Source organism: Hippoglossus stenolepis, chromosome 17 (genome assembly GCF_022539355.2).
Source record: "Hippoglossus stenolepis isolate QCI-W04-F060 chromosome 17, HSTE1.2, whole genome shotgun sequence".
NCBI lineage: Eukaryota > Metazoa > Chordata > Actinopteri > Pleuronectiformes > Pleuronectidae > Hippoglossus > Hippoglossus stenolepis.
In genome coordinates this window covers 1,188,669-1,329,747 of record NC_061499.1, presented here as the reverse complement: position 1 = coordinate 1,329,747, position 141,079 = coordinate 1,188,669, and the positions used below count along the sequence as shown (strand labels likewise).

Below are 141,079 nucleotides of genomic sequence, written 5' to 3'. Positions count from 1 at the left end.
AAAAAAAACAGGATGTGACCGTGAACTGCTAAAAAACAAACTAACACAGGACAACAAAATTCACCCATATGCCATCAACGGGTGGCGTTTGGTCCTAAATCGAACAAGAAAAAACACCCTGACAAAAATAATCCACCTGAATCCTACTTAAAAGCGCCTTTTTCAACCTTTTTGACCTTTTCCTGGTCCGTCCCTTCCTGTCTCACTCTGCGAGAAGTCGTCTCTGCTGCGTCTCACTCGTACTCTGCGATCAGCACCATCATGCCAACTCCGAACAGCAGCGCCAGGATCTCCAACAGGGACTGGCCGAAACTGGAGCGGCCCGCCAGCAGCTCCGGGAGCACCGTCACCGTGGCGATGTAAACAAACCCTCCGGCCGTGAATGGCAGGATCCAGGCAGTCGCCGCGGCGCCCACACCTTCGGCCAATAGGGAGCAAGCTGTGCCAGCCAAGGCTCCCAAGGCTGTCAACAGCTGTAGACACATGGCCTGATGGGAAAGAGGGAGAGGACGATGATGGCAACACATTCAACATATTTGAATTCGTAAGGAGGCCATGACACAGTTTAATAATACCTTTTTTTTGGTGCAGCCAGACTGGATGAGGATGGCAAAGTCCCCGATCTCATGTGGGACCTCGTGCAGCAGGATGGTGAGAGTGGTGACAGCGCCCACTGCTGGACCCACCAGGAATGAGGCTCCGATTGCCAGGCCGTCAGTAAAATTGTGTGTGAAGTCCGCTGCCAGGTTCAGGTAAGCCGACACTTTGATGTCTGCATGATGGAGAGAAAAGAGAATAAGTTAGTTTAAAGAGAAGAGTGAGAATAAACACACTGTTTGCCGTCAGTCTTTAACAGAGAGGTTTTTTTAAAGTGGGTTAAGGAGTGAGTCGGCAGTTTATGATCTACGATGCCAATAAGGAGAAGCCAAAACAACGCGTCGACAGGAAAATTATAAGATTCTGTCCCCACAGGCACCGAGGGACATGATCCACCAGATGTGGACTTTAAATCAATAATTTACAATCGGAACATCAGTGTGGAAATGTTTCCACCAGGTTATGAAATAATAATGGTGGTTATAAGAGTTATAAGAAAAGAGGGCCTTTTTTTAAAAAAAAACGCTTGTTGAGGGTTTGATTTATGACGTGAAAAAACTGCTTCATTTTCTTAGAGATATTAAAGGGGATTTTTCTTGTTTGACGTTTGGACTCTACACAGACGGGGACATGGTTTTGATTTGCAACAATGCATCATCAATTCACCTAGCACACACATTAAAGTACACAAACTCTTGTATAACCGTCCACACACGTGTGGCTTTGTTTCAAACAAACACAAAACTGTATTGCTTAGATGCTACAGTCGTTAAATGACACGTAGAGTTCTCTCTGGGTCCTTTGACACCAAATCATCCACATCATGGCAGCGTCAGACCAAGTGTCGAGACATTTTAAACAGTGGAGTTGTTTTGTATAAACGTGGATGCGACAGCTGTTACACAAATTGAACTGAATAGTTTTTATGTTTATAATGGATGGTTTGGCAGGTGGGTAAGTCATGTAATCGGTATGTGCCTGAACACCTTGTAATACCGGTAACGCAGACTACTGCGGTAACTCTAATTGATAAGGTCTTTGACATTTTTACAGCTTCAGACATTGTGATCCGAGACCGAAGTCCCTCCCTCTGTTCCAGCCATAACTAACATGTTTCACGAGATACCCCTGAGCGAGTTGTAAATTATAATCATCGTTTCACGGCAGTACAAACTGGTCCAGTCAGGTTATTGGCTGATTAAAGAGCTGATTTGAGCTTTTTAGTTGATGACTCACCACGCTGCAGTTCAGTAAGGAACCAGCAGGAAGCAGCGTTTAATTATAAAAATGAATGTATTGTTCACCTGTGCTCATTAGCTCCTCTTTCGTCGCCACCTTCTTGTCTTTGCTTCCTTTCTCTTTCTTCTTCTTGTCCTTGTCTTCCTCTCCATCACTGTCCTTTTCCTTGGCAGCAGCTGAAAGTGTTTCACAGAATAAAGGTCAGCTCCAGGCCCCAGATCAGATTTAACAATACAGGTGCTAATACATTATGTCTGAGCCCCTGGAAAACATGATGATACATCATATGACAAAAATATTTCCAACACACCAATGGTTTCTTGGTTGTTCTATTGGACACATTTTTTTTTAAATAAAAAATATTATTTGCCGGTGAATTTACTACATCGTACCATGCGAGTGGCTGTGGGAATGCCCTCCCTTCAGCAGACGCACAAATTTCTCTACAACCAGGAAGGCGATGATCCCACCGAGGACCCACAAACCCACCGACATCATGTGGTCGTGCGCAGCTCCTGTGCAGATAGAGGATGAGGAACACTGGTTGGAACTGGGATACACGAGTATGATTCTTCCACTGCGTACAGCATAGAACTAAACGTTGTACGTCACAATAGAAAAGATGATTAAAGGTATTGTCTTTGGGGAAAGCGCACCGTGGGAGTGACCATGGTCATGTGACTCTTCACTTGCATGCGAGTGTCCGTGATCTTCGTCTCCTTCTTCGTGATGAGAGTGAGGCTCTGTGAGAGAAACCAACAATGTAAATTCAATTAAGCTGCACCAAATTTCACACATTCATTAATACCAGTCGTGTAAATTTCCCTGATTTTTTTTTTTTTTTAATTCTCAGAACTATACGCTGACAATTTGTTTTGTCTCAGGTTAGCCCACTAAGAGGGAAACCAGACTTTACTGGATGGACTTCCTACCCAGAGCGTGAGGTATGAGGTGAAGGAAGGCGTCGCCCAGTAGTCCACCGGAGGCAAAGCTGAGCAGCACCTTGAGCAGGTTCTGGTGCTGGTCGCTGTTGGACTGGACTGGGATCAGGAACAGGATGAAGAAAGGAGCCGCGCTGATCAGCAGGGTAGCTCCGATAGCCTGCAGACAACGACAGAGGAACGTTTACTTTTCATCCGTGTTTCATGGGAGATGTCATAAGGCTTCAAGATGGACGACAATGCAACCCGAGTGTAAAACTGGAGCTGGAGAAGAAAGAATGGGAATAAGTGTTGATTTGTTTGCAGACAGGGTGTGAACACGTCGTCAAACAGGACACAGCAGACCAACATGTGGATACAGACTGCGGCTCCAGCTGTGTTTGATCATCTTGTACTTTTGTGAGTCACAGTCAAGAGAAAAAACATTGATAGGGAAGGAACCATTTATGCAAGGCCAGCAAAAAAAAATAAAAAAATCACGATACTGCTAAAAGCTGCTGGTGAGTTCCTGGATGTACATAAAAAATTGACTGTGTAAACACTGCAGCGATGAAAGGTGAAGCCTCTTTCTGCTCGTACTGCTCTTGTATCTGTCGGCCAGTATGATATGATAAGATATTAGACCCCTAAATGTGCCAGATTCCTTTAAACCAGATCCATGAATGAATCCCTGAGAAAACAATGAAAACGTTCTTTCTCGCAATGTTAGAGAAAGTGAAAAAAGTCCTGAATCTGCCCCGATCCGGCTCTGCAACAAAATTGTGCCGGACTACTTCTTGGCCACCTACGGTGAGTGCCAAAGATATTGATTTGGTATTGACTCTCAAATAATTAACCAAGAATTTCCCATTGCAATTTCTTTCTTTAAAAGATTGATTGGTTGTCTGACTGAATTCATGGTTAGTGGTTCACACCTACATCTACATTTATTGCGGCACGTCAACGTATCCTGATTTAAAATGTGTCGCTGGAACGCGAGCAAACAGATGTTCATACTTTCTAACCTACAGATTTAAAGTTCGTAACCCATCAGTCTGATTTTAGCCAATGAGCGCACCTGCGTCCAGAGCTCCATCGTGTCCCTCTTCTCTCCGTCGGCCTCCCTCTTCACTCTCTCCTCCTTGTGCACAAGAACAACATCTTCATGATGAGCATGTCCGTGGTCGTGTCCGTGGGCGTGTCCGTGGGCGTGTCCATGGTCGTGTCCGTGGTCGTGTCCATGGTCGTGTCCGTGGTCATGTCCGTGGTCGTGTCCATGGTCGTGTCCGTGGTCATGTCCGTGGTCGTCCTCAGGCACGTTAGCCTCTGCGCTCCACTTGCTTGCTCCGTGGAACATCTTCACCTGATCGCCGTGAGAGTGTCCATGGTGATCATCTTCTCCGTGGGTGTGGCCGTGGTGATGGTGGCCATGATCGTGGTCGCCATGGGAATGACTGTGAGCGAATGTTGAACGGGAGGCTAACAGTAGTAATGCTGATGTGGCCAGTGCCAGCAGACGTACACAGCCCATATTATCCCCTGGAGAGAAAGAAAAGATGACAGAATTAATAGAAACTCACAGGCTGGATGATGATTAAACTCAGAGACCATGTTTACACCAAACTCACTTCATGGAGACGCCAGATAACAGAAGATTTGTTAATGTTCTGTCTTTCTACATCGTAAACATTATCTTGGTCATGTAAACAAACCTCTAGCTTCATCTTCCTGGTGGAATTGAACATTGTCTCTGGCTAAATTAATCTCTCTCTTTCTATAAATGTAAATATGGACACGTCTGTCAACAGAAGACTAGTGCACCATCTATCTCATGTCGCAGTAAAAAGCTAGTGGGTCTGAAACTGTGTCAGATATAAAAGCAACAGGAGGCAAAGAGTTTAAGCCAGTGAAACAGATGTGAAGGCTCAAGTTAAGAGAAGAGACTCAAATCAAATTATCGATATGAATAATAATTATGTATGCAATAACTTCCTTTGATTTGTCCTTTCTTTTTGTGCATGTAATGCATCTTGTAAGCCCAACCAGGGGATGGGCCAAATGCATCGTCATCATTGCAGTTTTGAAATGATGTGTGTGACATTGAACTGTGGGAAAAACAGGAGTGTGATTTTGGGGTTAGAGGTTTGACTCTTTCAGACCTCTTCCAGAACTGACCAGTGGAGTCACTGGGGGGTTTCCCAGTCAAACACAACAACATTGCACGGTGACTCTGCAGCCCAGTTAGCATCTCGGTGTGTTGAGTTAGACTTGTGCTATGCTAACCATGAATCAGCTGCTTTGCCCTGATTAACAGCTGAAACCCGGTCCGCAGGACGGGACACCGTGCACGAAGCCTGGCGAGGGGAGCTCACAGTACTTTATAACCGAGTGGGCTAACTTTACCCATTAGCCTGCTAGCTCGGATGTAGCCTCGCCTGGTGGTGGTGTTGTGTTTGCTGGTGTGAAAGTGATGCGGATAATCTGCCCGCTTTGGGTCAAGTGTCCGCGGTAATCTCACAGTCAACAGTAGGAGCCGGGAATCGAACACCGGCCGCTGCTTCCACAGGTGGCGCCTGCAGCTCGCTAGCAGGCTAACTAGCTAGAGTAGCCGCCTGCTAGCGCGTCGCCGCAGCGGAAAGAAGGTGATACGGTGGGAAACGCGATAAGAGATGAATGGCTGCGTCTCACCGGAGTGTGTCTGGTGCCGGTGCCGGTCGGGCCGCTCGGTACCTCTCCGTCTGTCCGGCTGTGAGACCCGTGAGGAGCAGAACCCGCGGAGCACCAGGAGGCTAATGGAGGCTGCGCAGAGGACGTGGCGTTTACTCAACTCCGGGAAGTCTCGCGAGAGTTCGCTTCATCTTCAACCCTTCTGATAAACAGACGTCTGTTTTCCGAACTGGTTCCAAACTGGTTCCTCCCGTTCACATGAAAGTGTGTTTGGTTTTTAATGACTTTCATAGCGTCATGTCAACACACTTTATACTTTCCATGATGCAAAACATGATTCACAATGAAGGACAATGAGAACTCAAGTATTTTAACAATCACTTCCACTGACTGTGAGCACACACACTAATACACACTCACTTATAAACACACACACATACACACACAGACAGACACGCCCACACTTGTACACACACACACACACACACCAATACACTCTCACCCACTTATACACACACACACTAATACACTCTCACCCACTTATACACACCCACACTTACACACACACACACTAATACACTCTCACCCACTTATACACACACACACCTGCCTATGAGCGATAGAAGACTGACTGTATGAGTGTAACTGCCACTGTCACCTGAAACAAATCTGTAATCAGAAGCATTCACACTAACTTTTATTTTGAAAGTATATATCACTGATAGAAACATCCCAGAGAATATTTCTATATAGTTTTATTAGACCAGTGTCAAAGCTGCAGCATCACCAGGACAGTTATTCTTCTTATATAATGTTAAGGCCGATATGATCTATCAATCAAACGTTTCACTGTGACATCAGAGCTCATCAGGTCGGAGCCTGTAGCTCACCCTGTGCTGGGATTTTATATTTCCATACAAAGCCTTGGACCCTAACACCACCAGAACATTTTCTACACTTAAATAAACTGTTTCACTACAAAATAAATTTAACAACTGACTCAACACCAACCAGATTTTTTACCAGTGGAGGACGTGATGCTAATCTCAGAGGAGCCTTATGAACACGATGCTGGACATTAAAACTTCCTGAATTACTTTTTTGGTTTAGTGAAATCAAAAGACAGAGAAGAACAATAATTTAAATCATCTTTCTGCAGTTCTTAGAGTACAAGGGGCAAGTTACTGAGGTAATGACACAGACCTTTATATTCACTGTTAATCAGTGTTTTCAATGATTTAAGAGCTTTATAAATATCATTATTATGAGGTGAAATATTGCATCATGTCTAATGTGTGACTCTCACTTATTATTCTGACACCTCACAGTAATTCAAACTCGGATTGTAATATGAATGTAAAGCTGAGACCAATTATGCATTTTAGTGTTGATTATATATTATATATTATCCACAGATAACTAATATTGATTAAAGGTGTGTATTAAAAGTGTAAATGTGGGATTAATAATCATTTCCAGGAAGTTAGATATTTTTAGTTTGAACCTTTTCAGGGAGGATTTCAACCACTTATTTAATCACCTGCTTTTGAATCATCACCAGGAAAACAAATCACATTTACTCAAGTACTCGTTAACACATCGAGTGTTTTCATTTTGTGCTGTTTTGTGCTCTGACTCCACAACATTTCTTTCAGTCAATGAAACGTTTCCTCGTTCATTCTCTCTCCTCAGCCTGAACATGTGTTCTATGTAACTTTGGTAAGTGGGTACGATCTCCTGTGGAACTGACTGAAGACAAAAACTATCTGCGTCTACTTTGACTTTTATGTTTTGTCCATATCCTGTCTATTAACATGGAGGAGGCAGAGCTTATGATGTATACTGCAGCCAGCCACCAGGGGTTGATCAAGATCATTTGGTTTCACTTTAGGAGAGTGGTCACGCCATCCATCTTTATTTACGGTCTATGGTACAACCGGTTACATTGTATTAGACGTGTTTACATGTGTTTACATGTGTGTTTACATGTGTGTTTACATGTGTGTTTACATGTGTGTTTACATGTGTTACCACTAGAGAGCAACATAACTCAGAAATGCATCGTGTGTGACAGAAAGTTTTCAACGGTTTTCTTCACACAGCCTGTTTCTCTGCCAGTTTCAGTATATGTGTACTATATATTCTAATGTGATGTATTTTATATGTGTTAGTTATTTACTTTTATTTACTTTATGTTTTTTTACCGATAAAAAGTTTCCCTGAGCATAAGTCATCCATCCCTTTCTAGCGAGTCATTTTACATATAAAAAAAACGGACAACTTCCCTCTTCCCTCTTTTGAATGCATTGTAAGTTTATTTCTGGTCTGTGTTTCTCTGTTTCTTTTTCACAGCTTTAAGTTAATTAATGAAAAGAAGGAGAAGCTGTTCCTCTTTAGAAAAGAGACAGAGGTTCCTGCAGCATCTAGACTGGAGTTTGTGTAACCTCTGTCTGCCTGAAGGTCCGGCTGAGTCTGGAACAGAGGAGAAGAAAACCTTTCCATGCTCAGCTGTAGATGAGGTTAAATACTGTCGATACTGATTGTTTCAATTATATACTGTTGTTATTAAATAGATAATAGGAAACTGAATAGAATCAAATTGAGGCAGGACAGGATGTGAACACAACACCATCAAACACTTTGGCCGTGTTCAAGGACGTTTTTTCACGAGTCTTGAATTTGTCATATGACCGTCAGTACTTAACATCTTAATACTTATTATCAGTCATGACTATAAAGTGGCAGCATTTGGTTTTAGGGGATTTTTTGAGCCAAAATCGAACCTGTTCCATCACCTCAGTAGCTCCAAAGTAAAGTTATCTCCAAACATGAACAAACAATAAATACATATATATTTTAAACATCATACTTTAAGAGAGACAGATGTCAGACACACTCCCAGACAGACAGACAGATATTTGAATCAATCAATATCCCTGTCATTGAGTAAAGTCTACTTCAAGTTCACACGTTCTCTGGGGCGTCTGCAGCCGGCTGCTCATTTTGTCCAGGGGAACTCCGCTGACCCCTGAGCCACTGCCGGGGATTGTCCTGATGCAAATCAGGAGGGGGAACCAATTCATCGTCGCACAATTCGATTAGACATCTGCATATTGAGCATCTGCACCACAAGAAAATCTGCCAATACCTACCCTCCCTCCCCTGCTCCCCCACATTCTCTGGCCCCCCACGGGGGTAGCGCCCCACGACCCCAGGGGCGGCCTCCATCCCTGCTGCCCTCCTGCCTCCCCCCTGTCTCCCCCCTATCCCCTCCTGACCCTGTCAGGCCCAACGACAATACCTGACCCCGCCCCAGAGACGGAGCGATTGGAGTTCAAGGTAAATGTCCCTTTCTCTGCGTCCGTCTGCAGGCTGCCCTGCCGGGCCCCTGTCCGTCCCCTGTCCGATAATCACATGCACCGCTCTTTTTTTCTAATACTTTCTCACACTCACACACACTGTTGTAGAAGACATGACTTTGGCCTGAAAACGAAGGCGTCCCTTCTTCTGCAGTGTTTCCATTGTGATCACTTCTGACCACTGGCTCTTATTCAGACGTTTCTGCCACTCACACGATTTCCCTCCCTTTTTCATCGCTCTTATTGATTCATCAGGCTCTCATTCAGCGTTGGGAAGAGAGAGCCATGTCAAGAAGTTTAAAGCAACATGTGTTGAGCTTTACCACACACAATGCAAAGCTCCCAGCTCCATCCAGACCTTCACTGCTCCCTTATATTTTGGAAATTCACCTTGTGTATGTGTGACATTGATGATTTGAGAAATGTTCTGTCTTGTAAAATATAAAATACTGGCCATTTTCTTCAAATATCGATCATTTGAAGGCACCTCTCATACCTTGGGATACATTTATAATATAGGCCAACATATGACAGAACCCTCATAATGAACAATCTCCCAACAACAGCTTTATTTATCTGCTTTTTTAAATGTCTCTTTAATGCATGGAATTTCCCAGAAATTCAGCAGAGAATCTATTAATTGATTTTTCATACAGAAAACTTCAGCCCCCGGGTGTGAATGAGAGTGACTGTATATAATGTGACACTGTGAACCAGCGGCTGCTCCACCAACATAAATAATAGCTTGAAAATGTGCAGTGTAATGTTTCAGCATCAGATCAGGACCAAAGCAGCAAAATCCTGAGAGAATTAAAGTGCTGGTGAAGGAACGAAGCCACGATGGAACTGAGTTGGGAAATAAATGCAGCGCAGTGATTTTTATACCTTAAACAGAATCTTATACAAAGAAGTGTTACTGTCATTTCCCCTGTCATCATTTATAGACATTGGGTGGACAAAATAATAGGAACACATGCTCCACAGTTAGTCAAGTTGAGTCAAAGTTTATTTTATAGCACGTTTCAAACAACCACAGATTTAAAATACGAAAATAAAAGAACATTTTTAATATTAAAAACTTGGCTATGATGTGATATGTTACATACTATTTGTTTCATTAATATGAATTAATTGTTAGAGCAGATTTAGTTACTTAAGTAGAAACTCCTGAAGGACGAGAGCCTTTTACACCAAGTTTGATTTGCTTTAAATTGTAAATAACTTAATGTAAGTGTCTCTGCCTGAATTAAAGAGCATCAAATACATCATGAAAGAACAAGAGCCTGTTTGGTTTTAGCCACAAAAATGAAGCCTGTCAGATATCCTGTTCACATGGGGATTGCCAGCATTTGCGTACAATCGTAAGTGATACTACTTCTGCTGCAGCTCGTCTCAAAGATTCACACTATTTTAGAATCTTAGTTCTGCTCTGTGAGGTGTTCACACAACCAGAGACCATGTCATGTAATCATTGATATTCAACTACGTTCTCATCTGCTTCTGTGTTTGACAGCAACAAATGAACCAGAAACAGGATCATGAAATCTGATGGCGTCAACACGTCCAGAGCTAAATCCTCTTTGCACGTGTGTCCGATGTGTGCGGCCGGTCACTTTGAACCTCGTTTCTGATTCTTGGCAGGAAGTGAATGTCGGCAGCTCTCAGTCATAAAACTGCTTTTGGTCACTTTCCCAGAATGCACTGGGAGGGGAGAGGACAGAGAATCTCTGTGTCGCTTCACCGTCGCATGGGATGTGAGGAGATCGCCGAGAATGTCAATAATCGCTCGAACCGAGGATGAGCCGCTGCCTCCGACAGAACCCCCCCGAATGTCAAGTTAAGAGAAATACAAATATGTATCATTCAGTTTTCAAAATAATGCAATGACGACTTGTTGCAGCTGTCCACAAGCTGAGCAGCCGTATAAAATCAAACCACAAAAACATGTACGATAACGTTAGTCTTTAGAAGCTACCGTTTTATAGAATAAATGTGTTGGTAAAAGTTTGTTGCATATTGTTCCATTCGTCCTGTTTTGGATTGAACAGCAGCTGTAACATCTGCACATGACTCAAGATCAGCCTTTGTGTTACAAATAAACAAACAAAAACTCAACTTATTTTCAATTGAATATGTTTATCAAGACTAAAAGTGAAAGTTCTCAGCTGTCACTGTCCTCTGGGTTTCATGGGCTTGGTCGCAACATCTGACTTCTTCCACTCAAATAAATATTGTGAATGTTATGACATATGTGATCATCTTTAAAGGATGTGGTTCATTAGCAGGCAGGTGTAACGGTGAATATATACAACTTTGGTCGGTCTTGTCCAAATTTTTTTTGAATAAAGTTCAATAAACATTTAAAAAACAAATCAGACTCAAGTCTTCGCCACTAAAGGCACAAGACGATGTTTGACAGATTCAAAAGGAGAGCAGGGTTTTTCTGAAACACTCCATCCATGTTCAAAAATTGATTGAGTTGTCAAAATCGCTGTCTGTCCGTTTTATCTGCTTTGGAACTCGGGGCTCAGCGTTCTCCCGTTGGGAAATATTTGTAGCTACAACACAATGTTCAAAAGCCTTTGTCCCTCATCCTATTGCTGTGATCTGTGTCTCAGGGCTCGTGGACAAAAGGTGTCAAACGGAGCGTTGGACTTGGTTTGCCATGTCCTCCCGAGGCTGCTCCTAATCCTATTACTGTGGCCCAAGGAGGAGTTGGGATCCTGCACTCCCTTCATCCCAGCAGCTATTAAAGTCTATGGGAGCCCTGTGTGTTTACTCTGTGTGTCTGTGTGTGTGTGTTCTTGTGTGTGTAATTGCATTGTCAGCGACTTCTTATCCACGTTGTCATAATGTGTTATCCAGTGATGCGGCTCAAGGTTTGCCGTCTTTTTCGGTTTGCTACGGGACAGGTGGACATTTCAATCTCTCACTGCCGCCACATGATTCATCTATAGTGAAGCTTCAACCTTTAACTTTGCATTTTGAGAAGAACCAAAGGTTTAATGGAGGGAAACGTTTTCAAGCAACGTCTCTGTGTCGTCTCATGTCTTCCAAACAACTGAACTTTTTACTTTGTCTTGTTTAAAACATTTAAAAACAACAAGTTTAGGTCAAATTGCTTGGATTCGATCACACAGTAGTTAAATGAGTGAGTAGAGTCAATTTGAAGACTCAAGTCATCATCAAATCCTAAATATGACAGCTCTATCAATGTCAATTTTAAAAAGTAAGGAAACAGATCGGGTTGATAAAACATAAACACAAATAATAAAACCTTTAATAAAGCAGGAGATGCAAGAAGGACATGAATGAAAGCAAAAGCAGAAACTGTGTCGTCAGTAAACAAACTTACATCACATCCTTCCTCATGTTATTTATTATAATTCTGCCAATGACACAGGACTTCAGTTAGGTTTAAATAAATAATTGATTCTGTGACTGATCAGGTTTAATCAATATTTCCAACTTTTAAAATTACTGATGTTGGCTGTCAAGTCTCAAATTGATGCATCACGATAAATCAGAGTAAATGAACAATAAAAATGAAAGATGTGTGAAGTTAACTGTGTGTAAAGTAGAGAAGTTCTGTGATAGAGATACAGTCCAAGGTGCACAAACATTTGGAGAATCTGTTTTCCCATGTTGAGCGAAATATTGATTCAACGCCTCCTTTCAGTCCGTCTTATTGTCTCTGAGCAGTTTTGAGCTTAAAGCGACCGGAATGAAATGTTGTCCAATGGCCTTTTGTTTCCTCTGGGTGCCACTTATGTGACTAAAGTGCAGACCGCGGCCACACAGACAGACGCACACGCAGCCGTCCCCAGCCTCTCAATAGTCGCATTTGCGTGTACATTGACCAGAGTCAATTGCCTGTCAAATGCAATGCGCGATTAGACACCAGTAGGTGTGAGACCCAATGCAGGGGAGCCTCCCAGAGCCTGGACATAGAGGGGCCCCCGCTCTGTGGACCCCACTGCCCTTCTCACTCCCCCTTCGCCCTCTACAACCTCCCCTACGTTTTTCATCTCGCCGCCCCGGTTCAATGTTAATGTCCAGCAGTGTCCACTCTGCCGACGTCTCCCTCCCGAGCAAAACCCCAGAGAAGAAAGGGCGAAAAGGAGAAAGAAAAGCAAACCTTCCCTCCTTCTTTTCTCACCCTGGCCTCCTCTTGTGTGCTGTCCAGCTGGCTGTGACCCTTGACCCCCTGACCCTCACTCCTGACCCCTGGACCCGTTCCCACGCCACGCCTTTTTGTGTCCACCTCGCCATGGCAACACCTTGGTCGCCGCTGCTGCCACGGTAACAGATGGACAGGGGCCTGGAAATAACTTCATTCAGCCCCGCCCGGAGGGTTGAGCACCATGGACAATCTGCCCGGACCCTTCCACACACCCGCCATCCTCCTCCCGTCCACTGTCCCTCTCACTCACTCACACACACACACACACACACACACACACACACACACACACACACACACACACACACACACACACACACACACACACACACACACACACACACACACACACACAGCGCCCCAACCTAACTTTGACACCTCCTTTGCCACATTCTAAAACCCCAATCCTCTTGGATCCATTCCCTCCGCAGGGGCCTCTGGGTATCAGGGCCTGATAGAGTCATTAACACAGAGATCCCAGATTCGCCCTGGCATGTACACAGGACGTACACGGGAATCAGAATAAGTTGCCGTTGTTGGCAGAGAAAAGCACAAAGAGACACCCGAAGTCATCCACATATCCCATTTCACACTGCTGGTATTTGTGGTTCGGGGCGTAGGAGCGCTAACTTCATCGCTGTGCTGTAATTATCTCTCCTCTTCTTTTATTAGCTCTATTGTTTTCTCACATCCTGCGATGAGAAAAGGGGCTGTGGGGCGGGGGGAGGGGGGGAGTTGTAAAGACACAGAGCTGAGCAGCGGGGCATCTGTTTGCTAACTCAAAGACAAATGACAAACTGAATAGCATCGCTGAGGAGCTCAATACGGTGCAGCAGGAAAATGAACTGCAACAGATTTGGTGATAATCAGTAACTAACCTCCAAACAAGGTTGTGTGTGTTTTGTCCCCGTCTGTGTGTAACACCTCTCGGACAGAGACAGTGAATGGATTAAAGGGAATAGTGTAATTACTCGTGCTGAATGGGGTCCGCACTGTGAAGAGGAAGTCGAAAAACCCACTTGTCTTTGTGAGGAGAGCTCTGATCCTCCCGGGTCTCATCTTGCACTCCCCGATGAGAGCAAACAAACAAGTAAACAAACAAAATGGCAGCCTGCAACGCAAAGGTCTCTGATGGCTATTAGTGCCATTTTCAACTTTCTCATTTTGAAAACGAGAAAAAGGGGGATTTTTGTCCATGAAATTGAAATAGTGGGGTGATTTTGAGGTTTTGCTTCTTTTTTATTGGAAAGCCCACAAATGAGTGTTTCTGTGTGTGTGTGTGTGTGTGTGTGTGTGTGTGTGTGTGTGTGTGTGTGTGTGTGTGTGTGTGAGCAGGTGGGGGTGGGCACAATAGGCAACCGCCATAAGACTGACCATTGAGGCGAAATCACACAAGCGAAGCCACTTATTCAGTTTTTGGGATTTCGTATCCCCCTTCCATCCCTGCATCTGAATCCCACTGTCTTTCTCTCTAGTTTCACTCACCCCTTCACCCCTCCTGTGTCCAACAACCCCCTCCCAACCCTCCATCCTCCCATGTCCCCCCTGTTCTCCCCCACCTCCCCTCTGCCTCTCGCCCAGTTCATTGTACCAAAGGAGATTTTCTCCATTGAGGCCCAGTCTCTTAGGTAACCCCAGCGCTGCATGAAATGAGGAGAGGGAGAGAGGAGAGAGAGAGAGAGAGAGAGAGAGAGAGAGAGAGAGAGAGAGAGAGAGAGAGACAGGGAAAGAGAGAAAGAGAGAGAGAGAGAGAGGGCGGGGAAATTGAGAGAGGGAGAGGGCAAAGGAAATGTAAAGGCAGAGGGAGGGAGGGCCCGGACAGAAAGGGTTGAAGAAGGAGAGGGAGAAGGGACGCGGGATCAGAGGAGGCTGAGGCACTGAGAGTGAAAGATGGAGAAGTAGGACAAGTGCGGTCAGACGTCGACAGCGATGCAGCGAGGACTCGACCCACAACTGAGGGAGGAAGCATGAGAGGCGAGGATGACTGTCACACATGTAAGGATGAATCCTCTGTGGCTGAGAAGGACTTTATCACAGGCTATTTTTCTCTGATTCTTCGTCCAGATTCTAGGCCCCAGATGGTCCAAAGATCCTGGACACAGCACTTTGCTTTTGTCTTCTTGTCTTTTCTTTTCCTTTGAGCTGATGTTAACTGATGTAAATGTAGGTATAACATCCTTTTTTCACTTTTCAACAGGAAGTGTCTTTTTGAATTGGGGTCCATTAGCTTGTGTGGCACCTAAAGGAGGTTGAGAGGATGAGTTTAGGCCTTCAAGGATCCAGTTGTTGTTTTAAAGTCTCACTTAGTTTAAATAGAAAACAGAATATAAATATTTTAACAGCTATAAACATGGCTAAACTTTATTATTAAACTTTTAAAAAGTTTCATCCTTCATCTTATTGGTATTCATGACAGAATGTTTTTTTCCCATGACCCTCAAAGAGAATGAAAAAGTTTAATGACTATTTTATATATTTTATCATTCTAATAACATTTAAAGACTTTTTGTCTTTGCACTTTTCAAACTATGTGGAGGTTTTTCTGTCTCTGTGATTTAACTGTAAACTTTGCTCTGAACAGAGACTTTAACTGTAAGGAGAGGACTCTCTGAAACGCTGCCATCCTTTGTGGCCATGCTGCTCTGCACCTCAATGGTGGGCACACAGCACATGGGGTTCCCATGAATAGGCCAGGCCTCACCAAAGACCACATCATTTGGATACAGACGGGCTCCCACAGAAAGAGAAAAACGCCTCACGGAGCGAATCAGATAAAGAGAAAATGTTGCGTACGGCAAATCAGATTAGGGCGAGTCAGAGCTTTACGTTTGGGGTTTTCTTCACCCCCTCCTCCACCCTCCTGCCTCCACCTCAGTTAAATTTACTACCGTTGCTGCTCATGAGTGTGATAATAATGCGCCCCACTGCTGCGCTGAGTTATCATCTCAGGCTTTTGTCTCTTTTGATCCGTGTGACCGTTGGGGGGGACCCACTTCTTCTTTTGTAGGGGGTCACATCACTGGCTCCTTTTGGACTGGGCTGCCCCTGGGTGGTGACCCCTTCGTTCATCATGGTGTCACCCACACAGAGGACAAGCATGAGTTAGAGCTTTCTCTCTTTCTCTCCTCTTCTTTCTTTCTCTTCGCCTTCCCGCTCATTCCTCTGACCATCCTCTCCTCCTTGTCCATCCATACGTGCTAACCTGAGGCACGTTGGGGGTCAAAGGCTGGTATGAAACCCAGCTAAAGCAGGTGGAGGCAATGATAAATGGATGGACCACCATTCACTCTTTGATGTTTGTGAATTGAAGCTGAATTTACAGCGAACCAGGGCATCCACCTGATCATGTGCGTTGAGCCTGTGAACAAACCTGTGACCAACAGAATGATGGAGGTCCGGAGCTGATTGTCCAAACGCAATTCTTGCGTCTGCCTTTGTGAAACCAGGAGTTGTGGATGGACATCACGCTTCTGACCTCTGAAAACCAGCGAGTCACAGACCTCCATGGATGGGGTGAAACTCAGCGGCTTAGTGGGTGGATGAGAGAAACACTGACAAACAGAGAGGCCGATACTGAATAGAGGAGAGTGTGTGTTTATGTAAATGTAAACCCCGTAAGAAGCTCTTGACATTTTTGGACATCAGCTCAACTTTTTTTCAAACAAGACCAAAACAGTTTCAAGTTAGACCTGGAAGAAAAACTTTAGCTTTTAACTGAATAGCACGAGGTAAAATGAGGTATAGGCCTTGGTTTGAGAAGCAAGCGACAGCGAAGTGGACTTCAGCCAAAAGGGAAGTGAGGAGGAAGTCAATTCATTTATTTGGCAATTTACAAAACATAAATTAGTATATGTCAAATTCTTAAATTGAAGCTAAAACACATTTCATGACAAAACATTTTTTCACTGTGATGTGAAAATGTGAATTTTAAAGTGAAATTAACCTGGTGCAAATAATGTTGACTTTCAGGTTAATGCAAATAATCCAAATTCCACTTTTACTGGACTTTTTCTTTTTTTTTTTATATGTTTCTCCTCGGCTCGGGTGCAAAGCCGAAGTCCAGGCCTGTCTCTGCAGATCGGGGGTGTCCCATTTTGGGAGAGGGGGTTAGAGTCTGTCTGTGGAGCAGAAAGGCCTGAATAGCTCTCACCGTGTTAAGTACAGTTGAATGTGTCCGGTTCGCACTTCAGCATCGGTGTCTGAGAGAGGGTCCTGCTAAATTTGCACTGGAAGGGGTGAGAATGACAGAAAAGGAGAATGAATGAGAGGAGGGAGGTGCATGTGTGTGTGCGTGTGTGTGTGTGTGTGTGTGTGTGTACTTGTCCTCTGCATGTTTGCCCCTGTGAATTTGCCTCTGTGTGGGTTTTCCTGTGTTTGACAAAGTTCAGGGGGCCAGACTTTGGAGACAGAAAAGGGAAAATGAGAGAAAGCAAAGGATTTGAATGTGGTGTAAAGAGAAAGAGCGAGCAAGAGAGAGAGAGAGAGAGAGAGAGAGAGAGAGAGAGAAAAAAATAAGGCAAAGATCTAACAGTGAGAGAGAGGGAGAGAGGGAAAGAGAGAGGATGGAGAGGTGGTGTAAATTGGTGAGATTTATAGATTGAAGCTGCAGGAAGCGAGAACTGAGTCTGGGAAATATGTATAAAGAAAGAGAAGGAGTGAGGGTGAGAGAGAGCGGGAGAGAGAGGGTGGGAGGGAGATCAAGAGCGAGGCTGCATTAATATGCTAATGGTCTGAGTGAATGCACAACAGGCCCACTGACCAGGCTAATCACTGGTGGACACACACACTGAGGCTAATCCCTCACACACACCGTCACACACGCACGACGCACACACACACACACACACACACGCAGCGCAGGGGGAATCTTTGGACAGTGACAGATTTTGAGTTGATTTGTGTCTTTTTTTCAGCAGAACAGAGATTTTGATGAGATGTGAGGAAACTGCAAATTCTATGTAAATGATTATGATTCCAAAACACCTTGGCTGCCTAACTCACTTACTCGACAAAAAGAAGACTACAGACAGAAATTGACTGCATTTGATTATGCAGTAAATTTCTGCATAAAATGGACTATTTGTCTATTTTTAAATTGAATAAACAATTAGACATTTTGCAGTTTGGCACTTGTCTCATCTTATGATACTTTAAAAACACATGAGAGAAGACAAAGAGGAAAATTCAAATGAAAAATATCCTGTAAAACTGAATTCACATGATTTCAGTTGCTCCCAGCTTTCGTTTTAACATGTCTCTTATTATCATGTGATGTAATGTGTGTAATCAGTGATATTATTTATATCATTTTATAGGTAAGATCTGTGCAGAATGCAAAATAATTAAAATAAACTTTCAAAACCAGTGTTGGTGTTTTGTTGTGTTTCTTCGTCTGGAGCTGTTCGTCTGTATCGTTAAAAAAACATCTGAACCCTGCTGAATTTTTTATGTGACAGGAAAGTCTGCAGCTCCATTTACTGGGATAGAGAAAATAATGTAGATTACTTTCTTTGAACATTTCTGGGGTAAAAATGCATCATGTTACAAAAGCAAAAAAAAGTTTTACCAAAGTGTAACTTAAGAAAACATTAGTTTGAATAAAAATGCTTAAATTCAACCAGGAGTTTTTAGCTCTACTCCAATGATCATAATGTCAAAGGATTAAATAATATGAAGAAGATTCTACAAAATTTGGTAGATTAAACTGATTTTTTTTTTTTATCTTGATCAATCAACTGCAGTAAACATTATTCTTACCTATACTACAAAATACGAATAAAAGTGGACATGATTAAATACCTGTCTTACTTTTGCTCTCTGTAGTGAAATGAATGGACAACAATGGCTGCCTGAAACGTAAGAAAACATTCTTACCAATGATTAATTTGGAAAGTCACACATTACATAAAGTTAAATGGTTATTTAAATAACCATTTAACGAAGATTTGTTTCCAGCTAGTTGTATTTAAACAAGGCCGATGCATTAGGCTCAGGGAGCAGCTCCAGGTGAACCAGGCCCAGCTGAGACTAGTTGGCCAATCAGCTCTCCCCGGATTCAAAAGGCAGCAGCAAACTGCCGGAGAGGGACTGAGACACGAGAGGAACACACACAGTGAGCGACAGGGACAGAACCGAGCTGCTAAGCCAAGCTGCCAGCTGAAATAGCTGGCAAGTTAAGTTTAGAGTTTTGTGTTTGATTTGATAAAGATGCTGAAAGGCAACTCGTTTGTCTCTTTGAGTCTCTGAGTTCCTCTCGTGTCTCATGAAGTCTCCGGCGGCTCTGCTGCTGCCTTTTGAATCCAGGGAGAGCTGATTGGCCAACTAGTCTCAGCTGGGCCTGGTTCACCTGGAGCTGCTCCCTGAGGCCCCTCCACAACAAGGAGACTACATGGGACACCTCACTGTTAATATCATCAACAGACAGAAGGAAATGCTGAACATAGTGTTTGATCAGCCGGAGTTAATTGAGAAAACCTTCAACGACTCTACGTGACCATATATCCCCTGTACTAGCTTCTCTTCATTGGCTGCCTGTGTATTTCAGAATTGGTTACAGAATATTGCTGCTGACTTTCAAGGCACTGAATGGTTCGACAACAAGCTACTAGGCTGAGCTGATAAATTAGTACTCATCAACCCATAGGCTGAGATCCTCTGATGAGGCCGTGTTACATCCCTCGGTCAAGACTGAAGCCCAAAGGAGACAGAGCCTTTGTTTCCATAGGCCCAACCCTCTGAGTGGAACAGCACCTGAGGAACTCAAGAATTAAAAATGTCACTGTCTGTTTTTAAAACATTTTCAATCCATTTAAATCAAAACTCAATTTATAATAGTCTACCTGATTGTTTTTAAATATATCATTTGCTTCTTTTATTTTCTTTTGCCATCACTTTGACAGACATTGTATTTCTTTTATCTGGTGTCTTTGGTTTGGCATGCTATTGAGCTACTTCGCTTGTTAAAGGGATAGTTCACTCAAAACTTTTAATTCACTCATTACCTACTCATCACTATGACGATGGAGGGTGGGTGAAGTGTTTGAGTCCACAAAACACTTCTGGAGTTTCAGGGGTAAACAGCATTGCAGCCAAATCCAAAACAATTAAAACCACTTCTGCAAACGTACAAAAACAACAGAAAATGCCTCTGAACTGCTCCTGTGGTGTCACCCACCGCGGACGTGCCTCCAGGCAGGAAGATATCAGAGGACGTTTAGGCCTCAAATGTAAATGACCTTGTTTGACACCACAGGAGCAGTATGCAGGCATGTTGTGTTTGTTGTTTTTACACGTTTGAAGAGGGACTCACCATTTACTTCAATTGTGTTGTTTGAAACTCCGAAAGTGTTTTGTGGACTCAAACACTCCATCGGCATAGTGGTGAGCAGATAGGGACTGACTTTTCATTTTCGTGTGAACTATCCCTTTAAAGCTTTTTTGAGACGTGCCAAATAAATAGTTATTGTCATTATTATTATTATAAATTGTTAAATGGTGTTGGACACGTGTATTTTCAATGAGTGGCTTTGGCTTGTTATTGCCTCAAATGAAAATGAAGCTCTAAACCATTGCATCCGTCATCATGTTTCTTCCAGACTGTGCACGTCCTGAATACGTGCTTGTGAAATGGAAAAGAAGAGGAGCTCCAGTCTGAGCATTGTTGTGTGTCCCAGTGCTCCCAGTGCCCGGCAGTAACCTTCCCCCAGCAGCTGACACACTCAGCTGAACTTGTCTTGACCTCTTGACCCCTGAGCTCTGGCTGTGTCTCCCTCCTCACCCAGTGACATGTGAGGGCGACACCAGGACCACACGACCCGTCTCCTGCCTCCAGGAGCCGGGGCAGCCGAGGGCTCCCGCACGGACCCGGTGTGGAGCAGTGAGAGAAGCACTAAAGCCAAATCCTCCATCATCATGTTTTCATCCTTGCAGGGGGAGGGAGGGTTGACTACGAGGCAAAGTGGGGGGAGAGGCAGACACACACGGGGCCTAGCTGCCACATCTGTTTCATGCGAAGAAGCTGCGCCGCTAAACCGTCAGTAACCCATGTTTCCTTCCACCCCGCGGGTAGTGACCGGGTCCAGCTGCCGTGTGACCGGGGGAGGCAGAGAACCGGGCGCAGCAGGTCGCAGTTAACCGCTTTGTGCCCGCTTCTCCGGCTCCTCTCCGGTGCAGTCGGGCTAACTAGCCTGCTAGCTAGCTCAAGTGGCTAAACGTAGCGATAGCATGTTTCGCTAGCTTGAACCGGACGCAGGTTGAATTCCACAAAGTGAAAGAGAGACCGGGATTTGAACGCCTTTTAACGTCCCGGCGGACCGCGCGGTGGCGGGGTTCGTGTCTACCGGGGTCGCGAACACATGCCACTTAGCTGCACGGTGGGCACAAGCGGTTCCCAGGGCTAGCTAGCCAGCAGCTAATGTTAGCTTGCGCGAATCGTGGTTTGTTGCCATCTGCCTGGGCTCCATCTATAGCCTGGAATGGATGGTTTTAATTCACCCAGTTAGATTCAGAGAACACAGCCGGGGCTTGCTGTGGATGTGGAGTTTCCTATTTCTGAAATAACACCGCGTGCTGCATTAGAACACGATGGTCCTGGCACCAGGGGAGTCTCACTGTAACGTTACATTACAGTGGCCCCAAAAGGCTTAAAATACACAAATATTCCCACTGACAGGCAGACAGGCAGCCTGGAGATGGACGTGCTTCATTATACAGTGTTTTATCATTATACTGACAGTCCGCGTGTCGGAACCAGTTCATCACGCAGAGCTCTTTCTTGTGTTGGAATTTCAGACCCGTTTTTGGTTTCCCCCAAACGGCTCCGGCCCGGGCCTCAGTCCGCGGTCTAGAGTTTGACAGCGGGCGGGTTGAGGCTGAAGCACGTCGGCGTGTAGCGGCCATCCAGCCCCGGTGCCCCGGCCACCATCATGGGAGACAGCAGAGGTGAGAAAATAACTGTCCAACATTAACAGCCCCTGGAAACTGTGGATGATGTTAAACTCAACGGTACAAAAGGCTCTTTGCACGTTGGTTAACCTGTCAGCTGCAGATTAAGGCCTGTGGAAAATGTATGGAATATGATGAGTCAAAGGTTTGATTTATTAATAGAATAATGAAGCTTTTTAAAAACACCTTAGTGACAGCTGGCAGTGTTGACCTATGACCTCGCTGCCATACAGCATTCAATCATTTGAACTAAGTCAGACTTGGTCAGACATTTAAATTACCATCCCACCATTGGGTTAAAGTAAAGTGGACTTTAATGTAATTATTGATTAAATGAAGTTAAGGGTCCCATGTGTTTCAGCACTGTATTATAGACTGTATTGTAATAGATATACATGGTGCACCACAATAACAAACTAAACCTCTTTAAAGATAGGGTTGGTCATTTGTTTAAGGAAAGAAAAATAGACCCGATCAGAAGTCCACGGAGAACTCAACCTTCAGCAGTGAAAATGCAGCCAGTTGCAGAGGAAAGCACCAAATACGTCAAACCACAGAACACAAACGTTGAAGCTGTGCTGCTCTTTGTTGTCTATCAAACCTGGGATGTTAAAATTAGCTTTGTATACTTAACTTGGTGCCATAAAGATATTTAATTGATGTGTTTCCCATTAATCACCTTAATAGTCGTGACTATGTTATCAACCCTCACTGACTTGTACTGATTTTCCATTGCGTTCTTCTTTCTCAGATTCTCGCAGCCCGGACAGTTCATCTGTGTCCTCCCCTCCATCAGGCCAACGCTCGCCCCCACTGGTTCCCTCCGCTGCTTCCATGACTTCCCTTCCTCCCATCACCACCAGCGGAGTCAACAGCCCCATCAGTAGCATCGGCTCCCCCTTTTCTGTCATCAGCTCTTCACTGGGCTCACCCTGCCTCCCCGGCACACCGTCGGTGGGCTACGGCCCCATTAGCAGCCCGCAGGTAAGAGAAGACACTTAATAAGGCACATATTTTATATACATCGTTAAATTACTGGATCAACTAGTAGTAACGATGACAGTACTAGTAACAATACCAATCTGTACTTAATGGTGCTATACAAATAAACTTGGCTTACTTTGAAAGATATTTTGGGAAAATACAAAATATTCACATATTGCATTTTCTCCTTCATCACTGAATTTTATATGGTGGCCAATCTTTACTTTGGTTTTGCCGTCACTCATTTTTGTCGTCGTCTGTTTGCCTCCCTCGTCACATGCCACATGTCTTGGATTGATTCGAAAGACCTTAAGTCCTCATCGTATTCACCTTTATTTCTGCTCTTCTTGCAGATCAACTCAACAGTGTCCATGTCGGGGCTCCACGCAGTGAGCAGCTCTGATGATGTGAAACCTCCACTGGGCTTGCAGCCGCTGTCCCCCCACAGCCCTGGGCCGATGCTTTCCCAGAAACGCCTTTGTGCCATCTGTGGAGACAGATCCTCTGGTGACTACACACCTTAAATAGAACTCCTCTTTTCTGTGCCTTTTCTTTGAGTTGAGCTATAAAGTGTAGTTGAATAAAACATTGGTCAGAGCCACTGAAATACTTTAGATTTCAACTCTGAAAGGATTTGTCGTCCTTTCTTAATTCATTATCTGGCTCTTTTTCCTCCACCTTCCCACAACCTCCAGGTAAGCACTATGGCGTCTACAGTTGTGAGGGCTGCAAAGGCTTCTTCAAGCGAACAGTGCGCAAAGATCTGACGTACACGTGTCGGGACAGTAAAGACTGTATGGTGGATAAGAGACAGAGGAACCGCTGCCAGTACTGCCGCTACCAGAAGTGCCTGGCTATGGGCATGAAGAGAGAAGGTGAGCAAGCAGGAAACTGCACACCTCGAATACCACCTGTTCTCAACCCCTTCTGCTCATGACCCCTGAGAATGAGGCAACTTCTGACACCTTTTCACACTCTCTTTGAGGTCGAATGGACAAAGTTGTGTCTTTTCTTACAAAATGCAATTTAATTTGGGCTGACACTACAAGTAAAAAGCCAACTTAACACCCAGTGGCTGCTGTGTTTTATGTCTAGAAAATCTCATTAAATGTTATCAGAGGAACTTCCAGATCTCTAAGAGAATTAGCACTTTTAGTTTGCCCAAAAGTAGAGAACACAACTCACAACACAACGGCATATCTATTGTCAGTCACTCCTATAAATGTATTTTGAACTCTTTCAAGACTCTTTTTGCTGTTGTTATACATCTGAAGTGTTGGGAAACTGGGATTCAGTACTTTTAATAAGCTGCACATGGCGGTTGTGACAGTCCTTGTCTACACAGTCTGAATTATTACATAACCAGTCATATTTACCAGGTGTTGAGTCTCCAGGTGGACATCAGTTATCAGTAAAAACATACCATGATTTGTACCAATTAAGAATCAAATACAGCAGCAAAGCATGTGTTAAGTGTCGTCATCAGAAATTCATCCATACATCGTGATTATATTGGCACAAGTGATAGTGTTAATAACCGGTCGTAGCACATTATATAGTTGACTCAGACAAAACCTTAAAGGTATACTATGCAGGATTGTCGAACTGATTAAAAGTCTGCTTCTCTCTCAATAGCTGCTTCTGGAGAGGCTGTATGTGTGAATGGAAGAGTGTCTGAGCGAGAGCCTCCACTTTCTGTGGAGTTTCCCCGAACAGCCCACCTAGTAAAAACTCTGCAGAATGTCCGAAGGAGCCGATGTGAGAGCACATCAGATCCTTCACAGGAGGTGACAAGGACAGTTGCCGTGATCTCCGCAGCAGAATTAATATGTAACAACCTGCCTCTGCCTGCTGCGCCCCCCCTCTGGAGATTTCTGTGTTGTTGTGAACGCATCTGAGCAGAGAATCTCCTGCTGCGTTGTACATACGTGAAAGGCAACCTCCGGAGTAAGTCCAAATTCTCCGGACATCCTCTGGGGGTCATGTCTGAAAACGGCTTAGAGAGAGAGCAGCGGTGGTCGAGTGAGCTAAAGAGTGAATGAAGAGAGGGAGCGCTGTTAGCAAGAACAAAGCAGTGAATCAGAGAAACTTTTATTTTGTGATTATTTCACTGCCACAAAACTTCACCTACCACTGTGTGGGGCTGTTTGTGTGGGTATGTGTGTGTGCACTGTGCAGCAGTTCAGCCCCACCCTCATACATCCATGACACAGACAGAGAGCAGAGCAATGTAAACTTTCTGCTACGATCATCTCGCTTTTGCTTCACGTTTTCAAGCCGTCATGTCGACCATCTTTATATAAAGTCCATACTCTCTCACGCTGAGCTCTCTTATTAGCAGAGCAGGCCCAAACCAGACAGGACTTCAGTTTTTTGTGTCAGAACCCGATCTGAGCCCAGTGTTTCCCCCGATTTACAGACATGTGCATCTTTAAAAAAAGAAGCAGATAGCCCAGCCAGTGTGACTGAACCCAAATACTTCGGAATTTTTGTCCAGACCCGGCCTCACTTCTTGATGGGTGCGGGTCGGGTATCTTCAGGAAAACACACGTTGAATCAGGTCTCTGCAGATAAATTCACCACCACACACTTCTATTGGGTCATAAGTGATGATTGACAAGGTTTTTAATGAATATCTGTTCTTAAAGAAAACCCTGCATAGTTTACCTTTTAAAGAACGACAGCCGATCTGTGTATGCTGCAGACCCCTTTTTAAACCAGTCCGTCTGAGATTATCTGCTGCTGAGTCACTTTGAGTCGAGCCGTGTCAGTACGAGTTAACTGTACTCTGCTTTCTCAGATTAGATTCGGACGGAATTCTGCAGCATTTTAGGACGTTGCATTTATCGTAGATAGGTTACGTTGATTGGTTACTATGATTTGTGGTCACTGTTGTTAAGGTAATGATCACTGTGGCCACTGAGTATTAAGTTAATGCAGATGGAATGGACATTTAAGGCAGCTACTTTGTGTTGCAGGTACTTTTTCTGTAATCTGCAAAACCTCAAGATGTAAATCCTGAGCGTAACAACACATCACCTTCAACCTTAGATGAGATCTTTTAATCTCATTTAAAGATATGGGTGTCAGTAATATTTGCACAATAGACAATAGGAAGATCGAGTACACATTGGTAGAGGGGGAGATGGGGGTGGGTAAGCCTTGTACACACTAACCCCCTTTCCCCCTCTCTTCCTCTTTTTGTTTCCTCTCGTTCTCTCTCCCCCCTCCCTCCTTCTGTAGTGGCCAAGATGAACGACAGATGTAAGGAGAAGAGGGAAGGAGGGGTGTATGTCTGTGCCTGTATGAATGAGAAAGAAGCAGAGTTATTACATTGCATATCGGCCAGAATGAGCTAGTCTATTGTACGTAGTTTCTTGACAGAGCTCAGACATGGACCAGTTCCAGCCTTGAATCGTTTCCTTGTGGTTTTTAAAGCTCAACATATCCAGGGAAAGTTAACTGAATATGCACAATCCACTTTATTTTGACGTAACCTATTGTTTATTCTCACCCGCGGGCTGCACATCCGGTCACAGTTACAACAGTGAGCCACAGAGATGTTGCTCGTGTTTTGAGGAGCATTAAAGCTAGGGTTGGTAATCCTGGAAAAGCTATAGACCAGGCAACACTTTGAAAAAATGCAGCCGATACATCCCACCCCCTCTCATTGACCCTCTCGACAAAGCTAAGCCCCAAAACTCCCGAATGCGCACAGACTAACATTTGCTAGAAGACGTGACTCGTTAATTTCAGACTATTGTCTCTGCTTCGTCTGTGTTTGTTTCTCTAGCTGAAAAAGTCTGTCGTGTGCAGTGAGTTTATTTTTGTTTTTCTCCTGACGGCTTTATTTATTGATGACTATTGGGACATGAAGAGGATTAAAACAAATAGGGCGTACGAGTTTAAGCCACAGCTTCAATCGGGTTCAGCAAGTTGACGAGTAATGCAGAAATTTAGATCAGTCAAAAAATTGCATTTACTGCCAGGAAGCATTTAAAATATAAAGAATTCTAAACGGAATTTGGTGGCTTTGTTCTCCTGGTTCAGGAAAGCGGGGATCATGGGTAATATCCACTGTTGAGTTGTTTTTCAGTTCAGTCAGTCAGAGCTCCACTCAACACACTGATAGAATACATTAAAACCACTTCATCACTTGGACACTGAGCTCAACAGAAGTAAATAAACAGTGGGAAGTTCTTCACTGACCAAGCCAGTCACATGACCTCATTCTACTGAAGTCTGTGGGTGGTACTCACAAGACCTTTGACTACCAATGTTTTGCAACACAACCATTAGTTAGGATGAAATGATCAGCGTGACTTTTTTGAACGACATCAAAATGAGAAACACAGTTTACTTAATTTGTGTAAGAGATTAAGAGAAACCTTCATAAATGCTAACTTTCGTAAAAACCAGTGTCACATTTCATTGTCATTCCCACCTCAGTGTCACTTTAAAATAATTAGTGATTACAATAATAATATGTATGTTGTGTATGTCTTCTATGGGCCATTGGTATTGGGCCTGAATAAAGTATGAAAGACAGTATGAGAGGCTTTGAATTTATCATGAATTGTGCATCTCTGTCTCTGCTTTCCCACTGTTTTGCACATTTTGTCACATTATTTTGGTCTCACTATTTCTTCTCCAATCTTTTTGCCTCTTTTTGTCGCAAACCTCCTCCACCAATGTTTTCCCTCATTTCTCCTCTTCATTGGCCACACATCTAATCCTACTTATCTCTCTTTATCCATCCTGTTGGAACATCCTGTCTTCCACCTCTCCTGCACCTTCATTCTTCCATTTTGACCTTCATTCATCCATCCTTCCGCTCCACAATTCTGCTCTGTTACTATTTCTCCCTTTCCCCCCTTTCTTGTCTTTTATTATTTTCTTCTGTTTCCTCTCTGCCCCATCCCGCAGCTGTCCAAGAGGAACGGCAGAGGAACAAGGAACGAGAGGGCGAGGTGGAGTCGACGAGTGCAGTGAATGAGGAGATGCCTGTGGAGAAGATTTTGGAGGCGGAGGTGGCTGTGGAGCAGAAGACCGAGCTTCATGCAGATGGCAGTTCAGGTGGCAGCTCTGTGAGTAGTCTGGTTGGTTGACATTCAACGCAAACTGTCATGCACCGATGTGAAACACTGTGAAACTAACATTTGAAATTCCACTTAGTATAGTTATTTGATAAAATAATCACAATTTCTTTTCTAAATCTGCTTTATTCAGCCCAACGATCCTGTCACCAACATCTGTCAGGCAGCAGACAAGCAGCTTTTCACCCTGGTGGAGTGGGCCAAGAGGATCCCTCACTTCTCTGAGCTGCAGCTGGACGACCAGGTCATCCTGCTTCGTGCAGGTAACCTTGAAGAGCTTTCATTTGCTGGGTGGTTTTTGAATCTGTCAAGCTCAGCAGAGGGATGCAGGGCTGCAAAGCCAAGTTTCATCCACAGTCAAAAGCAGCTGCCCCAGCTTTTTGAATCAGTGTGTGTGAGTTGTCACTAGCGTAAAAAAAGTTATGACTTTAATGAGAGATCTTTAATTTTCAAAATAACGACAAGCAACATTCAGTAATATCAGGTTTTAATAAATATAGAAGCAGAATTGTAGAATATTTGGACATTTTGATTTATTAGAAGTACTGAGACTCAACTCTTCAACAGGCTGGAATGAACTCTTGATTGCATCGTTCTCCCATCGCTCCATCTCAGTGAAGGACGGAATCCTACTGGCCACCGGCCTTCACGTCCACAGGAACAGTGCTCACAGTGCTGGTGTAGGAGCGATCTTTGACAGGTAATACACAGATGCACACATGTACAAACAGTATAATCCCCACACACATACCCCACTAGTGATCTTCATTCAGGAGTTTGGGTGGGAGACTTGCCCCCATGAAAATATTCTGTCCCCTGGAGAGTTTTAACATTATGTGATTAAAGTGTTTTTACAGAGGCCTTTCTACTCTACTTCGACATCCACACTGTGTAGGGTCCCACTGTAGAATGCATCCACTTCTACACAGTATTATGACCATCTACTCTTAGCCTAAAATGAACAGACCCCGAAAGGCCACAACCTCCTCTTTACCTCTTTTCATCACCTGGTTATTACACATCAGTCCTGAGAGGTAGTTGAATAAAGAAATAATACTTTTCTTCATTTATCCACATGAATTTCTCTGTGATGTTTCCATACTCGTGGTTTCTATGAGCTACACACATGTCATTCAGATTTAGTTGATCAGTTACTGGGGTAAGAACTTGGATATTGTGTCTTTGGTTGGCTGGAGCTGCTGTGTTCTGCGTTGGCTGTGATTGGCTGAGAGACTCTGCTGCTTTAGTGCTGCCTCTAGGGTGACGGCGCATGCCAGGGAGGCTGGTGACTAATGCTTGCCCCGTAGACATGCATGCGCGCACACACTCAGTGGCATAGCACCTACTGCAGCATTTGATAATGTGATTGTGGCTGGCTAATGCACAATACTAACACGTCAATAAAAACAGGAAGGTACAGCGGAATACTGCAATATGTGTTCATATAATAATCTACATCCCATTATTGTACAGGACACTGCAGAGGCCATGGGTTTATTATTTCGTGCCAGATTTTCCTAAACTATCTTATGATCTCATTTTGAAATATAGATGTTTGTTCTGTTTGCATCATAGAAGTAGGAGGGCACTCGGACAGAGCATACCTTCACCAGGGCTAAGGCCCGATCTTGCCATGTTAAACAAACTGGGAAAAGAAATCCCTGGATGTGAATCGCTGGTCACAACATTGTAAAATAATTTGACTGGCCCAGGCGTAATGAAAGTAATATTATAGAAATTGTGCCATATGTATTTTCTTTAGGATTGTATGATTGGTCAGTCACAGACACTCAGACACTTCCAATAACACCCATGGCCTCTCCAGTCTTCTGCATAAATGCATCGACCATCAGTTATTATTAAAGGCTCAGTGTGTAGGATTTAGTGGCAACTAGCATCGTTTCTGGTCATTTCTTTACTGTAGAAAACATGGCCGTGCAACATGGCAGACTCCGTCGGCGAGGACCCCCTCCCGACGGAGATATAAAGAGCTCATTGCAAGATAATGAAAACACAACTATTTTAAATTTGAGCTCATTATACACCAATGAAAACGTCATTATCATTATTATTTTCAGTTTCTGCCAAAATATCTTTGTAAATCTTTCACACTGAACCTTCAACAAGTTACATGTGTTGGACAGTTCACTACAAAACAGTGATGAGAACATGCAAAATACAACAGATATTGTTATTAGCACTAAGTTGTATTAGAATGTTATTTAATCAAGACATAATAAATGCTGGTTCATGTCATAATGGGATGTTATCAACAAGTTTGAATGCACATTCAGGGCTTTTAATAATGATAATAATAATTCTGTTCATTACATCATCACCTGCTTTAATTAAACAAAGAATTACGGCAAATCTCAATCACCTTAAATGACATCACAACGTGTCAATTCACTGTTAATTACACAGTAATTACATTGTTATAAAGGGTTCATTTTCCAGTCAGGTTTAAAAGAAGCTAACTGGGCTCATGGCAAACGGCTCAATGATTTTCCTCTGATACGTATATAAATAAATTCTTCTAGCACTGCTCTCTTGTAGCGGCAGGCTTCTGTTTCAGCTTGGCATCAGCATCTGTTTGAAGCTACTCGATCTTATTTTATCAAGGAGGGCGTAAATAATGAAATATCAGAATTTCTTCATAGCACATTGGATTAAACGCATCACTGCAGGGGGGCTTAAAGTGCAAAATAACAGACCACAGAACCACAACAGAATGTGATACTTCACGATACAAATTTACCAAAATAAAACTGTTTCAGAAAGCTCCACATTGTACAAAGTGGAAAAGGTTGGTGTCCACTAGTTGTCATTCGAAACAGGGGAGCTTATTGTTCACTCCTCAAATCTGTCAGGAAAGGAGGTGTGAGAAAAACTGTCTCACCTTTGCAATTTTGTCCACTGCCCCGTCCAGACCTGGTATTAACATCCATCCTGAGAGATCCGATCACCAGTGGTCAGCGTAAAGTTTGTCTGTTCACACCGGACATTAAAATGCATCCTAAGCATGTCTCCTGTGATCAGATCTCACTTCCGGTTTTATATGCAAGTAATCACGATACTTCATTTGTGTTCGCGAAGAACTGGGTAAAAAAATTGTTGTTTTTACCCAGTGTGCGTTTGCAGATGGGTCAGAAGAAACTGTTTGTGTGTCGGCACGAGCGAGCAAACGAGAGGTAGAGAAAGAGGAGTCGGGGGCTGAATGAATCTCGTGCTGCTCCGCAGTGAAGAAAGATTTTTACCAATCTAGAAAAGTGCCCATCATTATGTGGTTGTCAGTGTTAATATTGTAGCGGTGGTCAGAAAAAATATCAAGCGTAAAAATAAGTTTGGTTCATAGTGAAACTGTCGTGTGTCAGAGACATCAGCTGAGAAGGCCGTCATTCAAATGTATGTATATTTGTATGTATGTAAAAAATAATGTATTTGGTTTGCGTTCAGAGTCGGACCTGAACTTAGCGCCCACCACATGTGATCTGATCACTCAGGACAAAAGTTAATACCAAGTCTTAATGGGGTCTACATACTCTTTGGTTGGGTGACATTGATTTCTGATTTGTGCACATCTATTTTCTTTAATGTTGTATTTTGCACTTTGAGGCTCGGTTGTTCTTCACACAGTAGCCACAACGCAGTGTTAGTCCTTCGCTTTTTACAGTCCAGGGTCTTTAGGTTTTCACTTATTACTTTCATTCTTACTAATTGTTTTCTGCTGTTGCGCATTTGGCTCATAAGGTTTATTATAACCGCCTTTCTGCTTATTTCAATACATGTGAATTATAGTGGTGCCTTTTCTAAGACTATATTTATTGATTTAATAAAACTAATCAAATGCTTATCAGAGATCAGTGTTTGGTTGAAGAGCGAAGTTTGAGCCCAGACGTGTTCACTGTTTTACAACAGTTTTAAATATATCAGAACGTAGCAGATTTTCTCAGGGCTCAGAGAATATACAGAAAGCTTTCACAACAATGTAACTGTGTAATGACATTGTAATAACACATTGTGATTGAATACACAGGGCGCACAATGCTGAGGTTGGGGCCATATTTGACAGGTAATTACGCCACTACACAAACACTTTTCTTAAACCCCTCCTCTTGAGTCAACATTGAGACAAACACAGAACCAAAGCACAATGCTTGATGCTTCTCTGCATTTCTGCAGCTTTGCACAAGCCAGCCGTTTTTTCGCTAAAAGTTGTTATTGCGCTGAGAACTGTTTTAAAGAATCACTCAGTGACCTGTAGGTATATGGGTTAGATTGATGGTGATGTACTGCGACACAATATTTGGTTTGTGACTTTGACCCAATCGTCTGCAGGAAACTCTAATTATTGGCCCATTAACGAAACCTTGCCAGACCATAATGAGAAAAATCTAAATGTGTGAGCTGGCTTTGTGAAGCTAAGCTAGCTCTCCAGGATATTAATGGTGGGATGTAGTTGTACGACAAGTATTGTATTACTCCAGTTTGGGATACTTTTCAGGTTGTTCAGTCTTTAGATCCTTTTGGAGGTGTTGAATAAAATATTTCTGCTGCGTGTCTATACAAACCTTCACTGTGTTGTTGGCTTAGGCGACGTGAGTTCAAATCCATGCCATTAAAAGCAAATGTCGGTTTCTGCACTGTCCACTGGTGGATGATGGAGCAGTAAATACACTGCCCCTAAAGGTCACCCTCCTCTTTCATTCAAGTCCTGGATGGAGAGCAGAGGTAACATGTAGGGCCTTCGCTAAACCTCACAAATCCACACTGGTGGTCTGTTTATTATTCCACTGCGCATCTAATGAAGCGTGATTAATTCGTTCTTAAAATACGTCTCAGCATGTTGGTAAGTCGGTAAGAAAAGTCGTTTTGTCTAAGTTTTTGTTCCTACTGATTGTCTGTATTGTTCCGGGATAACAAGGAACCTGTCTTAGTTCCTCAGGTCAAGATTTGAGAATAAATGGGTGGATTCTAAAGTATGACCCAGCTCAGACTGGTAAACAAATGTCTCCAGCATCGTACAGGTGTATACGCCCCCAAATGTTTCCTCAATGCATCCTGAGATCACTCAAACCACATTTGAAGCTGGTCTGGGACTTTTCGCTGTGTGAACACAAATGTGTCCCGAGCCACATATGAAGGACCGCCCACTCAGCTGACGTCATCTGACCTGCTACAGTTTCACAATCAAACATCTTTACGCTTCTTTGTGCCCATACGTTGTTTGTTTTGTGGACACCACAACAATATCAGCACTGACCACCACATAATGATGTCTTTTCCCAATGGGAAAATCTTATTCCATTTTAGAGCCAGGTGATGATGTCAACCTTTTTATTTATTTTTAGCCTGAAGTATCTTGGAACACTCTGAAAACAGGAAGACAGATAAACAGAGTAGTTTTATGCGCAAAACCCCAAAGGAGGAAAATAATATTCTCTGTCTCACATTTCCTTTCAAATCCAATAACCAGCGCTTAATGTGGTAACTTCATGATTCTCCGTGTTCTCCAGGTAAAATTTGTGCATCTTGATTTCCAATGACGTTCGTGTTTATTTGCATATCGAGCGGGGAAGTGAGATCCAATCACAAGTTCTCACAGAAGATAAATACAATTAATGCCAGGTGTGAATGGACAAACTTAGAGCTGCCCACTTGTGATTGGATCTCTCAGGACGGGAACCCTCAAAAATAAAAATGAAACTTTGAATTTTTAAAAGCATTAAATCATATCAAGAAGTCAATGAATTTGGTGTTTATTCTTTTCTGCAAGTGAGAATTTATGGATAATTTGAGTGTGTGTGTTAGGGCGGAGAGAATTTACCCCTGATCCCTGACGGTTAGATGGTGGAATAAAGTGGATGCAATAATGAAATGTTTTTACTCTCCAGTTCCCCATATTTGCTAAGACACTTACTTATAAACCATTATATATTAGGTCGAAAAAGCAAAAACATGAATCAGCCACAGCCTGAAAAAAACCCACCATTTGGTGGCAGCAGTTTGCCACGGTGTGCAGTTTTAACCAGCGTTGTTTTCCCTGCTGAACCAGAAACTCGGTCATTCCCCTGTGTGGTTTGAACATCAGGTTATTACTTTGAGCTGTGACCATAAATAATGTGATTATTGAGTCTGGTCCCTCCGTTCTTACTCTCTCCTCCCCCATCCCTCCTTTCCCTTTTTATCACTCTCCTGCTCTTTTTTCTTTTACATGCTTCCTTTTATACTGGCCATCTTCCTCCTGTCTCCAACTTGCATCCCCCCTTTATCTGTCCTCTCTGCAGGGTTTTGACAGAGCTTGTAAGTAAGATGAGAGACATGCAAATGGACAAGTCTGAGCTGGGCTGCCTTCGAGCCATCATCCTCTTCAACCCAGGTACATTAACTAGTGGAATATTGAAAAACATCATTACGGACACCAAACTAAAATGGACCAAAAAACTGAACGAGAAATGGTGAACATGTAAAATATATTTCACCAGTATAAAGTTGATGTTTCTCTTTTTTCACCTGCCAAGATGCCAAGGGCTTGTCCAATCCCAGTGAGGTGGAGCTCCTGAGGGAGCGGGTGTACGCATCCCTCGAGTCTTACTGCAAACAGAAGTATCCCGATCAGCAGGGCAGGTAGGCTGTCACTCACTGGGCATGTTAACAAGTACAAGATGAGGTGGTAGGTTGTGACAGGGGGCGCTGCTCCTCAATCACAGGTACATTGTATTCAACTCCGCAGCTTCAACATGCCGCTGCAGCACAAAGCCCAAATTTGACATTTACGTTCTCACACTCGGCCCCTCTGGACAATTACAGGAAAATATGTGGACTTCCCTTCATGTCTGAAAGTAGCTTTATATTCTTACATGTTTTCCAGCCCATCTTCTGAATTCTTGTTTTCAGTTTATATTGATTAAAAACTGAATTATCATTTGTATCAGTTGACAGATCTATGGCCAGTTCTCACTTTACTCTCCTCATCCTTCTCGCCGTCATTCAGGTTTGCAAAGCTCCTCCTCCGTCTCCCAGCACTGCGCTCCATTGGTCTTAAGTGCCTGGAGCACCTGTTCTTCTTTAAACTGATCGGTGACACGCCCATCGACACCTTCCTGATGGAGATGCTGGAGGCGCCTCACCAGCTCACCTAGAGGAGCCAGGTTGGGTTCGGTCAGGATCCAGTGCACACCAGGAGACCCAGCACGTTGCACCGTGTTGGGTCATTGGCTCTTCTCATTGAGCCTCACTTAACTGCAGCACCTGCTGGTTTAAACGTACCAGCTCTCACACTTACACACACACACGTATTGCCCATCATCGGCTAATTATCTTCACACATGCACATGCAGGTCTTTACTTGCATGCATGAACTGACAGAAAATATAACAACTAATATACAGCTAATGTGGCTCTGAATGAAGAGAATGCCAAAACACAAACATACTCAAACACACACACACACATTTTCACCATCTTTTCTGTTACTGTTTTCCACCACAGGGGTTACCATTCAATGAATTAAGCCCTTTTATCAAACAGCTACAGCAAATGTCTTAATTTTAATTTAGTCTTCAGTTTTCACATCTTCATCTCGCAGTTGGTTTTTGCTTCTGCGTAACTGGTATAGCCTACTTCCCCTGTTTTGACTTGGGTTGCTTAGTTACACTGCTAGCTGCACCTCTGTATGTTATATCCATCACTAGCCGGTTAGTTATTCATGTATGGTTTTTAGCTTGAAATCAGGTGCATAATTTCAATCAACTGTCCGCCATCGAACCGATTTACTTGTTATTGGTCAGGAGGTGTCCTGTTACGCACAGGAAGACACACACTCTCAGTGAGTTAATTCAATCTCAGAAACATTTTAAATATTTTATGCTTTTCTTGAATATTCATGCTGAAACTTGTTTGAGTTTCTATTTTTGAAGTACTGTACTCATGAAATGAGAGCTTTTTCCAAGGCATTGAAATCCAGGAAAAGGGGGCGGGGAGCACTTAGTTGAGCAGACAAACTTAGTCCCTCCCACCCTGATGCGCACAGCGGGCTTTGTAAGACAAGAAGAATGACTTGAATTATTGTTTTTAGTTTTGATTTTATCCTTTTCTCTACTTTGGCAGTTGTTTGGCATTTTAAACAGCTTGAGGCTCACAGGAAGTTCAGCTTCATGCAAGACAGAATGAGAGTATTTGTTTCTCTTTTGTCTCCTGTTCCCCCCCCAGAGTCCTCCCTTTGCTGGTGGTCATTGATGCACTTTTGTGAGTTGTAACTGTGTAAATGTTCCTGTTTCCATCTTTTCTCAGACACCTAAGACGACCTTAAAGGTACTATGTGTAGGGTTTTCTCATTATTGCATCATTTTCAAATCAGACGTGATTATTTTTATGACTTCTGAAAAATAATTGGCCACACCCTGCACCCGGTTGAACTTTTCAGACTCGATAGGTTGCTCCATCAACTGTCCAATGGCCATGGAAGAGAGAAATGATATTCTCTACTCGCTGAACAATTCTACCTGTTATCAGTCGGCCTGTATCTCACGTCTGGTGTTTGCTGCATCTAACCCAGCAGTTAAAGTGTCCTTGTACAAGATACTGGAGCTGTACGAGTTTTACAGGAGTTGCTTTACATTTAACATGCTGTGCTCTTTCCTCTCTGTGGTGGGAAAAGCTGAATTTGTGTGCAACACTAAAAAACAGCAGCTGAAATAATCTGGCAGTTTCAGTATTTAATTTGCGATGCAGTACTTCTGCAGCCCCGAAAGCCAGTGTTGGAAAGACAAAGAACCTTTTTATATGTGTTGTGTTACTGTAATGCAATAATGAAATGAATTAGCGCTATGTAATGGAAATCCTACACGTACTACCTGCAGCTTCGGAAACTTTATTCAGTGTGTATTGGCTCAGTGCTTGCGACTTTTGTACAGTAGATGTAAATAATAAACAAAACAACACCACAGGAGTCCCGCAGAAACAAAGACCTGCTCACGCTCTCGAAGGTCGATTATCTGACTCCAACTGACAGATTTACAATCTTTATTTTCTGCTGTCGAACCCACGTCCGGTGTGATGACGTCACCATGTAATTGTTTTTGAGCCCAGGGCCAAACCACACCGTGCTGCTGCTTTTGCACCGACTGCTGCCGATGTTTGCTGTTGCCCTCTTCAACTGATTGGCTGGATTTCATTGACAATGGCACTTGACATTTATTGTGATAAAAATTTTGTGGGCAACCGAATGTGAGCATTGCAGCGAGAAGTCAAACGCAGCTAACGCATGGTCAGGAGATACGAAGCAAACTATGAATCAACCCATCTACACGTTAAGATTCATCAAAGGTTTTTGTTAGTGAAGTATTTAAAAGACTGTTGACATTCTGAGGTATATCTAGCCTTCTTATTTGTCACCACATTTAATAGAAATTAGAAACTTTTGCAGTATCATTCTACAGGGAAGAGGTGCAGCTGTCCTCTACCAGGTGCTAAAGAACTAATATGGTCTTTTAGTTTTAAGACTTGCACATTTTCATCAATGCAAAACGGTATGCAAGTACACAGACAAATCAGACAGCCATTGTCCACTCTTTTGTTATTTTATGACCCTGAACTTTATTGCAGACTCCAAGCTATGGAAAATGAACACCAGCTATGTGCTTGTACATTTTGACTGTGGCTGATGAGTGTTTGTCCTCTACCAGACACAGCCAAAGCCTTTTGTATCTTAGAGAGCAGTTCGGTTGGTGGAGGCAATGAAAGTGGCTGTTGAATTGTTGGGCTTTATCAGCTACTTTGACCAGAACGAGCAATGAGCTTCCTGCCCTGCAGATGGTCCAAAAACGTCTTCTCAGAGAGGATACTCCCCCATGTGATGTGGACTTGGAGGCTGGCAGTTAGATGACCTGTGAAACAGGTGGTTTTGTTTGACATGTCAAAACGTTGGTCTAACCCTAAGAGTTTGGTGTTGTTTCAGTTTTTCTCCATGTAATGAGTTCATGCTGCCAACTCAACAAAGTATTCTCCAGATGTCCACTCATTTCCTACATGCAGAGAAAGGTCAGGCCCTGGTTTGTCAGAGCTGCCGCTGCATTTTAACGTTTCAAACTGGTTGCAAGCTAATGATCTGCCAGGCATCTTCTACTGTCCCAGATGTGGTCTCAGCACTTTATGGCTTGAGTTGGTTCAGATCATACACGTTATATAAAGATGGACGACACAGCTCCACCTCCTCCCACTATTCAGAAATAGAAATGAATGCTGTCATCCTGTGGCGGTGACGTCATTCGGAGTCACACCGATCAGGAGTGAGTCAGTCTCAGCAGTCGATCTTGAATTTTCAAGAATTAAAGTAATTAAAATCAAACTTATTTGTATATGTAAGCACAGTACCACACTCGCAAAGACTGCAAATAAAGATGGGCGACGCGTCTCCACTTCTTTCCACTGTCTAGAAATGAAGCCCAAATATCCCTCATATGAACGCTGCCATCTTGGAGCTGGAGTCTGCGCAGTAGCGATCGGGGGATTGAGCCGCTCTGTCAAGGTCACGTCAAAACACGTGCTTGACCAGTCTCGGCTGTCAATCATGCAGTCTCAGCTGTTTTGTGATTGAAACCAAACTGATCAGAAACATGTGAACATACATCAATGTGATGTAAACTACATAAAATGAGAGAAACCATCTTTGAAAAAACAACAATTAATGTGTATTTTGGAGGATGCTGGGTTTATGACCTATGCTGAAACTAGCCACCAGGGGGCGATCGAGACACTTTGGCTTCACTTTTTTGAAGCCATCATGTCGATCTTTATTTGCAGCCTCTTGTTCAGCCGAACTTTAACTGGCACAGACTTCGTGATCTGGATTCGAGCTCATCTACGCTCTGAGAAATTTGCTGTGGGATGAAGTGCTCGTCTTTAAGAGAGGAGGCCGACTTTAAATAATCTCATCTTTAGTTTGTTTGACGTCTCAGTGACTATCTCTGCAGGGCTTTTCTCTTGGAGTTTCCTCTGTTGAATGTTTGAGCCTGCTGCTACTGCGTCGTGTTTATTCCTGGGGGATGGGAATGATTACGCTTACCAGTCGAGTGCTGGAGCATCTGCTAGTTGACTATAAAAGACTAGTCGCTACACATCTGACTGAGTAAATGCCATCTTTGTGGATAATCCATCAAAAAGTAAAAATATGCAACTTGTATATTTGTCTCGTGGTAACTAGGTTAAGCAGTTGTCATGCAATGTGTGCATTGTGTTTCTGGCATTTGTGAATTCAGCTTCGTCTTTGCTACATGAGCTCACATTGATTGGCAGTGAAATTATTGAGAATTCTCATCCCTCCGTGTTGAAGCAGTGCATTTGAGTTTTGCTACGTCTTTTCTATATTTCTCTATATTTTGCTATGAGCTTAGGTCATTTGGAGAAAGGTAAACATACAGTAAAAAGATGAAGCTAGTGGTTGGGAACTTTTTTAGCATTTGTACGGGGTATGTGTGGCCACATGTGTACGCTGTCATGCACATGTGTATGGAATCTGTCTGCAGCTACGCCTTTTTTGACCGGCAGATACTGTAGCTTTGGCTGTGATGTGCTGGCAGCCGGTGAAACTGATTTGTTGGGCAGAAATGATGAAAGGATGCACAGAGGAGAAGGAGCCAGGCTGGAGGGATGAGTAACTGTTGACCTGATCAAAACAACCCAGCCTCCTCCTTTCCTTCACTTTGTCCACTGCTTTACTTTAAACGCTTCTTCACGCAGTATTACTGGCTTTGCATTGGAATGGACTTGTAAAATTAAACTATGATTCTTGGACTGTTTGACGAGGATGTGAAGCTTTTAAGTGGAATAAGCGTGGGAGAGCTGTGAGGAAGGGATTCAGTGCCGTGTGTCCCTCTTTGCTTTACTTTACTTGACGGCAGAGCAGCGACGATCTGCGGTCGCCGTGGGAAACCGCCGGATCGCACCGCGCCGCCCACAAAATGTTTGTCGTTGCAACCGTGTGCACTCAAGGCAGACGCATGCTGTGACCTTTTGACTGTGTAGCAGTATTGTTGTCGCCATCTTTGTTACATTTTGAAATTACTCACTTTTTTTGAAAATAAAGACATGAATTAAATATGCTTTTTTTTAAATGGATTGCAGGCTGTGACTAAAGACTTGATCATCGTGTATAGATTAGATATCATGGTGGCGTTTTCACCTATTGACACAGGCCCCCTGGAGCCGAGGCAGATTCCCATTAAGGTCAATGAGGTGCAGTGTGCAGCCTTGAAACCACCACCCTCACTGGTTTGTTTATCACTGCCAAGCTGTTTGTGGATGTGGCTGTTTCAGATGCAGGCCACTCAGTCCCCACTGCTTGTTTTGTCATGTATGTTGTGATTATTGTGCAGCGCGCTAAACAGTGCGCCACCCTTGGCCTGTGTAGTGCATACTAAAAAGGGGCCCTAATAAGAAAGGAATGACAGCTCGTGTGGAGAGGGGAGGTCACAGGAGGGAGGAGGAGACCAGGGTTTGGCCCTCTCTGGGTGCTCAAGCTGTGCATTGGTGCTTTTTGCAGGGCCCCCCAGCCTGAAAACGTCTAGTTACCAAGACACAGGGACATAGTTTTATGAGTGAAACGCAAATAAGGAAGGATTTCATCCCAAATCTGCTCGTCTTCAGTTGGATTTTCTGCACGAGCAACCTGACGTGTGTTTTCTGTGGCTGCTTCGGATTGTGAGGAAGAAGTTGTGGCTCTGGTTGTTTGAAGCCCAGCAGCATCCACAGGTGTGGTCTGCAGGCAACACCTTCAAAACCTGTTGGTTTTTAAGGTTTGAGGAGTCGTGAAGGGAAGTAGAGAGAGAGACTGAGGGAAGGAAAGAAGGGCAGGGACTCAGAGAACTCGGATCATTTGTCGACTGAAGTCAAACGGGAAAGAATTCAACTTTCCAGTAGATCTAGAATCTTCCTTAATTGTTTACTCTTCATCTTTGAAATCCACACAGTTTCTTTGTCTTGTTTCCTGTCTCCCTCTTCTCCAACTACGCTCTAATCTTTTGTTTATTACAAAGTATTAAACAAATACGAGAAGTGATGAATCAGAATGGAATCTGTCACTGTTATTTTTTTATTTTTCTCTCTTTCTCTTGTCTGTTCTTTGTCCTGTTTGTATCCTACTCCCTCATACATGTGGAGCTGATTGACTATTGTGTGCTTTGGGGATTGAAAGAGAAAAAAAAAAATCTGAATAATTTTTTCAGTCATTAATTCTGAATCTTGTTTCTGTTTGTTGTATCATGTCTGAGTAAAGGTTTTAATACTGTATGACAAGTGTGTTTCGTTTATTATTGAAAAAAAAATACTCATTTTAAACTGTGAAGCAAACCAACTGTAGTTTAATGTTTGAGACACAACGCAGGTTGAAAATTACCAGAGTGCACTCGTTTCCTTCAGGCAACACCCACTCTCTCTTTCCATGAAGTGGAACGTCCCAACTCGGCCCGTGTCCTGGAGAGACGATGGTACGCTCCTCAGTCCAGCAGGACCCCAGGGCCCCGGGCGACTGCTGGCACCGCACTCCCACCTCTCGACCTCCAGAGGGAGCACTGACCTCTTGTCCTCATCCAGCTCTCTCCAGCTGTGCTCTGCTGGCGCTCCACCTCCTCCACCTCCTCCCCCTTGTCATCTTCAGATTAGAGCTGCTGGAGGTGGTGGGGGTGAAATTGCTCTGTATTTCCTCCACACCTACTTCTCATGCCTCGGCCAATAAGGGAGCAGCAGTACCTCGATCAGAACGTTTGTACTGGTCCAGTTCACCCTGTGCTGGTGGCTCTACTCCCTCCGTCACATATTTAAATGTCGACACAGATAGAAATATGTGTGCGAGTTTGTCTCTCACACGCTTTCAATACCTCCGTCTCTCGTCCCACCTCCATCAGTCTGTCTCCTCCCTCGACTGTCCCCGTCCAGAGCATGGTCCAGTGTCACTCCTCTTCCTCCAGAGGCTGTAGAGCCACAACTCTCTGCTCAAGGCCTCAAGTGGCTTCAGTCCCTGTTTTAAGAGCCTGTTTGGTCAGTTATCCATTTTCCTGCAACTCAGAGTATTTAAAGGCCTCAAAAGCAGTTTTATTGATGTTACTTTCACATATTTTTTTTATTGGCACCATTGATAAAACCACCCCATGAGGTCTAAGTGTTTCCTTATTCTAAAGTAGCATTTATTAAACTATGGTTTCTCCATTGAAAATGCTTCTGAATGGTTTCCCAGTTCTGGTGCCACCATGTGGAAGACTCGACTCAGCAGTAGTTAAAAGTATTATTAAGTTTTCCCTCTGTGCTTCGTTTGTGGTCGGCCTTGCTATAAAACCTCCAGCATCTTTTACTTTAGTGTTTTATTGAGTTTAGGATTCATTCACACATTCAACCAGGCGTTGTGGTGAAAGTTTCCCTCACTGAGGACGAGTGGACGGAGACAAATGAGACGGAGGCCGAGCATCACTTCTCCAGACGTCTGAGCCAAGTGTGCCACTGTGGGAGCTGCTCCTGTAGTACCGGCAGCTGCCAGCAGAGAGCAGGCACAAAGAGGCCTCTGTTCAGGAGCGTGTCAGCAGCAGCATCATATTTAGAGAAGTAAGTTTCTCATGTTGAATCAGGAAAATGTGGTGATGTTAAACCAGGATGAGTTGAAAACGAGTTAGATTTCCACCAACACCGTTCATGCTGACTTCTCGGGTCCTTTAGCATCTTTGCCAGTTTGTCCTCTTCCCCTCTTTCTTTTCCTGCCTTCACTTTTTCCTCGTCACCATCTTCTCCCTCTGTGCTGACACTCACACTCACCTCTCCGTTACTCTCTCTCTCATTCTGACTCCATGCTTTCCATTCCTTTTCAGTGGCCTTTCGTTCCTGCCCTCCTCTCTCCCCAGTCTCCTTCTGGCTCCAATTCTCCGTCTCCCTCCCGCCCTCCTGGTTCTCACCCCTTCCCCTCCCCTCCCCTCCAGCACTGCAGAAAGACACCTTTATACCAGGGGTCAAATTCCTCTTAATTTCTGCCTCGAGAAAAATGTCAATTTTCGCCAGGTGAATGTTGTCGCTGTGCACTGAATAATCAAGCCGTGTTTGAAGTCACTTGCCAGCAGCGATTTGGAAGATCCTGTGTGTTAGAAATACCCCACACATCGCACTCCTGCACACACACACACACACACACACACACACACACACCTACCTGAGGAAGACAGAGCGTCATTGAGTGTGTGCATCCTGTAGACCAAACAGCAGGGCAAGATGTCAGGTGTGTTTGCTGCTCTCTGTTGTTTTGTGTTCTCTTAGGTTTGACCTACACAGTAAAATAAATACCATCATTCCCCCTCTGAACTTCACAGTTGCATAATTGTCCTTTTCTCTGCAATAAAGAACTTTTATTTATTTTAACATTTGAGTCCTTTAAATTCAGTCAATCTGCACCAGATTTCACACATTCATAGATATCAGACCCGTAAATCAAGAACTTTGAATTATTCTCTGTGAAATCAATGAAAATGTTGAAAAACGTCCTAAATCACAATGAAAATGAAATCCTGGATTCGCACCAGTTTCATGGTAATCCAAGATTTAGTCTTTCAACCAAATCAACGGACAGGGGTGACAACATAACCTCCTTGGTGGAGATACACATGGAAATAGAAAATAACATGGACAGTGCAAACAGCGTATATATATAGTGTAACAGAATTGCACAGATAGAAAAAGATATAGGTGTGTGCGGTCTACAGTGCTGATTTAGTTTGCTGTTAAATCTGACTTATTAAAGACAACATTTCTATGTTAACATCACAGTATCATGTCTGTTGACAGTAAAAGTAAAAAACGAACAGTGTGTAATTTTAGCCACATTTATCTTTTTATGGCATAAAAAAACAACTTTGTGCTCAGTTTCTTTTGGTCTCTCCGGTCCAGACATGTTGGGATGGGAGGAAACGCTGGAATGACAAGTGACAACATTTAGCAAAGCCAAATTACTGGTCAGCAACTGTCCCCGTGTTCTTTGGGCTGTAATGACATGCTGGGTATATACAGACCGAATCTGAGCCAGGGTGCACTTACAGACGACGGCGAGCAGCCTCCTGAGCAGAGCTAAATCTGGCTGAAGCTGAGAATGGGTCCAGCACAGAGGTATATAATTCCACAGCTGGGGTGGTTGGTCTTGCTTTCTAATCAGAGGGAACATGGAGGATAAAAATATGTCCGACGAAGGCATTTGCTGAAAAAGAAGCGTTTCATCATCGCTGTGGAAATATGATGAACACTGTGTTCCATCGGGAAAACACAGAAACTTTACTTGAATTTCCTGATGAACTCTGTGTGTAAAGGCTTGAATATGAAAAACATCAGCTGTTTCAATGTCTCTTCCAGTACCGGATTGTACTTGAGAATGTTTTCTGAATAAAGTATAACGTAGTTTTTAACCTTACATAGCAGACCTGCTCATAGATTATACCCCTGCTCGTACTCTTCCATCTGTCCACCAGCTGATACTCTAATACTTTAATATTCAAATTTAATTAAGATAATTTAGTATTAACATCACAGCAGCGTCCACACACAGATTTCAAAGGGACACTTTATTTTACATTTTCAATGACGCAATGATGGAACAAACTGTTGGTCACCTGATGTAGAAACATGTCAGCTCACACAGTGATGGATCCGTAATCTTCTCATAAGGTCAGAGACACACACATTTCATTTAATATTCAATAAATGTTCCCTGGTTTGAACCTCGGACTAAAACCATTTTCATGTTACAGCTTCTTATTGATATCTTGAATAAATATCTGCCTTTTGCCAATAAATAAGTAAAAGATATTGTAGAAAAGCAGATGTTCTGTGATACTTGTTTGACCTCCTGCCTGTATGACTGAATAAAGTTCCACTTCTTAATTCCACTGTCATGACGAGAGAGGCTGGGTGTGTGTGTGTGTGTGTGTGTGGGGGTCTGTGTTTTCTGTGTATGGGACTAACGAGCTTTGTCTTTGTTCCAGCAGCGAACGTGAGAGGAAAGTGTCAACAACAGGAAACTGGTGGACGAGGAGGAAGAGGGGAGAGTAGATGGGAAGACATGAGAAGGGGAAAAGGGAGGGAGAGGTTTTCATTCTGCAGCTTCGCCGTTATTCATCCCGCTGCCTCGGCAGTGCTGCATGTTTTTTTGGGGTAATGGCCCCGGATGAGACGTCAGTGAGGGCGGCTCTTTGATGGCTCCTCAGAGGACAGACAGGCTGGAGCGATGGTCATAAACAGCTCAGATTGTTTTTATTGCTGTTTCTTTTCTGACCTAATTAACTGGCTGCCGTGTCCAAGTTCCATTAGCTGCCATTTTTCAGCCGCTTGTGTTTGTGTGTTTGATCTTTTCTGACTTCATCCCTGGGACAGTGTCACTGTGGCACTGGGTCCTCGCTCTCCTCCTCAATCCTTCCACTGCCGTGTCTTCTGAATCACCTCATCTTCTCCCATCCTCTTGAATATGTTGTGGTTTGATAAATTATGTTTTTCTTTCACCTTCACCCATGGAAGCTGCCCAGTACAACGATGGTTAACACGTTTTGGAAAGAGCATCTTTTTGGTCATGATGGCAAATGCTGATCTTATTCTTTCTCCACCCAGATGTTACCTGGGAAAAGGCCTTTTTCACCGCAGACGTTTTCCCAGATGTTACCTGTGTGTAGCACGGGACTTCTGACAAATCAATCTTAATGCCGAACGCAGCATGTGAACACAATCCACCAAAATCACTGACTTTGCTGACTTGACTTTAAAATGCACATTATTTTTTTACATTTTCACACATCCCAGACAATAATTCATGGATCTTGATGAAAAACATCTGTCAGGTTTAGAGGACTAATATCTGTTTAATTTGGTGCAGCTTGACTGAGTTTAACTTGCTGGAGGTATGAGCTCCGCTGAATGACGATCGTATTCTGTCCTGTTGCACTATGACCTCAGCAAGCACGTTCCCAACAACTTGTGTTGCAAGTTAACTCGTCCTAAAAGCTGCTTCCACAGCTCAGTGACGGCTCAGCTCCACTCTCACAGAGGCCGCGGACAGAGGGACTCCTCAGCTGGCCGGGGTCAGCGAGGAATGCACCCGGGGAGAGGGAGGGAATGTACCACAGGGGTGTTGAGGAAGGGGGTGGGGTGGCAGCGGAGGAAACACAGAGGGGGGAAACAGAGGGGTCTTTTGTGAGACAGGAAGCTGCTGAGACCAGGGCCCTCTCTCTGGGTACAGTAGTGGAGCAGAGAGAAACCTGGGAAATGAGAAAGATGCGATGGAGGGAGGAAGACGAAGGGCAGCGAGGAGACACCTGGGAGGTGGTGGAAAGTGAGCGAGTGATGGAACAAGACCTTGAAGGATTTAAACGATGGTGTAGAAGGGTTTTTTTATTTAGTGCTCCAGAAGTTCACATCACATTTATAGTTGGGTGACCGGGAATCTGAGCTTTTAATACAATTGGAAAGATTAAGGTAGATTGATCTGTGTGGAAAAACAATACCAAAAATCATCAACTTAACTGTCATCTTGGGTCCATATCCCATCCACCTACACGGAGGAGACAGGGTTTGTGACCTATACTCCAGCCAGCCACCAGGGGTCAATCAAGATGATTTGGTCTCAGTTTTGGGGAGCTGTCATGTTGTTATCTTTATTCACAGTGGTTTCCTCCTCGCTGCTCCTCGCTGCTCCTCGCTGCTCCTCTGGTTCCTCCACAGTTCTTTGTAGTGGTCAGCTGCTGGAGGTACAGCAACGTGTCACTGTGATGGGAAATGACCCACCTGACCTTCGCCTCGACCTCACCGGGTCCACCTGACCAGTCTGGGTCACAGCTGGGCTTCGTGGCCCCTCTGTCCCGTCACCGCTCAACCAGCCGAATACTTTTGATGCTTCACATACTTGTTGCTTCTCCTCTTTCATCCCCTCACAATGAAAACAGCCACAGGACTGAGTTTCATTCGCAGTCGTCTCTCTCTAGAAAAGCTGGTGGAGTTTTTTTCCACAGGTTTGTGATGGAGAAGCATTAAACCTTTGATTCTTGATGATTGTCCCATATTCTCATAGAGGTGTAGCTTGTACTGAGAAGTTTCAGTGGTGTAGGCGTCAAGTTTTAAATCTTTAAAGATATAAAAGTAAGAATTCTTCATCAAAATGTTCAAACCCAGAGAAATCCACAGCTTTATTAATTTCATATTGGTCGTCTTTTAATTGCTTCATCTTTACCCGTAGTGAATTGATGAGAAGATGTTGACCTGAACCAGAATTAACGTGTTTCATCAAAGAACAGTCATATCATTTAGTTTACAGCTTTAACATCCTACAAATTTAAGGTCACATTATGAAATTGGGACAAAAGGTCAATTTCACAAACACACACACGTGTATATATTTATATAAATAGGAACAGTATAACCTGGGATATTTAAAGTGCTGTAACCTTTGCACAGTCGTTCACAGCTGTTCTGTTCAGGTGACTTGTGGAAAAACCTGCAGCTCTAACGACACAAACCTGTTACTGTGTCAAAGCCACTGAGGTCCCACCCTGTGTTTTAGTCAGTAGGTCACTTACAGATGCATCTCTCCATCCATCCATCCCTCCGTCCATCCCTCCGTCCATCCCTCCGTCCATGGGTCCACCTTCTCCCTCCCCACCACAGGTTTTTTTTCTGGAGTCTCCATGTGTAAATACCTTTTGATCCCTCCTCCCTCCCTCCTGCTCTCTCCCTCTCTCTCTGACTCCCCTCACCTCCGTCCGCTCTCCTTCTTTTATCAATGGCCCTCATTCATTCCCTCTCACCCTCTGCATGCCTATGTGGCCCCCACCACCAGCTCTCTACCCACCCATCCTCCCTCCTCTCCTCTCCTCTCTATTCATTCCTGTGATTTCTTTTTTTTTGGGGTTGTTTTTTTGCCTGTACCTTTCCACGGCCCTCACCTCCCCTCCCATGCAGCAGTTTCCTCAAACCGACGTGCGTACCAGACCTATCTCTGGCCTCCATCTTTGACTGGGTTTCTTTTTGGGGAGTTTTGGTATTTACATCTCGATCCAGATGTGGTTATTTCAGGTTTTGGCAAAATTTGTTTATAAGAAAAAAATGTCGGCACATTTATCACAATTCCAGGTATTTAATTGTTGTTTGGATGTTAATCTTTTCTGCTGTTTAACACAAAGGAGGTTTTTAATGTAGTGAATTTTTATAAATGTTTATAAAATCTGCTCCTCGTATATTTTTACTTCGTGGCTCAGAATAACCTCTTTCTGGTTCAAGCTATATCTCCAGTCTCTCTAATTGCCTTTTATTATTACAGCCATTATGAACCAAATTACCTCCCAACTGTGAGTAATTGTGCTAAATTGAGCAAATCTTGCAGCTCACCCATTCCCATATTTAACATCAAGAGGTAAAGAAGCTGCCTTCCAGCTCCCAAAGTAAGAATTGCTTAGTGTTGAAAGTTGGTAATGGAACACGTGTGCACAAGAGAAATGCTGAGAATGAGAGAGAGGGGAAAACACACACACACACACACACACACACACACACACACACACACACTCTCTGGTTAGTTTATCAAATATCAAAAGACGTGTGTACTTTGGCAGAACGATACTGTCTGCTCATATAGAAACGCTGTTATACATCAGTTGGCACGCACACTTCAGAGCTCGTGAACACTCACCCCACACAGAAAAACACACCCACCCCTGTGTACCCTCGCTGTACCTCCCCCCTCCCTCACCCTGCCCCTTCGTCACCCCTTGTCCTCCCTTCTCCTCCTCCTCCTCCTCTCCTGCCTATTTCAAGATATGTGGTTAACTGGGTGTGTTCGGTGGCCAGATTCAGAATCACAGACCCATTTACTGTCTAATTCTTTTTACCTGGTGTCTTTGCACACCTCCAGCAGCTTCACCACGCAGATTGTGTCTTCACCACGCATGGACACACGCACTTTGACCCCATTGTTAGTGCTGAGAGTATCAGTGCACTCCCTTTTCCGTTTCCTCCCAGGCGATCCCTCGCTCTGATCTATTTCAGTGTGTTGTGGCTAACAGGGTGTGTGTGCGTTTGCGGCCCTGCCCAGTAAAATACAGACTTTTCAAGGAAGTCAGCAATATAATATGGCCGCTTTATTGTAATTACAAGGTTCTTCTTTTGGAAATGGCACGCAGAGAGCTGCTGCCCACAGGCACATGCTGAGTCCGTCTCCAAGAGCTCGTGCCACCTCCCTCTGCCCCTCTGCGTGGACTCCCTTGCTTGCATCGACCCAGATGTTGGCATTGCCCCAGATGTTCCACACCAGACGGCGCTATCAGCTGGATACTAGTCCCCCTTTGACATGACAGCCCGTTGAGATTCCTGTGCTGTCAGATGATGGAGAGTCGGAGCTCAGTGTGGTGGGTGGCCATGTCTGATGCAGCTTCTCCACAGGGAAACCTTGTGGTCTCTGGGTTCTCACAACCCTGGAATTACTGCCCAGTGAATTAAAAGCTTTTATTAATTCAAACATGGCCGACATTGAAACTGAATAGTGTAATTGGAGGGTTCACGACGACGTGTTCCGCTGAGTTTCTTCTGGACGAGACAAGAGCACCTGTGTGTTGGTGTCCGATTATTTTACCTGCTAATGACACGTCAGCGGCTTCACCTCTCGGTGGTCACTGGGACGTGCTATGAGTCTGTTTGCTGCCATGCTGCTGGTGGTCATGGTCACTGGGAGCGTACGGGCCGCTCCTGCTCTTTGGACCTGTGGTGCCTCTACAATGTGGTCAGCAGATTGTGTGGATTTCACTGTTGCTATGGCAGCGACGTTTGATGCTGCACTTGCATTAATGTGTTTAAAGACATTAAAACTCCATTTGACAAGATTTTAAATCTAAATTCTTTCTGACAAAATAATAACTCTATGGACGTGCACATTTTTGATTCCATGAATAAAACTATACTTTTATATAGTCCCTTAGAAAACAAAGTGCTTCACCACGCAGCAGTTAAACCAAAAAAGTTATACAATTGTCAGATTAAAAGACAGTAGTTATGAATGTTCCAGAACCGAAAAGATTTAAGACTCTCAGATAAAAGTTTCTTGGGGGACATTAAATAAGTTATTGCTTCAGTCTACCTCATTTCTTCTTCTTGTATTTCTTCGTTCCAGAGCCTCGGACCCTGACTGTCACCTTCAGCTTTCAGCCTGGGGTCTGAGGCCGGTATCAGACCTCGGCTCGAGCATCTCAAGCTACAGGCTGGTGCTTTTGTTACTAAAATGTCAGATATGTAACAGGAAGAGGCCTTGAAGTGTCTAAAAAGCAATCAGCCAAATCTTAATATCAATTCTAGAGCAAATTAAGAGCCAGTGTAAAGAGGCTAACACTGAAGTGGTGTGATCTCGTCTCTTGGTTCTGGTTAAAAAACCTGCCAGTGGAGTTTTGTCTAGTTTGGAGTCGCCTGATAGATTTTTGGTAAAGACCCCAGACTGTAAATAAAGATGGACGATACGTCTCCACTTCCTCCCACTATCCAGAAATTAACACTAAAATATTTCTTATACAAACGCTGCCATCTTACACCAATGACTGGTCATTTGGAGCCAGGGCTTCCACAGGATGGAGCCACAGCATCCAGGGGCAAAGAGGTGCTAAAGTGCATTTCTGTCAGAGATTTCACTAACAGCCACGTTATATTGGTTCCTGACAGGAAATACAGCTTCATAAGTGTGAATTCTTTTTCCCAGTTTGCTCTGTAAGTCCCAACGTGGAGTTTGCTGCTTGAATCCATGTGACGTCCCACCACCGCTCACAGCAACGCACAATGAAGTCACAGAATCAGTTTGAGTACAGGTAGACACCTGCTGACGCACGAGGGTCAGAAGTTAGCGAGCGAGTCTCAGAAAAGTCGTCGGTCGGTGCAGGTTCATGTGTTTTGGGAGCGGAGCTTTGTTGAGGACGTATTGTTTTAAAGTGTAGCCTCCTCTAGGATTACCAACCCCAGCTTTAAAGCCAAGCTGAGTTCCTGCACATTCATGACTAACACTGGTCAGGCTCCAGCTCCTCCCACCCCACAACCATTAAACGTATAAATGATGGATGGACAGACATTTAATAAAAAAGACATTAAGAGCAGATCAAATATTTTTGAGAGGTAAAGCAAAATCAGATTGATATGTGATAAGAATCGTGTTACTTCTCGAAAAGCATTTAAATGCTCTCAATCCAGATATCTGCAGTCTGTGGAATAAAAAAAAAAATGTCTGTAATAAAATAAATTTCTGTAATAAACAAATGTACATACACACAAAAAATACAAATATTGATAATAATGATAAATATGCATAAAAATACAAAGTCACAGACCGGTGCACCACTTTCTGTTGTGTGCAGGATGAAACCACGGACACAACAAAAGTGGAGATTACAATCTTTAAATGTAGGCGTTTGCGTGAATATAAATCGCAGACACACACACACACATACCACAGATGTCTCGTGGGGTGTCTCTTTTTACAGCCTGTGGCATCTACTTTCAGATTAGAAACCAAACAGCCTGTCCTCAAAAAGAAAAAAGCACACTCGATCCAGTGTGTCCAGACAGAAACATGAAAACCCAGAGCTGCCGCACTGAGGGAGCGTTTCCTGGACTTTCTGATTTAGTACCAATGCCCTCAAAGAGAAAATAACAGCTCTGTGAAGAGACTGTGTACAAACCTGCAAACAGAGGAAAACAACTCCCAGCTGAGCTTTTGAATTCTGCTTTATAGTGTTTATTCTCCATTTTATCACATTAAATGCATCAATATTTGTGTTGCTCTCTGCTTTCTGATCTTTTCAGCTTTTCTGTTGAACCCTCTATCTTACTTCTGTTTCTTTTTACTCCCTCTACAATCCGAGATCATAAAATTCTATATTTTCTTTTTGGTTTTACATATAGTACATATATATATATAGCTATACAAACTACCCTCCCCTGGTTTTGCTGGATGCACTTTAGTTGCTGGTTTCACTTGATCACACAGCGGCCGCTCCTTCTCATTCTGTTTACATCTAAGCTCACCGCTGTAGTTTCTTATGAGAGCTCAGGACCATTTTCTCCTTCTGGCCGCCTCGGATGAAAACTCGCAGGCTGCGTGTTACAGCCGAACAGAACCTGAAACATGTCCATCGTAACTGAGGCGTGTCCCTTTTTTCTTCGTCTGGAATTTAGCATCATCTAGACATGGTTCTCTGAGGAGGGAGATGTTGGAGTCCGACATCTTTAATTAGCCATAAAACTATTTTTTTAAAATCACAAAACGAGTCAAAAGAAGCATCGACACGATCACAAACCTGGTACCATGCTGTATGATACAGTACATTAGTTCAACCGATTTAAGATGAGTATGATATATAGCTCATATCATTAAATTTGGCCCTAATAATTTGGATTGAAAAGCCTCCGTATTGTATCATATCTTCATATCATATATTGTATCATATCGTAACTTATTCTATCTTCGTATTATATCTTCTAATCGTATCGTATCTTCATAATGTTTCATATCGTATTCTATCTTCTTCTCGTCTCTCCTTGTCATATCTTATTGTATCGTCATCTTATGATGAATCTTGAGTAATATGCAGCGACACATCTGAATCTATTCAGTCAATTGGATTAAAGCTACTACGTAAACGCTGCTATTTGTTATGTCACATTTATGAATATTTTATTCACCTGTACTTGTGCGTTTTTGCCTGTTGCTGCGAAGACTTACAAAGAATGATGGTGAGGGAGAAATGCCACAGAATGCTAACACATCCCCTTATTTCCCCTCAGAGAATGGAAATGAAAGAGGGAGTGAGAAAGAGCGAGAGCTGCAGAGCGTCGAGGGATGATTACGGTTAATTACTGCTTTGTGACTTATGTGAAGTCTGCGTTCAAAGAAAGTGACTAACCGTGGCTGTGTGAGTGCACAGGCGTTTAGAAGGCAGACGGCTGGGCACGGGGGACAGGTCTGATGCTGCTAAGTGTTTATGACAGGTGGGGAAATGAAAGCGACTTTGAAATGATGAAAGGAATGTCTCTTTGAGATTACGGCTAAAGTAGCTTTACAGTTTATGTCTCGTACCAAGCACCCAATATAACCAGGGGCTTGAAAACTTAGACTAAACTTTATTTGGCAGAAAATATGGTGTCTGTTTTTTTTCCCACGAAAGGATTCATGACCGCGACATATTTCACGGTTCTCAAAATACAGAATATAAAAAACACCTGTTTACAAAACACATGCATTTATCACTGTGTCATAAATCATCCATTTCTTCATTTAGGATGAAAACAGGTCATTTTTTCCACAGTTTAAACTTCAGTCTTGCACCAGTTGCTTGTTATCAACCTCTTGCTTGTTCTTTCATGATCTGTTTTATTTATGTGTTTATGATTTATATTACCAAGGTACGTAACTTTACTTTTCTTAGGTATTTGAAATCCTGGAATGTCTTTAATTGTATCGTGTACGTTTCCCCCCAAAACAAGTGAAATTTATGGCACTCACCAAAAATGTGTGTGTGGTTTGCCTCCTTGTAATTAGACATTTTCACTGTGTGATCACATCAATCAGGATCCATCACATTAGGTCACTGTTTATTTCCAAATGGGAGATGGTAGAAGTTGATTTCAAGTTCACAGTGATTCGTTTATCTTTTTTATGTCTCTCTCTCTCTCTCTCTCTCTCTCTCTCTCTCTCTCTCTCTCTCTCTCTCTCTCTCTCTCTCCACTGCACCTGAGCTGATGCTGCAAAACAAGGCCACGTGGGACTGACCAATGAGAGCCGGAGGAGAGCCACGAAGGCTTGGATGAAAGGGGCGTGGTGAGTGGAGCGGACAGCAGCGTGATTGGCTGGACGCGCACTCTCCTGCTGCTGCTCAGCTCATCTGTGCGTGTGTCTGCTGTCTAACATTCACCTGAACGATCCTTCGTGGTTTATAAATCCAGTCTTTACGCAGCGCAGATACAAAGACGTGAAAGGTGGAAGTGGAGAAGATAAAGAGAAATAATCTATAATCATCCTTCATCAGCTTTTCACTGAGTGAGCAACATGAAACCTGCTGCTCACACAACGTCATGTGTGTGTGTGTGTGTGTGTTGTGTGTGTGTGTGTGTGTGTGTGTGTGTGTGTGTGTGTGTGTGTGTGTGAGGTGACATATTTGTATGAGCTTATCATTAAAACAGTGCGCGCTCTCACACGCCCCTCCACAACGTAGATCTGCGCGCAATTACGCACGCCCCCATTTTGCCATTCTCTCTCTCTCTCGCTCCCCTTTTGCCACTCATTCACTCTCTCTCTCTCTCTCTCCACGCACACACACACATACACACACGCTCTCGCTCTACGTGGGAGAAAGTAAAGAAGGGGAGAGGGAAAGAGAGAGAAGGGAGAGAGAGCGTGATTCCAGGTCTCTCTCTGCGGCTCTCTCCACTTTGGGTACTCGTACCCAATCTGACTCAATGGGGCTTTAGCACTAAGGGGTTACACGTTAAAATAAAAGATATTTATTCACCCCGAACCCCTTTTGTAGGTTTCGTGCACTAACGTAGACAGACAGGTAACTCATTAAGGAGAGCAGAGGTAGAGACGTGCCTTTTTGTCCGTTGCCTCGCAGAAGGTTCAGTCGGGTCCCTCTCGTCGGCTGACTTTCTGTGAGAGGATAACTTCCACCATATCCTGCATTTACAGCTCAACCAGGCCGGCAAACCACTGCAGCACTATGGATATTGGAGCTTGTCCCTTACGGAAGAAACGGAGACCATGGCGCATGGACTTCTCATCCTTCGCCTTGGTGACCGTGGCGCTCGCTGTGTGCCAAACGACCGTGGTCCGGGCAGGTAAGAACCCAGTTATGATGTTTTAAAATGAGACTTCGGATCAGCAACACCTTTAGTGTTTTTGTCCTCATTCTTACTCAGATGAAGCGTGTGCGTAAATGCACATCTCATCCAGTGCGCACCTGATTTTCACTGCTCCAATAACAGCTGCTCCACAGAGTCATCATCTCTGAAGTGTATTTGTTAAAAAGTAACGTGCATGTTTAGAGGTTTTCTACTTTCTACACTTGCAGTTTGGCGACGTTCGTCTTTTTCCTGGTAATTTTGACAGATACTTATTGAGAAAAGAAAAGTGATGAAACGTCCATCCGCTTAAAAACCAAACAAAGAAAATAATGACACGAGAGTCATTTGTTGTTGGTTTGAAAAAAAAGTTTTTCTCTGCGGGAATCTTGTCATCCTTGACATACCATGTCCGATAATGGATGTTACGCACTGTCCTTATCAATCTATGATCAGGGAGACGTTATAAAAATGATTTACTTCACTTTTTGCTGAAAAGAAAACATGTCAACACATTGTTAGGTTTCAAATAAGAGTTGTTTTGTCATCATTCCTCCTCCTGTATCTCCCTCTGTGCGTGTGTGTGCGTGCACCGTGCTGACAGGTGTCATCTCCCCACGATGCTCAAACATCTCAAACATCCAGATGCTTTCTTGGTCATTTTGCCTCATGTTGACTTTGCTTATGAATAAACTCAATTCCATTATTACACAGAGATGTATACAGACAGGATTGAGTTTATTAGCTTATGGTAGTCACGTCTGCGCCCCCCCCCCCCATCGGAGGGTTCATGGGGTAAGATGGTGCAAAGAGCTGCTCCAGTCTCTCATGGGGAGTTTGTCAGATAAGGATCAGGTTTATGATTTTACTTTTAAATTTCTCCATTGCAAATGTCTGCCTGTGAGTCAAGTGAGCTGTGGATAGAGAGTGTGAGGTGTTTACCAGTTCAGCCTGTGCATCCGTCACTGCCCCTGGTTCCACTGGGAGGAGGAATGTCTGCATCCCATTCGGGATATTGAACGGAAACTTGATTTTGCATTTGTCCTGAGAAGATAAAACAGGCTTGTTTGTTTCAATCATAGTTTAATCTTAGAAGAAGTATCTGCACATCAGGACACATTTGCTTTCAGGATATTTCTTGCAGAGTTTTATAGAACCCCCCCACCCCCCACCCCACCTGCACTGCTGGACAGTAGATGGCCTGAGAAGAATGATCTGTAATGTGCTGAAGTTCCCTGACGAACCACCAGGGGTCTGCAGTTATTTTTAAACACAGAGAATGCATTGATTCACCTGATTCCAGATCAGTTCACATCTGAGACTTTTACGCGCAGTGACACGCGGCACCACCGTGGGCAGATATTAACGTAAAGATCAAACTTGTGATTAAAATTGTAATGTTTGAATTTTACATGTTTTCAGGCTTTAATTTGATCTAATTATTTGACGAACCTTTGGAGATGAGCAGGTCTGAAGCTTGTTGGTAATTAAATGTTAAAAGTTCTGTATTTATGTAATTGTATCATTCACAGAAACTCCAAAGTAGGTTTAGTTTACCTTAAGTTAAATTAGCGTTAGAAGTTTCTGTGCGTCAGAGCTCGTGGGGACAGTTGGAGCAGCTCAGGGACCACTGGGGCTTCTGGATCTCAAGCTGCCCTCCGGTCTGTGTTCTTTGGCCCCAACTCCAGATCGCAAGAGGCGGTTGCACCGTCCCGTCGTCTCCCGTGTGTATTTTGGAGGTGGAAGCCGGAGACATTTCTTGCTTTCTATGAATAGGTTATTATGCGGCGGAGCAGCTCGCTCGCAGGGGTTTGGGAGTGAAAGCGGTTAGTGTGTCCGCGTTAATGTGTGCTTTGTACAGTTGTGTTTGTGTATATGCGTCTGTGCGCTCTGGATGTTTTCTCTCCCAGCTCAGGGTGTGGAAACGTAATTCAGTGTGAATGTGCCTCTGTGTGCAGCAGCTCCTGCAGCCTGCTGTCATCTGATGCTCACAGAGCTGCTGTGCGCGCGCAGGTGCTCGTATAGTTAAGGTTTTGTTGATCATATGACCTGGATCGTGTCAGAGTGACGGAAGTAAAACCCTCTTTTCACCTGGAAGCACGTGTTCATGCTTTTTTGTGCACGTAGCGTCCCTACGCAAAATGGATCACAGCATGCGCAAAGTTGGCCAGACGCGCGTTCCTGTACGCGCAGTGTGGTGCAGCAGCAGATGTTGGTGCAAACTATAACAGCGCCCCACCCAGGCAGTGAAAGACCGATTTAGAGAAGAGAGAGTTCAGAAGCCTTCACGTCTGTCCTCCCTTCTTCACTGAGAGAATGAAGGGAGGAGGAGCAGGATGGATGGATGAGTGGATGGATGATAGTGATGATGATGATGGATGAGATGATGATGGATGATGGATGGATGGATGATGATGATGTGATGGATGATGGATGATGGATGATGGATAGTTGGATGGATGGATGGTTGGCTGGATGGATGGATGGATGGATGGATGGATGGATGGATGGATGGATGGATGGACGGATGGATGGATGGATGGATGGATGGATGGATGGATGAGAGACCAGTGGGCCTCCAGACGCATGAAAGACGAGTTTTGTTCAAATCAGGAGAAAATCACAGGGCAATATTTTCTTGACATGGATGTTCCCCAACCTCATTTCAAAGCTGAGCTCCTCAAAGGCCAGTCTGTCTCAGTGTGGCTAAACATAACATAACCCATGGTCTCTCTCTCTCTCTCTCTCTCTCTCTCTCTCTCTCTCTCTCTCTCTCTCTCTCTCTCTCTCTCTCTCTCCCTCTCTCTCTGTTGGTGAATGGAGCTACTATACGTGGTGGCAGAGCTCAGGCCTTTGACAGCTCACTCTGTGACTGTATGGAAGTGTGTGGTATTTCAGGCTCCTGCTGATCACATGTCTGGAAGCTTTAACTTGTCCTCTCGATTTTTCCTCTGCCTCGTCATCATTTTCCCTCTGTCCCTCTGTCCCTCTGTCCCTCTGTCCCTCTGTCCCTAGGTCCACATCATTCTCTCTCCACCTTTATATATTTCGTCCAGGTTAATGTTACCAATTTTATTAATTCTTTACTTACTAGAAAGGATGACCTACTCATTAAGTCCAAATAAATGCTCAAAACAAAAAGAAACATCCCTGCACACTGTCACTACACTAACATGATCTGTTCTGAGCATTTACCAATAAGATTTTACCTCTTTTTCATTTGCATCTCTTCTGCAACATTAGACTTTGTTGATGCAGAAAACCCTTGTTAAGCACCAAGTGCATTAGGTGCTTTCAGTTTGAACTGAGACCTGAGCTGAGCCTCTCAGACAGACCTCACTCTTATCTGCTCCCAGATTCCACCTTCTTTGTTAACAAGCAGCTGAACCCGACACTTAAGCCTGTGTAATGTAAGGCTGCTGCTCTCGTGCTGAATTAAAACCTTCGGAGGACAAGTTGCATGGGAGGCTTAGCTCAGGGCAAAATCCCCAATTTCTCCCTGGACTGTTTTAACTAACTCTTGGTGACGTGATTCATCTCCACCAGTTTACAGACGATTAACAAAGTGAAAAGTGAGAGTGAACAAGGAGAAAGTTTCCTCCTTCTCTCCCTGAACGTCTGTTCTCTGTAACTCTGGTGAGTGGGTTCCATCTCCTGTGAGAAGAACTGACTGAGAGTCAGCTTCAACTGTCACAATCAGCTCCAGTTGAAGAGTGAAGCTGAACTGAGATCAGTTAAAAAGACTCAGAAGTTATTAAAAACCAGAGTTTATCTCCAATATTCAGCAGGAAACGGTTAAAATATGAAGAATGAAAGAAGTTTTGGTGGATTTGTTACAGCAGCAGCTCTTCAGGTTCAGGAAGCAGAGGATCATGGGTAATATCCAGCGTTCATCGCACATAAGCGTCTCCACATGTGGCTGCAGAGGGCGCTGCTGCTCAGTAAAAGTTACACAGTGTTGCTTTAACTCCTCGTTTTCTGAGCCGCTACTCAGAACGGTGGAGAGACGTAGGAACCTTTTCGTTAATGTTCTCGTATTCACTTTCTCACTGACCTCAACCACTGAAGCAAAATCTCATCACTTGCACCGACAGATAAGAGGCAGGCGGTGGTTGAAAGAGAAAGAAACACACACAGTCAAAGCTTAGACACACATATAGTAAACACGTCTGCCGTTCTCAGGCTGAACCACATCAGCTCTGCAGCCCGAAGGGAACAGCGAGAGCAGAAGATAGCTCCTCTGCTTTTCCTCGGTTTGGTACGTGATGATTTTGTGGTTTGTGTGTGAGCGCGGTTTGGCGTCCATCCTCGGAGACGTTCTGTTTTAGCAGGAGATGAACAAGGACGGCAGGAGAGTGTGCCAACTTTATAATGACAGGCTGTCTGTATAGGATGCTATTCCTAGTCACTGTTATTTTGCTGCTTCTAGGAAGTCGGTGCAGGAGGGTGTGGAGAGCAGCTGTGTGATTTTACATGTAATGTTAATGTACATCTCTTTTCCAGACATCGGTGCAGTCTATCCATTGGAAAATTGTTTTAAATGTTGTTGGGCTCAGACTGGGTTGAGTGGAAAGATCTAGAGGAAGTTTTAAAATATAGAAAACATTGAATAAACCTCTCCTTGCTTTTTCACAATTTCTTTTCACCTATCTGAGAGGCACAAATTCTCAATTTACTGATTTAAATTTATGCAGCAGATATGGAAAACGCCCGACCTAATTGCATCCACAATGCACAGTGCTCTTAACCTGCATTTTGATTATCAAATGCAATTGAAGTGCACTTGTGTTTGCAGCATTAGTGCAGAAACAGAAACAGTTATGGAGCACATGATTTCTAGTATTTAATACCTGTTTTTTTTACTCCATATAGTTTTCAGTCATTTCATTTTGAATCTATCTGGAAATGTTCAGGAGCGTTTAATGACCTGAAACGTCTGAGTCCTGATGGAGAAACGCCCCCGAGCGAGCGTTACAGTCTCATCACAGTCACCTGCCTCCTCACACGGGTTTTTACAGGTAAATTACAGCTGTAAAGATCCGCAGAATGCAGGGTAGATTCTGATGTGGGGATTTCCACAGCCAAAAGGTCTTTGCTATAAACAGTGATGATGATTATAAACGTAATCCTGAGCCCACTGCTGTTACACTTGTCTTCATTATAAGTCTGACTTGGCTAGACTGTGGTGTGACGAGAGTTCAGGCACCAACAATAACTGTTATTAAAGATGTCTAACTTAATTCAGTATAAATATATTGGCTGTACACTAATACAAATCTGTTTAAAGTTCATTTAAATGTCAGAATTAAAAAAACTGAGATGGATGTATGATGATTTAATGCAGTAAATATACTATCTGCAAGTTTCAGGAAAAAATTGTGTTTATTCTGCATCAGATTGTAGTAGAAGAAAAAAAATATACAAGTATTTCTTGTTTATGACTGTGTAACGTTGTCTGTGTGTGGTGGCAGTAACTCTTGCTTTTTCTGTGTAATTGTTCAACAAGAGCTTTTCCTTCAGTGTGATTCACAGACTTTGTTTTTGGGTTAGTCAGGTTTTGTTAGTTAAATGCCGTCAGAGCTGAACTGTGAAGTCTGGAGGTTAGAGATCCATCAGGTTTCTAATTTGTGCCCTCGCTCACTGTCTGTGAGCCTCTGACTGTCTCCTGCCTCTTGCGGTGTCAGGATCCACCCTCGGATCCAAACTAAGACTGTGGCCGGCCCCTGAAACCGCATGGAGCTGCAGCACGATACGCGCTGGCACCTGCGTCGGTGCTGACACACACCACATGATGGTGCACATAGGACAGAGAGGACTTGAGCAATATATAGGGATTGTTACCCAGAAACCACACTAGGCTGCGCTACAGTAAACGTTGGTGCTGAGCTGCAGCGACAAATATAATGAATGGACTGTGAAATCTAAAAACAACAGATGAAGGGCAGCCAATCACTTCAATATGAATAATTCACTTCATATTAAGATTGTTTGGCCACATTAGGAGGATTATGATGAAGTTCTTCAGGTGAGGGAGATGATAGCAGGCTCGTCGTTCCTCTGCCTCCAGACCTTCAGCTTAGAAATGTCAAAATAACCTGAGCTGAAAATGATAAATCCAATTTAAATTCTGATAAATAGACACAAGAACACATGAAGTACAGAGACAACCTGGAGGGATCCCACATTAGAGAAATGCTGGGAGGGATCACATCACACATCACAAAGGAATATCCCAGGGGTCTAACAACACAGAGGAAACAACTGATGTGGTTTAAAAGAGATGGAGAAGAGACTGGAACATCTGAAATAAATCAAACTTTAAGGTATGAAATGTGTAGCCACTTGTTTACTTGCAGGGTGCACTAACAGAATCAGTTTCAACCTGAGGTTCCTCATGTTCCACGTTCTCTTCAGCAAACTCTTTATCACGTGCTCTGATCCAGAAAGACAAATCTGAAGTTTTATTTCTCATCATTGATCGAACTGCCTCATCGTTGTTTTGTGTAGGAAAGAGATAAGTTGCAGCTCAGTCGGATTTTAACTTTCGTTCATGTCATAAATCTGCATTATGCTTTTCAAATAACTTAAATAACTATAAACATAATTTTATGTTGTAGAAATAATGTGAATTCCACTGATCCCTTTTTACAGCGTGGGTACAGAATGTATTTTCTGTCTGTGCACACAAGGCATTATAAATAAACCTAACTATAGAGGTCCAGGTTGCAAATTACAACCTGCAGTCGGGGCTGTGCACACACTCCGAGACGCCGTGGGCAGCTGGAACAACTGCAGTTTAGTTTATGGTCAGTTTTCAAATAGAGCTGTGTGTGTGTGTGTGTGTGTGTGTGTGTGTGTGTGTGTGTGTGTGTGTGTGTGTGTGTGTGTGTGTGTGTTTCTCCGCGGTCAATATTGCACGTCCCTCTCTCTCTCTCTGAGTCTGACAACGTGGTCGTTGTGTAAAGGTGAGAGGTGAGGGGTCAACGTGTCAGCTGGAGTGTGTGTCTGGTATTTGACACAGCTGCACCAAAGGAGGAAAGGGCACAGACACACACACACACACACACACACACACACACACACACACACACACACACATTTACATTAAAGTTACACAGAGCATCAGAGGCAGAAAGAGGTAACTATAGAGGCGTGTGTGTGTGTGTGCACGCCTGTCACCAAGTTAATTCAATCTGTTGTGGCTCCATCTAGTGGCGGCTGAGAGGAACCGAACTAACTCCATCAGTTAGTAGCAGCTCACCTGAGCATCACATGTGTTTCCCATCAGGTTGTAATGGGCTGGTTTTCTGTGTGTTCGCTCACTTGTGGCTGTGAGTGGGTTTGGGAGTGAAACAGTGACAGGACTGTTTCAGGCCTCGTGAAAACAAAATACATCCACACCATAGTACAGAGCTCCATTATACAGCTCACAGCGTATAGTTAGTGTGTGTGTGTTTCTCGTGGTGATGTGCGATCGAAGGATTAAACAACTGGGCTGAAGAGAAGTAGAATAAATAAAATAAGAAGTTATCTCAGATTTCATTGAGTATCCAACTTGTACTGTGCTGCCACATTCTGGTCCCAGCTTCAAAGCACTGCAGAGACTTCTCACTGAAACTCACTGACCTCTGCCAAGGGCCAATCCTCCCCTTAGAGTCAATGAAGCTGCATTTCTCACACTCACGGATATCAGTTCACTAAAGATGCCTGATGGGGTTTTTTCCATCAAGATCCATGAATTATTCTCTGGGAAATCAGTGAAAATGTCCAAAAATATCCTGTGTGGCAATTTGAAAGAAAGTGATTCCTGGATCCGTCCCCTGCTCCGGGTCCGCTTCCTTCCACCAAGTTTCCTGGAACTGATCAGCTGCTGCTGCCGGTTCCTTGGTCGAGGCTGAGAGTTCTGTCGACATATTTAAAACTAGACTGAAGACCCTCGTGTTGTCTCAGGCTTTTCAGTGTCCTTAAGTTGTTCTTATCCACATCATAGCATTTTAATTTAATTTTACTCTTTTCTTGTATTTCGAACTGTATCTTCTTTTATTTTATAGATATTTGGTCAACCACACATATTTTTAAATGAGGTTTAATAAAGGAGAGAGGATTATAGTTTATGCAATTTATGATGACTCACATCAGTATAAGGTAGACGAGGCGTCACTGGTTCTTCTCCAGTGCAGCTGTCACTGGGTATAACTGTACGTGCTACTGTAATCTTCACCTACAGCACAAGGCTGGAACCTCCCTCACGTGCCTGTGAGCCGTTTCCTGTCTTAACGACAGCAGTGTAATTGGGCAGCGCTCACTTCAAAAGGCTGCAGCCATCTGTGAGCGTTTATGTTGAGAAAGACCGATGGAGCGAGAGAGAAAGTGAGAGAAGAAAGAGAGTTTGTGCCTCGCTGCAGTTTGTTTTCATACCTTGTCTAGTTTCATATTTGCAGCTCCTCGTCTCGTGAGGTGTGTGGCTGCACTTCTCTCGGCCTGGGCCGTGTGTGTGTGTGTGTGTGTGTTATTTTTGTGGGTGTGTTTTTGTCGTGATTGTGGTCCTCCAGGCAGGAAGGGCCCCGGCTGCAGATGTGAGCTGGTCAGGCAGCAGAGAACAGAGCGGCACATTGTGCTGGACGTACTGGGGGAGCTCGGGCTGCAATCTGATCCAATATCCTGCCATCACAGAACCATGCTGTCTACTGTCACTGCCTGATCCCCCCCCAAAAAACACACACACACACGCTCCACCTTTACCTGAACCGCCCCCCTTCCTCTTCCTCTTTCTCATTCCCAGCATTCCTGTGCAGATTTAGTAAACTCTTGAAAACTATGGGAAAATAAATCCAATGCCTCTCAAGACCCACAAATCTGGAAAAACACGAGACCTCGTTTCTGTTGATTTTGAATATTATACCGTGTTATGTTATGGAAATCTTGTTGAAAATTTAAGGCACGATGCCACTAGCTTTCTGCTTTCTGCCAAAAGCTTCATAATTTGGTTAATTTCGATTTAGGGCCCCTCATGGTCCCTTTAAACGCTCCTGCTCACAGAGCATATCGCGTTTACTCCTTCTTCCTCCTTTGCTCACTCCACCTCTCCCTCATCCTCCTCCTCCTCCTCTGTCTGCTGCAGACAGACGTTAGCGGCCTGTGGTCGAGACACCCTGAGGAAACAGCGACGCACCATTTGCTCTGTGTGAATAAATAAGACCATCTGTGAGCCTGTGTGACAAACTGGTGATTCTGAGACCACTGGGTGTCACCTAAACAAAAGCACCGCTGGGAATTTAGGAAAAGCACAAGGAAACTTAACATGAGCGGCAAATATCCAACTTCGTCTGATTAGCACATTGAGATGATTTTATTATTAAGGGATACGAGTCGTTGACTGTGGGTCTGTGTGTGCGACAGATTAAGACACAAATCTTCTTGGTCCTTTCCGATGGACGGATGTAATGGTAAACAGGAAACAAACAGAATTCATATAGAGCTTTTTTTAGTCTTATCGACCATTTAGAAAACTTTGCAGTTCAAGTCACATTCACACACACATTCAGAGAGCACTTCCACACACAGGGCTTTTTCTTGCCCAAAGACAGAATGCAGAGTGGAGGAGCTGGGGATCGAACCCCTGACCCTCTGGATAGTGGACGGTAATTATCCATTTTCAGCTTGACCCTGTTGACGGACGGTTAAATATTTAACAATAGCGGTGATGGGCTCCTTCACACACCAATCTGGTCTGTTCCACTCTCGGCTGAGCGTTTCTAACATGCTGCGGTGACTGTGATTACATCATTTCCTCTTAAATATGCCGTTTTGATGAAAAATTAAAATAGACGTGTAACTTCATAGCATCAAAGGACGTCTCAGGTTTTTATCTTTTCATCAGAGCGGTTGTTTTTACCCGAGCAACGCGTCACTATAGGTTTACTGTGAGAAGTGCCACAGCAGGCCGATGGCTGTGAATGGATCTAATTGGCTGTTAACAGCAAACTTAGCTCTCTGGTGCACCTCAAACTCAGGACGGAGAAGTGAGGAAAACTGGGTGTAGTTGAAGACTTGTCTCACTGGGACCCATCGAGGTGTTGTAATTTTATATGGTCGACTTTATAATTACATTTGATTTGCTGGGTTCTCAGACCGAACATTTTTTACAAGCTTTCTGTTTTGAAACCTCGGCACAGTTTGCGTCCATCCGTCTGGAATTGGACGGCAGGCGACACAACATCTCCACGTCTTTGAGGAAGTTACAACTTGAAGCACGCATGATTTACCAAAACTTAGCATTTCACTAAAGAGAAGCTGAACAACCATTATTTTAAAGGAACAGACAGAGTTAAAAAGTCCAATGTCTTCCGCACCATCGTACGTGGAGCGATCTGTGATATTGTTATTCTTCATTGGTCACGAGCGGTTCGATCTACGTCTTTCAATACACAGCCTGACACAGTGCCTTTGAGCAATGTGAGGAAGCCATAGAGGCAAACCACAGCGCAGACTGAGGGTGGAGGAACAGACTGTTTGACCTCAGCGTGTGAAGCTGGAGACAGGATGTGAGACTCTGTGTGTGTGTGTGTGTGTGTGTGTGTATTGGTTGATGTGATGTTAAGCTGTATTCTGTATACCTGGAGTGCGTGTGTGTGTGTGTGTGTGTGTGTGTGTGTGTGTGTGTGTGTGTCTGTGTGTGTGCCTGTGTGCGTGTCAGGTTAAACTGTGAAATGATCGCGTGTCCTGAATCCTTCTCTTGACTCAGCTCCATCATGTCAACAGTCACTTGTTTCAGTTGCTTGATAAATGTGAGGAGAAAAGCAGCCAGTGTCTCTGCTCTGGTTGAAACTGAGCTTCCCTGTACCTGCTGTGGTTTGGCCTGTCGCCCGTTCAGCCTGGCACAGTGCTTCCTTTTTTACATTAGACCTACGTGTACAGTGTTGGCCACTGTGGACACTCACCTGCTTCTATATCACATCAGTGTCAAAAGAACTTTTTAGATATTCTTTTAATTTTCTGCAAAGTTCTGTAAAAGAAGATAAAACTTCAGAAAAGCTGTTTGCAAATGCACCTGAAAAGCCTATTGAATACAATATATAATATAATAATATACTGTACAGGGGATGAGGCTTCTCCACTTCCTCCCACTATCCAGGAAGGAGGCTAAAATATCTCGGATTCAAACGCTGCCATCTTGTATCTGAGGCAGAGTCTGTGCAGTAGTGATCAGTAAATCAGGTCAGGAATCGGCAAGAATGCAAATCCGTTCTGATATCACACCTTTAAAGTATTTTTGTAATTAAACCGCAATTTTCTTTTTCAGGAAATCACTTCTTCTTCCTTGTCCCAAAACGTACTGTTTTTTAGAGCAGCAAAGAAGAAGTGAGTTGCGGTAGTGCAGCATTAGCCAGAGCTACATGTAGCTAGAAACTCAGCAAGTCAAATCGAGATGTGTTCCATATGCAAGGCTTCAGTTTGGAGCTATTTAAAGGACGTAATTGTCTGGATTTATTTATTTGTGTTGGTAGAGTTGGTCTCAGCTGCCAATCATGACGTTTCACTCTGTTTTTATAGCATCAAGTACAAATCAGAAACAATTTTTGACAAACATTTATTAAACATCTACTCTGACTAATTAGTTTGGTCCATGTCCCATCCACTAACATGGAGCACAAGCCAAGCTTATTTTCGGAGTTTCCATCGATATATAAGCGTCACAGACAAATTTGACTATTTGATTTCTGAAGGTCACAGTTTCAGCTTTGTTATTCCACTTGTTTCGCATATTGAATTAAAACACTGTGTCTCGAACAGGGAAACTGTTCCTATGAGTTTCCTCTGTTTAAAAATGATTGTTTGTGTATAATGACACGTCTCTTCTCTTGCATTGTCCCACAGACCCGGTGGACGTGCTGCGGGCTCTGCAGGTCCCCTCGCTCCCTGAGGGCGTGAAGAAAGTCCCCGGCTTCTGCACATCCCGTCGCTCCGGCAGCCCCGACCATGCTTACCGCATCACCAAGAAGGCCCAGATCTCTGCCCCCACCAAGCAGCTCTTCTCAGGTAGGCCGCTGTTCAAACTCCCACAAGCTCCGATATTAAAATCTCAGTTCCATGCTTGTTTTACTGCAAAGAGGAAACTGGTGAATCATTGTTGCACTGGGACAATGTTGGAGGTAAGAGACTTTATAAAACTTTACTTTTTGCGTTAAATATAATCAACATCACTTAAATTAATTAATTGATTCAAAGCTTGAAAATAACTCCACCAAATGCACTAGTACAGCCTATTGTTGTCTATAATATTACGAACCTACAGGAAGATTTAGTATCTCTAACAGGAGAGTTTGCTCAGGAAAGAGAAAACACTTTGAAGAAATGAACGTTCCTGTGGAGAACGTTTAACTACAGCAGGGCTTAATATTTAATATTTAAGATGAATTCCAGAGTGAAGAAACCTGTGATCATCATTATATAGGATTCTCTTCATGTTTAGATGTATTTCAAACTGAGCTGTGTGGAGTTTACTGAGGTTGATGCTTCACTGCCTCGCTCCTGGATATACCGTGTAATCATGTGTTGCGCATCAGGAGCTGAGTTAAACTGTGTGGGAGAGCCATAACAAATTAACTTGAGAGTACAGTCTGACACCCTGGAGTGAGGAGAGAGACGACAAGGTGCCACTTATGTGGTTGTGAAGAAATCCTCAAAAGTCAAAGCTGATTTTGACTCATTTTCTAAGGTTTAGTCTTCGTTCTCCAGCTGTTAACACCTGTTATTACGTGTCCTCTGTTCCAGCATCACATGGGACTTTCTTTCAAAGTCGGTTCATCCTGACTCAGATCTCTGACTTTAGAAACTTAAAGATAATCACATTCTCTTATCCTCCACTTGTTCCCCTTCCTGTTTGAGAGCTATCTCTTTCTTTTCTTTCCTAACCCTCCATCTCCTGCCTCCCTTCTCCAGGTCCAGGTCTGACACCCTCCCACTGTTTACCTACAGCACATACTGATCTTTTTGTTCGTCTCCGTTCTCCGAGGTCACGTCTTTTAAACCCTTCCTTCTTTCATCGTCTCCCATCCCTCCCTCATCCGTAGGTCGTTTCCCGGAGAACTTCTCCATCATGGCTCTGGTTAAGGCCCAGTCTGGTCTCCAGGCCTTCCTTCTCTCCATCTACAGCGAGCAGGGCATCCAGCAGCTGGGAATCGAACTGGGACGCTCGCCTGTTTTCCTGTACGAGGACCAGAACGGCAAACCGGCCCCTGAGGACTACCCACTGTTCAGAGGCGTCAACCTGGCTGATGGCAAGTCAGTAACCAGCGACAACCAGTTTGTGACTGGTTGAGATGACACAGTTGGGGTTGTGTGGTTGTGATTGGCTGTGGAGTGTGTGTATGAGGGTTCTCCAGACACCTTTATAATTAGGCCTGTGCTCACATGACACATTTATTCGCCTTCGGTTCGTCCTCCTTGTCTCTAGGTGGCATCGCATCGCTATCTCTGTTTCCAAGAAGAACGTGACCCTGCTGCTGGACTGCAAGAAGAAGATGACCCGCGCTCTGCCCCGAGGCAACCACGCAGAGGTGGACACCAACGGCATCACAGTGTTTGGAGCCCGTCTGCTCGATGAGGAGGTTTTCCAGGTGAGGACGCTCACACAGAAAAGTGCTGTTGTTTTATTTGCACCCAAACACATACTTGAGACTGTTGAAGGTTTTGAAAATAAATAAATGAATCATCTATGATTTGAATTACTGAATATTTGCTGTATTTTAAATACATTAGTACATCTAAGTACTTTAGTTCTTCACTAGCATGTAGAGTGTACAGTTGTTTGAAGTGGGAAGCTGTGGCTCAGGAGGTAGAGCGGGTTATCCACTGACCAGACGGTTCGATCCCTGACTCATCCTGACAGAATGAGTGAATGTGACATGAAGAGTAAAGATAATTGTAACGAGAAGTTAAAATAAAAAAAAGCCAAGATAAAGACATTGATAAACTTTATTGATCCCACCTCAGGCAAGTTCACTGTTACAGCAGCACATAGTCAAAATCAGGAAGACAAGGGAACACATGGAAATATTAAATAGGCAATTAAATAGAAAATAACACTTAATGATAATACAGACAATATGGACATAATTGTATTACTTTTATAATATATAATTTATAATGCAGTGGCACAGGATCATTGCATGAGGGTTTGTGATCTATATGTTTACTATCGCTATATAAAGATGTATGTATATATATACATATATGTTATTTACAATAATATATGAATAAAATTGGTATATAAATATATATAAATAGGTTAATTTCACAATAAGAGGCATACATGTGAAATCATTTCATTGGTGTACAATAAACAGATACAAATTCCAGTCGTCTAATGTGCAAGGAATGAACCCAACATTGAAGTTCATATGAAAATGATATTCTAGATGAACGCTGTGTGTCGTTGGTCCAGTAGTCACAGTGTTGTGTAGTTTCTAGGGTGTTGACAAACAGCTGATCAGGGTCAGACTCTGCAGTTATTGGTGACTGATAACTGATTCAGTGACTGTAAATACGATGTGAACATTGTTAATGCTGTGGTTTGATGCACATGGTTTTGTTAATCTGTATTTCTTTACTCTCCACAGGGAGACATCCAGCAACTGCTGATCGCCTCCAACCCGCAGGCTGCCTACGACTTCTGTGAGCACTACAGCCCTGACTGTGACTCCCCTCTGCCCAAGACCCAGGCTCAGGACCCCAACACATACGTGAGTAACACCAGCACAACATGAGTTCATACACAGTGTGGAATCAACAACCTGCTCCCCTCTGCAAAAGTGACTGATCAAATACAATATGCAGCCTTTAAAACGTCACACGGGCACCAGTCTAACTCGAATCATTCATAAAACTCTCGGCTCATCTGTATCAAAGCTGAATCTGTGGACTTTGTTTTCCTTTCTGTGGCACTTACTTAAAGAAAGGAACTCATAAAAACAAATAAAGTCCAAATATCTTTGTGAGGCAAGGCTCCATCTTCCTTGAAATGGAAGAAATGGAATGGGTTCCTCATTGGACCATGTCTCACCCCTCCACAAAATTTCATAGAAATCAGTTCAGCAGTTTTTGCGTAATCCTGCTAAAAATAACCAAACACAGATGAAAACACAACCTCCGTGGTGGAGGTAAAAACCTGTAACACACTAAAGGAAAGGAAAGCTGGAGAGGCATCATATGTCAGATATGACTCGTTTTAGGAAAGCTGCACAACATGAAAACGTCTCAGAGCGTGAAAACAAAGGTCACAGTGAAGAAACCAGCTAAAAGAAAAGTCATCTGATCGTGTCATCAAAGTGCTGCTCTTCCTCTCTGTCTTCCTCGCGCTTCTCCGTCATCGGCAACAGTTTGTATCCATCCGCTTTCCTCCTCAGTCTGTGTGTCCCTCAGGTAACTTAAGAAAAGCAGAGGCCTTGTCTCATCATACACCTGTACAGATGGGCCGTCGTTTCATACGCAGCGTTTGTTACAGCAGTGGATTAGTTGAAGCATTGGAACACAGAAAGGTAGGGGAAAGAGGATGATACAAGCCAACGTCAATGTCCTCCCCAATTCTTCTTCTTGGCTTGAGAAAGAGAATTTGTTCAGTGCATAAAACTTAAATTCTGATTGGTTTTCTGCTTAAATTGAGAAATCAAAGGATTTGGCATGAAGATGGCTTAAGGTGGAGCCTCTTACTTACTGAGACTGGTTTGTGCACACTACATGTATATTATTAGTAGTAGTAGTAGTGGTAGTATAATTAGTATTTTTAGTATTTTTAGTATTATTATAAGCTTTGCGAGCTCTCCCTCATTCCCTTTTCCTCTCAGTAACATTCTGATATTTGGAAGCTGACGGTTCCCCGACACCAGCAGCAGTGATTTTCATGTGCATTCATTCATCCAAAGTACATGATCTCTGCTTTAAGTATACGCATGCCAGAACTTCAATCAGAATGTCAGACGCTGAACAGAGATCCGACACGTCCCAGACCCTGTCATGTTGATGCTGTGGAGATGAATGAATATAAATCACCGTGGTTTTATTCATCGGCTTCTCCCTTTGCTTAATTGTTTTTGCTGTTTTTTCATTCGTCGAGGTCGTCTGTGCACAGACATTTTTAATTATCAACACCTTTTGACGAGCAGCACAGACTCGAATGAATGAAAAAATGAAAGCTTTGCATTTGTTCTCTTGCTGTCTATCACCATGTTTTATTTTTTCCCTCTCTTCTACTTCTACATCTATATTTATCCCTCTGTGGCCTCTGTGACCCCTCATCACCACCCGTGTCCCCCTCTTTGTGAATTCCTCTCCTTCTGTCCATCTCACTTTCATGCACCCCCCTCTTCTCCCATCCCCTGCCAAACTACGTCTCCCTCCATCCTTCCCATCTTTCAATCCTTCCATGCCTCCACCTCTCTCAGTACTTTGATGAGGAGCAGGATGACCATGAATACCCCTATTATTATGAGGAAACAACTGGCGTTCCCTCCTCCTCTGCGTCCCCCTCTCCCCGACCTGGGGCCCCCAATCTACAGGTAAAGAGGGAGCAAGAGAGAGGGAAAACACGAGCTGGGTTTGTGGAAGGGACGAAGAATGAGAGAGAAAGGTATTACAGCAACAACGGAGGCTTGATTCATAATATCGGAGTAGCTTGTCAAATATTTCAATGTCAACTACATTTATTTAATTATTTTCTCCAAAATATTTGTGTGAAATCCTGCATTCTAACTCTCAGCACAATATATGCCTCTCTCATCCCTCATCACTCCATACCTCCCTCGTTTGAATCATGTCTCACCTTTTCTTTAATCCACATTGAACTCTCACACATCTCATCTCCGTCACACAGGATTAACTTTGCTCCTTGTGATTTTATCTTGTCCTCGTGTCATTTACATGTTTTCAAATGTGTATGTGTCCAGATGTGGGCAAGTGGGGGCACTAGGGTGGGATAGGTGCAGCTGTGTTGTTATGCACACATGTGCAACCCCCCCACCATTCTTCTCCACTAATTTTTCCAATATTTACTTCTTACATCTCATCCTGTTCCACCTTAAAGGAGACATATTCTTTACTCGAAAAGGTTCACATGCTCTAATGTTCAGAAAACATCACTTTCCTCAAAGTGTCCATAGCTGCAGCTCCTCTTTTCAGCCTCTGTCTCAAACACTTGGATTTAGCTCCTGTCTCTTTAAGAGCCCTTGAGGAAGTATCAGCCGGACGACTGACGAGGTGTTTCAGGACCTTCAGTATTTTATGTGCTGGAGAGAAGCTTCCTCCACCATCGTAAATTGGATAATCATATATAGTTAGAATTGACTCTTACTTAACATTACATAAAACCAAATAATTAAAGTGCCTTTAATGTCAAACTGATCTCATGCAAATAGAAGTGAGCATCAGAAACAAATGAAAAGTGCAGAGTAGCCTTTTCTTAACGCCATCTTGGTCAAATAGTCTTTGCACATACATTTTCTTTTCATTTATATGTGTACATTTCCTAGGATTGTTTGAATTTTCCAGCACTCATTGCATGGTCGTTCATGACAAACTCCACTCAGTTGGTTTCACAGACAAAAAACCTACAGACGGATTTGAAATGCTCTCTGAGCAGGGCATGTGTCTGTGTTGTCTTGTTAGTTGCATGACAGGAAGTCACCGCATGCACCTACTGAACGTCTGCATCATCGGTTTCCACACGGGAATATTAATGCACATGTTTATGTGTTGGTAAATGTGTTTGTGGTTGTGCATCATACATGACACACACGTATGCCACATGTCTGTCTCCTCTCAGTCTGTTCCTGTTCTTATTGCATATTTGATGAGTTCATATCCACAGTGATGTTTTCCCTTCACACTATATGGGTGATATTTGTTTACAGTGTTACTTTGCATGTATTTTTATCATAGCAGCACGAGAAGTTATAATTAATCATGCACAGTCATTTTCATTTTGTGGTTTATGTGACTAACATGTACTTGCATGAAAACCTGGACTCTATTCTCCTTCATTTGCACGGCTAAATAGCAGCGAGCTCGTCTGTCTTGCATTTGAAATGCTCAGTGCATTATAAGCTGTGTGTGTGTGTGTGTGTATGAGGACAGCAGGTCATGTTTTGTGTGTGTGTGTGTGTGTGCAGTGTGTGTGAGTTCAGCACCAGCTTCACCTGACCAGTCACACCCTCAGTGCCTCTGCCAAACCACAGGCTCAGTTCTTATTAGCACAAAGATGCTGCTTTGTCGTTTTAATATTGGGAATGGCATTACTGGAGAGATCAGCAAAAAATCACTTTGGCAATCCAGCAATTCAAATAACTTGTTTTATATATGTGTGTGGATTTGATTTGTATTTCTACTTGTACTAGTACTTATTCAGTTGTATTTATTAAAACTTGTAATAGTCCTCTGCTGTATCCAGTAATGCCTGTACAGTCTCAGTAAATCATCCAAGCCTTAGCCATCTTTATGTCATTGTTTCTCAAAACATCCACTCTTGTCTTTCTCTCTCCTTCTGTCCATCCCTTGTTTGTGCTTTTCATCCCCCTCCCAACCCCTCCATGTATCTCTGTCCTCCTCCACTCCCTTGCTCCCTCTTTGTGAATATGCACTTGTACATACTAAACAACATGTCAACCAAACAATAATCTCGGATATTAGAAGAAGGCGGTCAATGGAAAAGCAGCCCCCACTAAAACCACCCCTGTCAAAGCCAAACCCACCCCGAAGCCGGTCAAGACTGGATCATTCAAACTTGTGGTTAAGCCACCTATGCCCGCCAAAGCTCCCAAGTCTGCCACAGCCAAGTCGACCAAAGCAAAGCCCACTGCAGTAGAGATCCTCTTGTCTAAGATCAAACCAACCGCACCAGCTAAATCCAAGCCCACGGCTGCTCCGGCTAAGAACGGCAACGGTAAAGCAGCTGCTGAGAAGAAAGCCAATGGTGCAGCCAAAGCCAATGGCAATGGAAAACCAGCTGTAGCAAAGGCTAATGGCAATGGCAAAGCTGTAGCCGCCGAAGCTAAACCTACAGCTCAGGCCAAGGTGAATGGCAACGGAAATGGCAAGGTTGTAACAGAGAAGAAAGTCAATGGTAATGGAAAACCATCTGCAGAAAAGAAAGTCAACGGAAATGGAAAAGTTACTGTTGTGTCAAAGGTCAACGGCAAAGCCACAGCAGAGAAAAAAGCCAATGGAAATGGCAAAACCACCATTGAAGTTAAAGAGGTTAAAGTCCAAGTTAAAAGCAAAGCTGAGAACAAAGTCAACGGCGAAGCGAAGGCTAACGGAAAAGTTATCACTGTGGTAGAAAAGAAGGTCGTGAGTAACGCTGCTGCAAATCTGGCAAAAATTGAAACCACTACAAAGGCAAAGACTGAGAAAGTTGTTAAAGTAGAAAAAATAGAGAAGACTGTGGTCAGTGCAGCTAAATCAGCTGCTAAAGTCGAAGCCACCAAAGCACCTAAACCCACAAAAGCATCTAAACCTGAACCTACAAAAGCGGCAAAGGCTGTGGCGACCAAGGCTCAAGCAGCAAAAACCCAAGTGAAGGCCGAGGTCAAAGAGGTCACCAAAGTTAAAACTGCGGTCACCAAGGTCCCTCTGGTCAAATCAACCGCAAGCACGAGCAAAGTCGTGAAGAATGTGGTCGAAAAGGTTTCCATCCCAAAGAAGGCGGCCACGACACCAACCCCGGTCCGGCCCACTCCCCCCAGACCCACGAAATCCAAGGTGGTGTTGGACATCAATGTCAAATCCCTGCACAAACCCTTCCCACCCTTCGGCAAGACCGCGCTGAGTGGAACCGTCGTCCAAGCGAAGAAAATTACCAACGGTTATCAACAGGTACAACAGGAGGGCTCAAGATTGGGTCGGATTGTCCAGACCCGTTATGTCCCATCTATCCCATCTGGTTTCCAGCTCTTTCCACCATCCAGGGTCTGCAACTAAATTCACATGTATGATTTTTTTCCCATGTGAGGGGTGAGGGTCTCTCAGTTGGTGGATGATGATGTGAATTTTGCTGTGAATCCTTCATGGTGGACAATCTGGTCTTCAGAGTGGAAGCTGGTTCATAACGAGCTGGACGACTTCTCCTCTGTTTATATATCATATGATCTTCACGATCGGCCCGACTGCTGCATATGATATCATACAGCGGTGCACAATGAAGCATGGCTACTTGTACAGTTTGACTGTCCTTTACTTCACTTCATACTCCCACATTCAAGCTGCTGAAGCTGGATCTCAGAAACCTGAATACACTCCGTCGCTCTCCATCTTTCTTTTTCGGGGGAAAACCAGTCAAATGAATGAGCATGGATTGCAATGGCACAGACACTAAACCTGAAAAAACACAAATACTGTCACATTCTACACACATGCAACACAACGACTCTCCTCTGTCACCCTGTCGTTCTCTTACTTTGTGTTTCTGTTTTTGTTTGAAGTTCCTGTGTTTCCTCTCTGACACCTGTCTCCCTGTCTCTGGTCATATTTCTTTCTAAATATGAATAAATCAGCCTCACAGAAACTACAAAAGCAGGTTTTACACCTGCTTTCCGCTCACACGTTTTATTGTATTAACAGAATCATGTTCTGTGAGGCTGCTGATTTGGGTTGTTTCCTCTGTTTTCTGGTCTTGGGTGAAACTAGACATCCCAAAGCATCACGTTGTGATGTTTTCACCTGACGGGATGGAAAGAGGCTCTCAGTCCTTCCTCCAATAAGAGCTGACTTCACCCTCTCATGAATCTCACCTAAAAAGCCAAAACGGTTCAACAATGCAATGAAAAGAAATCTCAGCAACACAATCTCAGCGACTCCCTAAATCTTGCATATGGCAAAAATTTATAGTCACTGAGATGCTGAAATTTCTTTTTAAAAAATGGACTTTTACAACTTTGAAAATGTGAGTTGCCAGCGAACATTTGTTTGCGTCTGGCGAACCACAATTTTACGATGTGTTCCATTTTCATCTTTTAACTCGTCATTACCAACAAGCAGACTTTGAACTAACCAAGCTCTTCCAATCAAATCTGCTTACTTCCTCCCTGCTCCCCACTTCCTGTCACCTTGACCAATCAGGATGTAGACACTGAATATACCGAGGCTGGCCACACCGCTACAGAGACTGATTATTACTATGAGGAGATGGTCCCACAGCCAGAGGGTGAGGTGACTGGACATGAAGAGACCCCTGTGCAGGTAAAAAGAAAAGTACACACGACATGAAATAGTCAAAGAAGAGCGACTAGAGAACATAAACCAAATACAGAACACACAAGTAACTTAAACACCACATCTTTCTTGGTTTGCACATCAAATCTCAGAAGTTTACATTTAGCAGACGGTTGCAAAATCACAAATAAACCATCACCTCAATGCAAGAGACTTCCATCGCCTAAAGGAGTCAACGGTGTCACACATGTGTGGTGGTGAGCCCAGTCCCTGTAGTTTAACCGTAGTCCTGCGTCTCTTCTAACCACACGTCACTGTTTTGTTGGCGCCGACGCCACGTGACAAGACAAAAGAGAAAACCTCTCTCAAAGGATAATGCACCACATTCATCTGAACACGTCATCAAACATTGTTATGTGACGCCCCTTTTGCCTAACAACAAGATGCCTGTTTTGTTCTCATTTCGAGACTCCTGGTTGATCCGTGTGTGATCTTGTCGTAAGAACAAAAGTCTTGTGAAAAGGGGATTCACGTGGGAATATTTGATAAGCAAAGCAACAAAGGCAGATGAATATAATGCATTCTCGTTTGAAACCTAACCCTCAAGAAACTCAGAACAAGTTTCTGATTTGTTTCTAGCAGTTTGCTAATTTTGACAATAACCAATATTGTCTTTATCATTATTATCATTTTATCAATATTAGCTGACTTTGATGACTCTGTTTTAGTTTCCAAGAATGTTTTTGCTGCTGTTGTGGTTAGAGATGTGTTATCGGTATATCTTAGTAACAAATATACTCATCATTCACGATTATTTGTGGCACGTTTTCATATTTTGTATTATTCCTGTCTAACATGAGATAACTGCACAGCTTAATTCCACTGGATTCATTTTTGTATATTTTGCAGTGGTAAGTAAAATAGTCTGTAACGTAGTGTTTTGCTTTGCATAGCTTAGCTCGTAGCAGCAGCTTGTTTTCACAAAGTGTTTCACATCAGATCTGTGTCTGCACAACATTAAGCCAAACTTTTATAATGCCAGACAAATCATTGGGCGACAGGTGATCACACACACGCTGATGATGATATACTTTGATGGAAACACCGACTATTATAAGCTCAACAGAAGACGTTTAATAGAAGATGTAAGATCGCAGGATGAAAACGCTAATCCAGAATTCAGATGAGAAAATGGGAGTTACGGCACGACGGACTGATAGAGTCTGTCAGATGTCTTTTTGTTTACTGTCCCTGTGTCACTGTTCATTTGCAGAAGGTAAGACTCACGTTTTTCTATATATGCCCCTCTCTTCCACTCTGATCCTGTATTTCTCTTCCCTGCACTAACACTTTCCCATCATACTTAACTCCCCCTCCTCCATCCACTGTCCATTCCTCTTCTTCTTGATTCATCCTCTCGTAACCCCTCCACCTATCCCATCGTGGCTTTCGATAAACCCCAAACCAGCCCCAGGTGGAGCCGACGTTGGTGGGAGAGGAGGTGGATGCCACCAAGGCAGGCGGTGGGGGCGAAGACGTCTTCACTGAGGAGTATGTGACTGGGGACGTGGGCCTTAAGGAATACGACTATTCCTACAGGGACTACAATGAGCCGTTAATGGAGACTGGAGAGCTCGATGCCAACATGGGCCCCGCCCTGTCCGCTGTGACAGACGAGGGAGGCGTAAGTAGTTTTGCTTCAGAGGCAAAAAAAAAAATCCATTTCAACCAACTCTGAATCCCAATCTTTGCCAAAATGTCAAATAGCTTGTTTGAGTTTGCCGTCATTCAAAAGCCATTGTGGAGCCATATGTTATTTATTTATCGCTGAGACATATTGACCCTCTTATTCATGGTGACTACCTGCAAAGACTGGGAGGGAGAATATAACCATAATTACCACTTAAACTAGAGATGAGACATAAACTCCTGAGGAAAATGTTTACTGACGTTATAAAGCAAGTGACAATTAGAGTCATTTTCTCATAGACTTCTATAGAAACTACCAGTGGAGTCGCCCTCTGCTGGTCATTCCAGAGAAATCAGCTTTCTGCACTGGCTTCACTTAGAGTCTACGTCCATTTTGATTCACAATCTATGATCGGCTGTGAACAACCTCTTTAGTTTACGACCCAATGTGACGTTAATAAATTAAAAACGGTCACAATGTAAAGTCTATTTATAGATTCCGTTTCATACTTGGCAAACTCAACCAATCACAGAGAATCTTTAATTTGAATACATTTAATTACAAATACTTTAAGGACCAAAACGATTCCTCACATGTTGGTTGAAAAGGGTTTTATTACAGGACCCGAGGAAGAATAGCTATTACCACGGTATCGGCTATTTGGGATCCTAATGAACATAAAGGATAACTTGAATGTTACATACACTGCATAAAGAGGCATTATGAAGTGCAGCAACACTCTGCTTGCTGCATCTTTAGTTCTGAATGCCATTCATGTCAGTGTATAGCTTCATGTAGAGCTGCTAAGCCCAGACGATTCTCTGTATCCACGCAGACAATGTTCTGCAAGTAGTGAGAACCATTAAATCATCGGTTTTTGGACGAAGCAGGTTATCATTCTGTTTTCTACACTGGTGTAATAGAGTGTAATGTAATTGTCGGTTTAGTTTTACAATGTGTGCGACTATCTGTACTGACTGTGCCGTGTTGTTGGCTACATGTGTGTTTTCCTCAGGCTGCTGTCAGAGGCCATAAAGGAGAGAAAGGAGAACCCGCTGTCTTGGAGCCTGTAAGTTACAATAATAATAATAATAATAGTACTATTGGTTTATAGAGCACTTTTCTTATCAATGTTACAAAGTGCTTTACAAGCAAAAAACAGCAGCAGACAGAACAAATGAGACTAAAGAACATGAGCAGAGAAAATAGAACAATAGTACATACAACAATCTAAGTTCATTAGATGAGGACTAACGCAGACTAACGCAGATGAAAACATAACCTCCTTGACGCAGATGATAAACAGGATTTATCAGTGTAAATTAGAGCAGATGTCAATCATTTGTAAAAACGTTCATTAAAAGTTTATGTAAACTCGTACGACCTGTCCCCCATCATATGTCAGCTGCCGGTGTCTCCAGAAGGATGTGTACTGCAGTGTGTGTACTTGTTTGTACTTGTTGATCCTGCATTTTATGTGTAACTTTTTGATTTTTGCAGGGTATGTTGATTGAAGGACCTCCAGGATCTGAGGGACCTGCTGTAAGTTGTTTTTTTACTTATACCTTTATATTAGATACAATCTCTTCTAGGTCAGTTCCTTCGTTCTTATTTACAGAATTAGAGTAATTTGCCTGTTGACAGTTTAACATAACATTGACATTATTTCTGGAGTGTGAGTTGAAAATCTGAACACCTCCTCTTTCAGGGTCCGACCGGCCCCCCCGGCTCCTCTGGACCTCCCGGTTCTCTTGGCGACCCTGGCGAGAGGGTGAGTGTTTCTTTATCTGAAAAGTCGGTGCACAGACAAATCCGAGACATTATTGGTCATTGAACATGAACTTTGAAAAAATAAAATGAGCTGCATCCCATCACCACCACCCGTCAAGTTCGCTGCCCCTTCTCTCCACTCCTCAGGGTCTTCCTGGTAAAGCTGGTCTGCCTGGAGCTGACGGAGTCCCTGGACCTCCTGGAACCTCTGTCATGTTGCCTGTGAGTCACCTTGAAATTCAGATTTTGATGGTTTGCTGTTTTGTTTTTTTGATTGAATCATGAAAACTGGCCACACTGGTGCCGACCACAGCTCCACATTTCAAATCTGTCTTTTCTCTTTGTTGAGGTAATTGTTCATTAGATGATTTTATTGTTAATACATTAAATTCAAATATTCCTTTAACTTTTTCCCTTTTCTCTGTGCAGTTCCGTTTTGGTCAGAGTGGAGGAGATAAGGGTCCCGCTGTTTCCGCCCAGGAGGCTCAGGCAGCGGCCATCTTGTCTCAGGCCAGGGTCAGTCGTCACTTTTACATTTCCACTGTGGATATCAGGTGTAACATGTTCTAAAACGTGCATGTTAATCTTAAAAATGTTTGTCATGGCTAAAAAGTTGTGTCAGGGGCTTATGAGTCTTCACATTAAAAGCTACTATTCAAAGCTGATTGTAAAATAATGTTAATTGGTTAATAAGTTCTGAGTAGTTCTAACAAATTTTTCAAATGATTCCGACACCACGTGAACACACACTAACTTCGAAACATTACAGACATTTGAGCTGAAGTTCTCTTTTATTATTTAAATTGTGTGTGAATGAGATTTTCCTCCAGCAGCCATGTGCCTCTATGATCATTGATTGTGACGTGTTGTTGTCTGCAGATGGCTCTGAAAGGACCATCTGGACCAATGGGATTCACTGGACGCCCCGGACCCCTGGTATGTTACCAGTCACATATGACATATCACTTTGACATATGGTTTTGGATTTTAATCATGTAAATGGTTTCTTATTACGTGTTTTTTATTTTTGTTTCTTGAATGCAACTTCGAAGGATGAAGAGTTTTGATGATGATGATGATGATGATGATGATGATGATGATGATGATGATGATGATGATGATGATGATGATGATGATGATGATGGTTTCTGTTTCAGGGGAACCCTGGAAGTTCTGGCCTGAAGGGAGAGGGTGGGGACCCTGGTCCTCAGGTAAAAACTCAACCTGAACTGTCACCTCACAGCAACAATCAAATCACTCAAATAATTATTTTACATCAAATCATGTGTTATTAACCCTCTCTTTCAAATTTCACTATTGTGTATGTTATTATTAAACTTATATATACATATAGATATATACAGTATTACCATATGACAGACATTTATCACAGTTATCTGATTCATTTGTCAGGGCCCCAGGGGACCCCATGGTTTGATGGGTCCTCCAGGCAAATCAGGAAGAAGAGTGAGTATAAAAAAAACAGTCAAGTCTCTTTATTTCGTTTTTTTAATGTAAAGATTATAAATTTGAAGTCATTAACTCAGGAGCCAACACTTAACGTGTGATCACATCGTTCCTCTGCTTGTGTCCTGACAGGGCCGGGCTGGAGCCGATGGTGCCAGAGGAATGCCCGGAGAGTCTGGTTCTAAGGTAACGTCTCTGGTGTCATTCGCTAACGGACGTCACCAGATTAACAGACATGCATGGGACAGATCTCCATTCATGAAAAATTAAATCTGTCAATTCATACAAACTTGTACTTGAATTTAAATATATACATTTTTCTTTGGATGTCTTCTACATATTCTCAGTATTAAAGCAACACAATGAACCATTTTTACCTTAAAGCTGCTTGATTAGAGTTTGATGTTTCAGTGAGTGTGAACAAGGAGAAAGTTTCCTCCTTCACTCCCTGAGCGTCTGTTCTCTGTAACTCTGGTGAGTGGGTTCCATCTCCTGTGAGAAGAACTGACTGAGAGTCACAGCTTCAACTGTCAATCAGCTGTATTTCTACCTCCTGCGTTACAGTGATAATTCCTCACATGTGTGTGTCTCTCTCAGGGTGACCGTGGCTTCGATGGTCTTCCTGGTTTGCCCGGTGACAAAGGACACAGGGTGAGCATCACAACGCCACATACGCAGACTCAGACGACAGTGTGACCGCTCAGAACACGGCAACGACCTTGTCTTTGAACATGTATAAGAACGTGAATACTTGAATAATCTGTTCGTAAGCAGCGGTGAAGAGTTTTCTGATCCCTCACTCCTCAAATCGTTCATCTCCGCAGGGTGACACAGGATCCCTGGGACCCGCAGGACCTCAAGGAGAGGACGGAGAGAGGGTATGACGTGTTATGAGAAAAGAATCTGACTTGACTCCAGCGGCACCGTGTGTCACTCGGTGTCTCTTTATAATCAGCATCTTTCCGCCATTGACCTGTTGTTTCTGTGTGTGGTTTCCAGGGAGACGATGGAGAGGTCGGACCCAGGGGTCTCCCAGGTGAACCAGTGAGTGTTTCCATGACAACTCTGCTGATTTTAAATTTCTCCTTATTGTCAATTTTCCCACGCAACTTATCTTGACTTCTGGGAAAATATGTGTGTGTTTCTTCACTAACGCGTCCTTGTGTGTGTGTGTGTGTGTGTGTGTAGGGACCTCGTGGTTTGCTCGGACCCAAGGGTCCTCCTGGAATCTCTGGACCTCCTGTGAGTGCAAAAATGTTCAAACTACATTGTTCCACTGTTGTTTTGGCAGCGCTGTTTAACCGCTGAACATCCACAGCACCTCCCGAAACAACACTGAAAGACGGGGATGTCCAGAAATGTAAAAATGATCATGTACCGTTCCAACAGTCGCCTCAAAACACCAAGTATCACCCAGGATTCAAGCAGCCAAATCCACAGGATCCATTTGACATCCACACATTATATTTACATGTAGAGTGGTAGAGCTCTTTTGTCTCTCAATGTTTGTCTTTCACTAAACTTGTAAACCTTCAAAATCTGAACCAAATTGAGTCCTAAGTAGATTTTCAACCTACAAGGAATTTGCTCTGGTGTTTGGTGCATTAGGAAGATAGTAAGTAGAAAAATACAGGCAGAAAATAAAGCAAATTCTAATGTACAAGAGAAAAAAGTGGGAAAAAAACTATAAAATAAATTAAATGTATAAAAATGAATGTACAATATATTAAAGAAAATATGAAAATATGTGACATGCATCACAGACATGAATCTGTATAAATAGGCAGAGTTCCTCTTTGAGCAGATCTAAAGATATACATTTAGATATCAGGGTTTTCAACCTTGTGTTTTTGTTTTCTCATTGTTGACGTTGTCTTTATTTGTCCTCTCTTCCTCTCAGGGTGTGCGAGGAAACGACGGGCCCTATGGTCCCAAAGGAAACTTGGTCAGTGTCACTTCTAGTTACACTCTCAACCTTATTATTAAGCTTTTGAATCAGAAGAGAATTAGTAGCATAACTTGCTGTGATGACACCAAATCTGTGATTCTCTCTTCCTCATGTCTCCTTCTCTGTGATCTTCAGGGTCCCCAAGGAGAACCAGGACCTCCAGGTCAGCAGGGAACCCCAGGAACTCAGGTGAGACAGAGGAATCGTCGTCATTATCGAATACATGTGACTCTTTCACCACTAAGCTGTGTGACAAAGAGCAAAGACGTGCTTACACAAAGGAAACTGTCATATTAAACATGTGGATTTATTCCATTCATGACTCTGATGTTTAATTAATTTTTTTTTCTTATGCAGGGAATGGCAGGACCTCAGGGAGCCCTTGGACCTCCAGGAGAGAAAGTAAGAAAGTCGTTCTGTCCTAAAAAGATACAGGAAGTTAATGTGAACATGCTCCGCAAAGCATTGTAAAAATGTAGTGGAGTAGAAAGCACAGATCTGGCCCCTGATCAGTGCAACTACTTTACGATCTGTGTGGATGAGAGACATTATCGTCCATGTGTTGTTGGTGCTTGTCGAAGCCACCGTCTGGATGTGGAGTAGAGCTTTCTGAGATACATTTGGATTTCTGATCAGCGAACAAACTTTATCCAGATATCAGACATTTGAAGTAGATATCGTTCATGGCTTCTTCTGTCCACTAAATGATGTCACTCACCTTGTCTTCCTGTCCATCAGGGTCCCACAGGAAAACCAGGTCTGCCAGGAATGCCCGGTGCTGACGGACCTCCTGTACGTTTGTCTCTCCCTTTATCTTTTAAATAAATATAAATCTATGAATTAAGTTGAATCCACCAGCGCAGGACGTCTTTATGAAGCTTGAGCTTTCTGTCATCTCTTCTCAGGGTCACCCAGGGAAGGAGGGGCCTGCTGGCACCAAAGGAAATCATGTGGGTGTCAATCATAACACCATCACAGCACGTCGCCTCCATCTGACAAACGCAATTCAACAATTACATTTGACTCTAAGCAGGAAAAAATATACTAAAACCGAAATAAATAGATTAAAATGCATATCCAGAGTAAAGTCTTGGTGCAGTTACTTAAATTGTGTTGTGTCTATTTTGCAAAATATTTATTGTGTTGTTAACTGGTCCTTCTTCTTTTGACCTTCTCCAGGGTCCCAACGGTCCTCAGGGTGCTATCGGCTATCCTGGCCCTCGTGGCATCAAGGTTGGTGCAGTTCATCTTTACAGAAAGCAAATACAAAATGACCTCGCAAACACAAGACTTTGGAAATTCTTTGGAGTACCATTGTCCTGATTATTGAATCCTTTGATTGCAGGGAGGACAGGGAATTCGTGGCCTGAAGGGACACAAGGGAGAGAAGGTAAGTGATACACGTCTCTCACTTTGGAAATAATGTCCCTTCAATGACGATTGATGCACAGTAGAAAAATGTTCCTTTCAATAACAAGGTTCATATTTTCTTTTGCTGCATGTTTATATATATTTTTTACGGTTATTTGTGTTTCTAGGGAGAAGATGGTTTCCCTGGAGTTAAAGGAGATTTTGGCTCCAAGGGAGAGAGGGTAAGATGGAGTAACCGATTGGTTCATTGGTTCGTTCATGTAACGATGAATTGATCTTTAGATATTACTCTTGCTATGTTGTGTTGATTATTTCTGACGGCTGAGCTTTTGTTCTGTGTGCTGCTGACAGGGAGAGCTCGGAGTACCAGGACCCAGAGGAGAGGACGGTCCAGAGGGGCCGAAGGGTCGTGTCGGACCCCCTGGTGAGATCGGACCACTCGGACTTGTTGGAGAGAAGGTACGACACGTTGAGCACGGACGAGATAACATGAACTGCTCTTTGCAACATGAGATCAGCTCCCGATGTTCTGAGCAGCGTCGTTTGCTGTTTAAACTGAAAATTAAGATGATATCCATTAATTTCTTACGATATTTTTCATTTCCTTTAAATCAAGGGAAGGCCTCTTTGTTATAATACGTTTGGCAAGGAAATGTCATCGTGCTGCCCTCTTGTGGTTGTTTGTACATTTGGTGAAACAGATTTTAAGATTGTACCAAAAGTATATTTGAATGAAGAATGTCCACGGCTGCCTTACACTCAGTTCATTGCATTTTAATGTGATTGTAATAAAATATCATCTCGTATTACAGAATATAATCATCATTATTGGCAGTTCTTAATACAAACTTCTGTGGAAACGTCAGTAATCTTTAAGCAAAATGGCATCTGTGTGATTCAGGTTATTAATGATGTGATCATGTGATTCCAGGGTAAACTTGGTGTACCTGGACTCCCTGGATATCCTGGAAGACAAGGACCTAAGGTGAGAGAGACACCCCCCTGGCTCGTCTATTCACTGACTGCATCTCCGTCCTCGTCCTGGTGTAAAACTGTGCTGATGTTGATTTGGTTTGTTTAGGGATCCCTCGGATTCCCAGGTTTCCCTGGTTCAAACGGCGAGAAGGGAACAAGGGTGAGTCGGCAGTTTTTGATTAAAGCTATAAAAGTTCTCACAGTGATACAGACTCTTTATCTAGACTGAAGTCTTGAGCCTCTTGAGCCTGTAATTATTCTTGTTGTATTTTTCAGGGTCTTTCTGGCAAAGCAGGACCAAGAGGACAAAGAGGACCAACGGTAAATTTCACTCTTTGAACTTTTGAACGTTTTGTTTCTGCTGTGATTTGATGTGACCCAAAATCTGTAGAAAAACATGTATGAAAAAGCAAAGTGCTTTGATCGCCCCCTGGTGGTTTGCTACAGGACAGGTCATAAACCCTGCCTCCTCCATGTTAGCATCTGGGACATGGTCTAAACAAAAATATATTTTCCCCTCGATGGTTTCTTTCATTTTAGGTCGTTCTTATCACACTGATGTATCTTCAAGTGTTCGTGTTCATAATTAGTTATCTGACAGAAACGGGTGAAGACACTGATCTCTACTGCACAGGCTCCAAATGACGTCATCACTGCAAGATGGCAGAGTTCTTATCCGTGATATTTGGGCTTAATTTCTGGATAGTAGGAGGAAATAGAGATGTGTCATAAACTGTAGTGACAGAGAGCGTCACATTTAATTGCTCCTGACTGACGAAGGCTTTTCTCTGCTTGTGACCATCAGGGCCCCAGAGGGCAGAGAGGACCGAGGGGCGCCACCGGGAAATCAGGAGCAAAGGTTTGTCCACACCTTTCATTTTTAAATGATCTAATAATTTCACAGAAAATTATTATCTTTAGAAAATTATTCTCTATATATTTAGATGTAGAAATGAGTATTTATACATTCTGTTTATTAAATGTCATTTTCATTTTTTATTTCCTAGGGAACCTCAGGAAGCGATGGCCCATCAGGTCCTCTCGGAGAGAGGGTAAGCTCTTCATTTTCACTCCCTGAAATCATTTCCTGTTTGAGTTGTGGGCGTCATATATAACATGTTCATAAGACTGTTTGATGACGTTATATGTTGTGATTATATCGTGTGTTGTTGTCTCACCAGGGATTGCCCGGGCCCCAGGGAGCCAACGGTTTCCCCGGACCAAAGGGACCTCCTGTAAGAAAACCCTCTATCTCCAGTTATATTTTATTGACTGTATCCGTTTGATGTGGAATCACTTGGCTGTTAATCATTCGTGTTTATAGGGAAAACTGTCTTAAAGTAGAGATCATCATTAATTGATATTTGATGTTTCCTCACAGGGACCACCAGGAAAGGATGGGCTGCCTGGACACCCTGGCCAGAGAGGAGAAGTTGTACGTTTAATATATTTATTTTTAATATTTATGGTTTATTGTCTTTTTATTGATCAATTATTCACATGTTCAAACAATTTATACCATTTTTTTTCCCTTTTAAACAGATGCAAAAATAATAGAATAGATAAATAAGGATCCCATAAGGTGTACAAGGCAGAAGGATATGTCTATATACTATTAATCCATATTATAGATTTCTGGTATCTGTCCAATGTTGACATCATGTATTCCCTCTACAATTTCTTAACACACAAAACACAAAAGTTTATTTATTTTTATGCTCCTCTACCTGTAACCTGATAACTCTCGTCCCTGTGTTTTAATTTTTACTTCCATTTGCAGACATTTTGATAAGAAAATGAGGCAGGTTGGTTTTAAGAGAAATCAGGGGGAAATAAATATGCACCTGACACACTTTCCTTATATCTAATCCAAGCAATGACTTCACGGTCACAGTAATCTCTAATAACTGAGTTTATCTCCTGCAGGGTTTCCAAGGTAAGATGGGTCCACCTGGGCCTCCTGGAGTCGTTGGACCTCAGGTGAGTTTCATAAACTCAGTTCACAAGTTTGTAATACGACAAATCAGCTGGTTTTCAACACAACACCACAACCTGTTCCTCTTTTTGTTTTTTGTTTTTCTCTACACAACCTATCAATTCCCTTTGTTTCCTCTTTCCTCTGCCAACATCCTCGTCTCCTCTCTTTCTCTCCATCTCCATCTGTTTCTCCGTCCACCCAGGGTCCATCAGGAGAGACGGGCCCCTTGGGCGAGCGCGGCCATCCCGGACCCCCGGGTCCACCTGGAGAGCAGGGACTTTCTGGTCCCTCAGGAAAGGAGGGCACCAAGGGAGATTCTGGACCCCCAGGAGGCCCCGGAAAAGATGGGCCCTCAGGACTGAGAGGCTTCCCCGGTGAGAGAGGACTTCCTGGAACCCCTGTGAGTATGACCTAAACAAAAGTAAACACAGTGTAGATTATCAGGCTGATACTTAAGATAAGATCAATAATTTGACTTATGCCTAAAACATTTTTGTCTTTTTTTGCAGGGAGGTGGAGGACTGAAGGGAAGTGAAGGACCTGCCGGACCTCCTGGACCTGCTGTAAGTCTCAAACCCAATGAACGATTCATTCTCAAAATTAGAACATCACTCAGTAGAGTTCTTACGTGATTCCCAGATCTGCCTGTTTTTACAAAGTTCTTTCTTGGCCCATGTCACATCCTCGTTTCGTGGAATTCTGTTCTGTAGTTTTTGCGTAATCGTAACAAATGGACTGAGGTGAAAACATAAATATCTCAAGACACAGACACACAACTAGTTCTATCTGACTTGGATCAGCATCAACCTTTGTGTTTGTTTCTGCCTATAAATCTCTATTTTTTCAAATGTTTGAATATTTCATGATCAAATCATTTCACAGTCACAGTTTGACTCTGTACTTCTGTAAAGAGAATCATTAACAACATCTGTCTTTATGATGCTGTACCTTTGCAGGGGTCTCCTGGTGAGAGGGGACAAGCTGGTACTGCTGGACCTGTAGGACCTCCTGGCAGACCAGGCCCTCAGGGGCCACCTGGACCCTCTGGAGAGAAGGGAGTTCCTGTGAGTACTCTGGAGATTTTGCACTTTCTCCATCCAGCTTAAGAAACAAAAACATCAACTCTTAATTCTGCTCTTTCTCCTGTTAAGGGCGAGAAAGGACCTATTGGATCGGCAGGTCGTGACGGAGTGCAGGGCCCCGTGGGTCTGCCTGGCCCCGCCGGACCACCTGGAGTACCCGGAGAGGACGGAGACAAGGTCAGTAACTCGAAGAAGCAGCCATCCCTTTCAAAGCGTCCTTTTCAAAAGTCCGGTGGGGCTCAGTGTGGTTGCACAGTCGTGTGCGTCCACCCTGTCAGTATCAGCGCTTTGTTTCAAACTCTGCAGTGACGTGGATGTTTCCTTGTCATTTCAGGGTGAGGTTGGAGAGCATGGTCAGAAGGGCGCCAAGGGAGGAAAGGGAGAACACGTGAGTAACGAAAATCAAACTGTTGGACGTATTTGCAATGGAAATAATCTGAATTAAATTTGTGAATGAAGTTGTTGGTTTGCTCACTGTTTTGTTTCCTTTGGCAGGGTCCTCCTGGTCCCCCTGGGCCGATGGGTCCCGTCGGTCAGCCTGGTCCTGCTGTAAGTTCAACTCTTTGACAGACAGTTTGCAGAACCAGTTGTTTGTTCCTGGTTGTGTACGGGCACTAAAAACCTGATAAAGAGCTTAACAAATAGGGAAATGTACTCGTAAAGATACTTCACAGAACAGTCCTGCAAACATGACAGTTCAGACAGTTCATCACTGGCTGAGTTTCAACAAACTTGTCATCACCATGTCTTTATTTCTGTTTGTCTCTCTGTGCTGCAGGGAGCTGATGGAGAGCTGGGACCCAGGGGCCAGCAGGGGCCTTTTGGAGCCAAAGGTGACGAAGGATCCAGAGGATTCCCAGGAGCCCCAGGACCCATCGGACTGCAGGTAAAAATATCTTTATTAAAAATATCTTTATTAAATTATTACACACATCATTTTCTTACCACCAGCCTTCTCCTGACGTGTTTTGACCTCATGGTTGTTTAGTTTCGTCTCAACATCTTGATTCTGTTTAATCAACATACAGCTTTTTAATATTGTCTTTACCTGCTGTTTATATATAATTTTCATTTTAATGCTGCTTTTATGTGAAACACTTTTTGCTGCATCTTCTGAATGACGTGTGCCATAAAAATAAAGTTTATTCTTATTCTTATTATTATTGAATATTAACATGAACTTTTTTGAGCTCCTGTGCTAAGTTGCTAAATCAAACTGGTTCTTTGTGTAACTGTTGCCTTCGTCCTGCAGGGATTGCCGGGACCATCAGGTGAGAAGGGAGAGACGGGAGACGTTGGACCTCTGGTGAGTTTCAGAAATACATTGTTACCATGACGCCCAGTTCAGTGATTCCTTTTTACACTGATAAAATTCATAAATGATGATAAAACCTGTTTGTTTTTCCAGGGTCCTCCAGGCCCTCCAGGACCCCGCGGCCCTGCTGGACCCAACGGTGCTGATGTGAGTGTTTCTGTAGAACTGTTAGTGCACTGATGCAGCACCGACTGTGAGTGGTAACGTTTTAAATGAGACTAAAAGAGTGAAATTCTGTACGAAATCCCACAACATCGCTGTGGTTTCTTTTTGAGATTGAATCAAGTAAAATTTATGCAGGTAGACTTGTAGACTACATAAGTAAAAAAGTAAAATAGCTCTTTTTTGGGTGATAACAACCGTTTTGACCGACATGACCAAACTTTTTTTTGTTTGAAATGTCTTTGTATGTGTTTTTCAGGGTCCTCAAGGTCCTCCTGGTGGTTTGGGTAACCCTGGAGCCATTGGAGAGAAGGTTCGGAGATTAAAGTGATATTTCAGCATGGAAATAAAAGAAAGGGAAAACTGAATTCAATCAACTTGTGTCGTGAACTAATAGAAGCTCTGTTTGTCCTGCAGGGAGAGTCTGGTGAGACTGGACCACCTGGAATTGGCGGAGAACCTGGAAAGAAGGTGAGTGTGATTGTCTTTAGACATCAGGAGTCTGAACCTTCACTGACCTTCAGGAGCATCTGTTAATAACATGTCCTCCTGCCGCAGGGTCCTCGTGGAGAGCGCGGAGAGAAGGGAGAGGGCGGACAATCTGGAACTGCTGGACCTGCTGGAGGACGAGGACGACCTGGAGACGACGGACCCAAAGGAAACCCGGTAAGACACCCACAGAGAGACGAGCACCAACAAACACACACACAGTGACATCGGTTCACAGATCGATGACTGTTGACTTCTCTGCAGAACGAACATGTGAATTCCTCTTTAAATGTCCTCTTTCTCTTTAACCTCAGGGTCCTGTTGGTTTCCCTGGTGATCCCGGACCGCCTGGTGAGCTGGGACCCAGAGTGAGTATCTTTTTTTTAATAATTAATATTATCATATTCAAGTCATGTTTTCTGTGGCTGCACATGTCGTCTCTAAAACCTTAACTCTGCTCTGATTTACTTCAGGGTCAAGATGGCGCCAAGGGAGAGAGAGGAGAAGATGGCGAAGCTGGAGAATCTGTAAGTCAAAGACGCAGTAATGCAGACATGTGAATGAAGTATTTAAAAAAGCCTGATTCATTCTCTCTGCCTCTTACTGCAGGGCTCCCCTGGACCTCCTGGTGAGAACGGATCTACCGGCCCCCTAGGAAAGAGGGTAAGGTCCTCATCTGGCACTACTTCCACATATACGTCACATCAGCCGTCTAAATGCATCCATCTATTTAGCTTCTTCTCTGCAGTGTAGTAGATCAAATCAGCTGAATGTTGCAGCGTAAAACCTGTTCTGTTTTTACTCTGGCAGGTGAAATGAGAGGAAATGTTTTTTTTGACAAATATTCGTTTTGCATCATCAGTGCAGCAGTTATTCAGGAGGTAGTTAATCAGATGTGCAGACTGTGACGTTGTTTTAAGTTTGGATTCCCCGTTTTGGATATTTGTTGTGCCGACATAATGCTCTGACCTTGTAGTGATCCTTCTCATTTCACTTCACAGGGTCCTGCTGGAACGAGAGGACCAGAGGGACGTCAGGGAGAGAAGGGAACCAAGGTGAGTTTTCTTAGCTCCCTGTGGTTCTAAACTCAAAGCAGACAGTACAACCAATACTTCATGATTTCTGTGGGGTCTTAAGGAGTCTAAAAATGTAATAATCTGAATTTTAGGCCTTGAAAAGTCTTGAATATGTCAAATTATAGGTCTTGAACACATTTAGGTTGGTCTTAATGTTCATTTAACGCTATTTCTGTCTTTTTAAGATAAATATTGTGGCGGATTGTAATGTGTTGTAGTTCTTTCTCAATGCTACAGACATTAATATGCAGTAATAAAAATACAAACAAGAACAACATTCAACTGATAACTGGTCGTCCACAAGCACTCCGATCACTCGGCTTGTCTGTTTGAAACACTTTGATACTGTCTCTGTAGTCTGAGAGATAATGTTCATGTTCTATTTATGCGGAAGTGAAAGGAACTTTAGGACTCTGATATTTATTTCTGTCACGTAACATAAATCTTACATTTTATTCACTATGGTCTTAAAAAGTCTGCAGAACCTGCAGGAGCCCTGCACTCAGATAGTGAGGATAATTGTTGTAATGAATCATTTCCATTACTTTACAGTACAAACTCCTTTTATTCTCAATAATCTGAGTTTATGTTTCTGTCAGTGGCAAATTGTAAAACTTTATTACATAATTCATCAAAAACATTTGAATCCTGTTTCTCCTCATCGTCATTCACAGGGAGACTCAGGTGCTGTTGGCCCACCAGGAAAAACCGGCCCCGTTGGCCCCCAGGGGCCAGCAGGAAAACCAGGAACAGAAGGTCTCCGAGGACTCCCAGGATCAGTGGTAAAATAATAATACATTTTATTTCATGGTGCCTTTATAGACATAATTATACACATCAACACATGAATAATTAAAATAAAACCAAGAGTTAAAATCAGATTAGGAGACAAAGACATATGTGACACAAGAGTGACGAGGAGTAACACAAAGCTTTTGAATTATTTTTCTATTTGTTAATGCAGCAGATAAATAATACAATATTCAGCTTGTGTGTTCGACGTGTGTTTGATGGTGTTATTGATGAATCTGTGTTTCAGGGGGAACAAGGATCTCCAGGACTTGCTGGACAGAAAGGTCCACCTGGACCCCTGGTGAGATAACATCACCTTTTCTTTTTCATGTATTCTTTTACTCAGCAGCTTATTCCTCCTGCTCCCTTATCCTTCAATCCTCCACCTGTCCTCCTCCATCTCTCTCCACATGTTCACATCTTCTTCTTCTCTCCCTTCTCTTCTCATCCTCCTCCTACAGGGACCTCCTGGTTTGCCAGGTCTGCGTGGAGACCCCGGTGCAAAGGGAGAGAAGGGACACCCAGGTCTTATCGGCCTCATCGGACCCCCAGGCGAGCAGGGAGAGAAGGGAGACCGAGGTCATTCCGGGCCTCAGGGATCCTCCGGAACCAAAGGAGAGACTGTGAGTCCTGCAACCTCTGTCACATGTCAGACTCGTCCGCTGTCAGTCACATTCATGTCGAGATTCCTGTGTATTTTCATGTCTCATATGTTGTTCTAGGGAATGACCGGAGGCTCCGGACCCCTCGGCCCTGCTGGTCCTCCTGGTCTGCCTGTGAGTGCACTTCGATACACTGCCCCACTTCCCTCTTCCTCTGGATCCCATCATGTTTTTCAGCTTCATGCTAAATATTTAAAATGGTAAAACAATGGAGGATGATCACCATTGAAATACAACTAAAGCCTTGTATCTTTTCCAGGGTCCTCAAGGTATCAAGGGAGCTAAGGGTTCTTCTGTGAGTATATTTTAAAAGCCACAATGTGATTGACATTGTTCATGAATAATTCATCGACTTTGATTTAATGCTATAATGCTTTTCTTCCAGGGAGGAGCTGGTCCAAAGGGAGAAAAGGGTGTACAGGGACCTCCTGGATCTCCTGTGAGTGATTCTTTGTGAAAATGTCAGGATTTATCATTTGAATTCCTCTACGCTCACTCTTGCACCTCATTGATGATTCCATTGTAAACTTGCTTGCCAGGGCCCACCAGGCGAGGTCATTCAGCCCCTGCCCATCCAGAGGAGTCCCAAGTCCAAGCGCTCCATCGACGCCAGCCAGCTGCTCCCCGAGTCCGACCCCGACATGCCTGCGTCTGACGCCGCTGGCACTGAGTTCCTGATGGGCAGTGAAGGCATGGAGGAGATCTTCGGCTCGCTCAACTCACTTCGCCAGGAGATCGAGACCATGCGTTTCCCTCTCGGCACCCAGGACAGCCCTGCCCGCACCTGCCAGGACCTGCACCTCAGCCAGCCAGACCTCAAAGACGGTAACGGACTCAACCCAGAAATGTACCGTCATGAAGATGAGGCTGATCCCTTCATTGATTCATGCAAATTACAGACAACAACCAAGAACATAAACTGAAAGAACCAATACATAAAAAGGGGAAATTAAAATTTCAATAAAAACTAATGTTTCCACCTTGCTTTGTCTCTGTCTCCCTCTGCAGGAGAGTACTGGATCGACCCCAACCAGGGCTGCTCCAGAGACTCCTTCAAGGTCTTCTGTAATTTCACCAACGGAGCAGAGACGTGTCTGTATCCCAGCAAGACCATCAACACGGTCAGTCCAACAAATCAGCAGCAAAATAAATCTATTAAATCTAACATTTCAGGGTTAGAACTGGTTAGCTGAATCGGGTTTGCAGCTTCTGATTTCTCACTTTGACGATGATAATTTCACTCGGTAGAGCTGATACCTGCGCCAAGGCCCAACTGTCCCCTTCACTTCAATCAGGCCGCAGCACATCACACACACAGATACCAGTCCCATTAATGTGCCGGTTTTTATCGAATCGGATTCGGATCCACATCACATCCCTCCACCAGGGGTGAAAACATAACCTCCTTGGCTGAGATCATAACCTGATGAGATGTTGGTTCAGAAAATTATCCAGGCTTTTATAAAATGTCCTTTTTTTCTCAAACAAGTTGTTTTCAGTTATTGGTGCAAAAATCCACATATCAAACTAAACCCATGTGACTTGGACATTTGTGTTTGCAGGTGAAGATGAGCTCCTGGGACAAGGAGACTCCAGGATCCTGGTACAGTCAGTTCTCCACTGGTACTAAGGTTAGAACCCCCGACACTTTGAGTTTATTTTTAGTCCATTCTACTTAAATATTTTCTCACTTTATGTTTATTCTGCATATTTTTCCTCATGCTCTTTCCTCGTCCTCGTAGTTCTCCTACGTGGACTCTAACGGCGAGCGGGTGGGTGTGGTCCAGCTGGGCTTCCTGCGTCTCCTGAGTGTCCAGGCCCACCAGAACGTCACGTACCACTGCCACCGCTCCGTGGCCTGGGCCGACCAGAGCGCCAATAACAACTACGACCGGGCGCTGCACCTGAAGGGCGCCAACGAGGAGGAGCTGAGCTACGAGACCAACCCTTACATCAAAGCCTTGATCGACGGCTGTTCTGTGAGTTCACACACACACACACACTGATTCTGTCACAGGCTATTGAGACATGACGGCTCCACTAAAAGTGAAGCCAAAACCTCTACCTCGCCCCCTGGCGGCTGGCTGCAGTATAGGTCATTAACCGAGCCTCCTTTATGTGACATGAACCAAACTAAAAAGTAAAAGTAAAATCCTTTGTTCACATTCTGATTTCTGACGTGTGTCTCGTCTCTGTGTCGCCCCCTGCAGTATCGTAAGGGCTTTGACAGGACAGTCCTGGAGATCAACACACCACAGGTGGAGCATCTCCCTCTGCTGGACATCAAGGTGTCAGACTTTGGGGAGAGCAACCAGCAGTTTGGATTTGAAGTGGGACCTGTTTGTTTCCAAGGCTAAAAACACACATACACACACACAAACACACCATGCAGACGTACACATACATGCACTTAGAGACACAGTTATATATAAAAACACACACGCCCAGTAATTTGTAAATTAACTTGTAAATGATATGAAACACACACAGACACACACACACACACACACACACAGATGCTGTTGTGAGACACACTCACGTACGTGCCTGGGGAAAGCAACATCCTCCCAACAAATAATGGACGTCAAAATAAAAAGTAAAGAGGAGAGAAATAAAATAAAAAACTTGTGAAGAGGAGACCATCGCACACGTCGGCGAGAAAGGAAGAAAAACCCGGAGAGAGTAAAACAGTGTTTTCTTTCCCAGCAGCGAGGGGGGCCGGCATGAGGCCTGTCGGCAACTTGTCTCCGATCGCCCTCTCACTCGTCTCTCCTTCCCGCTTCTCTCTCTCTTTTTTTTTTCGCCCCCCCACTCCCCTCACCTGCTCTACCTCCCCCCTCCTCCTCCTCCCCCCCGCCACAAAAAGGGTCACGTTTAGACATCATTTTGATTTTTGTACAAACACATCCACACTGCGAGCAGCGTGTTTGACGGTCGCTCTCTTCGTGTCGTGGTTCCTGGTTTTGTCGTTTATTCTGTTCATAATGAGAATTGAACGTTTTTTCAAAATCAACTTCTTTGCATTTGCAAACCGGAACCTTCTGCTCGTGAACCAAGACTCAGATCTGAAACCCTCTGACGGGACAAGGGCGGCCGGTGCCACCTCTAACGTCTCCGGTCGTCTCGTCCTGCAGTGACCTGTCAATCACGTTGCTCACATTGTGACTCTCAGCTTTTACGCTCTCACGACAAAATGAACCAAAGAATTAACGCCACCAGTTTCCACCCAGAGTAAAAAGAGGGAACCAGCAGCTTCTGTTTTTGTTTAAACTGCCACCGAGTGAATCTGTTGCTGTTTTCTACTCAGTTTGATTGGAAATGTGATTCACAGCTCAAACTGATGATTAGAGTGAAGAGGAATCTTTCTGGTGTGATGCAGTGAGGTCAACGTGAGGACGCAGGATTTGTTCTTTAATTAACTGGACCCTCTGTCCTCGGCCCTGAGAGCAGCAGAAACTGAATTTGTTTACAATCCGTGTTCAGATGTGTCGATACCTAAAGAGCAGTGAATTTTAAAGCCATCGTTTTGATAAACTTGACGCTGTTGTACTTGCCTGTTAGTGTTGTCTTCTTAAAAGGGCTGATTCTTCACCGTCTGGACACTTTGATGATTGTTTTCCATCCAGAAGACATTTTCTCACTTTTGCAGCACAGAACATCATCAGGGTTTAAACATGTCACCGGGATTTGAACGTTCCCTCCTTCTCTCTTTTATTTACCTGCAGCAGTGAATAAAATACAAGCTTTACTGAAAGAAGCTAATTGTGGCAAGGAGCTAATTATACCAAAGTTTGAGTATTCACTACGAGTCCTCCATCGTCTTTAGTCTCTTTTAAGATTTCATGAAGCTTCTTACTGGGGAAAATGTGCATTACATTCCATTTGTACAGAAATAGTGATATTCTATTGTATTTATTTAAAACAAACAGGGTGCTTTGAGATTTAAAAAAGAAACAAGAACCTCCAGATATTCCAGTCAAATCTGGTATATTTCATTTGTATTTATTTCCTGTAGCTGACGCTTGAAGGTCAAGTGACGCGTACATGTCGAACTCACTGCCAGCCTGAGTTACGGTGCTTCTGTTCTCGCCCTGTCCAAACTCCTTGTGTACAACCAAACAATCTGTGGCCATATTTTATTGTAATATCCCTTTTTTAGTGTTTTCATCAACTGTACTGTGCTGTTCAATTTTGCTTCCACTGTAATGATTAAATGGTGACTCTCCAGTTCTGTCACACTTCCTTGTCGTTGCTACTTGACCTTTGTTTGGGGTTTTTTTGGTTTCGGGCTCAGGTTCTGGCTTCGCCGAGCTTTAATAGACAGATACAGTTTGATTAGTCCTTAATTAATTAATTGATCCTGAAGTTTCTGTGTGAGACCACAGCGAGAAGGAGAAAGGTTGTGAGAGGGAGGGGGCAACTCTGTCAGCACCACGGGAGTAAACCTGAATCAGATTATTGTTTGTAAGAATAAAGTGGCTGAGGGGCGATATCATACTAAGGGTCTGGATTTATTTGTTTTTTTAATGTGTTTGTTTTTTGAAGTATAACAGGGAAATGGGGCGGGTTGGCCAAAGCTTAAAAATAAAGAAATCTGTCCTCAAGATTCTCCGGAGAGAACGACCTCGACTCTTTTTTGTTTTTATTGTGTTGAGGACAAACAACATTAAATGAAAATGGTGCTGAAAAGGGAAAAAAGTATTATTTTGAAATGTGTGTAAGTAATTTTTTTTCAAAATTCCTGTTTCTGTAATATATAATCTTTTTAAAAAGAGCTGCTTGACTCTTGTTTTTCTTCTCGTCAGTACGTTGTCTTACTGCAGATGGCCCCAAGGCTGCGCTGTTTCTCATTTGGATAGGATGTGGATGTATTGGCTAATAATCATTATTTTACATTGATAATTAATGCAAATTTTAAATACGCAGTTTCCTTTCTGTTGTTCTTCTATTATTAAAAAACTGTTTGTGCCAAACTTGAAAAAGATACTGTTAGCGTGTGGTTAGCGTGTTAGCCTCCAGCTGTGTCACCGTAGAGATGCTCATGAATCAAATCTTTGTTTTGAGGTGATTTTAGACGATTTTACCTAAAATGTTTTTCAGGATTATTTATTTTATCCACTTGATAGTTTGCAACAGTAACTCAACACCAAAAAAAGACCTTGACATTTGCAGATTTCCAACTTTTATTTTTGCCGTTTTCATTTGAATCGTGGTTTGGTTGTGAGATTTGTGTTTCTACTGGCTTCGCACTAGCCATTAAAACAGCGACCTCTTGTGGCCAGTTTCAGCTTCTCCTCCTGCAGATTTCTGATCAGTTTCTCTGAGCCGGAGACGGTGATTAACTTTACAGATTCAAATTAAAACCACAACACGACTTCCTCTACACAAACATCAGGTATTTATTAACACAAAAACAATCTTTACACTTTAGTGCATGATTTATAAAACACAGTCGACGGTGATCAAAGAGGCACAAACAGCAGAATCTCTTCCCTTTAATAATTAAATGAACTACGAAGGAACTCGCCTCCCATTGGTCTTCAGCAGCGTGACGGCCGTTTGATTCAGCCAATGAAAAGTCCACCTGACACAGAGACAGACATGAGTTGAGTTTTATCACATAACTTTTAACACGTGTTGAACATTATTTGCATATTTCAGCGTTTGTCGCTTGAATAAAAAGTCGACATATGTGTAACTTCTACTCAAGAGAAATGCAAAGTACACGTGTGTTTTTACAGGAGCAGCTCTGACAGTCACCTGTGACTTCGATGCTCGCGCCCGTGATGTAACGGGAGTCGTCGGAGGCTAGAAAGGCACAAACATCAGCGACCTCTGGAGGCAGGAGAGCAAAGACGAGTGAGGATGGAAACGGAGCAATTCAGATAAACAGGGACAATCCACAAGTGGAGGAAGATGAGGAGCATCATGGAGTGAAGAGGGAGGAATTTATAACCTTCCACTTACACTTCAAGTGTTTTGTGTCCACTAAGAAAATATTTGAGCTGGTTCATCTTTTTAAAAATCCTGGTATTAAAGTTTGAAGTTTTATAGAACTTAGAACCGTAAATATCTTGTACGATGTATATTGACCAATGAAATCTAATCAATTAATAAAGTCAGAGTGACAACTGACAAAATGTGAAGGAATTCCCTAAAGGCAGAGTTGAGACGAGATGTTTTCTGACCTTGAACCTTTTACTACTCAAATCTAATCAGTTGATCTGTGAGTCGAACATTTGTGTAAATTTGACACACACATAAATACAAGCCGGGACCGAAACTCATAATAAAACATACTCAAGATAAGACACGTGTTAAAAGTGTTGTTCTATGGAAACTTTAAACATCTTAACAAAGAGATGAAACGTATCAACGATGCAGAACTTCACCGACCTGCAGGTTCGCCCATTCTTCCCATGGGCACCAGAGATTTCATCTGAAACACAGGATGTCACTTTGTGGATTCAGTCGAGAATCAAGAGTTTATATGAATCATCGTTTAGAACAACGTCCACATGACGCATTTGTTGCAGAATTTAAAGCGACAGTTGCGTCTCGTGGAGGTTTGAGCTCAGTGACATTCTATCAAATGTCATTAACAGTTAAACCTTATTATGATTGTATAACTGTTTAACTGTTTAACTGTTACACACTGAGTTTTCTCTGGTAGATGAAGTATTTCTGAACCTGTGAGTATCGTGTACCTTGGTAATAACCTTCTCCGGAACCTTATCCGTCATCGGCGTTGATATGAACCCCGGCAGCACACAGTTACACCGAATCCCAAACCTGCAGACATGAGAGGCAGATTGAAATGACCCAGTCTGCTGTGTGTGTGTGGACGTGTTGTTGTCTTCTCACCTGCTCAGCTCTTTGGCTGCAGTTCTGGTTAAACCTTCCACTCCGGATTTAGAGGCGGCATAATTTGCCTGTCCAATGTTTCCCACCTAAAAAGGAAAATACAAAACACAACAAACTTCATCTTTTGACAGTTGGAAAAATGTCCATGACCACAGTTTATATTTCTGCTTTTCTGCACAAAAGCCTTTAAGTTTCAGATGATTACTGAAAATGTGAGAAGGTGAGGATGAGCCCTCAGGCTGGAGTCTCACCTTTCCCACGATGCTGCCGACAGTAACCAAGGATCCTTTGGTTGCTCCACAGGCCACCAGGGCCTGAGCGACGGCCTGTGTGACCAAGAACGAACCCTGAGAGACGTGAAAGCAAAGTTTGCTTCAACCTGTTCTGTCAGAAAACACCTTTTAATCATTTTCTCTAAATTCTCTGACTTTACAGAATCAAACACTTTTGTTATCGAGCCTGTTCTCGTCCTCGATGGAGGGACTTCAGAGCAGCCACAGATACGCACCTTCAGATTGACCTGGATGACTTTGTCGAACTGCTCCTCCGTCATGTTGAGCAGGAAGTCGTCCTGGGTGATGCCGGCTGCGTTCACACACACCGAGGGAGGCTGGAAGAAACGAGTCTGCAGAGCAAGAGCAGGACAAAAAGAAAGAAGGAAAACAAGTGGGATTTCATAGACACAGTTTAACACTCACACTCACACACACACACACACACACACACACACACACACACACACACACACACACACACACACACACACACACACACACACCTGTATACTTGTGATCAGCTTCGTTACGCTCTCTTTCGACGAGACGTCCACCACAGCCGCCATGTGACCCTGCCCTCTGAGGCCTCTCTGCAGGCTGCCCAGCGTCTCATTGGCCGTCTCCTCACTGATGTCAGCGACCACCACGGAGGCGCCCTCAGAGGCCAAGCGCTGGCACACCGCGCGTCCGATCCCGCTGCCTCCGCCTGGGGGAGAGGAGAACAGAACGTTCTTTAACATGATGAGATTTGAGGCGTTTTATCAACATTTTCCTGGATTTCTCAGAGAATATTTCTACATCATGTTTATGAGACTGATCTGCTGTCTTTGACTTTTCATTTTGTAATTGAATCATTTTCTGTCTTTTGTATTAAATCACAATGTACGACTTTGCTTTTTGTCTTTAAAGTTTGGTTTTCTTGTTTTTAATTTGTCCTCATTGTAACGGTACCGTTTTGAAAAGTGATATATATAAAAAGGAGAATTATTATTATAATCATCATCATACATTATTATTATTTCAGCCATTTTTACACAAAACGACAAACCAAATAAAACCACAATACAAACATCTGATTATTGATTAAATTAATAATTAATCGAAGTTTAAGTTTAATTCTGCTGTTTTTACTTCACTTAACTTCCAGTTTTTCAGCCTTGATTCGTGTCGTTAAGTTTAAAACTGATCTTACATAAAATATAAGGATTATGAATCAGGAAGGTTTAACTTCCGGAAACCAAAAGTTCACAAACTAAAACTAAACAAACTGCAGCAAAGTTCCACAACAAAACCTCAGGTGTCATTTAAACTCGGTTGAACTGGTGAAGTTGATGTAAATAAAAAGATTGAAAACACATCATTCAAACAGAAACAGGACATCGACACGTGTTCTCTGTATATTCGTCTAAAAACATTAGAAAGTGTGTTAAAGTATAAATGTACCGGTGACCAGAGTCAGCCTCGACACGAGTCTCACAGCGGCCGCCATGATGGAGTCCTGTCGTGTTGTTGTAGTTTCCGGTTTGTCCACTTGAGGGCACCAAAACACCGAGTGTTTGATTTCATTTCCGGTTCCGCTAACGAATCACGAGTCTTTCAATGTTTATAGATATGAAGCTGTTGGATCTAAACTGTGGAAATGAACCGTCACGAATCATCTCCAGTTTACTGAGGCTCCGTTTACCGAGAATCACTCTGCGTCATCTCACGTCTGTCTATCGTTCATTTTTTATTTTGAAATCACTTATCGGAAGTATTTTCGTTTTTGCAGTATATCTAACTTGACACCAGTCGTGCAGTTCCTCACTGTCGCCGCTAGAGGGCAGAAATACCCACCGTCACATTTACACTCATGTCTGAACAGTTCAGTTGTAGTGACGCACTGTGACCACCAGAGGGCGATTATTGATCAAGTTAAAAAAACAGACTACAACTACTTCCGGTAAGCACTTTCAAACATAAAACTGTAGTCCGTCTGAATAGCGCAAACCAGCTATAGACGAATTACTTTAAAGGGACAAAAAATACTTCACCCAAGTTAAAAATACCCATGTATACTTTTTAAAGGTTTAAAGGTTTATTAACCAGTACATTTTAACGAGTCTGATCACAACAGATTAAAGGTTCATAATAAGATAAGATAAGTTAATCCTTATTAGTCCTACAATGGGGAAATTTACAGTTTTACAGCAGCAAGAGTCAAAAAAACATTAGCAAGTAATAAGTAACATGCAATACTTAAGTGTAAGGAATATAAAAATATATATAGAAACATATGAATGTAATTAAACTATTATAAACAGTGTAAATAAAGAAGAAATATATGCAGTGTGAGGATATTTCCAGTGAATGAATTGTACATGAACTGTTTATATTGCACACACAGATGAATATAGCAAAGTGAATATTGCACAGCTGAGACTTAAAAATGTTAAAGTGCAGTCCATGATGGTGGTGAATGTAGTTTTAATAATAATTTGCTAAAACAGAGTTTTTTATAATTTCTTTATTATTTGTCGAGAAATTTATCATCAGGATAATGTTTAGCTTTCTATAAAACTCACAGTAAAGATTATTCTCAATACAGGTTTTGTTCTGTTCACTGCACGTTTACTGTGATTAACACACAATTAAAAACGTTTTATTTGTGGTGTTATTTCTAAAAAGTATTTTAATTTTACTTTCAGTGTATAAAACATTTTGAAGAGTAATATTTATGTTATATTTCTGATTTCTTCATTGTCATTAAGCTTCTGTTTTCTTATTGTCTTTCATTGGATGGCTATTAGTTTAAATTAAATAAAGGTTTTTTATTAAAAGTTACAAGGATCAGAAATCTGCGGCTTTTACTTCACTTAACTTTCAGTTTTTCAGCCTTGATTCGTGTCGTTAAGTTAAAACTGATCTTATATAAAATATAAGGATAATGAATCAGGAAGGTTTAACTTCCGGAAACCAAAAGTTCACAAACTAAAACTAAACAAACTGCAGCAAAGTTCCACAACAAAACCTCAGGTGTCATTTAAACTCGGTTGAACTGGTGAAGTTGATGTAAATAAAAAGATTGAAAACACATCATTCAAACAGAAACAGGACATCGACACGTGTTCTCTGTATATTCGTCTAAAAACAATAGAAAGTGTGTTAAAGTATAAATGTACCGGTGACCAGAGTCAGCCTCGACACGAGTCTCACAGCGGCCGCCATGATGGAGTCCTGTCGTGTTGTTGTAGTTTCCGGTTTGTCCACTTGAGGGCACCAACACACCGAGTGTTTGATTTCATTTCCGGTTCCGTTAACATGTATAAATGTTTATAAATATGAAGCTGTTGGATCTAAACTGTGGAAATGAACCGTCTCGAATCATCTCCAGTTTACTGAGGCTCCGTTTACCGAGAATCACTCTGCGTCATCTCACGTCTGTCTATGTTCATCTTTTATTTTGAAATCACTTATCGGAAGTATGTTCTTGCAGTATATCTAACTTGACACCAGTCGTGCAGTTCCTCACTGTCGCCGCTAGAAGGCAGAAATACCCACCGTCACATTTACACTCATGTCTGAACAGTAGTTGTAGTGACGCACTGTGACCACCAGAGGGCGATTATTGATCAAGTTAAAATAACAGACTACAACTACTTCCGGTATGCACTTTCAAAAATAAAACTATAGTCCGTCTGAATAGCGCAAACCAGCTATAAACAAATTACTTTAAAGTGACAACAAATACTTCACCCAAGTAAAAAATACCCATGTATACATTTTAAAGGTTTAAAGGTTTATAAACCAGTACATTTTAACGAGTCTGATCACAACAGATTAAAGGTTCATAATAAGATAAAATAAGTTAATCCTTATTAGTCCCACAATGGGGAAATTTACAGTTTTACAGCAGCAAGAGTCAAAAAGACATCAGCAAGTAATAAGTAACATGCAATACTTAAGTGTAAGGAATATTAAATATATATAGAAACATATGAATGTAATTAAACTATTATACACAGTGTAAATAAAGAAGAAATATATGCAGTGTGAGGACATTTACAGTGAATGAATTGCACATGAACCGTTTATATTGCACAGACAGATGAATATAGCAAAGTGAATATTGCACAGCTGAGACTTAAACATGTTAAAGTGCAGTCCATGATGGTGGTGAATGTAGTTTTAATAATAATTAGCTAAAACGAATTTTTTTATAATTTATTTATTATTTTTAGAGAAATTTATCATCAGGATAATGTTTAGCTTTCTATAAAACTCACAGTAAAGATTATTCTCAATACAGGTTTTGTTCTGTTCACTGCACGTTTACTGTGATTAACACACAAATTAAAAACGTTTTATTTGTGGTGTTATTTCTGAAAAGTATTTTACTTTCGGTGTATAAAACATTTTGAAGAGTAATATTTATGTTATATTTCTGATTTCTTCATTGTCATTAAGCTTGTGTTTTCTTTTTGTCTTTCATTGGATGGCTATTAGTTTAAATTAAATAAAGGTTTTTTTATTAAAAGTTACAAGGATCAGAAATCTGCGGCTTTTACTTCACTTAACTTTCAGTTTTTCAGCCTTGATTCGTCTCCTTAAGTTAAAACTGATCTCATTTAAAATATAAGGATAATGAATCAGGAAGGTTTAACTTCCTGAAACCAAAAGCCAAAACACAGAGTGTTTGATTTTATTTCCGCTTCCTTTAACGAGTCACATGTCTTTCAATGTTTATAAATATGAAGCTGTTGGATCTAAACTGTGGAAATTAACCGTCACGAATCATCTCCAGTTTACTGACGCTCCGTTTACCGAGAATCACTCAGAGTCATCTCACGTCTGTCTATCGTTCATGTTTTATTTTGAAATCATTTATCGGAAGTATTTTCTTGCAGTATATCTAACTTGACACCGGTCGTGCAGTTCCTCACTGTCGCCGCTAGATGGCAGAAATACCCACCGTCACATTTACACTAATGTCTGAACAGTTCAGTTGTAGTGACGCACTGTGACCACCAGAGGGCGATTATTAATCAAGTTAAAACAGAATACAACTACTTCCGGTAAGCACTTTCAAAAATAAAACTAGTGTATAAATAAAACAACAGTTTAGTTGTAGTGACGCAGTGTGTCCACAAGAGGGCAGCGTATTAATTCAATCACAACTTATTTTGAAAAGTATTTATGTTATATTTCTTCATCGTCATTAAGCTTCTGTTTTCTTTTTGTCTTTCATGGGATGGATATAAGTATATAACATTTAAATTAAATAATATAATAAAATTGACAAAGTAAAACTACAGATTAAAAATTCTGTCAAAACTATAAATGTTGACACTAAACAAGCAGCATAGACAAGTATCATGGCCCTGACACAGACTCCTCATTTGTAACAGAAATATTATCAGTGCTGAGCAATACAAATATTGTTCTTCGATGCGCTCGAACTCAAACTTCCCTTTTACAAACTTGAATAAAATGTCTCCACAGTCGGTGAAAAGACAAACGTCTCAGTTTATTTCTGTACAGATGTTCAGATGAAATGACAGAGACACAAAGCTTTCTGACAAACTGCAAAATAATGAGACTGACAACTGGAGTATTTTAGTCTCAGAAGAGAAACCAAAGAAAAAACTCTGAACTAAGTTTCTGAAGAGGAAAGAAAAACATGCTTAAAGATTTGAGACTGTAAAATATTTACACTTCTACAATCCCCACAGTTAAACTGACTTATTTCATATTTCAGACTTTAACTTAAAGCTTTTGATTACTTTCAGAATTATGAAAAAGAAAAAACGAATCTGTTCAAATTTCTCCTAAAATAAATAATCAAACACAATCGTCCAAACTCAATCCAGACATTTTTAAAAGAACAAAAAAAAAACCCACCTAACCTAAATTACTTTTTAGTATTTCCACCAAAACCAACAGTGCATCTTTATTACTCACAACATGACAACTTTTTTTTTATCTACTGGATCCAAGAATTAATAAAACACACTTTCATGTTTCCACCAGCAACTTTACTTTCTTTATGTTGTTTATCATCTGCAGAAGAAAGGAATCTCACCATCTTGGTAAAAACATCTTTTACTGTGATTTCAAATCACACAAATCAGTAAAGCGATTCTTTAATAAAAACTCCGCTCATTCAGGAGCTGCCGTTGATCTTTGAGTTGTTTGAAGACAAAGCACTTTTACTTTAGCGACACCGTGGTGTTGAGAACAGGTGGCTCATGAAAAATCAAGCCAGAACCACAACGCTTCAACTAATGATTAAAATATCAAAAAACATAAAGTAAAAGCTTTTTCCTCACAACTTGCTGGAACTGAAGTCTGGGCAAAATCAAACAGCAGAAGAAATCAGAAGAACCAGGATGTTATTTAGGAACGGGTGAGTGGACAAGACACGTCCTCACCATTTATTAGCAGATTGGTCACAGAGAGAGAAAAAGCAACACGTTTACAGAGAAATTGAAAAAGGGGATGAAAAAAAAAAACAGCCAACATGAGAACAGAAATATTAACGTACAAACTGATGCGTTATGTCACATTTCTGTACAGTGGCCAACCCTTTAAACGAGTACATGAGTACACTAGGATGCAGTAAAGTAGTACATAAGTATGCAGGTGTTTGTCAGCTCCTCTGTATTGCATGCATTCTGTTTTCTAATGAACCAAGGTGCTTCTGCGTGCAGACCGATTTTCAACGCCTGCGTCAAAACTACGAGGGATTTCACAAGGCTGCACTTGTGGTGCCGGGTCACACACTCACACATGTGCATGCAAACACATACATGACTCATTCTCTCTCTCTCACACACGCGCACACACACACACAAACACACACACACACACGCGCACACACGCACACACGCACACACACACACACACACACACACACCCCCTCTTTGTTAACCCCCCAAAAAACTAAACAAACCACAACTCCGCCCCACGCCAGTACATCTTTCCCAGAATGAGGGAATAAATTAGCTCATTAAAATGCTTCTTTATAAAAGAAAAATAGATTTTTATATAACTGTACATCTCATCTATACAGCATTAGGACAGGGAGCTCGGTAAGAAGGGAAATTATCTCCAGAAATAAGACAGATTCTGGCTCTAGCACCTTTATCCCTCCAAAGCATCCGCCGCTCTTCTCCTTTGTTTGCAGGAGATTTCTCACTCTGCACAACGAGGCCAGTTCTCCAGAGAGCGGCAGGACGTTTCTAAGAGTCTCCTACGATCCATCCATTCATCAACCCTCAAAGTTTGCTGTCCAGGTCTGGATGAATGAGCCGAGCGCAGTGAGAGCCCCGCCCCTCTCCGTCTAGGTTGGACACTCGTTGAGGAGTTGGACCAGTTCTGTCTCGTGCCGGTTTCGTCCGAACCGCCCTGCGGCTCCATCATCGGTGGATCTACTACAGCTCAGTCCACTCGGTTTGTAAGCGAGACAATAAGGGTCCTTCACGTGACCCCTTTGACGTGGAAAACCTGCCGCTTCTCAGCCGGAGTCGGATTCGCTTGTGTCTGAGGATGAGGAGGAAGAGGATGATGAAGAGGAGTCCGAGGAGGAGCTGCTGGCGCTGAGACGTGACGGCTGGGTGTTGGTATCTGTCGCAGGTTTCTCTGCTGAGGAAAGAAACACACAAACGGTCAAGAACATGTGATGAACACTCGAGAGTCTACTGTGATTTCAAATGAAAATAATCATCAGATAAAGATTTGTTAAGACAACTTAAACATTTAATCTTTTAATATCAACACATTGAAAACACGCTGCACTTAGACACATGTAGAGGCCTGATATCTATGAGTGTGTGTAACTTAGTGCAGTTTGACTGTTGGGCCTTGGTGGAGGTTTGTGTTCTAATGAGCTGCATCACTCACGTTTGCTCTTGGGAGGCTTCTTTCCAGAGTTGAGCTGCCCGCTGACGTCCATCAACCTTCTCTCCAGCTCCTGCTGCTTCTCCAGAGCGAGCTCTTCCCGGGACTTGCCAGCCATGTTCTGTTTACTTGCTACATGCAAATAGAAATGTATAGTATCAATAAGATGAGGGCACATTGTCAAAGATGTACAGCTCCAACGCCAAGGCTTAAAATGTGTGTTACATTTTCAAAGAATCTAAACGCAAGCATCTAAACATTATAATCAAAAAGGGGAAACATATGATCTCGGCGCTTGTCCTACTCACCATATGGCTTTCGAGGTTTCTTCCTCAGACACGTCATGACATATCTCTCCAGCTCTCGCAGCGTTGAGGGCTTCAGCGTCTCAAAGTCGATCTCAATCTCCTCGGGGTTGGTGTCTCTGAGTGAGGGCTCACGGGACTGGATGATGTAAACCACGCGGCCCAGCTTCTCGCCAGGCAGCTTGTTGATGTCCAGGCTGAGCTGACGCTTCTCATCATACGACATGGGCGCCGTCTCCTCCTCTTCGTCAGAGTCAAAGTGACTCACTATGGGATCATGGACCGGCTGAGGCAAGTTAAACATCATGCTGCTCTTCTTGGCTCTAGTGGACGTCAGGAGAGGTGGAGAAAGAGGGAGAGACAGTTATAAGACGAGATTACAAAAATGCCAATATAACATTAAATAATATACTTTTAAATAAGTGCAAATTTTGAACAGGGATGACATTTTCAATCTTGATTCAGTCTCTCTTCAGTTTCCTCAAGAACAAAGCTCTTGAGGAAACTTGATCCAGAGTGCAGCTTGCAAGATTTGCTTTCAGTTCCAACATTGTCCACTAGGTGTCAGTACTCACTTGCTCTTGTTGTTTTTCTTGCTCGGGGCCTTCTTGATCGGTATAACAGGACAGGCCACAGCGCTTTTGCTCTTCGTTTTTGGGGTTTTGGTAATTTTGGGTGTTTTTGGAGGCCTGATCGGCGGCAGCTCTTCCTCCTCTATCCTCCGATGCTTCTCCTTTTCTACCGTCTTCTTCTTTTTCTTCTTGTCTTTCTTGTCTTTCTTTTTCTTAGGTTTGACGATGGGGCCCTGGGAGAGTGCAGTGAGCTGCTCGTGCACGGCTTTCAGCTGAAGAGAGACAGACAGATTAATAATAAGGGTCTTGCCAAATTAAAACGTTCCGGTTTTCCTGCTCTAGTATAGAGTCAAGTACAAACCTGCTCTTGCAGTTCCGCCAGACGGTTTGCCCTCTCCTCCTCAGAGTCAGAGCTGGGGCTGCTCTCGCTCTCCTCACTTTCACTGCTGGGCTCACTCTCAGATGAGGAAGAGGAGGAGGAGGAGGAGGATGAGGAGCTGGGTGGTGCTGGAGGCTCGTCTGGCATCTTTGCAAAGCAGAACTCAAAGACATCCTAAAATGAAGAAAAACAGTAGGTTGGTGGACCAGTTTACAAGCAGGAACATTGAGGATTTGAGGCAATGAACTTGTGCAAAATATGTAACAATAAAAAATGGTATCAGTGAAATCTGCAGACTAACCTGGAGTTTCCTGGCCATGGCCACCACATCATGATCAGGGGGGTTGTACTTGTAGCAGTTAGAGAACATCAGTCTAACGTCTGCAGAGAACTGCTGCGCATCACGATAATCTCTGCCGTCCATCTTTAGCTAACGACAAGAAGAAAAATTGATGAGTCTACTTCTGAACTTCAGAAATATTAGGCAAAGGCATTGTCCTGCTGACTGATTTGAATTACATGGCATATTAAGATTATTTGCTTTTACCCGTGTTTTCAATATTTAAAATTATTTTATGCAAAGTGTGGCCTGTGGTTTTCAAAGCTCTGCAGACGCCACATGATGGCGATGTAACAGCATTGTATTGTTTAGATTCTTCATCTGCTATTGTGAACTGCAGGACTGGAAAACAGAGGTGTGTGTTTTTCGAACACAAGTACCTTGATGGTGCTGAGGTCCATGGGCTGTTTGATGATATCGTGGTAGTCGTGGAGACCGAGTGATGAGGCATCGACGGGCTTATAGAACGGCCAGGCGTACGCTGCATGCTTCTTTGACAGCAGCTCCTTCAAGACCCCGCTGCAGTAGCGTAGCTGAGGGCTCAGCTTGCTGCGGCGCACCGGTGGCGGCAGTATGGAATCTGGTAAATCCTTCTTGGGAGGCTTGATGGGTCGGCCGCTTACTCCTCTCCTGCTGTTCGCTGATGCTTTGGAACCCATCATCACTGTTCCACGGCCCATACCCATGGCCATACTCATCCCCAATCCCATTCCCATCCCCATTCCCGGGCTGATGCCGAGGCCTTGGTTCATCCCCAGGCTGGAGTTATGGTCCACCTCAAGAGAAGTCAGGGTGAGTGGCGAGTTGTGCCCATCGCCCATCCCAAGGCTGATGCCGCTGACACCCATTGTGCTCATGATTGGCATGGCCACAGTGGTTGGGGTGGTTGTGTCTGCTTTCCTCTTCACACCTTTTTTCTGTAGTTGAAAAAAGGACAGGTTAGATGTTGAGTCCATAGTTTAGAGTCCAGAGTCTACCGAGGATCAAACAGTCAGCTGTTACCTTAGCAGTGGGCTGTGTGGGAGGCAGACTTGTAATGTTGGGGATACTTTGTTCAGTTGGAAGCACAGAGGGCAAGCTCTTGCTCACAAGTGTTTGTGGGGGGGTGGAGAGAATGGAGTCGGGTGTTTCTGGGGTGGGAGGAGAGTACGCTGACTGGGAGACAGCTGGGACCTGATGAGCTGTTGTCACTCCTCCAGAGACTGGGAGAAAAGGGGGAGACTCAATCCATCAAATTGTATTTGGATAACCCAGATTCACAATGTTTCAGAGATCTTAACAAGGTGAGACATTCTCTGTTCCTTACCCTCAACAAGAGTGAGCAAAAACTACCAAAAATATTAACATTAACTCAAATATTAAGTAACCTGAATTGTGCTCATACATCCGTTTTAGCCTTTTTCTTTCTTGCAGTCAGGACTCACCTGGATTTCCTCTGCCCTTTTTGCCAGGTTTGATTGGTTTGCTCCGTAGAGGCGCTGAGGGAAGCTCCAACTCATCCTGGGGCATCTGAGCAACTTTCTGTAGGAATGCCTTCTCCAGGGACTGGGCCATCAGCACTATGTCATCTGTAGGCTGCAGAGGAGGACGTTTACAACACCAGAAACTTTTAACAGCAAGATTCCTCAGTACTTTTTGTACATTTTAACAAACTTCTCATTTTCAACTATCTTTCATTTGCTTGAGATGATTCAAAGAAATTGATATTTGATTTTACTTGTTTAACAAAACTGGTTTGTGGATAAAGAAAACTGCATTTTTGCAAGTTGTTTAAGACAACAAGCAGCAGTTGGCATCAGACATTATGTTACCAGGTTGTCTCTCTCTCTCACACACACACACACACACACACACACACACACACACACACACACACACACACACACACACACACACACACACACACACACACACACACACACACACACACACACACACACACACACACACACACACACACACACTTACCTTGTTATAAATGTAGCAGTTGGTAAACATGGTGTTGAAGTCCTGCATGCACTCACTGGCACTGCGGTAGAAATTATTTTCCAATCTCCTTTTAATGCTTCCCATGTCCATGGGAGTTTTGATTATCTTGTGATAGTCCTGGAGGAAGACACACACTTTCAGGTCATGAAAACAGGGAAGACAACATCTTAAGATTACATCTTAACCCTGGTTCTATACAGATTTAAAAACAGTTCTATTAGCCTGTAGTGGTGGAACTGGTGTTGATATCCTTCCAGTCACAGTAATTTTGATGATAAAATAGAAGCAATTGATAATGTCCCCCAACAGTGATGGTAAAATTGGCTGGGAGGGAGAGGTCTTCAGAGGATGTTTTAATAGCGCCACAAGATAAACCTGTTGTCAGTCTGAAATAGCTTCTGTCTAAGTCCCTCTCTGACCCCCGGCAGTGAGACACCACATTTGACATTGAGCTTGTTGTTAATGTCAGATTTCTCAACGTTCACACTCACAGGCAGGCTGAGCTTGACTGCGTCTACAGGTTCGTGGAAGGGCCAGGCAAAGTGGTGCCTCCACAAGGACTTGAGCAGGACTTTCTGCAGGAACTGAAGTTGGTTTGTCATCTTTCCCTCCCGGTTGGGGTCTTTCACCAGCGGTTGAGGGGGTCCCGATTGGGTCATCTGATTGATGGGGGGCATCCCCGGACTCTCAAAGCCCTCGTAGAGCAGTGAAGGTTTTCGGATGCGTTTTCCTGCTGTGCCAGAACCCTGGTCCATCTGTGTGACTCCCATTATGCCAACATCAAGCCCGATGTGGGAGCTGTGGGGAGCATAGTTGAAAAACCAATGAGCTGTTTATCCAAGTTGCCAAACCTCACCCAAGAAAATCTCATTGTCGACTTATCAACCCAAATACAACTCCGTCCATTTCTTAGTTATGAAATGAGCCCAGTGTATTAAATGAAACCAGGTGCATCGATAGCATTTACAGCAACTTAAGACGGAGATGGAATTAAACCAGTGGAATTTGCAAACATAACTTTTAAAGATGTTTCATGTTAACAAAAAAGCATGAAAACTATCTTTATGGATCTTTTCTATTTATTCCAACTTCTGTCTGGATGATGCTACTGTCTGAATGTACTTTATAGCAATTGTTTTATTATGTATAAAACATTTAATTTGTAAAGTGGTATCTGTGTACACCAAAAGGGTTATTTCCCAGTATTAATGGATTCACAATATCAGGCCCATAAATAAATATAGTATCTTATTGTGTCATCTTAGTAATGTAGTGTCCCCTTGTTGACATCCACTCTTATTTATCCTACAGCGCCACCCACTTGCATAATGTATGATTCAAATCCCCTTCACAAGGTGCACATTCTTTACATTACTCAGCATACATCCGCCTGACTTGGAAAGTACTCCTGCCATATCAGCACTCACAGCCCTGGGAGAACAGGCATGACCACCACTTCCTCCGCTTTGTCTATCTCACCGATTACCCAGGCAGAAACTCCACCCTCATTTCCCTGTAGAAAAAAAACACACCGGTCTCCCAAAGGATCATGGGTGGAGCTTCAGCTGCCATGTTACAGTAATGACTGGACTATTCAGGACTAGACTTCTCCACCCTAAACTTGGAGACGCTGAACACGCTGAGAAACTTGTTTCCTACCAGCCACTCTGCCTTGCTACCAATATCTTCTGACACCTTGTTGTCTCATGGACCGCCACTTCTCACTATTTACTTCTTCTGCACCTTGCAGAGCTGGAAAGTTAATTCTGCACAGGTATTGTAAGCAAGCCTAATCTCTACAGAAGGCTCAAAAACCTGGGATGTGGTTATGCTGGCTTTGATCAGCAGAGGGAGTTCAGTTCAGTGACGGCTGATTTACCATTTCACGACTTCTAAGAACTCCCAGCATCTCTACAAGTCTACCCGACCACCCACGGTCTACATTCTTAGGAGATGTTGACACTTCAATACCAAGGGTATTGTATTTGTGAAGAAATAATGTTGACCTGACTTACCGTTCTGTTAAGATCACCTTAGTGTTACTGTGTTGGTGCCTCCACGTGTATGTTACATGTCCACAGGTGCAAACAACACAACTCCCTCTCCTCCGCCAACACAAGAGCAAGCCACCAGGTTGAAAAGGTATTGAGTCATACCAAGACTGGTGATATGCACGTGAATGTTGAATTTATTTTGCATGTCAATGAAATCACAGAAGAATCAATGTCCCTGCTGGAAAAACAACAGAACCCATTTTGAGGTCAATGAAATTTAATCATCAAACTGTGAAGTGTCAACATCTCCGGTGACTTACTGACTTTTGACTGCACAAGATGTGTTCCAGGGGCAAACAGGCATATTTATTGTCATCTTCCGGAATAAATACACACCGAGACTACTTCCAATCTGTTTACACTGTATAGTGAGTGACCTTGAAGGAACTGATGCAAATATTGGAGTATTGCAACGTTTGCATCATACTGTGATCACATGGGGGGACATGTCTACCACCTGTACCCCTGATAAACCATTTGACAAACAACAATTGTTAACTTAGCTGCCCTTGACTATATTTAGGAACAGTTGACATGTATATAGACAAGACTGTAAGCATAAACTGCACATATTTGAATTATGTATTATTAATGGCAAGGTAAGCCGTTTTGAATGATACAACTTTTGGAAACACATTTGACAGTTAGTGTACTTTATTATTAAAAAGGGGGGGAAAGTATGTACATAACATTAACATGCCTAAACAAAAACAAGTGTTTGTCTTAAACTGTAAAGTGAAAATAATACTATACATATGATTGGGAAGAAGAAGATGATTAATGATTGCTCAGGTTAAAATTTACAAAAACTGGTATTCGGTGGAGTTGTTTAATGTTATTGGAAAAAATCTTTACGACAATTACAGCTACTGCTAAAGCTTGTGACTTCGAGGGCTGTAACCAGGCAACCGACTGTAACACCCAACACCCCCGATAACCAGACCTCAAACTGGAGCAACAACATCGGACCTACTGCTCATATTCAGATCTTAATAAACCATATATAAATAATACAGTGATGAACTGGTAAGGCTAGTGACGTTAACCCGGTTCTAACACGCAGTGTCGTTTCACCGGTACACAACACTCACCGTCACATGGCTACAATAACAACAGGCGGAACAAGCAGAAACACCGGCGTGACCTCGCTCCTCTGCCCGCTACACCAATAATCGTACATACGATACCATGGTCCAGTAATCAGCACATGCTAACGCTGCATGCTACACTTATATTGTTGTGTCGGGCAGTTTGCATCAGATCAGTGACACACGGACACTTTAACAACAACTCACACCGCCTTCGAGTCGCAGAGAGCGGTGGAGCCGCTGCCGCACACAGGAGCGCTTGGGATCTGCAAAGCTAATGCTAGCAGCGCTAGCAGCAACTACCAGGCAGCGGGAGAGAGCGGCCAGCGGCAGAGGCGAAAGATGGCGCCTCGACAGAGCGATCAACCGCTCGATACAACCCACGGACACAATTATAGTTCCTCCGCACGAATTCTAATCGCTTTAACGAGCTTCCTCCTGCGGCACATTCAGCGTCCGTCTCTCTTCCACTCGCAATCGGGCAAACCGGCTGCCAGCTGCGGTTCTCAGAGAATAATCACGAGAAAGGAGTAAATATTCCCCCTGGTGGGAAGCTGAGAGTCAGTTTTACCGGTAGATACCTGTCAAGCAGCGGGTTAACGGCCATATCCGTCCGGATGGATCCGGATTGTTTAGACTGAAACCAGGACCCGTCTCTGCTCGTCGGTTCGCTCCGCTCCCCGCCACTGCGAACACCTCCCGGTTTGCTTCGTTGAAATGGCGACGCTGCGACTACACCCGTTCTTATATAGACTCATCGGTCACCCCATTGGACACACCGCACCGACATGTTCACGCCCTCCGCCTTCTTATTGGCTGCTCCCGGTGCCCATCAAAGTTACCACGCCCCTGGACGCTGGAGTTACACTGACAGCTTTTCGGGCCAACCTATTCGCAAGTTTCACCTGTCAGTCAAGAGAACGGCGCAATGCTATTGGCTCAGCGTGTCCTACCCGACAGAAACACGGCCTGTGATTAGCTCCGCTTTGGGTCCTGTACAAAATGGAAGTCGCCCTCCTCCTCCTCGCACTACATTACGTCAACGTGTGCAAAGCGACGACGACGATTGGACGATACTGGTCTAACGCGGGCTTCCAGCGCGAATACTAACAAGCTGATTGGTTCTTCCGCCGGGTCACGCGTATCCCTGAAGATCCGAGAGCCTCTCCCCACTCACCAGAACGTCCGCAACATCGCCGCCATGTTTGAGTGTTCCAACCGAATTATAAGAAATAACTCGAGTAAAACATTATGATAAACATTAACACATGTGGACGAGTCGCATCCTCTGCTGCTGCAAACAGAAGAAAACACACGAGGCTTCGAACACACGTTATACAAGAATAAAGCTAACAAATCCAACTGGACCCACAATGACGACGCAGTAAACTGCTTCCACACAAAGGCCCCAGTAGCACGCGCACAAGACCCAAAACCAGCTGAATGACGAAGCACTTTGCTCAACTGACCTCACAACACATTTTAACCAACTTCAAATTCCTTTGGTCCAAACAACTTGACAATTAAAACACAAAGATCTCAATTTGACCACAAGAATATTAATCTAGGCCGAGTTTGGAAATACAAGTACTATACCTGGCCTTTAAGGCTTTACACGAATTGTTGAATCCACAACTACGAAAACCACAGAAAGACCGAATCTATAAAGATCATCTGTAGAAAGTCACAAAAACAACCAGATAAGAGTTAGAGAAGCACATGCGCCCATCCCCCACAGCAAGGTTACAGACACCCCACAATGTCACTCAAATAAACCACGGAGGTTAAACTGGGTCCTCGCAGGATTAAATACAAGATTACTTCACGAGTTAATTCCGTAAAAACGTTTTTAAAAAGTTTAAACATCCTAAAAAAAAAAGTAATTTTTTTAAGTATGGTAGTAAAAAAACAAAAGGAACTTGGGATTCAAATAAATACAAGAGTCGAGAGGTAAATTCCAAAACAAAGCGAAACCTTTCTTCAAATAATCTTCTCGTCTTCCAGCTGGATTCTCTTTAACCAACACATTTCCCTCCAACATGTCCGCCGCCTTCTTCCCCCTCTGCTGCTGGTGGGGGAGGGGAGTCATGTGACGCAGCAGCGCACTCTTCGTCAAACCTGAACACGTGGCACTGCGCAAAAAATATAAATATAACTTCCGTGTTTCATCCTTTCAAATAAAAACGTCTCCTCCGGTAGATCCGCGCCCTCGCGGGCCGATGCGCGCCGGGATTCGAGCTCACTTTGGGGACAAAGTTGCAAGAAAATCCGAACAAAGCTAGAACCGTCCGCTTCCTTTCGTGCGCTCCGATTGGTCAGAGGCGGTCACATGACGAGGAGGATTCCAGGGTCGTTGACTGAGTTGTTCCCTGGTTTTCCTCCATCGTGACGTTAATCCTGCACCGAAGGGAAGAATCCTCCGCGACGTTTGCGTCTCAAACGCGTCGCGAATATCAACTTTGTCCAGAAGACGATTCCTCCGGATCCCAGGGTCTTGTTTTCCATCGAGACCCGTGCGCCTGCGCAGAGGCAGCGAGGAAGCCCTGAGTCAAAGTGGAGGAGGCTGATCCTACAGCGCTTCACGTTTAGGTTGTATTCTCCCAGCGTCCCCCTGAATCACAATACCTTGGAATATCGAATCATCATTTGCTTAAATTAATTGTGAATTTGCTGCCACATCTTTGTAGTGTTTGCTAACCACGTGTTTCCAATGGGTTGGGATGTTTTGGTGGTTGATGTGTGGATTTCTACAGGAAGGGGCCCTTACATAAGCAACATGGAAATATATGATAATACAGAAATATGGGGAAATTATGGTAATGACAGATTTAATCATAGCCTTATTATTAATTCCTTATTGGTTATTACTACATTCAGCTCTGTCCATCTCCTGCTGGGAAGATATTTTCTCTGCAACACAAAAAAATACAAAAGACAAGTTTGTCTCATCTGCTAAGTCAGTGTTTGATTAAATCACATCATATGCAGTGATATAAAACATTGATAATAAATAAAACAAACAAACACAGTGAAATCACAATGTAACATATTCAAATGAATTATTTAATTGACAAAAGCCCCAAACCAAAATTTCGACTGGTAAAAGCAACATCATTTGTACCCAAACTCCGGCACAAGGACAAATAAAACGACTTTTGATCTATGAGTTCGTATTTCATCAATTACTTGATTTTTTCAATCTTACTGTCTTGACTTGTGACGTGTGAGGAATGTGAGCTGCTCCTCCAGACGCAGAATGGTTTCTATATTTCACCTGTCGCTCACTGGAGTCACCTGCTGATCTCATTGTTTAATGGCTGAATGATGAATAATGAGTTTGCACCACGGCTTTTACTAAAACCTGCAAATAACTGACACCAGAACTCGGTGACTCAAATGCAAAAAGTAGGATTATGAGTAAAGTTAAAGTGGGGCCAGCCTAAAGTTCCATGTCACGACACAGTGGCTGAAAACAGAATTACAATTTCAATATTGATTTACTGCTAATATATGCTAACCACATATTATTAATTTCGGATGTTTGGGTTGTTGAGGTGTGGATTCCTATTGGACAGGATCCACAAATAAACAACATAGAAAATAGATGATAATAATAAGGAAATATGGGAAATGTAAAGAAATCATTCAAAATATATTAATTTAATCCTAATTGAATATGATTCAATTTATATAGTTTAATATATACAATCTATTTTCCAAATGACAATGAGATATTATGATTTATCTATTTATGTATTGTTATTGTTTTGTGGGGAACCAGGATCTGACCTGAACATGCAGGAAAAGCCATGTAGGCAGGAGAACAGGAAGGAGGGAGGGGTCGGCAGATTACGTCAGAATCAGCCTCCTCTGACTCATCATCAGTGCTCTCTCTCTCTCTCTCACACACACACACACACACACACACACACACACACACACACACACACACACACACACACACACACACACACATTCTCATTGACATAATGCATTCTCAAGCTCCTTACCCCAACCAGAGGCATCACAAATAATGCCCTTATCTAATTATAACCATGTCTCCAAAACCTCTAAACCCTCAAAAGTCAATTTTGAAGTAGACCAACCAAAATGGATAAAAGTATATATCCACACAGCCATAAACATATACATACATATTTACACACACACTCCCCCTCTAATGACTTCTTGGCTACGTCAGCTCAGAAATGGTTGCCAAGGAAGCTCTTTCCTTCACGACGCCTCTGTACTGAGTCACAGGCTGCAGTTGAGTTTTACAGTAAAAACTGGTTCAGCACAGAAAAACAGCTACACTATGAACACTGCTTTAATGCTGTTGAGCCTGGCGTCATAAATAAACTGTAAGGTAATAACTCTGAGTGTTAGTTCTTTCACTTTCCTCCCTATAGCTGGCAAACCTTCCTTAGCAACAACAGCCCCTTGGGCAACTGGTGCAGGCTGCAGTTTTCAGAAACAGAGGAACACTGTGTATGAAAGTTTCCTGTGCTGCAGTGCTGTCGTCTCTTGAACGCCACATTCTCTCTGAAAAGTTGCCAATTGCAAGCGCAAGTTGTTCAGTAGAGATGTGTTGGATTCAGTCACATTATTTGTCACTAGCTTATTTGCTAGCCATGAGTTATTTCTATTTGCATCCCAATGTGTTATGGTTTGCTTTTCAAAGCCTGTATTCAAAAACACACCTCTACCTTTTCCGGTTGACCTGCGATGATGCTGCAAATGTCGTTTTCTGCCAAGAAAATATACATTTCCAAATAAAAATTACCTCTTTTACTTAAATGGTTTTCATTTACAGCAGCTCTGTGCATTTGTGTGGCTTCTACAGCATCATGAGTGCACTTGTGGCATGAATGGCCCAACCAAACAAATAGTTGCATGTTTTATTATTGCCTATATCATTTCAAAATAAAAGGGCACGATAGAGGACACACCTCCAGGGTCCATAGTCCCCTTATGAAAACACAACATTTAAATTGACATGATTTATTTGGATATGCAGCTAATTTCACACACTCATAAATATCAGTCTCTAAATGTGTTTTTTTTTTATCAAGGTCCATGAATTGAACTCATTGCCACATCTCATAACCCTGGATCAGCCCCCTGATGTAGATCCGCACAAAAATGTAACGGGTTCTTCTTTGACTCAGACCACATCCTTACTCTGTCCAAATCCAGGACAACAGCAAAATTATGTAGTCATGCAAAATGAGTTGTAAATGTGTGAACCTGAGCGGGGACACTTCATTATACTCTCAGAGAAGGGAGAAGGCACAGAGGTGAATTACTTCCTCTGAATAGAGACTGACATTCTCTGGAGTTAGAAAGGAAGAGAGAATTAACCCTCCAAAATAAAAGTGTTACCAATGCTGCTTTTAAATCAGCTCTCAAGACTCACTTTTACCAAATGGCTTTTACCTGACTTTTTTTTAAAGCCACTATAGGCTACTTAATTTTCTTTTATGATTTTCCTGCTGTTAACCTTAAATAATGTTGGCTTAAATCATTTACTGTCTTTGATTGTAAATGTTATTATTTTGCTTGTTTCCTTTGATGGTTTGTTGTCTTGTTTTTGTTTGTTCTCATTGTGAAGTACTTTGTAACAGCTGTTTTGAAAAGTGCTGTACAATGTTTACTATTATTATTATTATTATTATTAGTAGTAGTAATAGTAGTAGTAGTAGTATTGTTATTATTAATGCTGTGAGGTAGGGCCTGATGCTGGAAATACAGGAGATACAAATAAAATCAGCAAAGATGATGACTGATCTGAAATTAGATTACCATGCTAATCCAGTAAAACTAATCTCTTTGGCATATGTCTCTGACTCTCTTAATACTTACTTTATTTTGCACACAATGTCTGAAATCAATCGCGACCTTTATGCCAGCAAAACCACAAACACGTATGCAAATATATTTTTGTATGCGCAATTAAATTCCAATATGCGTTTATGAGAATAATTTATATAAAAGCAATTGAATATTGTATCACTGTACTATTGTTGAAGAAATAAAAATGTGTAACTTTTTCTTAATCAGGATGAATGTCTTTAACACTAAATATGAGCCACGTCACAGCTGTTGATCAGGATTTAACAGACTTCACAGGAATCATCATTTCTTTTAATGAAGGAGGATCTTGTGTGGGGGGGGATTAGTCCTAATTTGAGGAAAGAGCATCTAACCAGAAGGTATAGATTAAGATTAGAAGTTACAGTGAATTCAACAAGAAAAACAACTAATCCTCATGTTCAGCAGCAGGTTGAGTGAAGTCTGTTACTGTTTAAATCAATGTGCCATCTACTGGACACTGGAGGTCACTGCATTTCAGGTTATAGAATGCACTGTATAATGCTATGTCGCCATCTAGTGGCCACCGAGTTAAAATGGACGACAAACCAAATTAGATTTTTTAGTAAATTACACAAACAATTTGTTTCCATTTACCTGTAAAAATATCACGAGTAGTTACAAAATGTCACCTGCAGTTAATCCAAAGGATGCAAAAGTCATTTTGATCTCTGTTGGTGTGGGGTTGTGTAATCCACAGCAACTAAATGAAACATTAACCAATACTTTTAGTTTGTTCTCTTTGTACTTTGTAACAGCTGTTTTGAAAAGTGCTGTACAATTATTAACAACATCAACAACAACAACAACAACAACAACAACAATAGTAATAATGCTGTGAGGTAGGGCCTGATGCTGGAAATATTGGAGATACAAATACAATCAGCAAAGATGATCCCTGATATGAAATTAGATTATCATGCTAATCCAGTAAAACTAATCTCTTTGGCAGCATATGTCTCTGACTCTCTTAATATAAGATATTTTGCACACAAAAAGTGAGCCACTTACAGCTCACATCCTTTGGGCAACAAGAAGTCCAGAAGTGCCATCATTGCCTGAAGTGGCCCACATCTGTATGCTCTGGGTCACAGAAAGAAGGTTTGAATCCCAGAGGTCAGGAGCCTTTCTGTGTGGAGATTGCATGTTCTCCCAGAGTCCTCGTGGATTTTCTCTGGGTTCCTCTCACAGTCCAAAGACATGAAGGTTAACTGGAGACTCTAAATTGATCATATGTATAAATCTGAGCATGAATGGCTGTTTGTCACCATGTGTCGGCCCAGTGATGAGCTGACGACCTGGCCAGGGTGTACGCTGCCTCTCGCCCCAATGTCATCCGGCCCTGTGACCCTCAAAGGAAAAGCAGTATAGATAACTGATGGATGAGTTTCACTACCTTCAATGTTTTTATATCAATACCTATTTCATTCCACTTGGGGGCACTCAGGATCTATCATCAAGCTCTTCAGCCAACACTCATGGCAGCCAGTTCACAGTTGCTGGTTCTCTAGGTGGAGTTTAGGGGAAATCACATGATCTCCTGGGTTTAATGGTGAAGGTGCCTGAAACAAGCACATGGTGCGCTGTTGCTCTTCCTCATGATCTTCATCACAATGTCCCCCTCCCAACCCGCGGCGACGTCATGAGAATGACCTGGTATAACCTTAACCTCTAAATGATCATTCTATTGTCTCTCTATGTGGTGACAGTGACTGTCCACTGAGGCTCAATCACTTTCTCAATGTTGAAGAGTTTACAAACGAGAAGTATCTAGTGATTCAAGCAGTCAAATATAAACCATGATTAACTGGTGGAGTTCAGCTCCTTGTCACCATGCTTGCTCCGGCTTCAGTTTGAGTCCAGCTGGTTTACACATTCAGTTACATGATCAGACGCATCACAACAGCTACTGGAACACAAAACCTAAGCAAAACTGAAAATACTGCTTCATCATCAAGCTGCTTCTCTACACACTCAGGGTTTCCACTGGGCCATGAAAAGTTTTTTAAAGTCCTAGCTCCAAGGTTGACAGTTTTCAGTCCATGGTGTGTTTGTGGCTGCAAGAAACAGAAACACTAATATGAGCCATGTTCACCAGCTGTGCACGTCCCAGCTGTTGAACAGGATTCAGGAGACTGTGTCAAATTCTCCTTCACAGAAAAAGATTATCTGATACCTTATCATGGAACATTTCTTTAATGAAGGATGATCTTGTGTGGAGGGATTAGTCCTAATTTGAGGAAAGAGCATCTATCCAGATGGAACAGATTAAGATTAGGGATTATATGCAGAAATAAAAAAACTGAAATCACTTGCTATATAACTCAGATAGCATACGGATGTGGGCCACTTCCGGCAATGATGGCTCCTCGGGACTTCTTGTGGTCTGCACAAATAGATGTGAGCCTAAAGTGGGCCACTTGTAAAATATCAAAAATGGCCCAAATATGCCAAATCATCTAAATGTCTTTAATATGTTAAAATATGACATACTACTACTTAAACACATTCAGGTAGGTCTTATTATATCAATGTTCAATTTTACAACACGTACATCAAACTTAAAAATGAGGTTTTGGCGGCATGATACAGATCTTAACACGCTGAAATAAAACTACTAATGAGATCAACTGATAAGTGATCGTCTACAAACACCTCGGTCAGAATTGATCTCAGCTCACGTGAATGTGGGAAAGATTATGATCTCCACTGTTTCTGTTTGTAGTTTAAGAGACAATGCTTTGTCTCCAGGTTTATTCTCTACTCTGCTACTTCACTTCATCTTCAATTATGAGGAGGTGTAAGTAATTCTTGGACTCTGATATTCCTTCATATCTGTCGCACTGGACTTAGATCTAACATTTCATTCTTTATGCTCATAAAAAGTTTGAGATTTAACTAGTTGAAACCTGCCACTGCAGTTTGTGGTGTTTCCCTCACTTTAGCATCCCTGTGCTGTAGTTCTCACTAGATGTCCCTCAAGAGCAATGGATTTGAATCCTTTGTTGCTATCTGAACCTCTGCCAACCCGCCAGGCTGGCTGCTTCCAGGAAATCACATGACTGTTGGTAAAAGTGCCGAATACAACCAAGCGGGGTGCTGTTACTCTTCCTTAAAGTCGTTATCTCTGGGTTGCAGCGGGTTTTTTTTAAAAGAAAGAAGATCCGTTTCTATTTGCCTGATTTTGTTCTCTGAACTCAAAAAACAGACATCAGATCTGTTCTGTGACCTCCCTCAACTCATCATGTGTTGTGTGTTTGAACCACAAACTTTGGAGTTTATATATTGCTTACTACCTCAGGAGAAATCTTGAAATCTTAAAAACAGTTGCTATATTTGGTGTTGCATGTGTCACACGCCCAGGGGAAGCTCGGTGGTTCACATGATAAGTTTGGGAGTTTACATGACTTTGAGAAGGATAAAAACGTGACTGTACAGAGGAGATATATCAGATAAAACAATACATTCAAAATAATATCACAGGAGTCATCAAAAACACTTTTTGTCGACTTCATAATGCAACTTGCTTCCAGGTCTATTTCATTGCATTCATCCATTTATCAAACATCTGTCAAACTAAATGAGATGAGTCCATCGCTGTCATTTCTGTTGTGCTTGATGCTGCATCTGTTCCTGTGTCACTTTTGGTTTAGAGAGGAGAAGAGAAGCTACGATCATGTTAGAGTGAAGCTGATCTGTCGAGTGACTTGTTTTCATTCTTTAGTTTATAGGAACAAACATGATTGATGTAGTTATACTCATTCTCTGTTCCATAAGGGTTTCAGGGACAGAAAATATAATATTATATATTGTTTGTGTGCGTGTTGTCCAGGTATTACTCCTGTTGTCTGGACTTGAACCGGTTTACACACCCACATTACGGGGACTTTTCTTCCTTGTGGGGACAAAAAGCAAGTCCACATAATGTTTAAATCATTAATCTAAGGTGGAGACAAGTTTTAGAGTTAGTATAAGGTTTAGATTAAGGTTTATGTTAAAATTAGGGTAAGGGTTAGGCAAAGTTGTTTGTCCCCAGTAAATCAATTTAAGTCAATGTCATGTTCTCTGAAGTCATGGAGACACAACTGTATGTGCGTGTGTGTGTGTGTGTGTGTGTGTGTGTGTGTGTGTGTGTGTGTGTGTGTGTGTGTGTGTAGACAGAACCTGCCTGAGGTAAATTTACAACAAATCAGGGTTGTTGAAATTTCCACAGCTGAAAAAAGAATCGTTTTGTAAACATGATTTTGTGCCTCAAAAATCAGATCAGACAGAAAACATGATATATGTATATTAAGATGGATCAGAGGATAATTACACATAATGAACATGTTAGAGCTGCTGTGGCACTGCATGCATGTGCACTGGACTTGTACTGTAAAGCACTGAGTGGATGAAAACACTGGAAAAGCTATTTAGCCCATTCAACAGATGATTTTTTATCACTTTAAACATATCAACTGCTGAAAAGTCAAACCAGAATGTTTTCATTCACATGACCTGGGGCTTGGCTGTGGTTTGGCTGCCACTCAACAGAAGAGACTGAAAGTGAAATAAAAAAAGAGAGAAGGGACTTTCCAGCTCGGCTGTTTGGTGAGATGACATGGTGCAGAACCGGTTCTGTCAGATCGTGGTGATAATTACAGCCACGGGTTCAGTAGATCATCCTTTATTTGTTTTGATATGCCACATTTCCCGGGCACGCTGACGGACATTTTGTGTTTTGGCTTAGTCTAAGATGGACGCAATGTGCAGTTCAACGCCGAACTCTCCTCTTCCTGCAGGTGGCACACGATTACTGAGTCACTGCATGATGTGAACCTTGTGTCTCAGGTTTTCAGTTCACACAGGGAGTTTTAAGAAGCACCAACAGTAAAAGAGGACAATGCAATGTTTGAATCAACGTTAAAACATGAAAATAAGTTCATCTAAAGTTAAGAAACTTTTATTCAATAACAGAAATACTCTTGGCCATGCAGAAAATGTTATGTTATGTGTGAATCCTGCTGTTCCCTCCTGCAGTTTGGGTCTAAGTAACATACTCCCATGTTTTTTACAAGCACCCTTAGACACAGTCCGGTTGTGCAGTAGCATTAAGAAAGAGACACTTCCTGGAGAAACAAACATCTGAGCCACGTGAGTTTTGCCACCATTTTGTGGATGAACAGAGGTCGAGACAAAATGGCGACAAGTGTTGACAGAAAAGCCAGCAATAAAAAACAGTGCTGGTTGTCAGGTACTTTCCCGGTCAGCTCCAACAATAAAACACAACCTCCACCTTCACTGTTCAGTCAGAAAATAGAGACACAAATAACAAAGGCCTGAGACAACTTACCAGTAGAATAACTTCCTTCTGACCATGTCTAGTCTTATTTGAATTCATCCTGTAGTATCTATTTTTTTATTATCTACAACATAGGGAGGTAATGTTTTCACTGCAGCTGGATTCTCAGCAGGAAAACACAAAAACTACAGAATGGATTTTCACGATACTTGTTGCGATGATGTAACATGGGTCAGAGAAAGAACTCGTTAAATTTGAAATCATTTACAACTTTAACATTCGGAGACATTGTCCTTTTCTCTTTTACATTTGTACCAATCTCCCATGGAACTAGAAGGACACTCAGTTAAGTGCATTTCTATCCACCAACAGTCCCCTTAAATTCAATTAACCAAATTTTACAAACTCAGATACTAATTCCCAAAATGTGCAGATCCGTGAATTATTCTCTGGGATATTGGTGAAAATGTGTTAAAAAATGAATCTGCCCCTTTGTCAGGATCTGCACCCAAATGTAATGATTTCTTTCTTAGCCCATGTTGCATGATTCCTCTCTGACTATGATTGAATCTGATCCTGTTCATCAATATTTTATTTAGGACAGAAATAAAAAACAACCTTTGGCCACTCTGATCATAAATGACGATTGTGCGTCGTCATGTCAAACCTTTATTCACATTAAACAAATACAAGGCAATGAACTGGAAAAATCATACAGCTGAGATATATATATATAGATATTATATATTTGGAAGAAATCTAATAACTTTATGGTGCCTAATGTTATTTCAACAGTTTGCAAAATAAAGAGTAATAGAGCTAACAGAGTTGTGGAGGCGTGTTTCTAAATTAAATACATAAAACCTCTGAATGAAAGCAAATTTATATTTATGCAAAACAATTTCCAGAAAGTGAACTTGTTATCAGAGACTTTTTTCAGGTTAACTGCTGCTGCTGTCAAACATGTGCACAGTCTGCTGCAGGTTTGACACCACATTGTATTCTGAACAAATTGCACACATTTAGTTTACACAGTTTTGTTCTCAGTTGTATTAATTTTGTATGCATTCAGTTTTCTTTGTCTTTGAGTTACTGCGTCTTCTGCATCAGTCCTCTTTCCTGGTTTAATTTGCCTGGTTAAATACAGGGGCTCAGTAAATGGACCGGACCAAGTGCTTCACCAGAATAGGGGTAAGTGGGATATGACGTTTTAGTTGTTGTATGTTTTGTTTCCCGCGACATATCAGTCAGTCAGTCAATCCATTTTCAGCCCATGTGGAGTTTCACTCAGCGAAGTGCCTCTCCACCAGCTGGTAGTAGCTCCCCTTCAGGTCCATCAGCTGTTGATGAGTCCCTCGCTCCTCCACTTTGCCCCCACCGATCACAGCGATCTGATCTGCCCTCTTCACCGTCTCCAGCTTGTGAGCGATCACCAGCTTGGTCTGGTTGGGACGCTCGGTCAGGGCCTGCTGAACCTGTGTGTGATGACCAAAACACGGAATCTGATTCAGTAGCAAGGATCACACAAAAACGATGAGCGGAGATTCAAAGGTTTACATGCAAAAATCAGGAGGTCACCATTTTCTCTGAGAATTCCTTCAGACTTTAGACAATTTTTCACTTGGACTTAAAGATTAAGACTTGCTGCTCAAAGGTTAAAGGTCACTGTGACCTCACGTCCGCCCTACTCCTGTGGACGTGATACATCAGGAACGCCTGGAGGGAGTTTCAGTAAATCTAGGTTCAGTACGTTCACTTGGACTCAAGGATGAACTGATGGTCAAAGGTCAAAGGTCAATCTGACATCACAAAACTCATACACTAATTATGATAAAATACCTTTTGGTAAATTCATTTTAAGTCGCTATATACATTCTGTGACACTGCAACCTGACTGGTTAGATTCTTCTTGAGCTTTGAGCTAAGAATTTGAAATGTTTTATTTACATTAATGTATAATTCTTTTCCATATATTTATGAAAAATCTCCTTCTTACTAACTTCATGTTCATCAGAACTGAACCAAACCTACAGACTTGGTGTTGTTGTTGTGAGAAACTTTACCTTATTTTGATTCTCAGTGTCCAGGGAGCTGGTTATTTCGTCCAGAATGAGGACCTGTGGCTTTCTGACCAGAGCTCGAGCGATGGCGATCCGCTGCTTCTCGCTCTTGGATAACTGGCCACCGCCTTCACCCACCTCTGAGAAACAATAATATAAAAAGAAAACAGATTGGTATTGAAAATTAATACCATTAAAAGGAAAAAAAGATACAGAAAGACATGATGTTTTGATGTTAACTCCAGAGAAAGTAATGTCTGAAAATGGTTAGTTGTTTCAGACAGAGGCTGAAAAGAGGAGCTGCAGCAATGGAAAGTATGAGGAAAGTGATGTTTTCTGAAAATCTGAGAATGTAAAGAACACTTAATAAAATTGTCCCATGTCTCCTTTAATGTTGTTCTAAATAATCTTCAAAATAAGTAAAAAGATAAAAATATATAATAAAAATGCTCTTGCTCTCCACATTCGACATTGTCTTCATTCACACAACCTTCTTCTAAAATCCAAAGCAGGTCTTTGTGCCGGTGTTGTTGGTGTGAAACAGCCTGAGGGGCAGGTACAACAGATTACCTGTGTCGTAGCCTTTCGCCAGCAGCTTGATGAAGTCATGGGCGTTGGCTTGGCACGCCGCCTCCTGGATCTCGTCCAATGAGCAGCCAGCGAGCCCGTAGGCGATGTTGTCTCTAATGGAGCCAGAGAAGAGCACAGGGTCCTGGCTCACTACTGCGACCTGTGAAACACACTTTCATCAGCTTGACTGAATAAATAACATGTATTGGAACAAAAACGATCCATTTAATTATTCTTACACAGTTACAGATATAATTGAACTCTCGGAGGACATCATTTTCAGGATTTGACTTGTTATTATGGGGTTAAAGGTGATTTTTATCTTGTTAGTTAGTTTGTGAGCAGGATTATGCAAAAACTACTCAACATATTTTCATGAAACTTGGTAGAAGGATGGAACATTGGCCAAGAAAGAACCAAATACATTTTAGTGCAGATCCAGATAAAAATTACAAGATTAATTTCTTCCAATAATGAATAACAACCTTCTCATGGAGGAAACGGTGGTCGTAGGATTTCAGTGGCTTGTTGTCCAATAGGATTTGTCCATCCTGCGGCTCGTAGAATCGCTCCAGCAGACTGACACAGGTGCTTTTTCCCTCTCCCGATGGACCCACCAGCGCCGTCATCTGACCCGGCTTCAGCTCCAAAGAAAAATCCTGAACCAAGAACACAGCAGTGGTTGTATGACTAAAATATCTGACACTTAAAGGGGACATAGCATGCCCATTTTACCACAAGTTGATATGGTTCCTTGGGGTCTTAATGAAATGTCTGTAACATACTTTGGTCAAAATACCACAAGGATCATTTCAAACAGCTCCTTTTTACCCTGTATAAAACAGCCCTCCACAGAGCGACCTGTTTTGAGTGCCTGTTCCTTTAAATGCTAATGAGCCAGCTCCCCCCTCCCCCCTCTCCCCCCATGATTTTAAACGATATAAATTACATATTTTATATGATATAAATTATCAAATATGCATCCCATACTTTGTATTCCCCTTCTGTTGTCCTGGAGTTTTAATTTTCCCAATCACATAATTAATGTGCCCCTCTGCCCCCACTACAAGCACACAAGCAGACAGACAGAGAGAGAAAGAGAGGGGGCTATGAAGACCATCATTTACCCCCGAACCCCGACATTCAACGGGTACAACAACAAGCGGAGAAAGCAGAATCGCGGGCTGACCTTATATATACAGTCTATGGGGCTGACCAGCGGAGAAATGCTCGTCCCGTGAACAGCCAGGTGGCTGCGTGCTGGAGAATGGCGCTGCGCTGCCTCGCAGCGGCACTCGCGTCCGGTGTACTGCCGCTAACTACTGTAACCCGGCGTAACTACTGTAACCCGGCATACAGTAGAGCTGAACACTGCGGAAGTCTTCCACACAGCTGGCAGTGTGGAAGACCGGGGACGGGGAGGGGGTGGGCCAAGACCATGTAGGAGACTTCCAGTTCCTTGTTACGACACAAAACCCAGGAAGCGCAATCAGTCGCTCAAGCATGACGTTTCTGACTTAGAGGAACTATAACAAAACGCGCGAGTGTTTTTTCCCCAGAGTTTTTGGGTTGGTAGACATGAGCCAGATACCCACATTAACCTGTAGAAGCACTAACAAAGTGGAATTTGCATGCTATGTCCCCTTTAACCTGAGGACACATGGAGAAAATCTTAATTTGTCGCACTGAACTTGGTTGAAGTTGAGTTTCTGTCTTTGTTATGTGTCCATGTTTTAGAAATAATGACCTTTTCCTTATCATTGTCGGTTTTCAAAGGGTTTATTCCTTCATTCATTTTTTTATTTTATGAGTTGTCTAAGAACCAGAGGATCTACCCCCGGCTGCCTGGCGTTGAGAAACCTCACCTGCAGCACTGTTTTGTTGGGTTTTCCAGGATAAGCGAAGCTCAGACGGTGGAAGCTGACGTGTCCCATCAGTCGATCGGGTTTGAGTTTTCCATCTGTGCTGACTTGAGGTTTTCTGTCCAGATAATCAAACACTTTCCCCGCAGCCCCCACCGAGTTCAGCATGTCACCGACGATGTAGGCGAGTGTCTGGAGGAAAGAAGTCACAGGACAGGGCTGGGATCATTTCAGCTGTTTTCAGACATGAACTCCTGACAATGTCATTCTCTAGACGCTGGGTTTCACACGTGAAGAAGCAGCAGGAGATTGTCTGAGTCAGACTCGTTCACAACAACAGGAAAATGTGGGAAACATTCAGGCGAGGGGTGAAGCCTGTAGAGCAGCAGGAGGCAGGACATGACGTATAAATAGTTCTGAAATCCTGTGTTTTTAAGCACATCAGCACTGGCGTCGATTCTTATCACCAAAAGTTCTCGAATCACCTCATCTTCTGCAGCACCTCTTTTTTATCTTGCTATATTTGTATTATTTCAGTCTTGTGTCCGTCTCGTTATAGAATCGTTATGTGAATTCTCCAGACATTTTCCTGATGTATTCTCACATGAGCTCACACGGACATTTTACAGACATTTTACTCGGGGGGGGGCAGAAAAACTCCTGAGATTGTCCAGAGCAACTGACTCGGACAGTTCAGTGCATGTGTGAAACACGTTAAGAGAATGAAGTCACAGTTGCTACAATAAATATACATATTTTTTGCTGTGAGCCGTATTGCTCTTCTTCCTGCTCAAAGTTCAATCAAACACCAGCCCTGACTGAAAACTATCCACAGTGCATGATGGGATACCCTGATGCTGTGTCCAAGGTCTGACTGGTAGAGGATGAAGGAGAGCAGGTTGCCAGTGGTCATCTGTCCGCTCTGGATGAACAACCTGCCGTAGTACAACATTAGGACCTGCATGACCAACCCTGTCAACTGTGGGGAGACACACACACACACACACACACACACACACACACACACACACACACACACACACACAGAGTTAAATAAGGTCGTTTGGAATGATGTGCTCAACACTCAAAAACTCACTCAAACGTCTCACCCTCCGCACGAGCAGGTAAACTGCACCGACAATGTCCCGCCGGGTCTTGAGGGCTTGCATGTCCATCAAACGGTCACCATAGCGACGGGCCTCGTGTTTTTCTGCATTAAAGCTCCGCGCCACACGAATACTGGACACCACCTCCCTCGCTGCTTCGTTTGCCGACGCCATCGAGTTCTGCATCGCCAGGGACAACCTCTGAGGAAGGAGGAAAACGATTAAAAATAATGCCTCACACACAAGGAGCTCTTCAGTTCTCAGCGTTTACTCATCACTTGTCATCAAGCTACTCTCACCTGGTGGTGTGTGTCGTAGATGTTCTGAATGAGGCCGGTGACGGGCGTCTCCATCAGTACCAGGAACGTGAGCTTCCATGACAGATTCATCATCAGGGAGATCATGCCCAGGGTCTTGATGAGTGTCCTGAGCAGCACGTTGACGTTCAAACACACGGTTCTTCCCATCAGTTCGGTGTCTTTTGACAACCTATGTGTGATTTCACCTACACAGAAAATGAATAGAAATGTACTTCTGTCTCGTCCTGTTCCGTCATGTTTTCATCCCCATTTGTTTGTTAGTTAGCAGGATTACATAAAAACTGTTCAGCCAACTTCCATGAAGGAAATTTCCAGAGAGGAACTCATTACATTTTAAGCGGATCTGGATAAATGGGAGGATCCTGGAATTTTTTTCACCTTCTTTAACATCGTGAGATATGGTGTTTTTTTTTTCAATATCACTAGTTTCCCAGAGAATAATTCATGGATCTTGATGAAAGAATTCTGACATATTAAGAGAACTAATATCTATGAGTGCGTTTAATTTGATGCAGCTTGACTGAATGTAAGGGACAGTCGGGCCTTGGTGGAGATATGAGCTCTACCAAGTGCCATTAGTTGCCGTTCTTTGTTTGTCCTGGAATGCCCTTTCTTTATATACCTTATACTTCTTCTGTCCCTCATGTGCACTTATTCATACAGTGTAAACTGCAAGTCACAGGAGCCGTACCTGACTTTATGGTCTCGAAGAATCCAATTTCCTGTTTGGTCAAAGCCCCAAACAGTTTGACTTTCACTCTGCATGTGAAGGCGCTGATGGCACAAAGCAAAAGACCCCCTCTGCAGCCTGCACTGACCGAGCTGGTAAATAAAAGACAGGCAGTGAGACGTGAGCCACAGACACATGCTGGTGTCTGGAGGGAAATCACTGACTCTTACCTTCCCAAAGAGTACAGGCCCATGAAGAGGAGAGCTGATCTGAATTCACTCAGCTGGTACTGACCACCCAAGATGTCGATGACTCTCCCAGTGTAGAACGGAATGAACATCTCACCTGAGAGTAAAATCAGACACACGCACAGACAACAGATTATCATGAAGTCAGGGTCGCTGCAAAACCCCGGGGCCCCAAGCTGAGAGGGAGCCCCCCCTGAGAACGGCTCATTACATTGGTCCACAGCCACAAGAAGTTTGTGAGAACCCCTTAAATGTAATGATCGTTGCTCTAGGCAAGGTGTAATCTGCATGTGAACCTAAAGTTGCCTATGTGGTAAATGGTGAATATTTCTCACCTGTCTGATGGTTTGTTTGTTGGATTATATAAAAACTACTGAATGGATTTCCAACAAAGTTGGAGGAAGGATGGGACCCGGGCCAAGGAAGAACCCATGACATTTTGTCCGGATGTGGACAAAGGGGCAAATCCCTTGTGAGATTAAGATTTGCAATTTAAAAAAGAAAATAATTTAAAAGTGCTAATTTTAGGGGATTTTTGGGGCTTGGTTGAGCTCTAATAGATCTACGGTTCAAAATGTGTGTTTTTAACAATAGTTTCCACTGTGTGTTCATCACAGCTGATAACAGTCTGGTAATTTTTCTTATTGATATATCAATATCCATGAAACCAATTCTTCAGCCTATTGATTTTATTATGATCCTCATTAGCATCAACTCTTCCTGGGGTCCACAAACAAAAACACAACGTTAAAGACAGTCAATTATATTCAAATCACAATATCAAGTATGTTTCTGGAAACATATTATCCTACAATATTCATATGCACTATACTTATCCTCTATAGGCCCTTTGCCTTCGCCCTCTGTGTACTTACAGACAACAGCCAGCGACAGGAACACAGACCCTCCCAGCAGCAGGAGGTAGTCGGGTCTGTACAGCCTCAGCACTCTCACGAACAGCACCCGGGCCTTCTGCCTCGTCTCTTTACCGGCGGCCGCCTGGTCGGTGTCCGGGAAGGTGATCTCCCAGAACAGCGCAGCAGCCATGGACGCGGCGGCGCACAGCAGCCAGCAGCAGCGCGCATCCGCCAGTCTCCCACACTGGCCCTTGTCATGGTACAGCGCCTCGGAGCCGGTCTCAAACACCGCGGGGAGCAGACAGTACGCCGCTATAACACGCACCAGCAACGGCCTGAGGTCCCCGAGGGCGAGCAAGGACAAGACCGTCAGAGCCGAGCACCGGAGAGCCGCACAAACCCAGAGACGTGCAAGATGCGAAGAGACGCTGAGCGTCACCACAAGTCCTGACGCGTAAAGCAAAGACAGGTCGACGCACACGGCCGCTATCAGAGCAGCCGCTTTGTGAGTGAGTGATGTTTTTCCTGCCATTCCTCCAGCTACAGTTATCCTCGTGTGACCTGCTCTGCTGCGAAAACTATGTTTTTGTTTCCATCCACTTTCAGTTTCATTTTCTAGCAAGGGCAGGGGGTTTCCCTTAAACCCAAACTGCACAGTGCAAAACTGAAACCTCGAGTAGGAGAGCTCAGGATTATTAAAACGAACATTTACACCTATCAGCCATTGAAAAGTAATGGATTTCACATAGATTTGTCACACATCCATCACATAGCACACCAGGGCCCACATATGGCGAGGAATGGCACTTGGGCCAAAATAAGCCATAGCAATACCGCATGTAAACCTAAGGTGCCAAAGGTAGCCTGAATTTGTTTTGTGTTATTTGAGTCATATTCTCTAAATACCACTGTTGGCTCACATCCAGATTACACCTCGCAGAGAGCACCGCATGTTTGCCAAAACTGGTCCACATTTTTGGGGGATATTTGCTATTTTACAAGTGGGCAACTTTGGGCTCACATCCATTTGTGCAGACCACATAGAGACCAGAAGTGCTGCATCATTGCCTGAAGTGGCCCACATCCATATGCGGTGTCCTTTTCTTCCGTCACCTAACTGATCACATCTTTATCCATCCTGGATGAAAACCTCCACTGGTGTCTCTGACAGTTTTCTCCTTTAGCACATTAAACATCTCACAAAGAAAAAGTCACTCTTATAACCCAGATCGTTTATTTGACATTAAATACATGTGTGGGACATATTGAGATTACAGTATGATATAAATCACATGTGAAGTATATTTAAGGCTTTTACTCATGTCCAGTCTCAGTGGAGGATTTTTCTAAATCAGGGGCCACAGTTAATACAGAGGGGCCAATTATGTCTAATATCTGTGCACAATTGATTCAGTAGGTGAACATTTAAGTAACTTCTTGTTACTGTCAGCTCTATCGCTTTGAGCAAAGACTCACATCAATGAATATACTGTATTTTGGAAATATTTCCTTGTTCAAGCACATTGTGTACTTAAAAAAAAAAGGTATAAAAAATTTCTGAACAAATTGTCAAATTATTCTGTAGTAAGTGACTAGTTTATTTGAAAAAAAGACAACTGACGGGACAGGGGCCCATCAGATTTCAGCTGGGACCAGTGACCACATATTTTTCAGGTCTACATAACTCAATATGTGGATCACTGATTGCATAAGGTGGGCAAGTCATTTCCGAGAATGACTTTCTCCTCCGTGCCTTGTTCATCGATGGTGACAATGAAGGCCACGCCGCCACTGGAGCCGTCACGGTTCATTGCCAAAGAGAGAGCTATGAGAGAAAAGAGAGAGAGAGAGAGAAAGAGAGGGAGAGAGAAGGAGAATGTGAGAGACCATAGACTTTATATAAAGATGGACAACGTGTCTCAACGTGCTCCCACTATCCAATAATGAAGCGAAAATATCCAAACGTGGAGTCTGTGCATTAGTGATGGTGAAGCCTCGCTGATACACAACATCACGAGTCTCAGCTGTCAATCATCACGTTTCATCCCATTTTTATATCATCAAACTAATTAAAACCAAACTTATCAGAGACATGAACACTTGAACCAACATCAGAGTGATAAGAACCACATAAAATAGTATTTAATTGACATGTACATTGATTTTAGTTAGTCTGATCTATGTCCCTTCTGCTCACATGGAGGAGACAGAGTTTATGACCTATACTGCAGCCATCCACCAGGGGCTTCACTTTCGGGGAGATGTCATGTCTTCCATCTTGAGGTGAAACAGGTGAGGACACTGAACTAAAATTGTTTCTATGAGACAACATATTTAATATAAGATGAAATAAGAGAATGATTGATCCTCTCACTAGTTAGTGAAAAAAATAAAAAACAAAACTTACTGTTGACAACAAACTGCTGGCACTCCTCTCTGCTCATTCCCCGGCGATACTCCGCATCAACAAACCCGTACACGTAAAAGCTGCCAGAGCCTCCAATTGCAAATGGCTGCCTTGTCAGGAGACCGTTGAGGGTGGCAAACACCTGGGAGAGGTCAAAGGTCACAGGACCAGAAGGAAACACTTATGTTACATTTATCCCAGTGATCTTTCTTGTCCTCTGCAGTCAGCTACTCGTGCTTTACTCACCTGTCCTCCATCTTTTTTGTCCCAGCCGGCCACGATCAGATGCGCTGACAGCTCCTCCTTGTACTTGTACGAGACGTTCCGCACCAGAGTGGCAGCTGAGCGAACCTGGGGGTCGTCACCTATCTCAATACTGACAGGAGCAGAAGGCACAGTGGTTGATGGCCTGACCACTGCAGTTTCACTACCCAGACTCATATGAGGACACTGTGAGCTTTTGACCTCTGAAATCGAATCATTTAATGTGTGACTCTAAATAAACCTGGATTTAAATTTGATCGTTCTTATGATAACAGGTTCATGCAGCAAAACTATGTGTTTGAAGGTCACAGTATCTTTGACCTTTGACGACCAAAATCGAATCAATTCATCCTTGAGTCCAGGTGAACGTTTGTGCCAGATTCTTGAGATACGAATTTCACAAGAATGGCACGGATGGATGGAAAACATAATGCCTCCAGCCAATGACTGTGCATTATGATTTAGATTCATTCTTAAGGACACTTGTGAAGTGCTGATATATTTTTCATTGAAACTGCCAGTAGCTGAAACTTGGTGATGAATGTGAACAATGAAGACATAAAATGTGAAAACTCGTATTCCTTGCTAGTTTTTCAGTCGCTGGAATCAGGAGGGCTCGTCCAGTCGCAGCTGGACTACACTTCAGTACCTGTGGACATCCAGCTGGTAGTTGACGATCTCTGCAATGGTCTGAGCGTCTGCTGCAGATCCTGACAGAGCACAGTAGATCTTGTCATGGAGGGGAGACAGTTTGTTCATCACCCTGTTCACCACTGATTCTCTGGATGGAGGAATGAATACAGAGGGAAAAGAAGAGGATGTAAAGTGTGTGAGGAAAGGTGGAGAGAGAGAGAGAGAGAGAGAGAGAGAGAGAGAGAGAGAGAGAAGGATTTCAGATAGGGTAGACGATAAGCCCCAAAATGATATAAAGTTAAAAAGGATATTGTGATCATGGAGGAGGCTCAGAGCTCCAGTGAACCAGGGAGAGGTGATTGGCACAGATGAGACGAGTTGGCCAATCAACTCTCCCTGGATTCAAGAGGCAGCAAATGGGCTGCCAGGGAGAGAGAGAGAGAGAGAGAGAGAGAGAGAGAGAGAGAGAGAGACAGACAGACACAGAGAGAGACAGAGAGACACAGAGAGAGACAGACAGAGACAGACAGAGAGACACAAACAGGAGCAGAGACGGAGAGAGACAGATAGAGAGAGACAGAGAGAGACAGATAGAGAGAGACAGATAGAGAGAGACAGAGAGAGACAGAGCTCACCTGAGCTCACCTGAGCTGCAAAGCCCACTTTAAGTTGAGTTGTTTGGATTTATTTGTTTGGCTTAAAGAAATGAAGATGGTGAAAAGCAACAGAACTGTCTGTGTCGGAGACTCCGGTGGCACGGTCAATTGCCAGATGTATATATGTATGTTTGTAAAGCCCTTTGGTCAGATTTGGTGGTTTAAACGTGCTGTATAAATAAACAGAGACGTTCCAAACTGTTAGGGTTAGGGGTCCTGTAAGATCCAAGATGGTTTGAACACTAGGTGGTGTTATGAGCCGTGTTCAAACCATACATTTAGATTTATATAAATGTTGTCATAAATGTGATATTAAAAGCAGTATTAATGTATTTCATCAAATAACAGTCATACAATTTAGTTTACAGCTCAAGAGAACAGCAAAACATTTTATATTGAATTATACTGGACACAGTGCACGCAAACACATGCACACGCACTAACTTACCCCGCAGACACTCGGGAGTCAGACCCCAGCACGACTCCTCCATTGAACTCTATGGCGATGATGGTTGTCTACAAACAGAAGGAGAAATGTTCTGAACTGCTGCGTATTTACGCATCTGGCACAGGAGTAACATGACATCCCGCCTCTTATACTTACTCCGGTTTTCACCTCCTCAGACAACCACGCAGGCCCCGTGTCTCCCGACATGTTGATGCAGAGACTCCGGTACCGACGACAGCGACTCGACCTGCCGGACAGCCGAGGAGAGAGGAGGGAAAGGGCGACGCCTGACAGAAACAGAAACCTTCCGTTTAACGTCGTTTCCTTGTTGGAAAATTGTGTTTTTCACCAGTTCTCTTGCTTTTTGTGACCGAATAAATTCTGCGTCAGCCGGACTCCATGTTTTCCTGCAAAGCGAAATTGAAAGTTAAACTGTCCCTCCTGTGTGATTCAAACGAACGTACGCGTTGGGTGCATTTTTTAAGATAAGATAAAACTTTATCGATGTTCTTTACACATTCACCTGTAAAAGCAGTAGATAATCAGGATGATGTAGACAAGAGATAAATAAAGGCAATAGAAAAAATATATAATAGCAATAAACTGTATGTAGTAGAACTAAAAAACGATGTGTATAATGATTCAGGTACAGTGTATTATAAGTGTATAAAGTGCTGGTTGACAGTCATATAGATTGTGTTCAAGTGGTGTGTGTGTGTGTGTGTGTGCAGCGTGTCATTAAATTCAACTCTAAAAAGAGACTTATGATTGTAACAACAAAGGAGGATCAGAAACTCTCCTTCTGTATGACAGACCAAATACAGTAAAATGATGATTTATGTGATCATGACGATGTGCAGTGTCAGTGATGCAAACTTTACGCAACATGTTGGAACACAAATGTTCTTAGTTGAACAGATGTCAAATAAAACATTTCACACTGAACACTTCACAGTCCTGCAAAACTGAAATAGTTTCAGGAGGCATTTAATACAATGCAAGTGCAAGTCACATGTTTTTGACAAGCAATATCTCCACTTTTCATTCTCTGCTGAGGAATTTTATGTTCTGATTAATTCAAAAACATAAAGGTTTTAACCGAGACGACGCTGAGTGACACAAGGTACTCATCTTTTTATCGGAGGCACTGGAACAAAAGCCTGTGTTTTAATTCCTGTGTGATGATTGAACTTTAAAGTTTGGTATAACGGTCATTAACTCCACTTCAGAGCCACAAACCGCTAAATATTTGTATTAAAACATAATGAGAGGGAATTCAAATTTGGGGCAAGTGCAACACAAACACATCAGAAATCGACGAAGATATGTTGAAGTACAGAACTAAAAAAGAAAGAAAGAGGAAGGTTTTGGAAACTATTTATTTTAAATTTACATTTTTCCGTGTGTCACAAATACATGAAGACAAAACATAAAAAGCAAAAAGAAACCTGATTTATTTAAATGGAAACAATTTCATTTGATTTGAAGTTTGATCTTGAGTTTGTTTAAACTAACTAACAGGTTACACAGCTGCTAACTACACACTGTTAAATATGTTTTTATGACTTCAGGTGTCTGGTTTTTATATCCCAGTCCAACATAACAATTTAGAAATAAAGCTGTGGAGTTGAATCCAAATCAATACAAAACAAAATGAAAATGTCAGCAGGAGTTTGAGGGTGGTCACTCATGGTGGAACTTGGGCAGCTTGTCACCAGGTACGACCACATGCTCCACCCCCGTTTCCGTGACCACCACCAGGTTAGCCACACCGCCGCTGACGTTGTCTCTGCCCATGGCCAAAGCAAGAGCTAAGGGGTCGGGAAGAGGGCGATGAAGCAAAGGGAGGGAGGAGGAGGCAGGAAGACAGGAACAACAACAAAAATGGAAGGTTAAAACAGGAAGTGTGCAACATTTATACAGCTCCTAACAACAGCTAACAGCTGAAAGTGTTAAAAACAGATTTCCATTTTAGTCAAAACAAAACAAATTATTTCCAAATCCTTAAATCAACATCCTGAAAAATCCAGTGTAGTCTATAGGAGTTTGCATACATAAGCAAGATAATACCATTAAGGGCAAACTGTAGACATTCTTCTCTGCTCATGTTGGGTTTGTATTTGGCATCAACGTAGCCGTAGATGTAAGTGCTTCCGGAGCCACCGATGGTCACAGGCTGACGGAGTAACATCCCACCCAGAGACACGACGTACACCTGGGGAACCGAGGAGGACACCGTTATATGCAGCAGAGGCTTTACATACTCAGCACTGTCATCACCTCAACCTTGACCAACCTGTGGTCCGTCCTTCTTGTCCCAGCCTGCTGTGATGAACCCGGCCTGCAGCTCCTCTTTGTTATTGTAGCACAGTTCCTTCAGCACCGACGCTGCTGCTATCACCAGTGGAGGCGTCTCCATCTGGACGCTGTGGATTAGGGTCAACAAAGGTCAGGGGAACTACATTTTTAAAGAAGACAAATGATTCATTTTCAGGTTTTCTTTCCTCTTGTGTTTTGTATAGATTTTTTGGAATGTAAATGTGAACGCAAAAGTTAAAAAGCCCAAAGTCTGTGGTAGCTCCACAGAAATCACTGACATTCGACATCATGATGCCGTTGAGAGACTGTTTTTTTGGGGCCTTCTGGTTTTTGTTTCTAGTTTGACCAATCACATTTGAGCAGGTTTTGGTTGCCCACAGGTGAACAGTTCGTGTGCAGAGCAAAAGACGCAGAACATATTGAACGAAATGCATCGTCAATGGGCTTTTTGATTTATCTGGATTCACGTGCAGATAGCTGTTAATAGAGATCAGCCAAAATATCGCCTGGACCTAAAACACCAACAGAAAGCATCACTGTTTGAGTTCTGCCAGTCGAACGTGGAGAAACGTTCGACTGGCGTGGACTCGTCTGATTGTTAACAGTATACAGCGAACAGAAGATAGAGCCTCGGTCTTGTCGACTTTGTGTGTATGCAGACATGTACATGTATCACTTGGGCATAATGTGTGTAATATGTGCACATGTATTTGTAGAGTATGTGTGTGGGGTACCTGTGGAAGGACAGGTGGAATTTGGCAGCCTTGGTGACGGCCTGAGCATCTGCGAGCGAGCCGGACATGCAGCAGAAGATCTGGTCATGAACCTGAATCACCTTGTTGATGGTCTTAGATGAGACAAATTCCCTGAAGACGAGAGAATGAACACAGTCAAAACACAGAGCGACTCCACCATCTGCGGCAGGACGTCTA

The 141,079-nt window shown here is 42.9% G+C and overlaps 8 protein-coding genes across 19 annotated transcripts in view; 2 read left to right on the top strand and 6 right to left on the bottom strand.

Moving 5' to 3' along the window:
- slc39a7 (solute carrier family 39 member 7) overlaps window positions 1-5,608 on the bottom strand; it is a 6,153-nt gene extending 545 nt beyond the window's left edge. The window contains exons 1-8 of the mRNA XM_035182617.2: window positions 5,445-5,608; window positions 3,835-4,295; window positions 2,769-2,937; window positions 2,493-2,579; window positions 2,229-2,351; window positions 1,902-2,012; window positions 576-772; window positions 1-488 (exon numbers count right to left, since the gene is read on the bottom strand). The exon at window positions 1-488 is cut by the window's left edge and continues 545 nt beyond it. Of these exons, the coding sequence (XP_035038508.2) occupies window positions 234-488; window positions 576-772; window positions 1,902-2,012; window positions 2,229-2,351; window positions 2,493-2,579; window positions 2,769-2,937; window positions 3,835-4,287 (1,395 nt within the window). The 5' untranslated portion in view covers window positions 4,288-4,295; window positions 5,445-5,608 and the 3' untranslated portion in view covers window positions 1-233. The remainder of the gene's footprint in view (window positions 489-575; window positions 773-1,901; window positions 2,013-2,228; window positions 2,352-2,492; window positions 2,580-2,768; window positions 2,938-3,834; window positions 4,296-5,444) is intronic.
- Window positions 5,609-20,688: 15,080 nt separating this feature from the next.
- rxrba (retinoid x receptor, beta a) lies at window positions 20,689-41,275 on the top strand. 6 transcript variants are annotated; one of them, XM_035182619.2, is made up of 13 exons: window positions 20,689-20,841; window positions 21,756-21,905; window positions 22,660-22,892; window positions 23,246-23,399; window positions 23,588-23,767; window positions 26,136-26,156; window positions 27,819-27,979; window positions 28,122-28,251; window positions 28,556-28,688; window positions 32,025-32,060; window positions 34,276-34,367; window positions 34,510-34,615; window positions 34,983-41,275. In XM_035182619.2, the coding sequence occupies exons 2-13, from the start codon at window positions 21,890-21,892 to the stop codon at window positions 35,128-35,130; spliced, it is 1,410 nt and encodes a 469-aa protein (XP_035038510.1). In that variant the 5' UTR covers window positions 20,689-20,841; window positions 21,756-21,889; the 3' UTR covers window positions 35,131-41,275. The 6 variants fall into 6 exon arrangements, with proteins under 6 accessions (XP_035038510.1, XP_035038511.1, XP_035038509.1 ...); XM_035182620.2 differs by having other exon boundaries at window positions 20,724-20,831; XM_035182618.2 differs by lacking the exon at window positions 20,689-20,841 and adding an exon at window positions 20,848-20,997.
- A 13,030-nt stretch (window positions 41,276-54,305) lies between these two features.
- Window positions 54,306-97,058, top strand: col11a2 (collagen, type XI, alpha 2). Of its 4 annotated transcripts, XM_035182551.2 has the most exons (65): window positions 54,306-54,850; window positions 66,731-66,892; window positions 67,927-68,137; window positions 68,310-68,472; window positions 69,475-69,597; window positions 73,535-74,719; window positions 75,962-76,081; window positions 77,523-77,738; window positions 78,760-78,813; window positions 79,245-79,286; window positions 79,453-79,515; window positions 79,662-79,736; window positions 79,944-80,030; window positions 80,394-80,450; window positions 80,672-80,725; window positions 80,928-80,981; window positions 81,114-81,167; window positions 81,579-81,632; window positions 81,806-81,859; window positions 81,981-82,025; window positions 82,170-82,223; window positions 82,882-82,926; window positions 83,065-83,118; window positions 83,287-83,331; window positions 83,668-83,721; window positions 83,835-83,879; window positions 84,109-84,162; window positions 84,275-84,319; window positions 84,468-84,521; window positions 84,652-84,759; window positions 85,232-85,285; window positions 85,382-85,435; window positions 85,552-85,596; window positions 86,081-86,134; window positions 86,283-86,327; window positions 86,457-86,510; window positions 86,657-86,710; window positions 87,202-87,255; window positions 87,456-87,653; window positions 87,763-87,816; window positions 88,210-88,317; window positions 88,405-88,512; window positions 88,670-88,723; window positions 88,831-88,884; window positions 89,114-89,221; window positions 89,588-89,641; window positions 89,744-89,797; window positions 90,072-90,125; window positions 90,230-90,283; window positions 90,371-90,478; window positions 90,616-90,669; window positions 90,775-90,828; window positions 90,911-90,964; window positions 91,303-91,356; window positions 92,052-92,159; window positions 92,417-92,470; window positions 92,631-92,792; window positions 92,892-92,945; window positions 93,091-93,126; window positions 93,217-93,270; window positions 93,371-93,656; window positions 93,840-93,952; window positions 94,394-94,462; window positions 94,574-94,810; window positions 95,042-97,058. In XM_035182551.2, exons 1-65 carry the CDS (start codon window positions 54,733-54,735, stop codon window positions 95,186-95,188), a joined length of 6,507 nt encoding a protein of 2,168 aa, XP_035038442.1. In that variant the 5' UTR covers window positions 54,306-54,732; the 3' UTR covers window positions 95,189-97,058. The 4 variants fall into 4 exon arrangements, with proteins under 4 accessions (XP_035038442.1, XP_047200096.1, XP_035038444.1 ...); XM_047344140.1 differs by lacking the exon at window positions 75,962-76,081; XM_035182553.2 differs by lacking the exon at window positions 73,535-74,719 and having other exon boundaries at window positions 54,307-54,850.
- A 1,152-nt stretch (window positions 97,059-98,210) lies between these two features.
- On the bottom strand, window positions 98,211-103,203 carry hsd17b8 (hydroxysteroid (17-beta) dehydrogenase 8). Of its 2 annotated transcripts, none has more exons than XM_035182694.2 (9): window positions 103,132-103,203; window positions 100,474-100,676; window positions 100,204-100,320; window positions 99,947-100,042; window positions 99,696-99,781; window positions 99,539-99,623; window positions 99,228-99,270; window positions 98,592-98,666; window positions 98,211-98,415 (listed from the first exon to the last, which is right to left on the bottom strand). In XM_035182694.2, exons 1-9 carry the CDS (start codon window positions 103,175-103,177, stop codon window positions 98,396-98,398), a joined length of 771 nt encoding a protein of 256 aa, XP_035038585.1. In that variant the 5' UTR covers window positions 103,178-103,203; the 3' UTR covers window positions 98,211-98,395. The 2 variants fall into 2 exon arrangements, with proteins under 2 accessions (XP_035038585.1, XP_035038584.1); XM_035182693.2 differs by lacking the exon at window positions 103,132-103,203 and adding an exon at window positions 101,414-101,564.
- A 2,247-nt stretch (window positions 103,204-105,450) lies between these two features.
- Window positions 105,451-117,202, bottom strand: brd2a (bromodomain containing 2a). Of its 3 annotated transcripts, none has more exons than XM_035182580.2 (12): window positions 115,157-117,202; window positions 111,925-112,231; window positions 111,413-111,550; window positions 110,869-111,019; window positions 110,447-110,646; window positions 109,825-110,361; window positions 109,406-109,534; window positions 109,087-109,278; window positions 108,729-108,997; window positions 108,157-108,476; window positions 107,852-107,980; window positions 105,451-107,590 (listed from the first exon to the last, which is right to left on the bottom strand). In XM_035182580.2, the coding sequence occupies exons 1-12, from the start codon at window positions 115,180-115,182 to the stop codon at window positions 107,466-107,468; spliced, it is 2,523 nt and encodes an 840-aa protein (XP_035038471.1). In that variant the 5' UTR covers window positions 115,183-117,202; the 3' UTR covers window positions 105,451-107,465. The 3 variants fall into 3 exon arrangements, with proteins under 3 accessions (XP_035038471.1, XP_035038472.1, XP_035038470.1); XM_035182581.2 differs by having other exon boundaries at window positions 105,451-107,593; window positions 116,550-117,199; XM_035182579.2 differs by having other exon boundaries at window positions 105,451-107,593; window positions 115,157-117,198.
- A 9,155-nt stretch (window positions 117,203-126,357) lies between these two features.
- tap2a (transporter associated with antigen processing, subunit type a) lies at window positions 126,358-134,029 on the bottom strand. The gene is made up of 11 exons (XM_035182590.2): window positions 133,439-134,029; window positions 132,546-132,660; window positions 132,337-132,467; window positions 131,625-131,830; window positions 131,329-131,526; window positions 131,070-131,198; window positions 130,223-130,411; window positions 128,843-129,016; window positions 128,358-128,517; window positions 127,791-127,927; window positions 126,358-127,202 (listed from the first exon to the last, which is right to left on the bottom strand). Exons 1-11 carry the CDS (start codon window positions 133,950-133,952, stop codon window positions 127,011-127,013), a joined length of 2,145 nt encoding a protein of 714 aa, XP_035038481.1. The 5' UTR covers window positions 133,953-134,029; the 3' UTR covers window positions 126,358-127,010.
- Window positions 134,030-134,637: 608 nt separating this feature from the next.
- psmb9a (proteasome 20S subunit beta 9a) lies at window positions 134,638-138,270 on the bottom strand. The gene is made up of 6 exons (XM_035182703.2): window positions 137,985-138,270; window positions 137,829-137,896; window positions 136,741-136,872; window positions 136,074-136,203; window positions 135,828-135,969; window positions 134,638-135,245 (listed from the first exon to the last, which is right to left on the bottom strand). Exons 1-6 carry the CDS (start codon window positions 138,033-138,035, stop codon window positions 135,118-135,120), a joined length of 651 nt encoding a protein of 216 aa, XP_035038594.2. The 5' UTR covers window positions 138,036-138,270; the 3' UTR covers window positions 134,638-135,117.
- Window positions 138,271-139,193: 923 nt separating this feature from the next.
- Window positions 139,194-141,079, bottom strand: part of psmb12 (proteasome 20S subunit beta 12) — a 3,263-nt gene continuing 1,377 nt past the window's right edge. The window contains exons 3-6 of the mRNA XM_035182706.2: window positions 140,882-141,013; window positions 140,125-140,254; window positions 139,899-140,043; window positions 139,194-139,639 (exon numbers count right to left, since the gene is read on the bottom strand). Coding sequence (XP_035038597.1) covers window positions 139,512-139,639; window positions 139,899-140,043; window positions 140,125-140,254; window positions 140,882-141,013 — 535 coding nt within the window. The 3' untranslated portion in view covers window positions 139,194-139,511. The remainder of the gene's footprint in view (window positions 139,640-139,898; window positions 140,044-140,124; window positions 140,255-140,881; window positions 141,014-141,079) is intronic.

What these genes read in the sequence shown, in the direction of transcription:
- brd2a (XM_035182579.2), bottom strand. Translation starts at nt 115,182, where the DNA reads ATGGCCGTTAACCCGCTGCTTGACAG. An exon ending in CCACACAGCCCACTGCTAAG is followed by an intron (nt 110,362 to 110,446) that starts GTAACAGCTGAC and finishes TTTCAACTACAG; the next exon opens with AAAAAAGGTGTGAAGAGGAA. An exon ending in AAGAAAAACAACAAGAGCAA is followed by an intron (nt 108,477 to 108,728) that starts GTGAGTACTGAC and finishes GACGTCCACTAG; the next exon opens with AGCCAAGAAGAGCAGCATGA.
- psmb9a (XM_035182703.2), bottom strand. Translation starts at nt 138,035, where the DNA reads ATGTCGGGAGACACGGGGCCTGCGTGGTTGTCTGAGGAGGTGAAAACC. An exon ending in TACCAGCTGGATGTCCACAG is followed by an intron (nt 136,204 to 136,740) that starts GTACTGAAGTGT and finishes TGCTCCTGTCAG; the next exon opens with TATTGAGATAGGTGACGACC. An exon ending in ACAAAAAAGATGGAGGACAG is followed by an intron (nt 135,970 to 136,073) that starts GTGAGTAAAGCA and finishes GACCTCTCCCAG; the next exon opens with GTGTTTGCCACCCTCAACGG.
- rxrba (XM_035182619.2), top strand. An exon ending in CTGTGGAGACAGATCCTCTG is followed by an intron (nt 23,400 to 23,587) that starts GTGACTACACAC and finishes CACAACCTCCAG; the next exon opens with GTAAGCACTATGGCGTCTAC. An exon ending in GGCCAAGATGAACGACAGAT is followed by an intron (nt 26,157 to 27,818) that starts GTAAGGAGAAGA and finishes CCCATCCCGCAG; the next exon opens with CTGTCCAAGAGGAACGGCAG.
- hsd17b8 (XM_035182694.2), bottom strand. Translation starts at nt 103,177, where the DNA reads ATGGCGGCCGCTGTGAGACTCGTGTCGAGGCTGACTCTGGTCACCG. An exon ending in GCAGCCAAAGAGCTGAGCAG is followed by an intron (nt 99,624 to 99,695) that starts GTGAGAAGACAA and finishes TCATGTCTGCAG; the next exon opens with GTTTGGGATTCGGTGTAACT. An exon ending in CGGAGAAGGTTATTACCAAG is followed by an intron (nt 99,271 to 99,538) that starts GTACACGATACT and finishes CCTGTGTTTCAG; the next exon opens with ATGAAATCTCTGGTGCCCAT.
- col11a2 (XM_035182551.2), top strand. Translation starts at nt 54,733, where the DNA reads ATGGATATTGGAGCTTGTCCCTTACGGAAGAAACGGAGACCATGGCGC. An exon ending in ATGGTCCCAAAGGAAACTTG is followed by an intron (nt 82,927 to 83,064) that starts GTCAGTGTCACT and finishes TGTGATCTTCAG; the next exon opens with GGTCCCCAAGGAGAACCAGG. An exon ending in AGGGACACAAGGGAGAGAAG is followed by an intron (nt 84,320 to 84,467) that starts GTAAGTGATACA and finishes TTGTGTTTCTAG; the next exon opens with GGAGAAGATGGTTTCCCTGG.
- tap2a (XM_035182590.2), bottom strand. Translation starts at nt 133,952, where the DNA reads ATGGCAGGAAAAACATCACTCACTCACAAAGCGGCTGCTCTGATAGCG. An exon ending in TTTACCTGCTCGTGCGGAGG is followed by an intron (nt 131,199 to 131,328) that starts GTGAGACGTTTG and finishes GTCTCCCCACAG; the next exon opens with TTGACAGGGTTGGTCATGCA. An exon ending in CCAACAAAACAGTGCTGCAG is followed by an intron (nt 129,017 to 130,222) that starts GTGAGGTTTCTC and finishes TTCTTGGTTCAG; the next exon opens with GATTTTTCTTTGGAGCTGAA.